The following is a 112641-nucleotide window of genomic DNA, read 5'->3' on the forward strand; positions in this document are numbered from 1 at the left end:
CGGGGAAAAAAGTCGAAACCCCCCCCCCCCCCCCGCCCGTGACACCCCCAAAAAAGTATACTGGTATAATGTCCTCCTGTTCAAATATGGTAACCCCCCCCCCCCCCCCCAGTTTTTGATTTTACGGAGGCTAAGTGTCCGGAGAAAAAAACCTGTGTACATTTTCAGATTTTTTTTGCTGATGAAACACCCCCCCCCCTGCGAAAATTCCTGGATCCGCCCCTGCTACTCCCGGATACACCACTGATCTGGTGGGGTGCAGTATCTGGAAATTGTGTTTGGATTCTTGTGTTGACTCTACAAAATCTCAGTCATAATACAATTTAGGCTTGGGACCAGTTTGTCCGATTTCACATTGTATTTGTCGGTGTAATGCATCAAGAGAATAAGCACCGACTCCGAAATACTTAATTGGAAATCCTTGTCCATCCCACAACAAATAAATAGGAGGGAAAGAGGATAGAGATCAAGAACATCCAATTAGATGTGAAGTTATGTAATAAGCAGTAAAAACTGCCAGGGAGAGGCAGAAAGTACGGATTGGTTAATTGTAAATGTCGCTTCTCAAATGTTCCATATATGGTCGAAAAAAGAATGCAAGATTATCCTGTAACCGCCTCCCCGAAAAACAAATAAAAGAAATTGCTCGGATACTGCGTGTAAAGTCATTCTCGGTTGTACTTTCTACTGTTAATTCAACTTTTGTTGAATGTAAACAATACAATGAGAGGGCTGACATGATCCATCAATTTCTGAGAATCCTGGAAGTTTTTGATTGAATGGATTGCTTTACTTTTTGGAATAAAACATAATGATGCAGTTGCGGATCCAGGTTTGGCTCAAGAGGGAGTTAAACTGTGCCATGTTTTCCCCAGTTATTTTCCACTTTATTGCAGCTGCTGCAAGCTGCTTACTTACTGGACTGACCAGTAAGGGGCGAATCCCCTTTTCCTTCAGAATAAAAAAAACCAAGATATAGAGAGGGAGAGAGACTCAAAAAGAGAATAAAAAAGATAGAGGGACAAAATTGGTGCTTGACGTATTTCCGGTGGTAATTTATTCCATTCTGCAAAAGTTCTTGGGAATAATGAGAACTTGTAGCAATCTTTAGGCCTATGTGCGGATGGTTTGATGAAAGAGATTGCTGCCTGTTGTCTTGTACTTGTAGAATGGTTAGGTTTGGCCTGGTATGAGTCCGTATTGATGGCAACGATTTTGTTGACAGATTTGTAGAGGAGGGTCAATCTCTGGGCAGCTCTACGATGTTCCAAGGGCTCCCATTCCAGTTGAGACAGCATTTTGGTGACGCTCTCCCTCTTTGTGTTGTTGTTGAGGACAAATCTGGCAGATCGTCGTTGAACCCCTTCCAGCTGTAATTTATGTTCCTTATGATGGGGATCCCAGACTGATGAACAGTACTCTAGACGAGGTCTGACTAGCGTTTTATAAGCCCTCGCTTTTACTTCAGAAAAACAGCTGTACAGATTTCTACGTAGCAGTCCTAGGATTTGGTTAGCTTTTGCGGTGATACTTTGAATATGAGTTGCCCAGCTTAATTTGTTGTTGATTCCGACTCCTAAGTAAGTGTGGTTGGTTACAGCTTGTAGTGTCATATCCCCCAGCTTGTGATCTGCTAGAATTGGCTTCTTTTTTGTGGGTAATTTGCATGGTGTAATATTTAGACTTGTTGAACTTCATTTGCCATCGTTGTTCCCATGTGCAGAGGTGGTCAATATCATTTTGAAGATCCTGTCTATCGTTGATGTTGTCTATCTGTCTGTAAAGGATACAGTCGCCACATAAGACAACCATTATTATGGGGGGTCTGTCATACTTTTACTAACATTAAAAAGCGACGGGACCAAGAATTGCGACGAGACCCCGTCGTTTGGTCCCCCCCCCCGGCCTCCACACTTTTTTTGCCCCCGAATAATATTGTAGCCTACAGTTTATAGCTCAGGATAGCTGATTCAATGACTCCAAACTCAACCCCCCCCCCCCCCCCCCCCCCCCATTAGTCAGTTTTGTCGGCAAAATCATGGTGCTGTCGGCAAAATAGATAATGAAGAATGGAGAAGGAAGGGGAAAGGAAAAGGGAAGAAGAAAAGATGGAGAATGTAAATAATAAGCACCGCTGCTCAAAACCCCGCGAAGCTAAAATCCGGCCGGCCAACCCCATGATGGCCAAAGATTATACATTCTGACCGGTGGGCCCTGGACCCGATCCCCACGCCATCATGGCTACGTGCTCCGCGCTAGCCGCTGGCATATAAAAAGTTCCATAGTCTGGGATCAGGGAACGGGCCTGAAACAAGATATGAGCACACGTACTGAGCGTGTACACGCAGTTTTGCGACGAGCAAATGTCCAAACTTTCTCAATATGATTGGGCAATATTTTGATAGGGCCAAATCCGTTTTCTTTTCTTCAAAAAAGGGACTGTCCAGCTACTTGATAATTAGTTTTGCAATATTGCAATGAAATGAAAATATTTACTGCATTAAAATTCATTAAAAAAACCCAGGATTTAAAGTGCATTTCCCATTTGCTTAGACAAAAGCTTAGACGATTGGCGAATCTGACTACTGCTTGACTATAGGCTAATGCGTATTTTTTAATCCATGCTTCTGTTTCACAAGAAAACGAAACACGCTGCAGTAAATTAAATTGGCTGCCATTTTTGACGATTTTTTTTTTTTCAAAGGAAATTTTGTTTGTAAGATAAGACTGCTGCACACAACTGTGTTTTAGGGCTGGGATTTGAAGCGAGTAGCAAAACCCGAAAGTTAGCCGCGCCGTCGATCGACACGTCCATCGACAGACTGGATGCACTCGACTCCTCCCATCATCACCCCTCTGTGCCGTTCTGACTTCTGAGCCACTGTTTTAGTCTTTTATTCATAATTTCAAATCCTGTTTGTCGGTGTTTTATTCTAACCGTTTACACCGATTATAGGCCTATTTTACACGCGAAATTGTTGATTTCACTAATGCAAGTTTATCACCACTGAAGAGAAACAAAAGGTTGGCCATGGTCGGGAGCCGCGAGAAATTCATGGCTTTCAGGCCTGCCCGGTAGGGCGGTAGAACCTTTATGGGGGCGGATGATACCAAAAACTGTTTCCAGGTACTTTCCTTTCTTTTCTTTTCTTTTATTCTCTTTTACATTATTTAAATTTGTGAAGTGTTGTTGCAAACATTTATTTTTGCCTTTACAGAAGTTTAACCTGCATGACTTATCGGCATCAAACAGGAACCTAATATTTGTTTTCATTCATTCATTTCATTCATTAAGGCTTGTCTATTCTAGGGTGGAATAAGCTCAGCAATTTACATGAATACTGTTTTTCACCGTTTTCCCAGCGAATTACCACCACCCCACAAAAGGAAAAAAGAGGCCGGCTCTTCCTGTGACAACAATCGATCAACTAAATCTTGTCGGTGCATGTATTGCGCCCTCTTTTGATAACAGTTTTGTCACTTCAAGCGCGCACGCGCACTTTGTTAATGTGGCCGGCCATGTCTGCTAGTTAGTGGTAGACAAGAACAGAAGTTTTGGTTGAATTCTCTGCTCTCTACTTGTAAAATTTAAATACAGGTACTAGAAGTCAGCTCAAGAGAAATAATTGAACCATGGCGAGTGTTTCTTATCACATCTCCAATCTTTTGGAGAAGGTAAGTAAAGCAGGGTTTTATGTGAATATTGAGCAGTGACTTGTCTCGAGTCAGATAGCTAGCACAGCACAGCGTTTAGTTCCAGTTTCACTTTCAGTGTCACACAGGGCGGTCCTACTAAAAATGCGGTAATCCTTACTTTTAGGACCCTGTTCCTATATAGGAAGGGAAAGACTCACCAAAACAGTTGATTAAATGACACTCAAAATTGACATTATGATATTTCTTGGCACATCTGAACAATTGGCAATGACACCTTCTTCAGTTCTTGAACATGTTGAATATCATATCAGCAGGTTTAATTTTGTGGAAAGAGGGCAGGGCTTTGATTTATGAGGGAAATTCAGGGTAAAAGACGACGATAACAACCAGAAAACTGACTCAAAAACCAAGATGGCAAACATGAAAGCTCGATGTGATGAAAACTCGATGCTGATCAGCTGATGGGCTGATAAAAAAATAAACATCTTAATTTTTTTTTAAGCAGCCAATCAGCATCGGGCTTTCATTATATAGGGCTTTCACGCGTGTGAGAACTACAACATGCACGTCTGACTGCGAAAAAAGGTAGGAAAGTCACATTTTCTTTGAAAGTGCTTTCAAAATTACAACTAACATGAGTTTATATGAAGAAAAATGACTGCTTTAGCCTGCAAAAGTCACTTTGGAGTTTGGTACTGGACAGTCATCTGCAAAAATCAGTTTTGAACAGAACTGAAACTCGTAAAAAATAGAGGTGTCCTAAAAGTAAGGATTACCAAAAATGCGTCAACAAGCATCAACTGGCGTCAACAAACTTCAACAGTCGTCAACCCAGCGTCATCAAATTTTGTAGACGTTTTGGAAAATCAAAAACAGCTTTATATGGTAGAAATGGCAACAAAGAACACCTTCAGTAGTGATGCCAGAAACGGGATTGACAGGATTTGTGACGCGATGACAGGATTTTTAAATTATTAACGGTTGGTATGCAAATTAGAGCTTATTAAATATTCATAGATTCCAAATCTTCCTGTCACAGGTGTCGGTCATAAATATTGTTGTATTTTATAATATTTTTAAATGAAATCAAGTAGGCCTAGTACATGTTGTGTTTTTAATTATTCATAGATTCCAAAATCTTCTGGTCCCAGGTGGCGGTCATTAATTTACTTTATTTTATGATTTAAAGGGAATATACATCATTTGCTTTTAATGTAATTTTCAGAAATGGATGGAATTGGGGGTTGGAAATATATAGCAAATATAGTTACACTGACTTTTTTGAGGTTTTGGGTTCGAAAATGCTATAAAAACCAAGAAAACAATCATTTTCCTGTAGTCTGGTTCCCTGACTCCATATAAGAAGAAACAGAGCAGTTTACATACATTGGGGAATTGTAAGGTCAGGGAACAAGTCTAGCTGGCTCGTACCCGTTCATAGGTTTGTAATCGATTGCAAACAAGTGCGATGGTCAATTGGGGCCAGTATTTGAAAATAAAGCCAGTTTTTTCCAACGCTGATCGGCCGATCAGCGTTGGAAATTGATACAAAAATACCACTTTTCTTGAAAATGACAGTATACCAGGTGCCATGATTTTACAGGATGCTTTACACTGTCATTCACTAACAGTCCAGCAAGGTATTTCAAAATGATTTGGTAGTTTTATTTTTTGATGTTTGCAAATGTTGTATTTTCCCTTTAACATTGTTTAAGAAAAATGAAATCAGGTTCATGTTGTATTTTTCTCTATAAATTGGGTTAAGTAGCTTATTTATAAACTCGAAGTTCCAAATCCCCTTCTTTTTGGAAACAAAAAACTCCCCCATATATACAAATGAAAGAGTCCGCAATGCTATACACACGTGCAAGATGGGTATGGACAATTGTTTGTTACAGGGTACCTGTATTTGTATTCAAAACCCAAAATTGCGCATGAAAAGTAAAATTTCGGATGAAAAGTAAAATTTCCCGTTCAATTCCGAGAGCTCCCCTCGCGATCGTGAACACGTTAAATTTCCGACTCGTTAATGTTAATGTTAATGTTTGAACGACGCGATGTGGTCTTCATGCCCAGCGTACATTCGATAAGTTGGGTCCAAGTTACTCGGACTGTTCAAAAGCATATACAAAATTGTTGATGCTTGTTGAAGACCTGTGATGCTTGTTGACGCTTTTTGACGCATTTTAGTAGGACCCCACACAGGGTACCGGTTAGGCCATGAGAACATGGAGAATGAAAGTTTAAGATTTGCGTCCGAAAATTTTTCAGATGACAGAAGGCTTTTTCGAAAAAAATGTTCCAACCTGACGCCACTTTTTTCTTCATATGTCATCTTAATGAAGGTCAGTCATTGCAAAAAAAGATTATAAGACATGAATCTGGGACTGAAAAACATTTCCAATTTTGTTAGGAAATACTTTCTTGACTCTTTCTTGAAAATTGTCTTGACTCTCCATTAGCCCAGTGGACTCCCTTACCTCCATACGTATGGAGGGAGTCCAGGATATGAAGTTGTCAAAACAGGGCGAAAATTTGTTTTTTTTTATGAAGCCAATTTTAACGTCCATGTATTCTATGTGTCCTTATCTATGGGAACGGGGGGGATAAGAAATTCCACAAAGTACGATGGACGATGTAATCCGGAGAATAAACTCGAAAATAACGTTAAATTGTGTTGACTGTTGTGATTGTAGACTGTGCTTCATTACAGAGTTCGTACACTGTGCGCCCAGCGCATTGGTGCTGCGTGCATGCAATACGGACGCGCGATTTGTAAACTCTCATGCGCTGTGTGCCAACCACTTTAGGAGTGGCAAAAGTAAATATTCCATTGTTAAATGCTGAAATTACATGTACACATGTACATGTACTACTAGGCAACATTTAGCCTATGTACATCCTCACAGACAAAAAAAGTGTGCTTGATGTGAAAAAAATTGCAATGAGAGTTGGGTGACCTGATGAGTCGCGCCTGTGGAAAAAAAATTCACAAACTTTTGGACGTAAACTAAATAAAAAGACTAGGCCTACCGCTTTCGTTCTTTTTTTCCCCCCGACATTGATGAGACACTTCAAAAATACTTCTGCTTCTGGTTACACAACCGACCCTATTTTTAAGGCCGGGTGATTTTACGGCTTAGTGCAGACTTTTATACCTCACGCACTGTGTGCATTGGTGTGGCTTCTGGCAGTGTTAGGGTTCAATTGGTAGGTATGTTTTTGGGTAAATACCAGTGTTCCTACCTGTCTTTAAAGGCAGAGTAAGTGTAATGGCAAAATATTTGTATCAAGTCCCATGTGATGTCATGTACGTGTACGCTTTGAGATTTCACTGCCAATTTATAGGTGTTTATAACTTTTCCATGGCAGATGACATCTAGCGACAAAGACTTTCGATTTATGGCTACCAACGATCTGATGTCTGAACTGCAGAAAGATTCTATCAAGTTGGATGATGATAGTGAGAGAAAGGTAAGCCAAATAGTAAGGACTGTTTGTTCATTGTGGTTTGCCTATGGTAAGATGCATAGAGATTGGGCCAAAAAAATGAATAGTTCTGCTTCCGGTTACCCGACCGACCCTATTTTAGGCTGCGACCCTAAAAAATTTATCGGCAATTCCCAAAAAAAAAAAAATAATAATAATAATAAATAAAAATAAAATCTTGTCTTTTCTGTCTTCACAAAATACCTCTCAACAACCCATTTGCATCAAAAAATGCTTGTATTTATTTGTTTTCTTACTTACATTCGCTTTTTATCAAAAGAAACCTCCGTTATTTTTACAAATTCGCTTCGCGATATAACTACTTCGCAATTCGATGTCACGGTGACTATAATCACGTGGCGACGACTGGTACCCGCCGCGCTGCGCAGGGGCCAATTTAGAAGACATGATGAAAATGCGGTAACCAGTCCATAGCTATGCGACCTATAGCGCGCTAGTGCAGGCCACTGTCAACTGGTCGGATTCGACATCGTAAAAATGCCAAGAAAACACCGATGGAGAAAGAACATTTTCGCAAGTTAATTTACAGAATTGATCTAGCTTGTCTGTATATGTGTTTTCTGTGTTCAAGAGTTCATTTTGAGATCGCACTACTCGTATTTGGAGTGATACATGCCGCGTGTTTCCCAAAATTTTTGACCGTAAAAACACGTCTGTCAGCCCATGGTGGGCCACTCGCCACACATGCACGCCTCACACACCTCGGAGTTTTGGCCAGCTCTCCACGTCTTGACTAGCGTTGTGCATATGGTGCGAACGACCTGAATTATTTTTTGAAATTATCGAACGTAAATATCTTGACAATAATTAAAGGTAGGTTTTATTCACTTTTTGTGGCCATTTTGTGTATAGCTTTCGTAGTGCAATGGAAATAGTTCAGGCTAAAACTTTGCATATAATTGAATACCCCATTCAATCTGCATAAAAAAAATTGGCAAAAAAAATAAAATTCCGACCGACCGACCCTATTTTTGAAAGGCATGTAATCGAAAGCAGAAATATTTTTTTTTTGGCCTTGTCACTAACTTCCCCCTTTTGTAGGAAATGTAGTAGTTCAGCTTGTAATGTTCAATATAATATAATATTGTAATATCACTAACACTGATATACATGTACAGAATGCTTATTTGCACCCGTCAGCATGATCATTTTTTGCATTACTACTACAGTGTATGTAATTTTTGTGTTATTGGGCCATTTTAAAGTAGTTTTGATCATTCTTACCCAATCTGGCGCCCCCCCTTTTTTTGGGGGGGGGGGAGGAGGGGATAAAATGGCAAGGTTTTCGAAAGGAACCTTCTTGACCATTTGTGACAAGTTAAATGTAATGTAATCATTTATCATTGCTTCTTCCACAGGTTGTCAGAATGTTGTTGAAATTGCTTGAAGATAAAAATGGGGAGGTGCAGAACCTTGCAGTGAAATGGTTGGTTGGATACTTGAATCATGAGTTTGATGTGTAATATCATTTGGGTTTCTGTCTGCATATATTTCAGCAATCATAGTCATTGTTTATATCATGTTACAGTGCATGTTGTATGTTTATTTTCTTGTATGAAACACTGTACTGTATTCATATTATGAGATGTGTACAATTGCAGCTACATTTGATAAGAGATAATGTTTCCTTGTTTCAGTCTTGGTCCATTGGTTTCTAAGGTGAAGGAGTATCAAGTTGAAACCATTGTGGACAATCTTTGTAACAACATGTTATCAGAGAAGGAGCAGTTACGAGATATATCAAGCATTGGTAAGCCTAAAGCATCCCACCTTTAGAAAATGGATTTTGAGTTGGATATTGGCTGGGTTTTTTGTTTGTTTGGCTTTTTGGGGGTAATTACCTGTTGGTTCCATGATATGGACATGGCAGCAATTCTGCATAAGGTTCCAGGGTTCACTCAGTACATTCATGAAGTGTGCAGCATAGCTCTAATGAATGGAGAAGGTTATGTCTCGACCCCAAAATGCTTGTTTGTCAACTCAAATTATCAACTTGAAGGAATTGATCCTGGCTTTGTGCACATGCTGTTGGTCCAACACCGCAAAGCAGTCTATTTTATGGATAGGTACATGTATGTTACACCGTGTTTCCTTGAAAATACACTTGAAGTATGAGTGTGGTACACAAATGTATGGGGTGTGGTCTATGGCCATTTGTAATTTTCAGGGGATAAAGTGTATTCCTTGCGGTTAGCTGGGAATAAATGATACTCACATGTACATGTAATGTACAAATTGAGATAGTGACATTGATATTGTTTGATTGTATTAGGACTGAAGACTGTGATTAATGAGCTGCCTCCTGCATCCAGTCCACTGGCTGCTAACATCTGTAAGAGTATCACAGGAAGACTGACTAATGCAATCGCAAAGGTAATTATCAAGCTAAAAGTCTAGTTCACAGTAGGATCTATTGTGTGGCCAAACATCACCAACGATTGCCCACACATGAAACGGCGGAAGCAGCATTGGCAAATGCGTTCAGGAGGTTTAATATTTTGTGAGCTGCTGAATGTCAGTGTCAGGATAGCTTAGTTTCCTTCTAGTTCTACCACGTTGTGGATCCCATGTGAGTTAGCCATGTGAGTTGTCCATAGGCAGTGACCATCAGACCCATAGACATATAATAAAACCTAGACAAGACATTATCTGCTTTTACATTGTAAATTCTGTGAGCAAATCAGGCTGCGTCACGTGGCTTAATTACGCAATGCGCGAATGTCATGTATATGGCTTCGATTTACGCTCATACTTCTTAGTTATTCTATACGCGCAGCATTTTGCTCACAGGCGCAATAGCAAATGTCGTGTCTAGGTTTTATTATATGTCTGTGATCAGACCAGAGGAGTATCAGTTGGTCTGTTGTCCATAGGCAGTGGCCATCAGACCAGAGGAGATATCAGTTGGTCTGTTGTCCTTAGGCAGTGGCCATCAGACCAGAGGAGATAGTGGTTGGCCTGTTGTCCATAGGCAGTGGCCATCAGACCAGAGGAGTATCATTTGGTCTGTTGTCCATAGGCAGTGGCCATCAGACCAGAGGAGTATCATTTGGTCTGTTGTCCATAGGCAGTGGCCATCAAACCAGAGGAGTATCAGTTGGCCTGTTGTCCATAGGCAGTGGCCATCAGACCAGAGGAGATAGTGGTTGGTCTGTTGTCCACAGGCAGTGGCCATCAGACCAGAGGAGTATCATTTGGTCTGTTGTCCATAGGCAGTGGCCATCAGACCAGAGGAGTATCAGTTGGCCTGTTGTCCATAGGCAGTGGCCATCAGACCAGAGGAGATATCAGTTGGCCTGTTGTCCATAGGCAGTGGCCATCAGACCAGAGGAGATATTGGTTGGCCTGTTGTCCATAGGCAGCGGCCACCAGACCAGAGGAGTATCAGTTGGCCTGTTGTCCATAGGCAGTGGCCATCAGACCAGAGGAGTATCAGTTGGTCTGTTGTCCATAGGCAGTGGCCATCAGACCAGAGGAGTATCAGTTGGTCTGTTGTCCATAGGCAGTGGCCATCAGACCAGAGGAGTATCAGTTGGCCTGTTGTCCATAGGCAGTGGCCATCAGACCAGAGGAGATATCAGTTGGCCTGTTGTCCATAGGCAGTGGCCATCAGACCAGAGGAGATATTGGTTGGCCTGTTGTCCATAGGCAGTGGCCATCAGACCAGAGGAGTATCATTTGGTCTGTTGTCCATAGGCAGTGGCCATCAGACCAGAGGAGATATCAGTTGGCCTGTTGTCCATAGGCAGTGGCCATCAGACCAGAGGAGATATCAGTTGGCCTGTTGTCCATAGGCAGTGGCCATCAGACCAGAGGAGATATCAGTTGGCCTGTTGTCCATAGGCAGTGGCCATCAGACCAGAGGAGATATCAGTTGGCCTGTTGTCCATAGGCAGCGGCCACCAGACCGAGTCAGGGTTTCAAAAAGTTATACCCAAAAATGCACTCGTCCTTTTATTTGGCATGGCATTTTTCATAATTTCATTTTAAAAATTTATTTTCAGATGCCAAAAGAGAAAATAACTTAAAATATAATCATAATGGATTAACAGTGAAAAGGGTGTGTGAAAATTAGATGTACTGGCAGTAAAACGATTCATTGAATTGAGACATCAATAAAGATATTTAGGAGACCCTGCCTTTTTACTTGGATGCTTGGACGCTTTTATCATTAGAAGTCTTTTTGTAGGTAAAATCTCCCCTTTAGGCCAAAAAAAAAAAGTCTCTGGTTTCTGGTATGCGCGCGCGTCGCCGCAGCCATGCGCGTCGGCAAAATGAAAAAGGTTTTTTTTCAATACAAGATGATGTCTCAAAACCGCCAAACTCACTGGTTTGACTGGAATTCTGCTGCTGCACAATTTTAACGTGTTTTTAGATGGGGTTATGATCGAGAATAAGCTTTATGTGGCCTCTCTGGACTCCCATATATTTGCACTAAGTTTAGTCGGGCACCATTTGCAGTCATCAGCCGACATTTGAAGCCAAAAGAAAAAAAAAAACAGGTAAAAAAAAAAAAAAAAGCCGCGTCGCCGCACCACTTTGGGGCAAGCTCCATACCAGAAACCGGAGACTTATTTTTTTTGGCCTTAAATGGGTACTTTGAGAATTTCGGGTTTAATCACATTAGGCCAAAAAAAAAAAGTCTCCGGTTTCTGGTATGGAGCTTGCCCAAAAAGTGGTGCGGCGACGCGGATTTTTTTTTTTTCTTACCTGATTTTTTTGCTTCAAATGTCGGCTGATGACTGCAAATGGTGCCCGACTAAACTTAGTGCAAATATATGGGAGTTCAGAGAGGCCACATAAAGCTTATTCTCGACCATAACCCAATCTAAACACACGTTAAAATTGTGCAGCAGCAGGATTCCAGTCAAACCAGTGAGTTTGGCGGTTTTGTGACATCATCTTGCATTGAAAAAAAACCTTTTTCATTTTGCCGACGCGCATGGCTACGGCGACGCGCGCGCATACCAGAAACCGGAGACTTTTTTTTTTTGGCCTTATGCAGCAACTGTAATATATCAATCTTCATTGTTCGTTCTTTTTGTGGTTTAGCAAGAAGATGTGTCTGTCAAGTTAGAGGCGTTAGATATACTGGGGGACCTTCTCATCCGCTTTGGAGGTATGTAGTATAAAACATAAGTATTTTATGACCCTAGTCATAATATATTGGATGTTACTTTGGACTAATAATAGCACACTGAAAAATCTTGTTGCAAAGCATAACAGTTGGTTGGTTTTACAAGAAGACACAAGCCTACTACCAATGCTATGAGCAATTACATTATTTTAAATAATCATTTGTCACATTTCTTATTCTTGCATGTTATTGGAGGCTTTGACAATTACGAAAATACTTTTGGAAAGAAATGGTTTATGAGTTTTATGTGGTGCTAATTTTGAAGATATACACAGGTGATTAGACTGTACACAGAATATATTGTATTTTGCTTTTAGGAGGCTTTATAGGACACATTGAAACCTCTCATGGTACAGGTTAACAATACTGACATTTCATTTCAGGATTGTTGATGAGTTTCCACTCGGCAATACAGAGTGCTTTACTACCACAGCTCAACAGTCCCAGGATGGCTGTACGTAAGAGAGCCATCTTAGCACTAGGTAGGTATGGACAGGATTCTGTAGACAATAATAACAATAATAATAAATGTATACATAAGCGCTTTTACAAGATAGATCAAAGCGCTGTACAAGAGAGGACTATGATGTCATGAAAAAGAAGCTTTTAAGACGTTGCTTGAAAATGGTGACAGATGGGGAGTCCCTGATGTTGATGGGAATAGTGTTTCACAGTTTGGGGCCAGTGTTCTGTAGTTTGGGGCCAGACTAATCCAGGTATGGAATGGTTGTACACTTAGAGTGGTACCCAGTAATGTCAGAAGCATTGTGCTACTGATGATTCAGAGTAACCCTGTGAGATCCACAAATTAATGGGCTCAACATATGAGATACATATATTACTGGCAATTGAGTTTGAAATTTTTATAAGTTTAGAGAGCGCAGGTATTGTAAATTATATTTCTTCAAAAACTAGAAAGAATAGAGAAATTCTTATTAACTTCCCCCTGAAATCTATCGGAAATTCATTTGAGAGATCCTTAAATTTAATAGGCTATTGTGTTGTAATCTGTTGCCATTTGAAGAGAGATCCAAACTTAAATTACATTGAGTTCAACTCTGGAATTTATTCAATGTTTCTGTACGAGGGAGGTAAATAAATACAATAAACGGGTTTATTCTGTTAAAAAAAAAGAAGCTTTGTTGTATATTTTCTCCTAGAATTTATTTGGAATTTGATTTAGGAATTTCTGCAACCTATGGGTATTTTCAATTTTAAATTTTTATTATTATTTTTTTTTGGCTCAAAATTTAAAAGAAACAAACACATAAAAAGCTGACAAAACTCATAGTTAATAAACCCATTGGAGAATATATTTGAACATTGAATGGGATTTCTTTGAATGTAATGAGCTGAGGTTATTAAATGTTTTGAGTAATAACAAGAGATGCAGACAAAATTGTATTAATGACACCTCCGGAATGTATTTTGTGTTGCTGTATGATTGACGTCTGTTGAATATACAGGCTTGTGATTATTCTCTTTTCATTGAAAACTAACATTTACCTCATGCATTCAGGAAATCCAAGGGGGTGGGGGGGGGGGGGTTGGGAGGCTGTTATATTATTAATTTTAACCCCATAAAATTTATGGGGAATATTTTTCATTCATGTTTAAGTATAAAAAGATAGTAATATCCAACCTGGGGGGATGGGCTAAACAGTAACTATGTTTTAATTATTGATAGAAGAAGTGTAAGTTAAACAGTTAATTAAATGGTTAATTAAAATGGACATGCAAAGCCCCAGACTAAGGTCAACTTTTTTTTCAATCAAACGAATCTGCTCCCATGTTTCAATAACAGGGAAAACTTTATTTCATTACATTTTTTTAGCAGAGCACGGACTAACGCACTTTAAATTATATTAGAACATTCACATGTCTGCTTTTGTGTGAACTGCTGAAGTATCCACAGCCAGCGATGCAAAATGTGTTTGTCAGGATAGTGGTTGGAAACATCAATGTCTTCGTTGTTTTATGTTTAAAAATACCATCTTAGCAGTATGCTTTGTATCTTAATATTGTTCTCATTTATCATCAGGTCATCTAGTCATGAGCAGTAGCAATAAGCTTTTTGCTGATCTTATGGAGTTCCTTATGACTGAGCTGCGGGAAAACGCGAACCCATCTACAACCAGGACATACATACAGTGCATAGGTGCAATCAGGTATACTGTTTAGCTGATTACAAATACCGTTTTAGTAAAAGATGGAAACACATCTATTTTTACACTTGTTTTGGGGCTGCCGAATCCAAGTATGCTGGATACAAAGTTGGTTATTCAGATTAAACTAAGAGCCTTTCTTTTGATTGACGCATAGACCATTAAGTGCATCTTAAATAGGATACGCTTCCTGACTGGCAACCAGAGTAGTATGGGCTAAATATGTTCATGTTCAGTAGCCTTTACTATAAGTTGTGCTGTCGTGTTTTGAGCACAGCATTTTTGGAAGTCCAAACTGTAGATTGTTGCAGTAATTCAGTCTGGATAAAGAAATAAAAGCATGCACAAGTATCTCAGTTGTACAATCAAGATACCTGCACAGGTTTCCAGTAGTCCTAACTGCATGTGTTGCAGAGCAGCAAACCACGTTAATATGACTTGACTTTGTTAAATGGTGATCTATTCTGGTTCTACAATTCCGTACGTCAGCATTTGGTTAAATTCGGACAGTCCTATTTTAAGTGACTGCAGCTCTTGGCTTAATAATAATAATAATAGTGGGTATTTATACAGCTCACGTATCCACCAGGTACTGGCGCTCACAGCGCAACATCATTATTACCCCTGCTCATTGGGCCCATGAAACATTCCAAATACCATCTTGTTTCCCTGGGGAGTATACAGCTCGATGCTGCCTGTTACGCGCAAGGAAGCTAATTCAATCACAGTGACCATCTCTACCCTCACAGGTACCCATTTACTCCTTGGTGGAGAGAAGCAATGAGTGACAAAGTGCCTTGCCCAAGGGCACACGCACCACGAACCCAGGCTGGACTCGAACCCACAACCTGCAGCTTTACCCGCAGACCACGAATCCAATGCCCTTAACCACAAAGCCACAGCACTCCACTTCTGGAGTGACTTCTGTGACATAGTGATGTGATCTCTGTTTCAGAGTCATTCAACTGGTTCTTCTCAGAACAACACAACTCACAAAGAGACATAATTCACATGGTATTACCGCAAACCTCCTAGTGACCATGCAAACCCTTAAGTCTCATTCAACTTGAGCTTGTTTGTAATGATCCATGCTCTAATATACATCACACATGCTTCAACAGCAGCACAAGCAACATTATACAATTGTTATCTGTTTAGATGTAGTCCATGGCTTTTTGAACACCCGAGGGGTGCATTTGGCACCCGAGGCAAAATGTCAATTGCCCCAGAGGGTCATTTGCCCAAGATGCAAATGATTCTGGTTGTCATGCGCACACCCTGGGGCACATCATCTACCTTGTACGCATTCTACATGTAGGTATGTTGTACAAATCAGCGTCATGGCTGTTCTAGCTCTGTTATACGAAGCAACATCATATTTGTACTATAATGTCCCTTAGCGTTGTGTGGCTTTTGGCAGTCAAGAATATGAAGATGGTGTTATGCATTTCAATTTGGCTGGGCACTGTTAAAAAAATTTTTTTTGAAATACTCCCTATGGGTTCTCATATTAGACAATATGAGAACCCATCAGCATGAAATATAGTTTGTCATCCACAAGTTTGATATATATACTTGCATCTATTCCTTTATTGTGACATCTCCTTGGTTACAGTCGCCATGCTGGTCACCGAGTGGGGGAACATTTGGAGAAGATCATGCCTCTGATTGTCAAATTCTGCAGGATTGATGATGATGATGAGCTACGAGAATACTGCATCCAGGTAGCTAATACATAGAGATAGACAGCATGCACACATTTTATCATGGTTGTTTCCTCAGTAAAGAGAAGTAGCCTTGATATGGGAATTGTACTTGGTGGCTCGGAAGTAAGAAATTGAATTGAATTGGACAGTTTAAGGTTAGGATAGCTTTAACAGTATCCATGTATGAACTGTAGTAGTGGATTGCTAATATGAAGTCATTGAGAGATGTAATCACTTTCATAAAGATCAAGTATTTCAAATTAGGTTTTGCCCTTCACGGACATTTTTAAACACTGTATTCTCAGTGTGTTACCTCCCGAGTGAAAGTTGGAAAAAATCACTCGGGTGAGACTCGAAGTCTCGAACCCATCTTATGATAGATAAAGTATTTTATTAGAAATCTGATCTGAATCACCTGCTCTTTGAACGGAAAGAGGCATCAACCCATATTTAATATTCTTCTAGCACTTGCTGAAATTGACTGTTTCATTGATCATGACCACAACTGAGTTGATTCCCAGTTTGGAATGATCCTATGATTTTGGTGTTGGGTCACTGAAGCTAAATAATCACTCTTGCATGTTTTTTCTTTGGCAGGCTTTTGAATCCTTTGTCAGGCGTTGTCCAAAAGAAGTGTCGCAACATGTCTTGACTGTAAGCATGTTCATATTATTTTAAAATCTTAAGGTCATCAAACATTCACTTTATTCCAAGATACTGGTATCCAGCTGGGTAACACCTGACATGCCATTGTTTTTGTCAGCGCAATGTGAGCTGTCAACTAGTACGGATTTTCCGTATTTTGTACGGAAATTTAAAAAAATACAGAAGTACAATTTTTTATTATAAATATTTTTTTAAATGGCATGTAGGTCTAATAAGAAGAACTCTGACCAAAGGGTCAAAACATTTTCATTTTTCTAATTTCAGAATAAAATGTTGAAACAGGAACAGAAATATGAAGCATTATATAAGTTATGCCGTTAGTTTCAGCTAACTACTAGTATTAATATGTAGTGGCAATTTACTTAGGCTTTCAAGCATTATTCATCAATTATGAAAAAAATACTGATTTGGGGATGAAAATACAGATTTTCAGCTTCAGGAATACTGATTTTGGAATTTGGAGGTTGGCAGCTCTGCTTCAATAAATCCCTAACTCCCTAGTGGGTGTGCAAAATCGTATTGGAATTGGAGGATTCAGGACTGTCAGGGTTATCTGAACAGCAACTCCCGGCATTTGCATTTTGGGCTTGGGTTTCTTTTATGGGTGCCCGGGTACCCGTGTTTTGCTTCAGTAGGGTACCTGGTTCCTATACTACCCGTAAATGCACACCACTATGCACATGGCAGCCTAGACGTCATGAGGGGCTCAAAGCTTTAGACTGCTCCTTCCATTATCATTGTGGCCATTACCTTGACGTCTACCAGTACTGCATAATTGATTGCCTTCATTCAATGGAATTAACAATGCAGTATAATGCCACAGTATCACTTTGTCCCCAGGAGTAGCCATTTCAAGCCAAAGTATAAACTTGCCATAAACAAGGAGTGGTTAATTCACCTGTAATATTTGCTATTGTTTCAGATCATTGAGTTGTGTCTACAGTATATCTGCTATGATCCAAACTATAACTATGAGAGTGACGAGGATGAAGATGCAATGGATGCAGATGCTGAGGAAGAAGAAGAGGGGTAAGACCATGAAGCAGCAATATATGCTAGCTGCTGTATCTTGCAGCAGACTACACATTGCCGGCAGCAATGCATGCTGGCCACTGTATGATCATGCAGCAGTCCAAGCATTGACGGCAGCAAAGCATGCTGGCCACTGTATGATCATGCAGCAGATTATGCATTGACAGTAGCAATGCATGCTGACCATTGTATGATCATGCAGCAGACTATGCATTGACAGTAGCAATGCATGCTGGCCACTGTATGATCATGCAGCAGTCCAAGCATTGACGGCAGCAAAGCATGCTGGCCACTGTATGATCATGCAGCAGATTATGCATTGACAGTAGCAATGCATGCTGACCATTGTATGATCATGCAGCAGACTATGCATTGACAGTAGCAATGCATGCTGACCACTGTATGATCATGCAGCAGACTATGCATTGACAGTAGCAATGCATGCTGACCACTGTATGATCATGCAGCAGACTACGCATTTACGGCAACAATGCATGCTGGCCTCTGTATGATCTGCAGCAGTCCAAGCATTGACGGCAGCAATGCATGCTGACCACTGTATGATCATGCAGCATACTATGCATTGACAGTAGCAATGCATGCTGACCACTGTATGATCATGCAGTAGTCCAAGCATTGACGGCAGCAAAGCATGCTGGCCACTGTATGATCGTGCAGCAGACTATGCATTGACAGTAGCAATGCATGCTGGCCACTGTATGATCTGTAGCAGACTACACATTGATGGCAGCAGTGCATGCTGGCCACTGTATGATCATGCAGCAGACTACACATTGACGGTAGCAATGCATGCTGGCCACTGTATCATCATGCAGCAGTCCACGCATTGACGGCTTCAATGCATGCTGGCTGGTTAGGGTCAGGGCGGTTAGGGTTAATATCCGATAGTATGGTTTGATTCACTATTGCATAATCAGTTACTGTACAATGTCTAGATGGAACTAGAGATTTTCGGTGAGCAATATCGTTTAAAAAAATTGTCTAGTGAACCGTATGTGGCATCCTATTATTTTGTAGAGTATTAACACACACTTTTGTAAGGCAGTCGATGAAATTTGTACAAACAGTTTAAATTCACTTGTATGGATGTAAATCAAGGGAAATCGCTCAATCAGTGTTATGCATTGTAGCAGCAAAATTCTCCAACATTCTTCAACATGAACCAACTTTCTTTAACCTCAATTGTGTGTGTAGGGAATCTGACGATGAGTACAGTGATGATGATGACATGAGTTGGAAGGTACGGCGCTCTGCAGCAAAATGCTTGGAGGCAATCGTTGGCTCCAGACATGAAATGCTGAATGAGTTTTATCGTTCAGTCTCGCCAGCTCTTATTTCAAGATTTAAAGGTATGTTTGTAAAGAGGCTATGATCAAGATGTCTAATCATATCACACTTTCCCACACTCAACATTTTCTGATGGTCAACTGAGTGAAGCATTGACGGTCAATTTATATCTTGCAGAGCGTGAGGAAAATGTGAAGTCCGATATTTTCCATGCCTTCATAACCCTGCTGAAGCAGACCAAGCCAATTGTGACAGGATTTTATGATCCAGACTCCATGGAACATGAGGAAGGGTTAGTGTTAGTCTCCTTTTTTTCCTGATTACTTGTTTAGCAGATATTCCTTACTCAGTTGGTCAATCATAATGATGCATAAGACCAGACTGACTATCATCATGTGTTTGGTGCAGTATTTTTCGCAGAATCTTCTGAATTGGATGTCATCTATTTTTTCTTGTATCACTCTTGACATAAATACAGAACAATCTCTGATATGAGATATCCAGTCTTCCTCGGGATTCAATCTTTCAAAGTCAAGTGAATCAAGGAATTGAATGTCGGTGGATTTTAGGCAATAAGGGCTATTGGAAAGTCACTTACACATGTTCTCTTTATTCAAGTCATATCTTGATCCCTACTCAGGCCAATATCAATGTTGAGGCTGCAAGTTCCAGACATCGTTCGTGCCTTGCATAAACAGATGAGAGAGAAGAGTATCAAGACTCGTCAAGGTTGTTTCTCTTTACTGACCGAGTTGATCAGTGTATCACCAGGAGCGTTGGCAGAACACATCCCAGCCATCATACCTGGTATTCAATTCTCATTGGGGTAAGCAAGTCGGCTTGTTAGTCATTACACATTGAGACTTTAGCTGATTTGATGAGCATATGCCACTTAAATGGGTGGGTCCATGTGAAAAGGGCAATTTATACCTAAATTCTGTTCGGTAAATTGTATGGATACCCCAATTGTTTCGATTCGCTTAAAATGAATGTGTAGGTGCATTGCTTGACATAGAACTGCCCCTGTGTTGACGCTCATGGTAACATGCATTCAATAAAATTGCCTCTGGCCAATAATTGAAACAATGCAGAATAACCTGATGTTATTACTACGTTGTGAAATGCTAATGACAAATCAATCTCAATCTGCTGTATACAGAGTGTGCCAAAAAAAGTGCAACATTCTGACAACAAATAATTAAATCTGTTTAATGTTTTTTCTTCAATGAAATTATATATTACATGAAAGCCTGACTATTTCGCAATCCACTCCTTTTTACCCCATTCCATTTGGGTCCCTAGATCCAGAAATACAATCAATTAAGTGAAAGGGTGTACATTTTGCTTGGGGCACTCTCACCTGTGTTGTCACCAACTTCAATGCCTATTCAATGCTTTATGCTAAGTTCACACATTCCCGATTTTTAAGACGAAGCGCCACGAATAATAAGTCTTGAGTAAATCGGGGAATGGTTCTTGGCTGCCTCGGGATGATTCTGTTAGTTCGATGAAAGATTGTTAAAGATCGGGAAGCGCCCCAACAATTTTCAACATGTTCAAAACTGTCGGGGTGATTCGGGAACCAATTTCAATTCTTGGATTATTCTTGTTGTATTTGTAACTAATTCTGGGTATTCTTACAGCATTCTTACAAGTTTCGCACAGTTATTCTTGGTGGTAACAGTCCAGAATCATGCGGAATCATTACGAATGTATCAATATCATGTATGTATTCGGCTTAATTGGGTCTGATTCGACTTCCAATTCGTACCTAGTTCTTGATTATTTCTGTTTCATTCTTAAGTTATTCTTACAAACAGCGAATCGGGGCTAATTTCTCCCAATTGCCATCAAGAATTTTTATTCGGGATAGATCGGGGTACTCGTGGCAATAATTTGAGAATGTGTAAACCTAGCATAACCCAGATTCAGCATGTCCAGCTGAGAGTGGCCGAGTAAAATGTACACCCTTTCACTTAATTGATTGTATTTCTGGGTCTAGGGATCCTAATAGAATGGGGTAAACAGGAGTGGATTGAGAAATAGTCAGGCTTTAATGTAAGTCATAACACACCTCTTGCTGGTGCTTCATCCTGGTTGGCTGAAACACGGTCACGTGTGGTTCACTTATATAGGCTAGTGCATGAAATTCACATCAGCATGAACTAGACGTGCGCCAAGACATCACGCACGCGTAATTTCCGATCGGGCACTACACTCAAAGGTTTTGACCGATTACATTGCCCTCTAAAAAACTCAAACTCAACAACTGAAGCGACGACACTAAAACCGTTCCTATAATTGTTGAATTGCTCACAGTTGAAGTGCTTATAAGTTAATTGGAGTATTAAAACAGTTGAAATATAAAACTTAGAAAAGTTTTTTTTTTATATTTTTTTTATATTTTGGACAAAGGTGAGTTATAAAACACATGCGGACTGGCATAATTTGGTTACTAGTGCATGTCTGTGCCCCCTCGGGCCTGCCTATTAGGACCCTCTTCTAGTCACTCACAGTCCCTCGGGGCGCATAGACATGCACTAGTAGTGACCTCATTCATGGGCGTCGCGAGGGGGGGGCAAGGGGGGGCACTTGCCCCCCCTGGAAAAGCAAAAAAAAAAAAAAAAAAAAAAAGGAAGAAAAAAAAAGAAAAGAAAAGAAAAGAAAAAGAGGCGCGAAGACAAAGTGGTGTAAATTTAATGAGTTGGGGGGGGGGGGGCAAAATGTCCCTGCCCCCCTTTAAAACTGATAAATCGAGAATGTGTTGAGAAATACAAGCATTTTTTGGCAAAACAATTTTTTGCCCCCCTCTAGAAAAAATCCTGGCGACGCCCATGACCTCATTGCCAGTCTATATGTGTAGAATATAATTTCATTGAAGAAAAAAACATTAAACAGTTTTAATTATATGTTTTCTGAATGTTGCACGTTTTTGGCACACTCTGTATCCGGTTCGTTAGTGTGACGTCACCTCCAGCACTTTCTGCACGATTGGAACCGGAAGTTAACGCAGCTCGAGCGGTTGTAGCCAATGAGCGCTAGTAATCAATGGTGGGTGCGCGTGAATGACGTTTTTACTAACGAACCGGATTGGATGTTTGGTTTGATAGGAAGTTAAACCTAAAGTTGAATGCTGCACTAAGTTTGTATATATGTCTATTAGATTTGCTCTACATTATATCAGAAGTATTTTCCGGTTAAGTATGGTAATATGTAATTTTTTCAAATGGAATCTTATGCTCATTCTGATCCTTTCAACTACACAGGGACAAGAACAGCAGTTCCAACATGAAGATTGATACATTATCCTTTCTGAATTGTCTGATGGTGAATCATAGTCCACAGGCCTTCCACCCTCATATGGCTGTTATTGTGCCTGTAAGTTCATTACATTTTCTCCTCTTATGATCGCCAGGATGTGCCATGGAATTGTTTGTTTTTTATTACATGAACGTCAGGTTGAAACTAATTGTATATTGGTAGATGAGTATGATGTGTGTTGCAGGTCATTACATGATATTCCTCTATTGCTTGTAAATTATCCTAATGTATTTGTTTTGATATTAATGAGTTATTTATTTATGCTTTTAAATATATATTTATCACTAGAAATGACACCCAAGCATTTGTGTTAACAAGATCGAATGATTGAGTGTCTGATAGATTGCTGTGCTTTGCGTGTATACAGCCAGTTGTTTCAGCAGTTGGTGATTCCTTCTACAAGATCACCTCTGAAGCTCTCTTAGTCACACAGACTATTGTCAAGGTCATCAAACCACTCAGTAAGTTGCTGCTTGTCTCCATATTCTCACAGATTAAAGTGATTGGGTTTATCATTATAAAACACCGATACTTCATCAAGGCAAAAATATAATATTTTCAAAGAATCTTTTTGTGAAAAATAATTGCATATTTTATTTCATGGGTTTGACTTTCCAACTGCTGACTGTCATGAGTAGGCCACTCAGTAGGCCTATACATTCCATGTAATTCACCTACGATCATCCCCTAGAATCAACCTATGTGGCATTTATTGGCTCCATGCGCCAACAAAGAGGGTGCGTTTTTACCACTTTTGAGAGCCCCGGGATGGGACAGACGGCGTGTGCTTACTATGGCGTACTGGTTCGCTCGACTTCCTAAATGTATGCATGACTTCCTAAATGTGCCAAAGCTATTAGCCACAGTGTCTTTGCTTGAGCGTCAGGCGTCATGGGCATGCAAATACGTTCAAATTTAACTTGCAATGGTCTCCCAGACTATTCCCCGTCACCAGTACTTAGGATCATTCGAAATACGTAGTGGATGGATCGGGATCCAGTCTGGGTCACCTCCAACTCTCCTTTTCTGGTCGTTGAAGGGGTACTTGGCACGGAGCCCATAAATCGTCAGTTTGTTAAGTGAATGTTTCGTCACTTTGTAAAGTGGACGTTGGCTGCTTTACGTATGGACTTGACAACGTTCTGATGGCCAAGTTGATATTTAATTGGGCTGCAACTTCTTGGCCATTGTGCGATGAGATCGTAATATTTGAGCTATTGAAGTCTTTATCTATTGTAGGGAAACACTGATATTTCTAAGCAAGTTTTGGTTTGGACTTATTCATTGTGATCAGATACAGAGACTACATTTGACTACAGTGCCTACGTGTTGGATCTGTACAACTGTACATTAATGAGACTGAAAGCTGCTGACATTGATCAAGAGGTGAAAGAAAGGGCCATCTCATGCATGTAAGTACTTACCAATTACATCGTGTATGACTGGAGCTTATAGGAACTATTCTGCATTGTTCTAGAAGTTTAATGCAGTGTATCTTGTATGCACAAGGAAATGTATGCTCTTGTTATTTGAGTGGATGCATCAGCTGCAAGTAATATTATATTTGGCAATTCCACGGTGACTGACGTTACATTTTTACAGCCTGCAGGCAGTTGAGTCTAATCTAGATACAAAACCAGTACATTCAACATTTATTAGTTTGGCATGAACAATAGATGGACCTGAACATGTCTTGTGATACAAACACATCAATCTTTCCTGTCCATCCTCAGCTTAAAAGGGCACTCTGTTTACTCTGACTGACATCATATAAAAAGACGCCAAAAAAACCCCCACCAAAACACTTGCACAAAATTGAAATTTCTCTTTAACTTTAATGCACAACAGATTAAGGATGGGACTTTACATTTAATCCTTTTAAACATTTAGTAAAACTATTAAAATTTTCAACGTTTAACCTTTGGTGTACTTGTATCTTTCCTTGAAAATATAAAAATATAATACTGTATAATCAATATGTTTACTTGCTTGCAGTTTCGGTTGAATATTATGAAGAACTAAAATATAACAGAATTCTAAATGTACCCAACTTCCCAATGTAGGCAACATACATGGAATGCATTTTTGTACAATGTATTTGCATTACGAAAATAATGTAAAATCAAATCAAGGTAATTCTTTTTTTGTTCATGTATGTGGCAACATTTGCACTTTTCAGTTGAGGAGGAATTATCAGTGCAATATCCTAAATTTAAAACAGACCCATTTCAGTGCTATGATTGAACATGTAAACAGACTGCAATGTCTGGTGGAGATGGTTGCCATTGACATGATCATTGACACGGCTCAGAACCACCTTGTCTAAGATTTTGGAGAGGAAAGGAATGTTAGATAAGGTGGAACAGTGGCTTGACAAAGGGAACATGGAAAAGTGCCTGTAGATAATGAGGAATTAAACAATGTAAGTAATGTATGGGACAAGGACATGAATAGCCTTTAGCAACCAGGTAGGCATAGGATCAAGAGAGCAATAGTTTTTGGGTGTGCCACTGACAATTCTGTGTCTGCTGGTCATCAACCCAATCAATATTTGACAGAGCAATATCTGAGGGAATAATAGAAACTTGGAATCATTGGATTGTGACGTAACAAGCTGTGAATTACATGTACAATCAGCTCAGATAACATTTTAACAATTTTGGCGGTAAAGAAATGGCCAAAGTTGTGACAAAGATCTTTACACGACCTTAGTTTTACTCGCGGCCAGTTTCTCTCTGAAGTATGTAGCTTTGGTAGTCTGGATGAGATGTGCTAGTACAGTGAGTTGCGATTGATAATCCACTTGAGGAATATCCAGCTTGGTCTTTTGCCATTTCCACTCAAGTCATCACTTGATTCGTCTTGCTTCATGAATATTGTTATTGAACCAGGGTGCTCCATTGCGTAGTGTGCGATCAAGAATTCGCAGTGGACATTGAATGTCAAGGATTTTTTGAATGGTGGAATAACAAAAATCGACCTCGTGGTGGACATTGTGAAGATTAGCAAGCGCTTGAGATTAGCATTGACAACACATACTTTTCATCAGACTCCATAGAAAGAAAGTCACACTGTACTGAATGAATTCTTGGAGAATCAGTTTTGTTTGCGGTTGAGTGTGAAGGGGATGGCATGGTGGTCTGACATCAGATTCTGATATACACAATCATGAAACAAGTCAAGACCCTGGCAGGCAATAACAAGGTCCAAAGTATGTCGGTGTGTGTGAGTGGGGTCAGCAAAGTATGTCAGTGTGTGTGAGTGGGGTCAGCAAAGTATGTCAGTGTGTGTGAGTGGGGTCAGCAAAGTATGTCAGTGTGTGTGAGTGGGGTCAGCAAAGTATGTCAGTGTGTGTGAGTGGGGTCAGCAAAGTATGTCGGTGTGTGTGAGTGGGGTCAGCAAAGTATGTCGGTGTGTGTGAGTGGGGTCAGCAAAGTATTTCCGTGTGTGTGAGTGGGGTCAGCAAAGTATGTCGGTGTGTGTGAGTGGGGTCAGCAAAGTATGTCCGTGTGTGTGAGTGGGGTCAGATACATGTACATACTGTTGGAGGTCAGCACTAGACAAGGTAGTGAGACATTTGGAAGATTTCGGGCTTGGATGCAAGATCACTTAGCATGCCTTGTTTACTAGGGATGTTATCTGCCTTGACCAGGAGGTTTTCAAATTCTGTCAAGAACTCTGATAATTTGAACCTATTGGCTTGTGAAGGGGGTGGTCTGTAGACAGAAAACAAGTATGGGCTTGGTGTGATCAGTCTCAAAGGCATTCTCAAAGGTGCTGGCTGTGACTGGGCTAGGGATAGCCATGAGGTTCAGATGGGTCTTATAGATCACACCAATGCCGCCATGGATAGTCAGCTCCTCCATGGGGAAAGTTAATAAATGAATAACTGGGAAGGGAACATTCACCAATAACAACATGATCGTCTTGATAGAGCTAGGTTTCACTCAGAAACATTGTATCAAAATCTCTCTCTGTTATATATAGTCCAAACAAGGTGGCAGTTTTATTGCGTATGGAATCAGCATTCCGCTTGCAGACACGTAGGTTGCCGTCATGGAAAGGAAACTAGGGATGCATTTGATATTCCATTTTTATTGCAAGCAGATGCTATGCATGACTTATGATGATTGATCTACTTCAGAGTGTGCAATAATGTGAGTTACATTATATTACGCAAAGAGAATGTGACTGACATTACACGTGACTGACATTACAATATTTCATGGCTGGCTTATCCAATAATGTTCAAAACTTTCCAAAACTCAAGTTATGAGCAGAAAAATTGATAGAAAATATTATTGAATACATAGAAAAAGACAAATTCTTAATTCCTTACTTGTACATGAAAAACACTAGTCGGGAAGTCACCACACTTTGATCTGACGTAGCTTACAAAAGTGTTCATGAGACATTACTATTTTATTTGCAAAAGCTTCAAGTTACATGTATAATGTGTCACTTTAGCAAATCAAACTTTAACAAATGGAAATTGTATTTGTTGGCATCATTTCTCCACTAGTATAGATTGTTTAAAACAGTCAAAGTGGCAAGTTAAAATGGTCTCCTAAAGCCTGGTTGATGCTTGGCGCGAAAGCGAACGCGAATTCGCGCTGCAAATTCGTAAAAGTTGAGCACATTTCAACTCGGGCGAATTTCGCAGCAAACATTTCTTGACATCATATTTGCTTCGCCTTTGCATTCGCGCCGAGTATGAACTGGGCTTAAGACCAGTCAGATGAAGTTATTGCAGGTTTTTTGGCTGATAGACGTAATTTCCCTGTCTCTACCGAAGTTACCTTTTAAAAAACCTGGTATTTTAGCATAAATTAAGCAGTCACTAAATATACATACGGGTCATCAAGATTAGTCATCAATAAAATCTTGATGAAGACTTTTAACATCAGTGAACCTGAACAAAAACACCCAGTCGAGTGATACAATCTTTTCCTTTGAGAACCATGTTCAGTATTTTCCTACCGTTCTACTTTTTCTGTCATGCCGCTTATAACATGACTATATGATTTGATCCTTTGATTCAACACCCTAGGGGCCAGGTCCTGTGTAATCTTGGTGATCATCTTCAAGCAGAGTTAAGCACCTGTCTTCCAATCTTCTTGGATCGTCTGAAGAATGAGATAACACGGCTGACAACCGTCAAGGCCTTGACAATGATTGCTGGCTCCCCACTCAAGATTGACATTACACCAATATTGGTAAGAGTGTTGGACAAATGATGTAGTTCATTGCTGTGTGCACAATTTATTGATGATACTAGAAATTAAGTCAGTGATATATGAACATAGTACCTGTAGTCAGTACTCTGTGGTCTGCCTAGGAGAGCCAGTGAAGAACACATTGCAGACATGCACTGGTTTGTCTGTGCTACAGCCCCCGTAGGTGGCCAGTTTAGGGCTAAACTTGTACAGGATGGTTACAAAAAAGGACACCCACTATTGACAGCAATTTTCACCTACTTAATGAACTTATTTTAAATAGTTTTTTCACATAGTAGTAAAGTATAGGCCATTAACCATGCATGGTAAAAAAACTTAGTAAAAGTTGCAAAAAATAGTGATATTATGCTGATTTGAATACAAGTCACCAAAATCAGTCTTGTCCACAGGTCATTCTATGTAAGTTGGACGTTTTCGTAGTTCATAAAGATTTAAAAACCTTCCCACCAAAATATGTTTTGCCCTGGTAACTTTGATTGAAGCTGTCCAATTATTCATGTCAGTGTTAAGATCATCTACTCAGTGAGCTGTCGGCTTAAGTTCAATGTTGCATAACATTACATAACATAATCAAATGTCATGCCCTTTCAAATATTAAGGTGGGCTTCATTGTTAGTGCGTTTTTTGATGCATTTTGTGTTGAGAGTACATGTATACCTCCGTGGACAAACAGGTTTCGCACATGAAATGTTCAAATTAGCATAGCTCAACGACAAAATGTGCAAATGCGACGATTTTTTTCGTCACATTTGCTTTAATGACAGTACTTTAATAGCTACGAATCGACAGTTAAAAATAATTTTTAAAAATAGGTGAAAATTGCTGTCAAATGTGGGTGTCCTTTTTTTTAACCACCCTGTAGAAAACTTAGTGTCTTTGTGTGTGAGAAATGCACCTTCCATTGAAATGTTCTTCAATAACAACGGAGGGACAATTTTGCAGGGAGTCCAGAATCTATTAAACTAGTTTCTATGTTGTCAAAAATATCTGCTAGTCTTAACTCTTGTGTCTTGCAGGTAAAGGGAGTCCCAATCCTTGCTTCATTCTTGCGTAAAAACCACAGGGCTCTCAAGTTGTCCACTCTCACAGCCTTAGATATCCTGCTCAAAAGTTACGGTAAGTCCTCTCAACTACTTCTTCTTCTTGCATATGACCTGCGTAGTAGCCTAAAGAGACAGGTCCAAGTTGGTGAGGCAGGTCGGAGCATGATCTGTCATTAGGAGAATTTCCTTGTTGCCCCCTGGGAACTTCCTCAGCATGCAATCATTCACATGAGGGATGGTCTGGTCTGGTCTGGTCTGGTCTGGGTGGCTGCAATCGCATGCTGACTTGTCCTGGAACTTCCACTTGAAGAGATGATGTGCATATAGGGTGTGAATCCTGTTTAGGGTGGTCCACTGTCACCTGCCAAGGTTGAAAGCTGGAGGCTCCACTATAGCATCCTGCACAAGGTCCTTGTTGGCAAAATCCCACTATCCTAGAGACTGGGCTAGGCCTTCTTTGGGTCAAATCCAGTGTCATTCGTTGTGCTGGATATCAATTACACATTTCCTTGTTGAGTTTAGTGAAATCAATGTTGAATCAATCATAGTTTATACAAAGCATTGTTGTGTCTTCCAGTATCTTGAATGTTTTCATAACGTGTTCCCAATTCTTGATTCTTACCAGGATCAGCCCTGACAATGCCAATGGTGGATGGAATCTTGACTGAATTGCCTCCTCTCATCAGTGATAGTGACCTCCATATTTCTCAGTTGACCCTTCACCTCTTGACCTCTGTGTGTCAAGTTCACCCATCCAGCTCAGCCAAGACCAGAGATGCCATCTTGCCTGCCATTCTCTCACTGATCAAGTCACCACTTCTACAAGGTCGTATTTTCCCTTCTACTCAGTAGTGTTGACCATTTGAAAATTAGTGGCTAGTGTGAAATGAAGTAGTAGTATATGTTAGTAGCGTCTTAATGATGAATATGTAAAACATCACTGTTATGTTCCGAGTGTGCAACAGTTCTTTGTAATTGGTCATAAAGTTGAGGGACAGGAAACTGGCCAACCTCACTTTGTTCTCATTAGCCAGCTAAACACCCAATGATTACTGAATAGATGAATGACAGACTGGAATAAGTACAGTGTCAGTGCCCTTCACATCTGACTGTTAAGTTTCAATATTGACATTGTAGGTGGCGCTCTTCACGCAATGTTAGAGTTCTTCCAGTCACTGGTAGCTACTAACACTCCTGGCTTGGGATTCCAAGATCTGTTACAGATGTTATCACTTCCCATCTACAGTCCCTCCGATACTCAGTCTCCATCCTATGCAGTGCACAAGCAGGTACGGCTACAGTCTCACAAAACCAAAAGGTTTTTAAATAATGAGGAATTGTCACTTTTTAAGGGACCTTATCACTGAAAGCATTTATTCAGGTCTACATTTGCACAAAAAGTATAATGGAAAACTTTTTTGCATGACGTTTGGGAGATATGTGGATACTGAAAAGATCAAGTATGTCTGTGAGAAAGGTTATAATGTACGAAAGGGATATTTCAAGAATGTTCAAATAAAAATCCCAACAAAATTTACTAGCGCAGTAATAATGATAAAGGTGTACTGTTTACAAAGGCTGTGCACACATATATTTTACAACACCTACCTCATTTCAAAATTGAGTTTGTTTCTTGAAATCCTGTCAAAGACATTACTTATTCTGAGTACATGTGTTCTGTCACATGTAGTTTTCTAACAAGTTTCTATTAATTAATTAATCCTCAGCTGCAACACCTGTCAAAAATACATATATGGATGTGTGTACTGGAATGGCTAAAACTTTCTGTTTCTTTATGAAATATTTAGAGGTTGTTCCGTTCTGACTATTGTGTCCAAAATTGTACACACAACATGTACTGCCCAATAAGTTATCACAACAGTCTTTGACAAACCCTTTTTATTATTTTTCATTTAATTTAATTTAAGTATTATCCTTTTGTTGAATAAGTTTTTAGTTGAAAATTTTAAGAAGAAAATGAAAAATGTTCATATGGGTTTGGGAAATTCCAAGCAAAAGTGGCATGACTGAAAGGTGGAAAATGGATGAAATCTTCAGAACTACAAGCATTGCAACCTGAAATGTGGTATCAAAGGGGACAACAAGATCTTTCATTTGAGTGGTGTGCCAGTGAGATGGAATGTAGTTAAGTGGGGGGTTTGGGTCCACAAATTATTGTTTTAAGGTAGTCATTTTGATGACAGCACTACAAGATGGAAGGAATAAGACTGGCCAAAGATTTAAATCAAGGGATTTCATGTTCCCAATTGACCCCAAAGATGCATTGTACTATCCATACAGAGCAAGACCATTCATTGTGGCATTAGGGTAGGGAAGATGTATTTGTTGTTGCTATGTGCTGTTAGGGGCCCAATCCAGAGTGGTCCATTTATAATATAGACTTGATATAATGCCCATGTTGCATTAAGAGAGACCATGTAGAGATTGTAGTGTGTTATCAATATCAAACTGAATGTTTACCTTGACAATCTCAGTCATTGACATCGTATCATCTGCTCATCTGACTAGAAGACTGTATTGCATCTGACTGTGCAATTGTTCAGATGACTCTAGCTAAGTTTTTGCTGATAAAGTATCTCTATATACTACCGCACTTTGTTACTTGCAGGCATTTCACTCTATTGCTAAGTGTGTAGCAGCATTGACCATCTCCTGTGCATCTGAGGGCGCTATTGTTGTCAATCAGTTTGTCAATGATGTCAAGGTATGGCATGGCTGTATCAGGTTGTAATACATGTTCAGATTCATCAGATGTGATTGAATTTCAAAAATATAGGGTTGCACTTTTGTTCTGTTTTTAATGTTGTTTTGTTTTGTCGTTGTCAGATATGGGTGCCAAGATAAAATGTTGAGGGTAGAACTGATAAGAATAACTTGTGGGACAATTTTGTATACCAATTTTTGAAAGCTTGTGCAGCTTGGACATTTGTGTCCAAATAATAATTGGTAAAAAATATATAAAAAAATTTAAAAAAATTTTGGTCATAAAATCTTGAAGAGGCTTGACTTGAACAGTTCTATTTTCTAGAAGTTAGTCTCTCGAAACTAAAGTTAAAGTCATATTAATTTTTTAACAATTGCCTTTAATTTCAGTATTGTCCACATAATTCATGACACTTTTGTATTGCCTATTTTTTTTTCTTTTACTTTTTGCCTTAGAATCCAAAGTCATCAGACTCTGTGCAGCTTTTTGCTTTGTACTCATTGGGAGAAATCGGTCGACATGTGTAAGTTTGTGAATTTCTAGTTTACAATAATTCCAAATGCATACATGTGTCCGAACAAATTTTGTAAAAGTTTATAAACATGAATCAATTTTTGGTACTGATTGATTTGATATGAATTGACTTTGTCCAATACAGTGATTTGAGTGGACATCCTGAATTGCAACAGGTTATTGTGGATTCCTTCTCGGCACCTAGTGAAGAGGTCAAGACAGCAGCTTCATTTGCACTGGGTCAGGCTTACAGCATTGTCTTGTAATAGCCACAGACTTAAGTCTAATATTATAGGAATAATGTGTGTGTCAAGGAAGTGTCTGTCTAGTACCGGTTTCTCTACTCATCAGGGATGACTGGCCTGTCAAAAAAGGGTATCATGGGTAGACAAGACAAAACAAAGCAGCTTGTTTCACACAGCCATAAAAGACGTACAAATGTGCACGTGCAAGTAGCCAAGGTTCTAGTACCATCCATGCACCATTTGTGTTGCACTGTTCTGCTGGAGGTGTCTTCTATTATCTGAATGTACAGGTTGAGGTCTCATGCTTACCAACATGTGCATGTGTTGTCTTGGAACATTTGTCCAGTATTTTGTTTTGGCTGCAATAATATTTCTCTCTGATACTGTATAGATACTTCATTTAAACATCATACTTCTGCAAATAAATATGCATTGGCCCAAATTTTATTCACAAGAGACTTTTCACCTGAGACTATTGATATGTTGCTTGATTTATTCAAGAGAATGAATGGCTTTTGTCTCTCTTTTGGTGTTTGTATCAGGGAATGTTAGTGTTGGCAATTTGCCTGAGTATTTGCCTTTTGTTCTGGATGAGATAGAGAATCAACCCAAGAGACAGTATCTTCTGCTGCACTCATTGAAAGAGGTAAGATCAACCTGCCAAGACTCACTATTCAGAGATTGAAACGGGACAGCTTAACCACAAACCACCTCAATCCTCCCAAAACAACCTGTGCTTTTTGAGGATTGAGGCTGTATGCTTCTGAATTCTGGTTCATTTGAAGGTGCAGTTTAAAAAAATAGTGAGTGCTACTAAATTAAATGTGAAATCCACTTTGTATATTGTTGCTCACCATGAACAATAAGACTTGCTATTTAAGCCTATGTACTAGCACATCTTCCAATACCAAACTTGTATTATTATCCCATTTAAGTTGTTAATCAGAATGAAGTCCAATGCCTGGAATAATTAGAAACACCACAGAAAATATGACTGTTCATTCAAAACAACTTGAGTCCAGTCAATGGACAATTAGTACATAAAGTTGTACAACAACAACATAATAACAAGGTGCTTGTCTCTCTATGGGCACAACATAATAACAAGGTGCTTGTCTCTCTATGGGCACAACATAATAACAAGGTGCTTGTCTCTCTATGGGCACAACATAATAACAAGGTGCTTGTCTTTGAAGTAGGCATTGCTACACTTGAAATCAACTTAACATATCTGCTGGTCAAAGTGATTGCTGTTGGACTGGTGATCTAGCATAGCACCATCTCAACCTTGTCCAATAATGGGAGTTCTTGCAGTATGTTTCCTACCCGCTTACCTTTGAGGTCCAACATATCATTAACTCTCTCATGAGTATAATGAGAATGATAGTTGGGAAAAAGTAAAGAGTTCTCTGTTGTACAATTTGACAGTCCTGTGCTTGTTTGATTACCAGCAAAAAGAGGTCTTTCATTCAGCCATAACTGCCCAGAATTCAACTAAATGTGTAGTCTTAATATTTAGTGAAAGTGAACCCTTTGTGATTTGATTTGATAATTTGCAATAAAAGCCGCAGCATATCTGTGTGATTCCTGAGTGGTATTTGCCAGCGTTGCAGATGTTTCTAGCAAAGAGAGTAATAAAAATGGGAGAGGTTGAGATCGTACTGTTTGTTCAGGGACTATGATGAGGACTATGCAGTCATGGAGATCGTGTAACTAGTCCACTCCATGGATGACTTAAGAGTGTTGAAAATTCATTGCCTTCTAAGCTTAGTTGCACAAGGAAAGTTGCAGAAAAAATCCAATTAAACTTTTAAACGCCATGTGTTTGTTGTGACTCATAATTTGGTAGATACTAGCTTGTTATAAATGTCTATTCTACTGTCATGATTAGATCATTGCATGTCAGAGTAGCAGCCCTACAGCAGTGGATCACCTCAAACCATTTGTGGCCAGCATTTGGTAAGTTAGGAAATAAGAATTTATAAGTAAGCATATATTATACATTATTATATTTGTGCAACATTGTTGTAAGGAGAATGATCGGTTTTAGTTCTATATAATGAAGTGAAACATATGTGGAAGTGAGAAGCTCTGTGTGTTAATACAGAGGTTGCTTGTATTCACCCTGTATCAAACATCAATATGTCAACTTCCTAGAAATTATAAACTGGTATATACAGGGTGTATCAAAAGAAAGGAAATACAAAATCAATCGAATAATACGTAAAGGTTAAGAAATTGTGGACTGTCAAAGTGGTTCCATCTTAAATAAGAGAAAAAATATGTGCTTGAGAGGTATTAAACACTCTGTTTAAGACCAGTTGGAGTCTGGATGCTTGATCGGCTTGGGTAATTCATAAATACCTTTTTGGTAAAAAACAAATCAAAACTTTTCGGTCCAAAAGTCAAAACAAGTCAAAAATTTTAAATTTTCAATGATTTTGATACATGAAAACGCCCCTCCAGCTATACAATGGTATGGCCCTGTGATAAACAACTGTGTCGTGTTCCATGATTAAATCAATCATTTCAAAGATTTCTTGTGTACTCATTAAAATGATAACTACCTAATGCAAAAGTGTCTCAAAACTAATTAGCTTGGGCATTTGCCCAATTTGCCCATTACAAACTTTGTTTTCCAGATTTTTGATATGTCATTGATAGTTTGTGATGAAAAACAAAATCTTTGCAATGATGAATAATTTGTGGACAACATAAGGCACTGTTTTAAGCAACAACATCTCCAACATAGGCCTACCCCATTTTATTGCACTGTCCACAGCTTCGACAATGCATTCTTCTGACAGCTTTACTCACCACATATTTCAGTAAACTAGGAAAAAGAGTTGTTTTTTTTTAGCCTTTATTTAACAATTAAGCGCACTCAGTCATCTGTGAAAAGGTATAATTATGGTATCAATTGAAAGCGCATGAACCAACCTTTAAGATGAAACCACTTTGACATTTTATAATTTTCTAACTTTTACATATGAGCCGATTGATTTCAGATTACCTTTCTGTTTTGATACACCCTCTGCATTAAAGTAATTGCACAACTACCAAGTAATCTCTGAAAGTTTCTTCTGTAGGTATTTTGAAATTTGAGATTGTTACATAAAACCAAAAATTATAAGATGTAATTGTGTTCACGTAGGTTTTACTTGTACATTTTTTTTTAAATCGTAACGTTACATGAAGAGAGATTTTTATAGCCCAAACCACTAATCCATGTTGGAGGATTTTTTTTTTCTTAAGTGACATGATTAAGAGTTATTTTTAATTCCCAGGACAATGCTGTTTAACCATTGTGAGTGTTCTGAAGAGGGAACTAGGAATGTAGTAGCAGAATGCCTTGGCAAACTGACTCTCATTGATCCACAGACATTACTCCCAAAACTCAAGGTATGTAGCACTCAACACTTCATTCAAGTCCGCCAAAACAGCTCTTGTTGCCAATAAGATTTTTTTCTTTTTCTTCTTCTTGTTTTTCCTTGTCCTTTACCAAATCTTCTCCATAGGATTTGAAATTTTTAATAAATCTGCCCGACTTCAGACTTGATAGACACCTAGAGCACCACCTAAAGATGGTCCGCCGAGATTGTGTCACGGTGACGTCATCATGTGTCACATGACGTCACATTAAATGAGCATTTTCGAAGCCCTATTCTGAAGTACATTGTACAAGTCCGATTGGGTTGGAACTTGGTATGGACAGCGATGTGTTATAGATAAGTGACGTCATAACAGGTCATGTAACGTCTCATTAAAAGAATTGTCCACACAACCAGAAAGAATGTCAATGCCTTCGGAAGTTCAGATGCTTATAATTAGCCATTGTGATAAACATGTATGTATTTGGACGTTGCAACTACATTTTGTAACTGAAATTATGAGTTTAAATCTACTGTCAATTTAAGGGAACTATTTTGTAAATAAATAAGACGAACAAAAAAGTGCCTGCATTGTCTTCTGGTGACACAGAGCTTTGTTTTTCAGTGCTCCAACCACACTCTGTCAGGCAGACTTTTATTTTGCCGATATCATTTTCTTATACTGAATTTTTGATTTTCCGATATGATTAAAAAGTTATATCAACAAAATCGATATCACGATGATATCGAGTAATCGAGTAATATTGATGTATTGATGGACGCTAGTCTAAGAATGGTTGTTTATGAAGTGGTGTATTAATTCTTCAAGTATGGAATTAAGTTTCTCAATAAGGCAATGTACTGTGATGTTCAAGCTGATATGTCGGCTTGCAATGTGTAATGAAAGGAAAATGATTTGAAAATTGATTTTGATATTTGCAGGAGTGTCTGTCCTCTGAGTCAGCATTCACAAGAAGCACCGTAGTGACTGCAGTCAAATTCACTATATCTGACCAGGTAGGCAACACAAAACAAGCAGCATTGGTCCACTGTTTGATTGAACAACCTGCCAACAGTATCCTAGCGTTTGCAATTAGTTTTGTTAAGAACTGCTGTTAAAAATACCTAAATTGGACTTGTCTGTATTTACTTAATATAAGGACATTGCTTGTGCTGTTGCAGATTTAGTTGGCAAATGTATTTGCTATTGTGGCCCATGTGTCACTGCTATTTGAGATTCAGATGGTAGTTTATGTTTGGTTGCTACTTTAGAGTCACTTAGTCTGTTGGGCTGAGTGAATTTGACTAATTCAAGAGGAATTGGGGTTGAAGCAATCATAATTGCAGTTTTGACAGTGCACGTTCAGAACATTACAATCAAAGGTAATAGATTGTCAGTCAATTATATCAACAACCACTGCTGGTAGCAAGACATAGTTTAATGATGGTTTCATTTAAAAAATAATTGATAAATATGATTCTGTTATTAACTGTTTTCTCTATTGTTTTTTTCAGTGTATTTCAGTTCTGTGTATTTCAAAGTTTGGAAAAGTCTTTACCAGTTATTTTTCCTTTTTTGTCAACACAGAGTCAGCCTATTGACCCTCTTCTCAAAGGTTGTATCCAGGATTTCTTGAGGACGATGGAAGATCCTGACCTGAATGTCCGTCGAGTGTCCCTGGTCACATTCAATTCTGCAGCACATAATAAACCCTCGTTAATCCGAGATCTGCTGGATCAGATATTGCCTAATCTCTACAATGAAACTAAAGTCAGAGTAAGTCAAAAATCAGATTTTAACAAATAACGAAATAATCATACATGTATGTCAGCTTATATGTCTTGCTGTGATAGACTCTATAAGCTTTAGTCCAAACTTGTTCTAAACAGGGTTTTGTGTAGTGCTGGCAATTCTCCAGGGAAATGAAAGCCTGTTACAACTGATAATGTAGTAACCAACTGATAATGTATCACCAACCGATAATGTCACACAAATTGACCGATACTGTATCACTAACCGATAATGTAACAGAAATTGACCGATAGTGTACTAAATGTTACTACACTATCGGTCAATATTTGTTACATTATCGGTTAAGACCGATTATGTAACAACAATCGACTGTCAATAGGCTGTTACATTATCGGTTAGTGATACAGTATCGGTCAATTTGTGTGACATTATCGGTTGGTGATACATTATCCGTTGGTTACAACTTACTACATTATCAGTTGTAACAAAGCCCAAGTGCAAAACACTGCAAAATAATGGGTTGATTTGTGAAAGCACTTACAAACTTGAACTATTTTGGGCAATTACAAAACAGTAATAAGGGCTTGGCTAATGTTTCTTAACCAATAATTATAAAATTAAGGAAAAGTGTTGCTACCCGACGCCACTTTTTTCTTCATATATCATCTCAATGAACGTCAGTCATTGTAAAAATGATAAGACATGAATCTGGGACTGAGAAACATTTCCAGTTTTGTTAGGAAATACTTAGGAAATATTTTTTTTGACTCTCCATACACTTTGCACACAACCGCTGAAGTGGCGTCAGGTTGCAACATTTTTTCCTAACATTAATTTGTTTAACATATCAATAACTTTTCTTTCTAAAACTTATCTTTAATTGTTTAGATTTACTCTCTTTTGAGTGACTGTCTTTGTCTAATGAGAAATGTTTACCAGGTGTTAGTTATCTATTTAGAATGTAACTTATTTATTCTTCCTCATAGGTCAGTGCTAATAAGAGGATAATTGTGGGATAGAGCAGTTATAACCGATTTGAAACAAGCGGCCTCCTTGTTAGACATCCATGTGGAGTATTCAGGAGGGAATTCACCAAGTACCATGTACCTTAACTGATCCAACACACTCTTCCAATTCATAAATACCTTCTTGGTAAGATCAAAAATCAAAGAATTGTAAGCTTTGCTTCTCATACTATTAGTCTCTGGTTAATAGACTGTTATCAATTTGATATTGCAGAAGGAACTAATTCGGGAGGTGGAAATGGGACCTTTCAAACATACAGTTGATGACGGCTTGGACATCAGAAAGGTTGGTTTCTTATATTGTATATCAGTGCTACCATCATAAGTCAAAGCTTAGCCGTGATCAAGACTAAAGCAATCTGACACTTTTTTTAATTGATGCATTGACAATAAGCATATGGCACAGGTGGTGTAAATCCCCACTGCAGATGATGAATGTAGCCAGTCAAATGCTTGTCATTTACATTGCCATTTTCTAAGCATGTGTACATGGACATGTGTGCTTGATTTCACTGCTGTGTGTGGTACATGTTTGTGTGCTAAATATACTTACATTCCAATTCGTTTATTGTTTTTACTGAGTGAGCAAGCTCATTTAATACTTAATTCACCTCATTTGTCAGGGGAAAAACATGTAACATAAATAACGTGATAATAGTGTGATAGCTAGAGCAGTTACAAATGTGTGGTTTCAAACCAGTTAGCGGCCTGGCCACCGATAACAGCCTGAGCCATTTTTACACTGTTGATACTCTTTTACTCTGTGTCGGGGACCTTTTCTATGGTGTGTGCTGTGCACATAGCTGCCAACTGTTACTAATTTTTCGTAATTATTACGAATTGTTTGTTAAATTACGAAAATACGATTTGCCACTAAAACATTACGAATTTCCCATTTTCTACCTAACGAGAAAAAAAATACTTGTAAAGTATCGTTTTTGACCGAAAACTTCTGGTGAAATGTCGCGTTAATGGATGGACTGGTGACAAGTCTAATAAGAATGCAGTCAAGCACCTGATAGACATCAATGCAGTGTGCGCAGTGGAGTACTTGAGGACCAGACTAAAAGTATTTTTCAATGGTGTGTCATTTGTGTGCATCTCGTGGATGTCTGGTTGTGTACTGTATGTGAGTACTTTTCAGTGATGATCGTGAGCACATTTGGTCGCTTATTGCCGGGATGAGACCCATCAGTGCAAGATTTTAATCATGGAATTTAATAAGAGTATGGTTGGAATAATTGATAATAGAGTTTGAGTTTGTCACAACGTCCAGAAAAGATAAATCAGCATGCGTTTGCAAGGTATGTTGGCGGGATATTTCTATTGCATACGGTGGCCCTAAATCATTCATAAAAACATTGATACGAACTCGAAACTCCACATCGATAGCATGCATCTCAAAAAAAATATGTGCACGTTATTATTGTTATTATTTATTTGGCTTCAACAAACGAATACAGACATTAAAACAAAATTAATTTTAAAAAAAAAAAATCTTTTTTTTTTTTTTTTTTTAATTATCTTTTGGCCTACAGTACATAATTATTCACAACAAGAAGGGTATGCACATGTATGTGTATATGTAAACCATGTACCTGTACTCAATGTTGGTAAAACTTTTGATAAAACGAGCAGATGAAAATGACCGCGCGGGTTGATTACTAATTGGGATTTTGAAAAGTTGGCAGCTATGTGTGCATGCGGACACCTCTCCTTAAAAGCAACATTCATGTAGACCAAAGTTACATGAAACGTGACTGTGACCACCAGAATTGTGAGCAATTCTTTGGTGTGGGGTCATAATTCAAGTTGCAAGTTTGTGAGAGCAAGTCTCTATTTGAGTCCTAGGTCAGTCTTTATTCATATTCAAGTCTTTGAGAGCAAGTCTCAAATCACTGTACAAAAGTTACTTGACTTTTGTGCAGAGCGAATGTTTACTCTTTCAATGTTTCTAAGCTAGCATGTTTTATTGCACAAAACAAACGTGTTAGGTGCAACTTCTCCGAACTAAGCAATGCTTTTTAGATGAAGTGTGAGATATTAATGTGGTGAGGTTTGCTTCCGCAGGCTGCCTTTGAGTGCATGTATACTCTATTGGATTCCTGTCTGGATAGACTGGACATCTTTGAGTTCCTCAATCACCTAGAAGATGGTCTGAAGGATCATTATGATGTCAAGGTTAGTAGATAATTCATCACTCTTCAGAGACGAAACTTTTCCGATTTTAATTGGAAACATACTTTTTACTTTTCCAACGAAATTTTCCTTTTTTTTAATGATTTGTCGTACAGATTTTGATTTTTTAACAATTTTCCACTGTATATTGTTTTATTTAAATAATAATTTTGAAGTAAAGTCGATGAAAACGGCATGTAAAAATTATCACTTTTCCGGCTGGATAAAAAGTTAAACATTGACCTGTGCACATGATTTTCTGCGTCACACAGTAAGGCAAAAAAATAAGTCTCCGGTTTCTGGTATACGCCCGTGTCCCCGTGGCCATGCGCGTCGGCAAAATGAAAACAGTTTTTTTTTTCAATGTAAGATACTGTCTCAAAACTGCCAAACTCACTGGTTTGACTGGAGTCCTGCTGCTGCACAATTTTAATGTGTTTTTAGATGGGGTTACGATTGAGTATAAGCTTTATGTGGCCTCTCTGGACTCCCATATATTTTGCACAAAATTTAGTCTGGCACCATTTGCAGTCATCAGCCAACATTTGAAGAAAAAAAAAGTAAAAAAAAAAAAAAGCGGCGTCGCCGCACCACTTTTGGGGCAAACTCCATACCAGAAACTGGAGACTTTTTTGGGGCCTAATATAGGGGGGTTCGTGCGTGCACAGCACACGATGATATGCAATGGTGCACTGTACATAAACCGCACCGGCTGGCCGCGGCTTATAGCACATGGCTGGCCAGGTACGGCTACATGAACAATCCCATTGTTAAATCCAACATTTTGTGCGACTTTCGGAAGATTCAGATTTAGTTGTACAAAATGGAATGTTGGAAGAAAGAGGCGATAATTATGCCTGATTTTTCCCACATACGTTAGTAGAATCATGGTAGAGTCATGGACATGATTGAAGCACATAAATGGTGCCTTTGTCTTTCAGACTTTTTTTTCGACTTTCTCAATAAGTTTTTACTGTAAAATTAAAAAAAAAAGCTAATAAGATAAGGTTTGCACATTGGAAGTATTCATAAGACAGAAGACAACAAAACAAAATCTTTGTAGTTGATTATAGACATAATTTGTAATGTTTTACTGACTATTGGGTAGTTTTATGGCAGTTAAAGGTAAAAACAATATTCCAACAAAGCATTCAAATATATCAGATTAGCACACATTTCTCTCTTTTGGACTTTTAGAGAAAAAAAAATCTTCAACTAAAAGTCCAATAATAAATTATTAGTTAAACTGTTCAGGTCAGGAATTGCTTCTTTGGGATGAACATTTTTGTGACTTCATATATTATAGATGCTGACGTACTTGATGTTAGTGAGATTGTCAACATTATGTCCTCCAGCAATACTGCAACGTAAGTACCAACATGTACCATTTACTACTTTCTGTCTTCAATTTATTGCAAAATAACTAATAAACTTGTTGGAGAATGTATTAATTATGGATTTAGGCAAAATATGTTATGTATCAGAAAATGTTATGGTTCATTTTTTGTTTGTTTGTTTGTTGGGGTGTTTGTTTGTTTGTTTGTTTTAGATCTTTTTTTTACTTCAAGAACTCGAATTTTACAGCATATTTTGTGACAGATTGTGTTAAAGATGTTTTCAAGGTCCTGGATTTATGAATAGATTTTGATGGATTTGTTTCTTTTCATCAACTCAGTTTCAATATTTTTTGTGTGAAAATCAATATGTTCTTTTTGTTTTGATATATCCTCAACCCTCCATTATCTGCGCAGGTAACGCTTGCATACGCGCGCGTGTTGTCACACACAAATTGAAGGTGAGCGCGTAGAAAAAAGACCGCGTGGCTTTAGGGGGCCTGACGATATATTTATTTAGTTATGATATTTTGCTGCCGTACAAGCTATTTTTATTGCATGAATTTGTATTGGCACATAGGTCTTGACAGACTGATTGAACCATTAAGGAATACATGTACAACCAAGGTCAAGGCAAACTCAGTCAAGCAGGAGTTTGAGAAACAAGATGAATTGAAGCGATCAGCAATGAGAGCTGTAGCATCACTGCTCAGTATCCCAGATAGTGGTAAGTTCACCTTACTATTAACGCTTCTACGTTTATTGTTTGTTGATGTATTTACATGTATCCATTTCTCCCAGTTTCTATTTCACCAATTCAATGATTTTGGATGTTTGGAACCATTTGAAGTTCATCTGCATCTTAACACATTTACGTGCAGTTGGTTTAAATGGAGTGTGCATAGTGTAGTGAGGAAATAAGAGTGTAAATATGATAAATACCATTGGGTCCACAAATGATAGTTCTGTATAGCAGCCATGTACGTAGTAGCAATTTTTGGCTTAAGAAATACGACTTTCCAACATGGTGTCCATATTGGCCTACACGTACTTTACCTTCTATTCCGTGGCAACATAATTACAGAATATTCCTCATCAAAGCCCATCATGATTTTGACTTTAATTAACTTTCATTAACTGCCTGAACATGAAGGAAATTTTTTTTTCAGAGCTACCACAAGTTCAAAAAAGAGATTGGGGCATTCACAAATAAAAATAAAGAATGAAAACAAATTAAAACTTCATGGCACACACCAGAAAACAATTTTCCACCAACAATTTATTACCCAAAACGATTTCCCACATTATTATTAAAAAAAGTCTCAAAGTTATGTTGATATCCCCTCTTTGTAATTTGATCGAACCGAATCCAAATAAACATGAACTCCCAAAATTGTCTTACCTTCATATTATCCCCTACCACACAAAAAAAAGAATATTGAATTCATAATCCAAACATGACCTTCAAAACATGCACCGATAGGAAGATATTGGCCTTTCCCATCACATTCCTTAAAATAAAAAAATAAAAAACACTCTCTGGGCAGAAACCGACCACCTTGTCACTACATTATACCGTATGCACATGATTGTGGGTGAAATATTGTGCAAGCCAACATTTTGACCAGGTCCCACAGATTTCATACTGACGAGGGTCGACTTTAAATACACAGTCGAGTCTCGTTATAACAAACTCGTTCGGACCTAGCCAAATTGTTTGTTGTATCAGAATTTTGTATTAAGAGGAACATCAGTCCCATTCATTGTGCATATAAATGCACAGTCAGGACTAAGGCTTTATGTTTGTTATAACCAGAATTTTGTATTAACAGAGTTTGTACTAAGGAGAGTCTACTGTAGTGGTAACTTACTATGCAAGAAATAGATTAAATCACTGTAACCTTTTGATAAATGTGAGCTTCTGCCAGACATGAGATTGAGAGATTGCAGTTCTCTGTCGCAAGGTGCGCTAGCCAGCCCTAGCGCAATGCTGTAGTAATGTTAGTGTAGGGGCTAGACCTTGTTATGGTTTGATATGCAATAACCAGCCGCCATGATAGCCCACCGCCACGAGAGGGCGTTACTACAATCAACCAATATCATCCATGAATCTGTCGGAACAATGTCTAGGAAAATTTGTAAAATCCCCCCCCCAAAAAAAAATGGGGGAAACTAGTGTGCATGCACACTACACACCACAAAAGAGCTGACCAGTGAAGTTTCACAAAAGTCTTGCTGCATCTTGTATACTACTGGAAGATTCAAGAGTTTGGTTAGGAACTACAATGAACTGTTTTGAATGCGCGCTGCATGTATTAGGCCAAACAGGTGCATGGGCATTACACAACTGATAAGAAATGGCCTAGACGTTGTTCCTGACGGGTTCATGGGTGATATTGGTTGGTGGTGATAATGTCCTCTCGCAGGGGCGGGTTATCGCGTATCAAACAATAACAATGTCTAGCCCTAGACTATTGTAATGTATACATAACACAGTGAATAAATGTATGAAGTAATTTATATGCAACGCAGTGTATATGAAGTAAACGGTTACTATATAGATTGGACAAGTGGCTGTTCTAGACCAATGAATTACAGTATCATAGACACGATGTAACAAAACAATTCTTGTTAAATGTGACCATTTGATTGATTAACTGTTGCTTCAGCATTTTTGAAATGTGTATGTGAGGCAGAATGTTTTGATATGACCACTGATAGCTGTTAGCATATTCTACGTGTACTTAAACAATCTTGATGTTCAATTGCAGACAAGAATCCTCAACTGACGGAGTTTGTTGCTCAGATTCGCTGTAATCCTGAGATGTGTACCATGTTTGATAGCATTCAGAAGGACAGTACCCTGACCAGCACAGATGCCCTCATGGACACTACCTGAATAGCTTTCAACATTTCTCAGCTTGCGGTGCTTGCTTCCACATCTCCTTCAACAACTGTAGTATATGTTTTCCTAAGTTTTCCGAAGAATAAAAATTGTATAAAATTGAAGATTGTGCCCATTACATGTATGTCATTTCTGCTAGAGCTTAATAGTGATATGAGCAAGCCAAGAATACCACTTGCATAGTTATTTGATAAACATTCAAGCAAACATGAGATCTGTATCAAAGGAACACCTTTCTTTGCAATGTCTCATTAATGCCTAAGCCCCTCACTTATTTCAGTGAGACTTGCAACATCAATACACAACTTTGAATGGATGATTAAATCCAGTATTGAAAAATGATCAAAGTAAGAGTCAAATTTCAAATGTTTGTTCAGTAAACATTGCTATTGTTTTGTTATATCAATAATTGAAATCCGAACCACAGTCAGTTGACTGAAGGTCATATGACTGTGTTCATTTTGTTTTAAGATCCACATTAGAACAACTCTTACTTTGATCATTTTTCAATACTGTTCTAAACAGAACAAAAACTACTTAGCAAGTTGATAATAAGCAGGACAAGTTCTTCTCAGAACTAATATCTTCTAAGCAGTAGTTATTACCACATGGTGTTACCGCAAAACCGAAACGACACATTAGAACAGTTCCTCACACCTTTACAACACTACATTAAAATAGCCAACATTTCAAATTGCAGTTTAGAAGTGAAAAGACATATATTATGAAAAACATGGATTGCAAGCATTGTGGCACTTCATAGTCAAGTTTATTGGTCCACAGGAGAATGTATTAAGAATAAGTAGGTACATCATACAACACTGTTAAGGATGTGTACTCGTAAGTATCCCTGTTCTCTTTTAATCGGGAATGAAGATTTTTGAAAGAGTTGTGTTTGGCATGTGTAATAATACAAACATTGAGTGGAGAGCCGTATATCAAGTAGTTGTCAATCACAAAGTACTTCACGCCCATGTCAGACTGGTATTCATGACTTGCCTCAAACAGTTAGCCACTACATGAACAATGCACCAAAGGATTAATTGTTGCAGTACTGTTTGTGCGAACAACTCCAGAGACAAGTCAAAGGATAATTTGATATACAAGTGGTTTGCCTGTCTGAAAACATCACATATTGTTGTCAACCAGAGTCACTCTTATTACTTGTTTAATGCAACTCTGGAACACTATTCTGAATCAGCTGTTAGTTTCAAGAACCAGAATGAATAATGGTACGCATAATGTTACGACAATCTCGGTTCAGTTCCATGTTCTGCTTTGGCAGCAAAGTTATGCAAACAAAAAGATAAAAGTGAGCAGAAACATTCTTCTATTCTCAATCATATTTCAGTGCCAAGATCTGGTAAAGTTTGTGGGACCTTGCCAATTTCTATAGACCTTGTGGGTTGTCGATGACTCAAAAGGTTTAATGATGCCTATCCCAGCAATATACAAACTCATTGCATTCTAACTTTATCTTAATGCATGAAGCCCTTGGAAAAGTTAATGTTTTTAAGCAGTTCCCTCTGAAGTTATCATGCTTATCATGCGTCATATTTCTTTATTTCTTTTATTTGGACAATCCCTCAACATGTCAGTACTTTGTCTCCAATTCAAATGATGTATTTCTATGCATTGATTTTCACTTAAATCCACCAGCACCCAATTTCACGAAGCGCTGAGATGCGTCGCAACTTGCAATGCGTCGTATGATTCACTTCACAAAACTTACGATGTGTTAAAGGCATCGTAAGTTCATTGACAATGGCTTAAAACACGCCGCAAGTTACGACATGTCCAGTGGTTATCGCAAAATAAGAAGCGTCCTTTTCAATTTTATACAATACAACTTACATAAATGGGACTATAATACCGAGACATTGTGTAAAGTTGTAAATGGAAAATGCATCAAAGTCACCATGTTGTGCAATAAATACACCTACCACCAGGCATGCAACTGGGAATTTAGAAAAAACGAGGAAATTCCAAACCACACAAGACTTTGTACAGTGTTTTTCAATTTGTAATGGCATTCATGAGAATTAAAATGAGGAAATTAGCAGATCCGAGGAAAGTTGCATGCCTGTACCACACATCGCCCTTGCGTGTTTTGTGAAATGAATCGCAAGACGCATCACAGCTGCAACGGATTGTAGGGACGCGCCACAGGGCTGCGATGCATTGTAAGTTATGATGAGTTTCATGAAATCGGGTGCTGTACAGAACACTTTGTTAATCCAAATTTTGATATATCCAAACCTGGAATTTGTAGATATTGATGGTGGTGTGAAAAAAAATTGAAAAATTCCTCCAACATGTCAAATGTTTACCAAATAGTATAGCTGAGCATTTTGGAGTTATTCAGAAATGTGCAATCAATGATTGGTAGCTATCAAACTGGCACCCTGGAGTCATCATATTCTGAGGTTCGTTGTCACATGAATGCTTGTTCATACAAATGTCCCAAATTAATCAAGCCATTAATATTAAAACTGTACGTAATTAACTGTGTGACTTTTTCTGTTGAATGTATGGAAGTATGGTAGGTCTTGAGCCAGAATTTCTTATATCAATATTCAACTTAAACTGTAAACTTTTGCTAATAGTGACCCCTCTCATTTCATTAATGAGGCGAGAACGTTTATTTCGTTGGCAAGTTATCCGACACCAATTTAGCAAAATGCGACATTAGCTAGTTTCCCATTAAATTAGCATATTGTAACACATTTTATTTTCCATGTTTTGTTGCAACTATTATGTATTTTCCAAGTATGCTTTGTGTAAACTGCTACCACAGTGATTATAGGGATGTCAGTCAAATGACAGATCCAGGGGGAGGGGCCATGGCGCCCCCCCCCCCCCCCCCCCCCCGAAAGTAATGTCGCAAAAAAGCAGTCATAGAGTACACAACCCACAAAACTCAACAAACGCAATACATTTTCACCCCTAGAATTGCATGGCCGTGGAATGGTGACACTAGGGGGCGCTGTTCATGATACAAATGTACATGTAATGGAAACTTGCGCGCTTACTCTCTTAGCCTTAACTTAAAACATGGCACTGAATCTTTTGTATTGTTTGTTCTCCTTTCTCCAACTATTTCATATATTTGGACCATTGGAAAGTCGCACGATAACGGCATGTTTTGTTTCTCACCACAAAAATCTGGAGGGGATGATCCAATGGCCCAACCCCACTTGTCTGAGAGTTGGGGGGGGGATATATCCCCCCCCCCCCCATACCTCTTAGACAGTTCTCCATCTAGCTCAATTACGTGCCTGAGCAGTAATAGCAACTCTGTTTAACACGCTGATTCACTTAGATATGCAACACTGGCATCCAGTTTTCTGCAGTATTCCCCTCTGTTCTGGGTGCCATTGGGTCCTATGTATAAACACAAGCATTTGCTTTTACTACCTATTTTCAAGCATTTGCTTGCATTTGTATGAATAAAAATGAAGCAAATGCTTTTTTACTGGAAAGCATTTGCTGAAAGCTACAAGTATTTACTTTTTACTTGTAAGCTTGTGCAAGACTAGAAGTGTTTACTTCATTTCGTATGAATAAAAAGGAGTAAATGCTTCAGATTTCAAGCATTTACTGGTCATTTTTCAAGGTTGGGTTTGGGCAACCTTGAAAAAAAAAAGCAAATACTTTTGCCTTAAAACTGCTGCATTTATTCATATGAATCGGCCCCAAATAAACACAACACGTTAATAAACTATATATAATACCATACACTGTATTGTGAATAACATTTATGCGTTTTTATTATTTATTTCTTAACCAGAAGAAATTATAATTTCGCAGTATGTTCACGACACGAGAAGTGTTGGCGTAAAATTAAGTTCCGCAGAGAATGATTAAGAATAAATTTTATCCAACGGCACCCTGGGGACTGAACAAAATGAAATCATTTGTTCAGTGTATTGGTCACCAATCTTTGCAAACTATTATTTTTTTAATATAGGTTTTCCCGGCCAATTTCAACAAGTTTTCATTCAATTTAACGCCTGGCTCATTCGATTTAGATTGAAATTGAAAGATCGTGCAGATCGGCATTAGACAATCAAAAATCTTGTCAAGTGGGCAAGTCCACACAGTGTTTCCCCATTTCTGGAAAACAGGTTTAGAGGCATTTTTGGGTTAGGTTTATCTGTAGCAGAATGAAGAGAAACACTGAAGGGAATCATAGAAAAAAAATTGGGTTGAAAGAGTTTTCCAAATTTGAGAAAAATGAGTTTTTTCACTGGTTTTTCTTAACTACACGAAAGCAATGGAAAGTCCACACTTTATATGTAACGTAAACTTGGGTGTGTGTGAGTATTTAAACCATTGCTATGATGTCACACTATTGTTCAAAGTGTGGATTCGGATCTACGAATCTCTTACACTGGTCACAAAGTGGGGATTCGGAACGAAGAATCTTTAGTAAAGTGTGGATTCGGAATTACGAATCCACACTTTGAACACGTCGGACAATCAGTGTTCTCCATAATGAGCATGAATAGGACCGTCTGCGTGAAATTTGTTTTCCGAAAATTTCCAATGCATCTTCACTGTCAGATTTTCCGCCGTGACTTTAAAATCTACTTTAAGTTAGAAAGAAATATCCATTTTGTCGTAAGGAGCATATACACACAAAATGACTTGTACGGGTGTGTCGATACGAAACACGCCGGGAACCAATGTTGCAACCTGACGCCACTTCCGCGCTGTGTACAACGTCTATGGAGAGTCATTTTAAGTATTTCCTAACAATTTTGGAAACATTTGTCAGTCCCAGATTCATGTGTTATCATCATTTTTGCAACGAATGGCCTTCAATTAAATAATATATGACGAAAAAAGTGGCGTCAGGTTGCAGCATTCTTTCCAATACTTCTGTTGACACAATGGTTTAAGTCGAAGAATACACTCGCAAGTGTGGATTCTTAATTTACGAATTCACTCGGCGCTTCGCGCCTCGTGAATTCTTAAATTACGAATCCACACTTTCTCGTGTATTCTCCTTAACGTAAACATCGGCAATCGTGGACGTAGGACAAAAGAATTGGGGCGCAAACAATACGACCACAATTGACCGAACGTCCACGATCTCAAATCGTGTACAAAACCAATGAGAGCTGTCGCTAAAAAGTTAGAGTACATACAAAGGAAAGAGGTTTAGGTACAATGGGGCGTCCACGATTGCCGGCATTTACACACGTGTGTGGGGGTGTGTGTGTGTGGGGGGGGGGGGGGGGCAGTTCGTACACACAAAAGAAACCGTATTGTGGGCAATCATTCGTCCATGAAAACAATCCAACTGTTTGAAGCATTTGCTACCTGTTTTCTAGTAAATGCTAAACAGTATTAACCCCAAGTATTAACCCTAAAAGGGCCGAGTTATTTTGACCACTCAGCCGGGGGGATTCCGCCCCCCCCCCCCCAAGATCTCGGCCATCGAGTGACGAACAATTTTGGAACTCGGTACATGTACATGCATAGAGCAACTCATCATGAACATACCCAAGAAATTTCACGACTATAGGTCAAACGGTTTTGGAATTATGGCTAATTAATTATTCATATGTACGAATGGTAATGCTGTTCTGTGTACACGACGTATATGGGAAAATTCAGTTTTCACGGCGTGTAGCGCCGGAAAATTGTTCGCTGCGCGACAACCCGTGGTCCGATTTTTATCAAAAGATGCGTAATAATATAAGGCTCGAGGCTAAAAGGTCATAATAGTTCGGGTCGCAAAAAACAATTTTTTAACGCTATCGCAAAAACAGTTGAAGGGGGGGGGGCAGATTCCACCCCAACCCTTTTAGGGTTAAAAGGAAAACTCTTATTCATACGAAATGAAGCATTTGCGGCAACCCGTAGTCCGATTTTTATGTTTTTTGTATAAAAAGATGTGCAAGGCTCAAGGCTATTAAGTCATAACAGCTTGGGTCGCGAATTTGTCTTTTAACGCTATCGCGAAAAAAGTTGAGGGGGATTCAGCCCCCCCCCCCCCCCCCCACCCACCCCAGCCCTTTTAGGGTTAAAAGGAAAACTTTTATTCATACAAAATGAAGCATTTGCTTTTCCTTAATGCTTGTACTCCAAAGTAAATGCTTTTACTTTTTGCTTAAACTTCCTAGCACTTGCTAGTTTTTTACCCCTCAGCCGAGAGGCTGGAGTATGAAGCCCGGGAAGGGACAGGGTGGATTTTTTTTTGGCATTTGCTAATTCGTTCGCACGAATTTCTATTTCGTTCGCACGAATTTCTATTTCGTTCCCACGAATTGCTATTTCGTTCGCACGAATTCCTAATTCGTTCGCACGAATTACTAATTCGTAATTCGTGGGAACGAATTAGTAATTCGTTCGAACGAATTAGTAATTCGTTCGCACGAATTCCTATTCGTAATTCGTGGGAACGAATTAGTACTTCGTGGGAACGAATTAGTAATTCGTGCGAACGAATTACTGGAGTTTGTTAATTCGTTCGCACGAATTAGTAATTCGTGCGAACGAATTAGCAAATGCCAAAAAAAAATTCCACTCTGTCCCTTCCCGGGCTTCATACTGGAGGGGTATTGCCATCGCCTACGGCGTCCGTCCGTATGTCCGTCCGCCCGGGCAGCTTAGTTTCCGGATAACTTGAGTTAGAAATGTTGTTTGGGATTGTTACTTCGGTAGGGGTTTGCCCTTAGGAGTAGGCAAATCGGGATTGGTTTTGAGGTCAAAAGTTCAAAGGTCAAGGTGAGTTAAAGGTAAATGGTTTCCGGATAACTTGTTAGAAATGAGATTTTGGTGTCTAACTTTGGTAGGGGATTGCCCATTGGTACAGGCATGTTGGGATTGGTTCTGGGGTCAAAGTCACCATGTTGAGTTAAAGATTAATGGTTTCCAGATGATAACTTGACTCTGGCTGAGGGGTTTCAACAGCAACGCTGTTATTTTATACATATGACCCAAACATTATGACAACTTTTGTAAGATTATTGACGAGGATACGCGGGGGAGGCGATCATCGATGCACTTTGCAGTGCAGCGCAGCATTTTGCAGGCGACCACACATATTACGAGTTCATAATAAACATCAAAATCAGAGTAAGTGAGAGTTCAGAATTCTTCAGGTGTGGTTTATTTCACACTGGATTGGGCTCCCTAACACATACAGATGCTTGGTCAGTTGCAAAGAAAAACATTTCAAACCATAAATTGTTCCTTCAAATAGTGTGGCAACAATGTTTCACCATGTTACTTGCTGCCAACCTTAATTTTCCTTGCATTATGGAATATTTACTGCTCCAAATGAAACAAAAAATTGCAGAAATGACAGGAAATGGATTCTCAATGGAGTCTTAATTCTTTACTTACTATAAGAAAACAATGCACATTTTTTTTTTCAAAGGACAAACAAGGTAACATGTTTTTGCTTGTCATATTTGTTCTTGTTATGTAAACCTGTCAGAAATTATGTATGATTTGATTTTGGCCTGCATAAAAAAGACTTAAATAATTTGTTTTAATCTGACAAACCAGTATTTGTAACGAGTTAGAGAATGACACTGGTACTGGTCTAATCAAAGAGACCGAATCCCATATCATCATCCGATTCCTCCTCTTCCTCTGGTTCCGCTGCCTTCTCTTCTGCTTTGTCATCTTTACCTTCTGCAGCTACTGGGGCTGCTACAGCAAAGGCTGAGGGATCAGCTAAGAATGCCTTCATCTATATGTAGACAATCAAATAATGCAACAGAAATGACTCAATTTGTCAATTTAGCAATATCTTCTAACAGTAAAAGTATATTTTGGGAGTTCTCATAGTCAACTACAATGGGTACATTCGAGTAGCTCACCCGCATCAACTCAGGTAAAGGCAGATGGGTTAGCCAAGAGAGCTGGGCTAATCGAATGCTCAAATGTTGGCCATCATGATTCTCACGTGACATCCGTAGCTGAGCCGTAGCCATTGACAAAACATGCTTTTAGAAATGGGCCTTACTTTTGAGATCTACTGCATTTCCATCAATCGCAAAAAAGGAACATTGTCGGGCTGGAATATAGCCTCTTAAGTTGCATTGAGATAAATAACTAATTATGTTTACTTCAAATAAAGTTGATATTTGGTTTCCACTTGATCTGTTCTGCTGTCCGACCACCATATTTGTCCGTTTCTTAGAATGAACAATGTATGCGTGTGACGTATTTCCACCACTGACTGCTCCACGAGCAGGGTCTGTGGTGGCTGACCCAGGTGAGCCCCAGGAATGACGTCAGAGCTAGTGGAACGACACGAGGCTAACCAGAGGCGACCCGGGTGAGCTGAACGAACGCACCAAATGTTAAATAAATTCTGCACGAAAAGTGCCATTTCACAACCCTCATATTGAGCCTTTATACAAATATTCTAATATATCTTTAATTTCCAGTCAATTGTATTCTCTGTTTGAGAGTGCAAGGCTGAATATTTTTTCAAAATTTTAAAATAGGCAATAATGACATTACTCTTTGCCGATAAAGAGACGAGTCAATAGAGGAATTTCAAATGAGCATTTGTACCGAGTGCCCCAGTCCTCTTGTGATCAGGATTAAACAACAGGCATGCAAATAGGAAGTTACCCCCCAAAAAGGAAGAAATTCCAAGCCTTACAAGACTTTACAGTGTTTTTCAAATTTTAATGGCATCAGTGTTAAGTGGAAAATGAGGAAATCTGCTGATCCGAGGAAAAGTTGCATGCCTGGCACAAGAAAGGTCCCAATGTCATACAATGACTTCACACTGAGAACCTCTGTTTTATTTATTATTTGAAATTCATCTTCATGCATTTATGTAAGATTTTAACAGTTGTAAAATATAAATGGAGACTGATTCAGACAGCCTGTGCAGGCCAATATTGCTCTTAGTCTGGTACTGATGTCAGTGGGTTCTGCCATTGCTGGCACTGACACCATCTAGCAACAGACTCGCAACGTCATGAGAGTCATCATCATCAATCACGTAAGTCATTTAAACACATCAAAGAGATAAACTGACCTGTTCTGCTTCCTTGAATTCAATCTCAGTTGCACATGCAATGGCCAGGAGTCGTTTGAATCCATTAATGATGGAGTGTGGTACACTAGCCTGGGTTGGATAGCCAATCTGAAGACACACACTAGCTACACGACGAACTCCCTGTAGGGTTGAGCAAAGTTGGTCAATTATTTCACTCAGTTGATAAAGCCAATTTTTTTCATACCTGTATATTGTAGGTTATTTTGGGCGGGGGGGGGGACCCATTAAAATCACTGATAAAAGTGAGTGCGAAAACGGAAAAATAAAAATCAGCATCAACTTGTCCCATTTCTTAAATTCTTTTTATTTGTTAAGTCTGTGATAAATCAAAACTCGAATCACACTTTCCACTTTATGTATGAACTAGTCTTTCCAGTTATTTGAAGTCATAACCTGCCAGGGTATAGATTTTAGTTAATATTTTATTTTCAAATAAGGTGGATTAGTGATTGTGACAGGATAATAACAAATGATAAATATGTTGGACTGTCGGCAAACATCAGTTTATTGGTGAGCTAGCATGTTGGGGTTTGCAACAGTAGATGCAAGTTTCTGTGGCTTTCACTCTGCAGTAAATACAGCCCTTGCAAAGAGCGCACTCTCTGTGAACAGGTCTTTGTTTCTATGAGGTGAGCGTGTGTAGACACTTCATTCTTAACTGAATAACAAAACCTGTCCTCAGCATAGCTGCCAACTATTACAAATTTTTCGTAATTATTACAAATTGTTTGTTAAATTACGAAAATACGAATTGCCACTAAAAAATTACGAATTTCCCATTTTCTACCTAAAAAAGTATCGTTTTTGCCCGAAAACTTCTGGCGAAATGTTGCGATAATGGATGGACTGGTGACAAGTCTAATAAGCGATGTGGTCAAGCACCTGATAGACATCAATGCGGTGTGCACAGTGGAGTACTTGAGGACCAGACTAAAAATATGTTTCAATGGTGTGTCATTTGTGTGCACCTCGTGGATGTGTGGTTGTGTGTACTGTGACTACTTTTCAGTGACGATCATGAGCACCATTGGTCGCTTATTGCCGGGATGAGACCCATCAGTGCAAGATTTTAATCATGGAATTTAATAAGAGTATGGTTGGAAGAATTGGTAATAGAGTTTGAGTTTATCACAACGTCCAGAAAGGAAAAATCAGCATGCGTTTGCATGGTATGTTGGCGGGATATTTCTATTGCATACGGTGGCCCTAAATCATTGTGTGTAAAAACATGAACTCAACATTGATAGCATGCATCTCAAAAAAATATGCACACATGTTATTATTATTATTTATTAGACTTGAACAAACAAATACATCGAGTAAAACAAAATTAATTTAAAAAAAAATTATTTATTTTTTTTAATTTTTTTTTTATTTTAAAAATTATCCTATGGCCTACAGTACATTATTAATCACAACACAAGAAGGGTATGCACATGTATGTGTACATGTTAACCGTGTACCTGTACTCGATGTTGCTAAAGCTGGTACATAGTGTTAATATACGAGCAGTTGAAAATGACCGCGCGAGTTGATTACTAATTGGAATTTTGAAAAGTTGAAAGCTATGCCTCAGTCAGGGCTCTCGGTGCAAACGGTCTTTAAAACACTGAAAGAATGTTTACAATTTGTAATGTATGAAAGTCATCAAGACATGTCTCTAGCAAAAACTGCTTTGAACCTTCTTCAAGTGTAAATCCAAAAATACATGGCCAAGCACCAACCCCTGATGATTTCTTTTGAGATTCCATACTTTCTTTGAAGTAAAAAGGTTGTTTTTGACAATAATATTTACAGAAATACATTGTCGCTTATAAGATTAGAGGTTTCATTTCAAAGATTGGAGAACATCAAAGAATATTTGTTAGAGTTTAAATGTTAAAATATTTAAATTATCACAGACTTTAACATAACCCCAGGGGATTTGGGCTAGAAACCCTGCTAAATTCAGCAACATGCAATACATTCCAAAATGAAACCCACTCAGTGCAGCGAGATCCATCTGGTCGAACATTTCAAGGCCAAACCACCAAAGAGTCTGTGGTCACCAACTGCAGCAGGATACAACTGTGACATTGTTGAATGGGACTGGCTCTCATTGTCTCAGAGTTGGCCGTTCATGCACTGGTGTTGATGGTTCAATGCAGCAAGATCCCACAGACCTTTACACCTGATGCACAGTGTTGCATCTGGCAAAATTAGGGTTAAACTTACCTCAAAAAATTTCGCTAGGATATCTTCTGGTGTGATGTCCAGGATGCTTGGGTGGAACACAGAACCTCCTTCACATACTGCAGAGATTGCATCAACAGAAATAATTCAGTTTTCATTATGGGAAACCTTACATTACAAACACTGTTCATATTATTATTTCAGAGCAGTCAGTAAGGCCCCATCCTGAAACTAACTACCCGTGCGGGCCTCGTTCTTTCTGAAGGATCCTGCAAACTTTTTGAACAAATGAAAGAGCCCTTGACAACCCGTCCTGGCACGGGCCAGAACGGTTCATTCAAATAACACAAGATATGAAAATGCTTGTTCTTCTGCAGACCCGCCGGGCCAGCCTCAGTGCCAGAGAGGCTATTTAAATAGGAATAGCCGGTCGGTCAGTCTGCAGAATTCCGAAATGCAAAACCGCAACTACATGTATTTAGCCGTGTTTGGGGCCTCACCAGCACTATACGTGTACATGAAGGAAGGTGATGTGACTGTTATGATTGTGCAGTTACACTGGTTCAACCTTCACGTGGAAGCGAAGCCAAAAAAACCTCTTGACATTTGCTGCAATCTAAATTCACCAAAGTTAAAATGTCAACTTTCAATATGCACCAAAAATTGGCGTTGGCTTTCGCCCTAGTGTGATCGGCCTTTATTCATCAATTTTTCACCAGCATTCACAAATTCTCTTACCAAAAACCAAGAGGAGTTAAAACCAATGCCACAATTTAAAAAAATACCTCTTGTTTGGGTCACCCAACCGACCCTTTTTTAAAAGCGATAAAATGTGATCCCACGAAATTGTATTGGTTTATTACTGTTACGTGGTAACAGTAATAACGCGTACACCCATGCTCCGTGTTGCTGCGTTGTGAGGAGCGGGAGCGGCCATTGCCAGACTTGTTTGGCACTTTGTAATAACAGTGATAACAGTCATGTGCACGCATTATTCCGTGTTGCGTGGAGTGGGATCGGAACTATACTTTGCCCGCTGGCCCTGTGGTATTGTCTGGCCGCATCGCGGTGTTTTCTCGCCGCGCCTGGACAGTGCGAAGGTCTATGGGAAAAAATTGTAACTTTTTTTGTAATGAGTGATAAAGACCTGATTCAAAACTAATTTAAACAAGTCAGGTGTGTTTACAAACACAAATGCCCCGCAACCGTGACTGTTTCCATGACATAACACCACTCTAACATCAACTTACAAGTACCTTGGTCAAATGGAATGTTCATTGACAGCATAAGTGTCTTCTGTAGGTTTTATATGAATTAATCCCTAATCCCTATGATCTCAGAATAAATACAAGATTTCTATTGTTTTAGCCACTGTGACCTTGACCCTTGACCTTTCGACCCCCAATGCGATAGGCTCCTTAGGATTGCCAAGGACAATCCACAAACCAAATTTGAAGTTCATATGTAAAGTATATCTCAAGTTATCACGCTGACAAAATTTCTTTTGTTTTTGCCACTGTGACCTTGACCCTTGACCTTTTAGCCCCAAATGCAAAAGGCTTCTTAGGATTGCCAAGGACAATCCACAAACCAAATTTGAAGCTCCTATGTAAAGTATATCTCAAGTTATCGTGCTGACAAAATTTCTATTGTTTCAGCCACTGTGACCTTGACCCTTGACCTTTTGGCCCCAAATGCAAAAGGCTTCTTAGAATTGCCAAGGACAATCCACAAACCAAATTTGAAGTTCATATGTTAAGTATTTCTCAAGTTATCGCGCTGACAAAATTTCTATTGTTTCAGCCACTGTGACCTTGACCCTTGACCTTTTAGCCCCAAATGCAAAAGGCTTCTTAGGATTGCCAAGGACAATCCACAAACCAAATTTGAAGTTCATATGTTAAGTATTTCTCAAGTTATCGTGCTGACAAAATTTCTTTTGTTTTTGCCACTGTGACCTTGACCCTTGACCTTTTAGCCCCAAATGCAAAAGGCTTCTTAGGATTGCCAAGGACAATCCACAAACCAAATTTGAAGCTCCTATGTAAAGTATATCTCAAGTTATCGTGCTGACAAAATTTCTATTGTTTCAGCCACTGTGACCTTGACCCTTGACCTTTTGGCCCCAAATGCAAAAGGCTTCTTAGAATTGCCAAGGACAATCCACAAACCAAATTTGAAGTTCATATGTTAAGTATTTCTCAAGTTATCGCGCTGACAAAATTTCTATTGTTTCAGCCACTGTGACCTTGACCCTTGACCTTTCGGCTCCAAATGCAAAGGCTTCTTAGGATTACCAAGGACAATCCACAAACCAAATTTGAAGTTCATATGTTGAGTATTTCTCAAGTTATCGTGCTGACAAAATTTCTATTGTTTCAGCCACTATGACCTTGACCCTTGACCTTTCGGCCCCAAATGCAAAAGGCTTCTTAGGATTACCAAGGACAATCCACAAACCAAATTTGAAGTTCATATGTTGATTATTTCTCAAGTTATCGCGCTGACAAAATTTGTCCGGACACACACACCCACACACACACCCAGACTTGTTTCACATACCTAGTGTGGACTTTCCTTTCTTTTCGTGTAGTTAAGGAACACCAGTGGAAAAACTCATTTTTCTCAAACTGTGAAAACTCTTACAACCCAATTTTTTTTCAATGATTCCCTTTAGTGTTTCTCTTCATTCTGCTACAGATAAACCTAACCCAAAAATGCCTCTAAACCTGTTTTCCAGAAATGGGGAAACACTGTGTGGACGTGGGCAAGTCCACACTTCGTCGCTGCTACCTACATTATGTGGACGTCTTTTGTTCGGAAGTCCACACTGCGTATGTAAGACAAGCTCACCCACCCACACACACACACAGACTTGTTTCACATACCTAGTGTGGACTTTCCTTTCTTTTCGTGTAGTTAAGGAACACCAGTGGAAAAACTCATTTTTCTCAAACTGTGAAAACTCTTACAACCCAATTTTTTTTCAATGATTCCCTTTAGTGTTTCTCTTCATTCTGCTACAGATAAACCTAACCCAAAAATGCCTCTAAACCTGTTTTCCAGAAATGGGGAAACACTGTGTGGACGTGGGCAAGTCCACACTTCGTCGCTGCTACCTACATTATGTGGACGTCTTTTGTTCGGAAGTCCACACTGCGTATGTAAGACAAGCTCACACCCACCCACCCACCCACGGAAGGACAAGGCGGAAACAGTATGCCCCTTCGGCTTCGCCGCGGGGCATAAAAATCAACTAATTGTTTATTGAATGGGGATTCCTTTGATATCAAACATTCTGTTAGGTATTAAAAATCTAGATTTATAAAACATGTTATTATAATGTCAATATTATAGAATTGAAACTCCAAAGTTGGCCATTCAATGGTTGTAACTACATGTAGATCTCCAAACTTGAAATCCAAACACATATAGAGCTGACATTAAGTAGGGCTAGTGAACTTTTTTTTAAATGGTTGTATTTGTTTAAGAGATTCATTGTAAAGCCCACCCAAAAAGAAAACAAATGATGGTAAAATTGCAAAAATTGACCCATGCAATCCAAAGTTATGGCCAAATATATGTCGATCAAATGACGTTATTTTGTATAGGAAATGTGTACGAAAATGGTGAATTTTTGTGAAATTGAATAAAAAGGCATAAACTTTAACTTGTTTTTGTTTTGTTTAACTTGTTTTTGTCCATTGTTTATCACAAATACTATTGGTTTCAGTTGGTTTTGAGTTGATAAAAAACTTGATATGCAATAAAATGAATGTTAAAAATGTACTTTTACACTAAAAATCATGAACGGCAAGGTTGAAAAATGACTAAGTCCTACCCAAAAAGCACTAAAAGTAACAAAACTTCCATTCACTAGAACATATTTTCACCAAATTTGGATGACACAAGGATTGTGTGTAGATACAGCATGTGGACCCAAAAAAGACCACAAAAAAAACTACTTTTTTTGGCAAATTTTTGGCCAAATGGAGAAATTTCAGTCTGGCATGCGTAAACGTGTAAACTGGCCCAAGCCGAAGTCCAATTCTCAATGCCCAAAATCCCCAAATTTGACAAAAATTTAAACAAAGATATAAAACTTGGGTATCCCGTTTAGGTTATAAAACGAAGTTTCTCTCATATTTGGGTAATTTTATCCCATTTTGGTACAAATCTCATAAGCCTAGTAATTTAGTAAAAAAAAAGTATGCGCTGTGCGTAATGATTTTCCTGCGTAATTCCAATGGCCTAACGTTACATCAGTGCCCATCACATTGTACACAAAAATCGTACATGCTATAGCCACCCAACAAACTTTAAAACATCAGATTTCACTCTCAAAAACGGCCACAAAGTTATTAGATATGCTACCTGAGATACAAGGAGAGATCGATTATTAAGATCGAGGAACTACGATGCGGGCAAAAAGTGAAATGATCGCCGGTACTGCGGTAGCAAAAACACTCCGAGTTCCATTTCGTTTACACCACGTGCGATGGAGTCTGGACGGTTTCCGAAAACGAAAGACTTACACTGGTATCCACTGATATATTCTGACGGTACGGGCCATGAAGGGAACCAGTGTAGAATATGCATTACGCGACAATAATACGCATCACGTGACAATGATTTGGCTGCACTCGATCTCAAACGTGATAATTTTCTGTTGCGTTTACATTATCGCGTGCCGGGAACGAAACAGTGATGCTTACACGACGCGCGCTGTCAAACAGAAGGCGCCATGATGAAAATCCATCGCGACACAAATGTGTCTATAACTCTAAAATACAATCATATTTTGAAGGTTTTAAAAAAAGCAATTCAAGCTTCGATATCACTAATTACAATTCTCAAGGTTCCATTATAATTTTCAATGTATTTCGTGATGAAAAAGTTTTGGGAAAAACAAAAAGAATCGTAACTTTGCAACGCGTAGGCCGATTATCATGGAACGTGGATGGTTGAATGGCATTTTCAATAAGCTTTCGACTGACGTATGGTTTCTTGACGTCTGCTATGCTACACTACCGTCGAGACCGAGTTAAACACAGTCACCAGGGCAGACAATTCTTGCCATGGATCTTGAACGCATGGACCGGTCTGTGCGTGCCGCATGGCCCGTGAACGTAACATGTCATGCGCGCAGCATTTTTCGTACTCGGAGTTAAAATGAGACTTTTCAAACAGCAAAAACAAGTGTAATTTCGACTCAAATCACAATCACAATGGGAAAATATGTAAGTTTATTACATCATTGAACTATAAGTTATAAATTACGAGGAATATTTCAAAATTTTAACTTATAAATGGGGAATGAAAACATCCGACTTTTTGAAACAAAATCACCGGGCGTGTGTATGTTGCGCGCATTCGTTTTGTTCACAAAGTGATCACCGGCAGCAAACAGCGAGTGCGCGAGCCCTACATTAAGGCCATTGGTTTTCTTGTGTATTCCTCTAATCAGTGACACAAAAATTGTATAAGATTTCATTAAAAGTGTAATTTACCGTCGTGTATCTCCACATGTATTGGCTCCAAAAAACAAAAATTTAAAAAATAAAATGTCGTGCCAACCGACCGACCCAATTTTTTTTAGGTGTGACCCTAACCAAAGGTATTTTTGTGTTTGGCATTATATTATAGGAGACGTTTTGTTGATTAACATTTCCTTGTCGACTGATCCGCCCTCTTCCATCATGTCCATCGGTGTTTGTAACGGCCAGTTCATATATTTTCGTCGTGAAAGATATTATTATATTAATTACAGAAACCTTTCTGAAAATTATTTGCCTCAGATAACAATTGATAATTCGTTTCAGCAACACACCTTATTTTAAACCAGTAGTGAGAAAACCTTGGGTGGTTTTTTTTGTCACGGAAAATGTGAAGCATATCGATATTTTCGAAGCGTATCGGCCCGATATCCTATTGTATGACTGGCTAGAGGTTTGAGTACCAAGGGCAACCCCCTCCTGAAGTTAGACACCAAAATCTCATTTCTAACTCAAGTTGTCATTAGGAAACTATTGACCTTTAACTCACCACTGTCACCTTGACCTTTGACCTTTTGACCCCAAAACCAATCCCAACTTGCTGGTACCCAAGGGCAACCCTAGCCTTTAGTCAAGTGCCACGCACCTATACCCGAACCATCCGGACACGTCACCCCCCCCCCCCCCCCCCCCCCCGGATGCTGGCACGTAAAAAGACTAGCACGAGCGGCGAAGCAGCGAGGGCCTTTACTATCTCGAGGAAACTCCAAACCACACAAAACTTTGTATAGTATTTTTCAACTTGTAATGGCATTCATGAGAAGTCAAAAAACGAGGAAATCGGCAGATCCCAGGAAAAGTTTCATGCCTGAATAATGACTCTTGAAATTTTGTTTGCAAATTTGTTACGCAGTACTGAGAGCGCAGTACTGGGAGCGCAGTTACAACTGGGTGGGCTTCTTCAAAGGACTACCGCGACCACTGCAGCCGCTTTGTGTCTCTTGCTGCCTGAATGATTGGACAGAGTTCCCTTGGATCATTGTCAGTTGCACCACAGTGAAAAGGCTGCTTCAACGATACTAAGGACACCAATAGTCTCTTTGTTGCTTTTCTATATATCGGAGTCTGGGGTCGTGGGAGATACCTTAACTTAACAACAGGATTCCAGTTTCTTCTATGGCCTAACTTTGCTAAGTTTATTTCTGGCGATTTTGAGTTCGACTTAACCAAGTTTCGAGTCTGAAATTTGGAGTAAGCATGGGCATGTTTATACATGATTTGCTATTCTTTTGACAGGAATAAGTTCTTACTTTGAGTTAAACAGGTTTTTGAGTTAACTGGTTTTGACCTATCGCAATTTCATTGTATATATCATAAACTAAATTGTGAGATGGTAGACATTGCCTTGGGAAACATTTTTTATTCTTGGATATACATTGTGTAAAGTGCTTGATCTTTACTTCCGGGGTTACCGTTACTGGAGGTGCAGTCATAAATGAATACCATGTTACTCCAGTAATATTAAGTCAGAATATGTTTAGTGAAGGAAGGTGAACTCAAATAAGGGTCATTCCGTGTCGAATCACCCCCAAAATATTAAAGTTTAAACCCCACCCCCTTCAAATTGGTTCATATTTAGTTCATGGGGTAATTTAGGCTGAAAAAGCTGAAATTTAAGTTTTAGAGCCGTCGCACAAATGTTTTTTGCGCTATTGCCCGCCATCGTTTGGTACTTTGGTCAAAATGGGCGTGGCTGCCAATTTTCAAATGTCTATATCTCCATAACCTGTTGGCCAAATTTGTTGATCTAGGTTTCTTTTGAAATGTTACATCATAAGAAATCCAAATTTACCATTGTTTTTCATATTGGGGTTATTTGAAGTATAATGACCTTTTTACCTTTACTTTGAACTTGAATTTGACCTTATGGATCACCCGAACTTGAGATGAACTTGGATGAAAATGAAACCCCTCTATGTTTGCTACAAAATACCCAAAAATTGGGAGTACAATATTTTTTATTTGGTTTCTAGGCTCATCTCAAAGTTGGCATACGTGTTTCAAAATGTGATATCCCTTTGCAGTGTACTAGTGGATTTAAAGTAGGGATTTTTATGTCCCTGCAGTGTACTAGTGGATTTAAATCAGGGATTTTTTTGTCCCTGAAATGTGTTCATGTATAGGGATATCACATTTTGCAACACTTATGCCAACTTTGACATGAGCTAGAAACCTAACAAAAAATAGTATACCCCTGATTTTTGGATATTTTGTAGAAAACATCTTGGGGTTTAATTTTCATCAAAGTTTGTCTCAAGGTCACGTGATCCACAAGGTCAAATTTAAGTTCAAAGTAAAGGTCAAAAGGTCATCATTCTTCAAATTACTCTGACGTGAAAAGTAATGGTAAGTTTGGATTCCTTATGACGTTATCTTTCCAAAGCAACCAAGATTAACACATTTGGCTAACAGGTTATGGAGATGTGGCCTTTTGAAAATTGGTGGCCGCGCCCACTTTGACCAAAATGCCAAACAATGGGGGGCGGTAGCACGAATACCGTTTGTCCAATGGCACTAAAACTTAAAATTTCAGCTTTTTCAGCCTAAATTACCCCACATACTAAATATGAGCAAATTTGAAGGGGACGGGTGTAACCCATTGGGTGATTTGACATGGAATGACCCATAAATTATGACATCATTACCCGAAAGGGCACCCTCTAGCGGTACATCAAAAAAGTTGAATTTATTTAAAATTTCAAAAGTATTTGTCAAAATGTTACTAAATTGCCTGTAAATATTCTTTGTACAGTAAACAGTTACTTTGATGTGACGTCAAACTGAAAGTCAGGTGTCACAAATACGTACACATACACATTTGTGTTATAAATATTTTTATAAGTTCTTTTCACTTTATCTAGCATGACTAGTCCACACTTCATCAATATTCATTGTATTTAACTGACATGAAGCCAGATTGTTTAAATTCATCAATGCTCGGCCCAAAAAAAATGTTTGAATTTCATACTGTTCCTGGGGCCCATTTCACAAAACTAAGACGCGTCTTAGGAAACTAAGACGCGTCATATGTCATTAATCTCATTATCTCATTAATCGTCTTATCTCATTAATGGATACGTTAATTTGTAATAATCGTCATTGCAATATGTTCTCCTTAAAGACGAATGTTGACCTAGAATTATAGTTTCAAGGAAGAAAACTCCTGTAGAAACAAATTTGAAAAGATTTCTGATTTTCTGATATGTTGGTAGGTTTGATAAAAATAAGTCATTTACAAAATGTAATTATACGCCAAAAACTAGTCGACTTTTAAAAATTAAGTGATGAAATGAGGAGCAACAATGACTCTATCGCATCCTGTGTAGAACTACCTTGCATGTGAAATATATTGTGTAGAGTAATTTTTCTGAAAAAACTTTGTGTTCAATGCGCATGTGGGAAGTTGGTTCTGCGTTTTTTGTTTCAACAACTGTTTCATCAAGCGGTAAAAACAAACATGAAACAGCCATCGAATTGGTAGTCTTTCTGCATCTTGCTTAAGATAGGTTTAGTGAAAACGATCTTAGAACGCGTCTTAAGTAAGATCGATCTCACAGCGGGGCTTGTCTTTAGTCCTAAGATGAGTCACAAGATAAGACAAGTTTCTTGAAATCGGCCCCTGTTGTTTGCTTAAACATTAGACAATGTCAAATGAATAGTTCTGTGCCCCATCAACCCTGCGTTTGTTCCAAAGACAAACACAAACCTCTAGTTACTGTTAAGTATATTCAACTACTTGTTGAATATTGCAGTACCGCACACACAATGTTAATTGCAGTACCGCACACACACATAAAAAAAGGAAGCTCACATTTGAATGGGAAAAAAAAGAATCACACTATTATAAGTACTCTATGGTTTTAAACAATAAAAGTAGTTTCTTTCTGTGATTAGACAAACTTATTCTTACCTTGCAAGATCTTGAGACCATATGAGAATGGATAGATCTTCAACATGTTGAGCAATGCTGCTTCAGATGCTCCTACCTTCTCATCAACCTTGATCAAATGGACCTTAGACTGAACAGAAAATCATTGTCATAAGGATAAGCTCACTTCTTTTCTTGTAGCATATTGTTGTGTCAGTTCATCAAGTTGTTAGTGCCAAATGTGTTGAAATTCATGGAGTTTGTTCGTGTATTTTGTTAAAACAAACATTGAAAGTAAATTAACATTATGCATCACTCACTGCTAACATGTCCTATGTTCATCTCATTTGTTTAAAAACTATTCTGGAAATGTAAAGAAATGTGAGGAGGTATCAAAACATCCAATGAAGTGCAAACTTTTTTTTAACAGATCATCTGCCTACAATTATACAACTCTTACTCTAAATATACCGCACTGAATTAAAACATCCCAAAACCTAAATGTGCATATTTCTATATAAAAAATGCTGAAGAAATAACAGCACTGGCATTATCCCTTTATCGTAATGTAAAATATACCATAGAGGACCAAAATGTTCCAAATGCAAGCTTGATAGTCGACAAGAGAAATCAGATTTGCTGTCTCTGTGCTTCATGTTGAGTCAATGGTAGAACCCAATGCCCCTGCGTTAATGTATTTTAGTAAAGGCTACCCACTACATTTTAACCTTTCAAGGCTCATTTCAACATTGCCAAAGATGTTTTAATTCATTCACATTAAAGATGTGTTGTGCGCACTCTACAACACTTTTTTTCTCCTTCATCAACCAATCAATGTTGGGAATCTGCAAACCTGTGTGAAAGGTTAATACTCTGAATTACTTTTATGCACAAACAGATCTGACCTGTGAGCAGATTGATCCCATTATTGATGCCAACAGGGGGAGGGAACCAGTCTGTCCTGGGAGGACTGAATAATTGCCAGGCAGCAAATAATTCAAAATGAGTGCAGTAATTAGTCAATCCATTAACATGTCTCACTCACACAGTGAATTACTTTGCAAGAAAAAAAAACAAATTTTCTAGAAAAAATTCATTTTAAAAGGCAAATCTAGTTTTCAGGGTAAAATAACAGATAGTTCATCTTTAACAGACGACTTGTTTTCCCTTCTGTTGTTTAACAAAGTTTACAATTCTGGTGAACCTGTATTCTCTGAACTCACAACATGTTTACTTCCTTTCATTAGAAAAATTGTTGATTCTTACCAGGATTTCAATGGTGCCTCTTGAGATCTTGGTCTGGATTGACAGAGCTTGGAAGAAAGATGTCTTCTCAGGACCAAGGCCAGTGTTATGAGCCTCCACAAACACATCAATAGGAGCAATAGCACCTGCCTTGGCTGGAGCAGCAACCTACGACACATAATGCCAACAGTCATGCCAATCATTTGCAATAACTGAACAATTGTGACAATATGGACAAAGTAAAATATGTAGATTTGTTTTGTACTGTATTATTGTAACAAAATCAGCCATGCCCTCTACGTAAATGTAGGTGTCTGAAGAAGGCACTGTTTCCTTGCAGTATAAGTGGTTTCTTTCGTGTCCACTTTAGGAAAGATTTAAAGCCATTATGCACCAAGGCTATAAAAGCCAAGCACGGGGCATGCTCCATGGACTACCTTGATGAGTAGCCGATTGAGAACCCATGACTTACCTGCAGCAGAACTGAAATTATAGAACAATGAACACTACAGGATGTTAAAGTATAGGTCCAATAGTATGTACATGCAATATTTCAGGTTTAGTACACATGCTTAAGAGAAAGGACAACTGGGTTAGAGGATTTTAACTTTAACCCCCTCGGGTGATTTACTAGGAACCTTCCTCACCCTTGCAAATTCCAACACCATGTGGTAAAACCAAAACACCCAAACAGTTGGACTCTGTTTATGTGAGGTTTGTCTGACCACATGTAAAGCATAATCAGTTTACTAGTGCAGTACTCATCCTGACAGATTCCAACAAACCTTGGTGTTGGAGTTTGACTGGATGGGGTTCATTAGGAATAAAGGATCGAGGCAGTGGTCACCCATCCACTGAACAAATTGAAGAAATAACAAATGGTTTTGGAGGATTAAGACTGTATTTTAATTTTACACGAGGCTGTTGACATAGTTTGAAGGATTGAGTTTACATCCCAGCAAAAAGTCCGGGGGTTAGGGCTATTGTAACTTCCAAAACTGAGATCAGAGTATCGCAAGCAGGGTACAATTAATCAGTGAATTATTGATCTGTGAAGTTTACTCTTTATAATGCAGTGTTGAGTTTGGGTTTTTTGGGAAATGAAAACAAAAATCATACGCATGCTAACAAGAAAAAAAGGAATGGCCTGTATATTTTTACTGACTTATCTTGGCACTGGGAACTCAAATTTGTCGAGTTCATGTGAGTAGGGAATTTGTATTTAAAGTTTCACCCAAAATCTGACATTAACACAAATGCTTGGTGATCTGATATACTAGATGATCTCCAATTTATTCAGGCATACATATGGTGCACATGTCGACAGTTATGTCATAGGTCATCTGGACTGCCTGTCATGCCCATACTTGACACATTTGCGAGGAGTTAGTACTAGTGCAAAGTGTTCATTGGAGGAAGGATTTTTACTGATTTGGTACTGCAACGTTTTCTTGGCACAAAGTGGTTGAATTTTACCTGATTTACATCATCAACCCCAATTCCTTAGGCCTTTCTGCTAGGACGTAGCCTCAATCCTGCAAAATCTTTAAATTGGCCTCGTGGGAAAATAGCATATAGGCCGAAATCCTGCAAATCCCTCATTATTGCTTGAATATGGTACATGGAGCGGTGACCACTGCCTGAATCCTGCATCATAATCAAGGCCTATATTTATGCATGGCTGAGCAAAAACACTAGGTCCAGCCCAAGACCTTGACAAAGTGCATACTACAAAATCAGTAACGCACTTTTGCCATGTAACCTCAATCCTCCAAATTCCTCCACGTTGGCAAAGAGGATTTTGAAGCATTCAGGGCAGTTAGGGTTTAAGAACATAAACATGCCTGTCAACTCCACTTGTCATACTATAGTATGATGTAGCAAACCACATACGTACCTTGTTTTTAAGGATGGTTTCACGGACCTCACTCAGATCTCCCTTAGTGAAGACAAAGCCAACATTGCCCTTGATGTGAGGAAGCAACCTATCAACAATGACAACCCATTAATCTCAATCATTACTCATAACACAGTGCTTCCATTAACATAGAAAAAACAAGATGTCTACAGTAATTAAAGGAAGGTAATCAAACCCCAACACAAAACCTGCTGTCCGAACAGTCACAGACAGTCAAAAACTCAATCATTTTTCCTGCCGTCCCCGTTACACAGGCTAGTCACCAACAGTCAGATCATATTTCACGCAAGCACTGTGCCCAATCAAATTCAGTCAACAGACAAAAGCAGGCAAGTGGTAGGTACAGCTGGCTTATCAATCACCTACAGCTGCATAGCTGTATCAAGTTACATAAACAGTCACAGCCACATAATCTTGCTTTATGTAGGCAGGGAGCACTCGACCACTAAAAAACAGTCGGTTGACTGATTTTGACCGAAAGTACAACTTAGCAGAGAATGTATGTCGGAAAGAATTAACAACTGACCTAAACCCATTGATGATCTTAATAATGCTGCTTTCAGATTAAGTCTAAAAGAAACAAGAAAAGTAGTGTTAAAAAACACAAAGGCTCCGCAACTATGCTTATTTCATTGACATAACACCACTCTATTAACATCAACTTACCTGGGTCACATGGAACGTTCATTGACATTGTTATTGTTTTCTTTAGGCTATATACATGTAACGTACTGATGCCAATGATCCCATAACTAATTTTTGGTTTTTGCTTCTCTGTTGGGAAGTCATTGTATGTGATTTAAGCAAACTGACTAGATATTTTCAGTCTTAAGCAAGACATTTCTCAAATCCTTTGAGCATTTACAAGGCCTACATGGAAATAAGAATTTTTAAATAATCAAAAGAAAATATGGTTATGTGAATAAGCTTGAGTTATCATTATGACATCATTTCTTTGGTTTTTAATAATGAGAACAGTTGGCCTATGGGGTCCTGAAGTGACTCAAAATTCTAAGAACAACCTACAGAGCTGCATAAACATGTACATGTACATATACTACGGTGAAAGTCTCAAGTTTTAATCCTAATGACCTTGGCCTTTGTCTTATGGCATATCCAAACTTATAAGTTATACTAGCAAGCTACCTTCATTGTATCAAGGTTCAAGACATACATGGACATACAATCCAGATATCGCTGTGGAACCAAATGCACACGCACACACACGCATGTTTGTTTTACATACGCTATGTGGACATTCCTTTGTTTTCGTGTAGTTAAGAAAACTTGGTACAAAAGAATAACTTTACTTTAACTGTGAAAACTCTATCAACCCCATTTTTTTTTCTATGAATCCCTTTATGCCCCCCTAAAAAAGTCTCCGGTTTCTGGTATGGAGCTTGCCCAAAAAAGTGGTGCGGCGACGCGGGTTTTTTTTTTTTTTTTTACCTTTTTTTTTGCTTCAAATGTCGGCCGATGACTGCAAATGGTGCCCGACTAAACTTAGTGCAAATATTATGGGAGACCAGAGAGGCCACATAAAGCTTATTCTCGATCATAACCCCATCTAAAAACACGTTAAAATTGTTCAGCAGCAGGATTCCAGTCAAACCAGTGAGTTTGGCTGTTTTGAGACATCATCTTTCATTGAAAAAAAAACTTTTTCGTACGCGCATACCAGAAACCAGAGACTTTTTGGGGGGGGCCTTAGTGTTTCTCTTTATTTTGCCACGGATAAACCTAACCCAAAAATGCCTCTAAACCTGTTTTCCAGAGAGGGCGAAACGTAATGTGGACAGGGCTTAGTCCACATAACGTCCACACAACCTGCATTATGTGGACATGTTTTGTTCACAAGTCCACACAGTGAATGTAATGCCTACCCACACCCACACCCCATACACATAGCTGCCAACTTTTCAAAATCCCAATTAGTAATCAACCCGCGCGGTCATTTTCAACTGCTCGTTTTATGAAAAGCTTTACCAACATCGAGTACAGATACATGGTTTACATGTACATATACATGTGCATACCCTTCTTGTTGTGAATAATAATGTACTGGAGGCCAAAAGATAATTTAAAAAGAAGGAAAAAAAATTTAAAAATTTTTTAATATTTTTTTTTTTTTTAATGTCTGTATTTGTTTGTTGAAGTCAAATAAATAATAACAATAATAACATGTGCGCATATTTTTTTTGAGATGCATGCTATCGATGTGGAGTTTCGAGTTCGTATAAATGTTTTTACACACGTTGATTTAGGGCCACCGTATGCAATAGAAATATCCCGCCAACATACCTTGCAAACGCATGCTGATTTATCTTTTCTGGACGTTGTGACAAACTCAAACTCTATTACCAATTATTCCAACCATACTCTTATTAAATTCCATGATTAAAATCTCGCACTGATGGGTCTCATCCCGGCAAAAAGCGACCAAATGTGCTCACGATTGTCACTGAAAAGTACTCACACATACAGTACACACAACCACACATCCACGAGATGCAGCACACATATGACACACCATTGAAAAATAGTTTTAGTCTGGTCCTCAAGTACTCCACTGCGCACACTGCATTGATGTCTATCAGGTGCTTGACTGCATTCTTATTAGACTTGTCACCAGTCCATCCATTATCGCGACATTTCGCCAGAAGTTTTCGGTCAAAAACGATACTTTACAAGTATTATTTTTTTTCGTTAGGTAGAAAATGGGAAATTCGTAATGTTTTAGTGGCAAATCGTATTTTCGTAATTTAACAAACAATTCGTAATAATTACGAAAAATTCGTAACAGTTGGCAGCTATGCATACATAGTACTGCAATAGGCATATGCACGCACACACACACACACGTGTAAATGCCGGCAATCGTGGACGCCCCATTGTCCCTAATCCTCTTTCCTTTGTTTGTACTCGTAACTTTTTAGCGAAAGCTCTCATTGGTTTTGTACACGATTTGAGATCGTGGACGTTCGGTCGATCGTGGACGTATTGTTTGCGCCCACATTCTTTTGTCCTACGTCCACAATTGCCGGTGTTTACACACACACGGACGGACGGAAAAGGCAGAAACAGTATGCCCCTTCGGCTTTGCCAGCGGGGCATAAAAAAAGTTGTGAAGTAAAGCTTTTGTGGTTTTAATTTTTTTTTTTGTTGCAAAAATGGGTCACTAATAATGCTCTTTTACTCAACGGATCGTCAAAACCTTTCATCTTAACAGGAATTTCGTACTGTCCATTTTCGTCTTAAGCGAATTTCTCCCCATAGACATGTCTACAATATTGCCGGGACTGACGATAAGTGTTTGTTATAACCGGTTTCGTACTAACGGGAGCCAAATGTAAATGCATGTTGTTCTGACATAACAATACAAACTCATTTACTTTTCCAAGTCAGGGTTGGATTCCAAGTGTCCTCGGATGGCCTTGCGCATCATGGTGTTCTTCCCCATCAGAACCACTGCAAGATATCATATTCAAACACTTTTAAATTTGTTGGTTTTTAATAAAATGACACCTATTTTTGTATTTGTGATCTGTCCCATCACCACAGCCAATGCTTTATGATCCTCTTGAAAACCTTCTCAATGCATTTGTGCCGAACCAAAGGCGAGGGTTCTCATTGACAACCAGCCCCAAAATGCATTTAAAAATCATATTAATAACTGCTTCATCACATTATTATCCCCACTTATAAATACCTTCTTGATTAAAAGCCAAAACAGTAAAAAAAAAAGTTGACAAATTTACAGCGATTTTGTTCTACCATATTACTCCTTGCTCTGATCAGACAATGTGCTCAACATCACACCTTACATGGCAATCAAATCAGTGGTTCTCAAGCAGCTGGTGGCAGCTGGTGTTTCACGACGCAGTGTGTGCACAGTGGCGCAGAGTGCAGTCTTCAACATCACTAATCGGTGTTTAAACGGCGATTCAAGACCACCCACACGATGGGCCTTCGACTGATAGAAATGGGAACCCTGTCTCAGGTATTTGTGAATTACAAATTCAAAAGCGCCATTAGGTCCCCCTCCCCTTCCCAGTGGAGGATTTTAGGTAATTCTAGAAGGTTCAAGGAAAAAATGCCTTGAAGTTCAGGTTTATAATTTGGAAATGAGATGAAGTTTTACGCAAAACATGACCCACACCCTCCTTGTACCAAAACTCTAGTTACATGTACTTACCTGCGGAGCCTCTCAAAGAACTCCTGATCTGCTGCATCTGCTTCGAGCCAACATTGTCTACACCAACAATGAAACACTTTGGATATTCATCGAACAGTTGCTATTCAAATAAAAAAAATTACAAAAAAAATTATACTTCTTTTATTCTAATATATGATGTATGATTCTTATATTGTCTCTACATTCTGTTTTGAAATGACTGCTGCCTTATACAATGTTCCAGTACTAAAACACAATTTTGTCCAGAAGCACTGACTGTCAGCAATTTCATCGGCTTCTCTGTAACCTGCTGCCAGCTACTGTTTTATTATCAATTTTTTTTTAGTTTGTTATATCATCTTGTCTTTACTGTCATCACGAAACACCTTTCAAGAAACATTTCACTTCAAAAACACTTGTATAAATTGTTTGCCTTCTTACATTTACTATTTGAAAAGAAACCACGGTTGTTTTTAGAGGTGGCGATACTGAATTTTTTTGTAGCAATTTCGTACTGTCCGATTTTGTCTTAAGCGAATTTCTCCCCATACAAATGTACACAATTTTGCCAGGACCGAAGGTATGTGTTTGTTTTAACCGGAATTTGGCCAAACCGTTTTTGTAATAACGGGAGCCGACTGTACTATTCGGAATACGTTTTCCAATCAGAGTGATATTGTGTTTTTACATACATGTATGTTTTTCTGATTAACTGATATGTATTGATTTCACTCACAATGCATTTGGCAGAAAATCAGGAAATTAATCTCTAAGAGCAAATATAAACACAATATACAGAGGGGAAATATCCCAACAATGCGAGGAATGTCGTTATCTATGAAGGTGCAAGAATAAACAATACATACAATCAGGCAAAAGAAACAAGTTGTAGAAGTGTGATAGGGTTCAGCTATTTGTAACACTAAAGACGGGAATGATTACATACCACAAGTTTAAGGAAGTAGTTGGCCTTCCATGTTGCTCTGTCTTCCCTGGGCATCTTGATGTGTCTCAGGGATTGCCTCTTGGTTTAAAGACAGAATTCTGTCAAAGAAAGAAAATCTGGTTTTACCATAAAGTTCCAATAAGAACGAAAACAAAGTATGTGTAGAAGATTACACTCATGATACACAAATGAAAAATTTGACAAATATTACAATAAATCGGGAAAATGACAATCTAGAAGGAAGGTTAGACATACATGCACCATAATGTTCACCCAATTTATACCACGAACGTATCATGTATTTGAACGGGGTTCAATGAAAACTACAACAGACTGCAACAGACTTTGAGTACGTGCACTTTTTCGTGCATGGGCAGCAAGCATCACGAGAGGTCCTCAGAGTTGAATGAGAAATTTCACTTTTCTTCAGTATCGTAAGCAGTGTTGTAGGTCTCAGTCTCGAGACCATCTCGAAACTTTTTTTGCAGTCTCAGTCTCGTCCTATCAATGTCTTGGTCTTGGGAGGGCTGGTCTCTGTCTCAGTAGGGCTGGTCTCGGTCTCCAAAGCACTGGTCTCGGTCTTGGTCTCGGATGCCAAGGTCTCGGGATTTACCATCGAGACCAGTTGAGAACACAGAAAAATGCACCATCTATACATCTGGCTTTATTCATTTGCAAGCTGAAGTACATGAGTCTAGTCTTTATTCCAAACAAAAACAACATTATTAGGTGCAAAAACAACATTGTTAGGTGCAAGTTTTGAAGACCAGTCAATGCAGCTTGTTGATTCAGAGTACTGGTACCCGCGCATAGTTACGTTGCCTATGTATTTCACTGGTACACATCGTATGGTCCTCGACCAGCACTTGCAGGTGCAAATGTAAAGCGTTCTTGCTTCATGCTATATGCATACTTACTTCATGCTAATTTTTTAAGCTCTGGCAGGAGCTTCTACATGTCACTTGGTGAGTGGTCGGTCTGTCGGTCAGTCGGTCCCCGAAGATTGACCAAGTATTTGACCAAAATACTGTCCAAATGCCATGCCGTGGTCTATAAAAGCACTCTTGCCGAAACTCTAGCTTTGTTTCGATTGATGCGCATGCGCATCTATTTTGCATATCTGAAAACACGCATTCTGAACCTTGCTATTACTTGAATCAAAATCAGTCAAGTGACTAGTGGTGTCTGTAGTGACCCATTGAAAAACTGTGCATAGAAGTATAGGATTGACCAGTTGTGACAGCTGAAGTATCTAACCATGAGAATAATTTGACCAGCTAATACTGGACATTTGCTGACTGCTGTTGATTTTTTAAAGTATCATCCAAGCAAAGGTATTGCTGGTATTGAATGACCAGAACATTATCTACATGTACATGTATGTAGTCAACACAGCTTTAGGTGCTGGGTGGCTCTTGACTGTCACCTAATAACAGGCATGCAACTGGGAATTTAGGAAAAAACGAGGAAATTCCAAACCACACAAGACTTTGTACAGTGTTTGTCAATTTGTAATGGCATTCATGAGAAGTAAAAAATGAGGAAATCAGCGTATCCAAGGAAAAGTTGCATGCCTGTAATAAAATGCCCTGTGCTTAAAATAAGTACTGCCACATACAAAGAAGTTACTTGTAAATAGTTATTTTTTAATCCCCCAAACAATAGATCACTGCTCCACCAGCAACTAAATGTACTTTTTCTGAACAACACCCCCCCCCTCCAAAAAGAAAAAAAAATGTCAACATCCTAAAGCCTAGCAACTATCCTCCCATGCATAATGAATAACATGTGGTACCTTTGAAAGGCTGTCCCAAGAGTCAAAACTGGTTGACCCATTTTTACCTACCAATACATTAACCACATACACTATCTGACCATTGGTGACCAGCATATGTTAAAAGTATAACAGGGGGTGAGGAAGGAAGTTTTGACCATTTGTGACCTTTTAAATAGCAGGAAGCAAGTGTTGCATGTTGCTGGGTCATTCCACCGGGTTGGGAAGCGGTGCATGTTACATCCATATATTTGGTTATATTATTAAAGGTATCAATGGATTTTAAACAATTGCTCAACATACTATTTGTCTTCGGGTGTTTCAATACTTGAGAAAGTTTGAAATTATTTGAAATTATTTTGACACAAATATGAGCAAAAATGTATTAATTCGGACGTAACATTGACACTGTGTAAATGTTACATCCAAATAATTTTTTTTGCCATTTTTTACACGTCCACATGTAAAATATTACCCAAACTGACATTGCATATTTACAACTGGACACCTAAGCACCAAAAAAAGTTTTTGTTTTGGTATAGTCGGGGTTCAAATGTAGCAGAAACAATACCTCAAGGATGGATGTAATGGTGTAAAAATCACTCAATGGAAGTCTGACATTTGGGTTTTGCACTGTGTCAATGTTACATCCACACAACCACGCATTCATATCTGCTCCATTCGATAGCTGACTACCGTAACAAAAGCTTTTCTTATTGTGTTGCCTCTATAGTAAGAAGTACGCAAACTGAATTTGGGTAATTTTTTTGCAGAAATTTTTTTAAAAGGTACAAATGTCATATTTGGAAGTAACACTGACACGGTGTCAATGTTACGTCCAAAATGACATTTTTTGCTCATAGTTTTGGCAAAATACATTGAAATGATTTCAAACTTTCTGCAGTAGTGAAACACACAACAAATATTATGTAGAGCAACTGCTAGCAAGGCATTCATGCTTTTCTTAATATGGTCATATGTCACACATTGTTCCCCAACCCGGTGGAATGACCACGTTTGGCAGGGTTCTAGCAAACATATTCTGCACCTGATTTCACGAAGCGCTGCGATGCCTCGCAACACAAGTTACGACGTGTAATACGTTGAAACTCGCGATGCGTCGTATGATCCATTGACGAAACGCACGATGTGTTAAACATGTCGCAAGTTCCTTAACAACAGCTTAAAACACATCGCAAATTATGAAGTGTCTAGTGGTCATCGCAAAATAAGAAGCCTTCTTTTCTTAGCCAATTTTATGCCATAAAAATACATTAACAAGACTATAATACCGAGACAATGTGCGTAAAGTTGTGAATAGAAAATGCATTGAATAATTATGACTTAGCGTGGAATATTGCAGTTGAAATTTCAAAGTAGCTATTACAGTCCACCGAGAGCTTGTTTTCCTTTAAAACTGCATCACACATCCACCACTTTGTTTTACGTTTTAAAACTTTTCGAGAGATCCGAAGAAACTATGTTGAATATCAGATGACTATTTACTGTACGTTGAATAAATACATAAAACTGTCAAGAAGTTATGCTTTAAATACACCTATGACGCGTCACACCTACAACGCTTCACACCTACAACGCGTCACACGTACAACGTGTTTTGAGAAATGGATCGTAGGACATGTCGCAACTGTGACGCATCGTAAGGATACAACGCGTCACAGCGCTGCGATGCATCGTAAGTTACGATGAGTTTCATAAAATCGGGTGCTGGAGGGAGGTAATAGGTATATATACGTGTATGCATTGTGCATTTACCTACATGTATTGCCTAACAAACCAAACACAAAAAGAATTTTGAATTTTGCATGTTGCGTTCATGAGATACGGCTTAAAGGTCCAAAATATCAAAACTTCATATAAAATCACACAAAAACGATTACCTATAACACATCCCAATCTACCTAGTTTCATCCCAATCTGACTTACAGTTCTGTAGTTACAGGACTAAATAATGGGGGAAAGTTTGCGGAAACACAATGTGCGAATAATTTCTCAACTAAGAGAATGGTTCTGAAAAGAACCAGAGGTATAAACTCTTTTATAATAATTGACGTTCCGGTCAGTATGCTCTGACCGTCTCCTGAAGACGGTCAGAGCATACTGACCGGAACGCAATTATTATAAAAGAGTTTATACCTCTGGTTCTTTTCAGAACCATTCTCTTAGTTGAGCAATTATTCGCACATGGTGTTTCCGCAAACCTTTCATTATTTAGTATCTCCACCATGCAAAGCCTCAAATCATAGTTATAGGACTTATTATGCACTTTTAAGACCACGTCACATGACCCATGATGACGTCACCATGACGTCACTCTTCGGGACACAACTTTGCTATAGGGACTATGCCTATTGCCAACAGAATATCCTTTTCTTTGTGCAAGTGCAGTGACTTGCCTTTTTTTCTGTCAAATGAGGCCGCTGTTCGCACTTCCGCTATTTTTTCCATCATTTCACATGTTAAATGTTGACAAGTCACGTTGCAAAATCGTTCCATTTAAAAGCTCAAAAGTTAGCCTTTAGTTGCGTCAAACCCTTGGTCAGCTCAGCAAAGTGAGTTTTTATTTTGTGTTTAGATTTGTATATCGCCCATTGGCAGTAGTTTTGGAGTGATTTGAAGCTTGTAATTGTGAATTTTCTGTATGAAAGTTTTGTGTAGGCGATGGTAACATGTTCATGTACATAAATGAACATGCATTATCTATGCCATTATTCTTGTAACTTGCTCAAGATCCTTGCATGCAACGGCTTTAGGGATTTGCAGTTAACTGATAAGTCATTGCTTATATATATTTATATGTATACATTGTAGTTTGCATTATAGTTTGATTATTAGAGATTAGTGTGACATATGAGGTACATGACAATGCATGTATTTAGTGGTATTTATTTTCCTTTTGTATTTCAATCAAACCACCATTGTGACATCACACCACCATTGTGACAACATCACACTACCATTGTTATCATTGCGACACCATCTTGATACATCTTTGTAACACCTCACCTCACGTCGCCTCACATTACTGCCATACTGTGAGGCCTTACCTTAACAATATCACCGAGTGACACCATAATTGTCACCTAACTGTAACTTTTCGTCACATGACATAGTATTTACTGTCGCCTTATTTCCATCAACGAGTAGTCAACCAACTTTCATCACCTTATGCAGGTACACATATGTGATGCAATCAAGCTACACGAGTCGTTTGTCAGGAATTTTCATTTGGAGATACGGGCCAAAATAGGGCCACTTCATCACATCACTTTATCACATTTCTTGGTCATGTTTACAGTCATTTTTCTGAAATTATGCCAATTGTACTGGACAATAACTTTAGAAATGAATGCATTCTTTGTTCTATTTTCACAGAGCTGAAAGATTGTACAGGGTTTTTGTCATCTATGAAGTTTCACACTCACAGTCACTGGTTACACATTTCGTGAGATACAGGACAACAAATTCAGACTTTAAATTTTTGAGTCCAAATTATGCAAATTGCCCTTATTGATATGCAAAATTGCCATAACTTGAGATGTGTATGAGATACAGGCCTGAAATTTGGCTGGTGTGTTCCTCTAGTGATGAACAACTCCACGACTAACATTTGTTTGAAACTGGCTTATATTGTACTAATTATGTATGTAAATGCATGCAAATGGCTTTAATATTTAAAACTGCCATAACTCGAAGAGACAGTTGTTTTAATCCACCAAATTTGGGCATTGTTTTTATGTGAACATGTGCAGCACTGATTAAGTGTGCGTATGTACAAATTGATTACTTCTATCTAATTAATAAACAACAGCATTTTGCACACAACCAACTGACCAAGAGCCCAATTTGAAAGCAAAAAATAAAGTGCGTGCTTTGGTATGAAATCAGCTTGTTGTCCATTATTTGCAAGAAGTAATTGTTGTTATGATTTATTAGTTAATTAGCAACTCATGTTAGATTTCACTAACAACAAAAACAATCTTGAAAGAATGTCATTGTCCTTCCCATACCTAATCTCCATGCAGCGTGGACAGCAGCACAGACAGCTTGACTTTCATTACGATCATGAACATGATACATGTGCATTTATACTGCTGTATTTTTGTCATTTAATTGTCCCTGAACCATGAAAATGTATGAATTTGGTCGAGAAAAGAAATGAAACTTAAAAAAATATACATGAAGCGACACAATTCAAGTAAATAAAGATGAAAAACAGTGTTGACACTCCATGACATTTGCACGTGCATAATCCCATACAGTACGTGTACACATAATATGCACACGCACACACAATCACTCCATACCAACCATGTGTGGTCAGCCGGTCGACCTCGTGTTTTGCAACCTGTACATGTATGTGTGCAGGCGCGTTGACCCGGTCTGTGTGTACTTACGACACGGGTGCGAGTGGCGTTTTTTTTTTTAAGTTTGGTTGTATTTTATGATTTCTCATCTTTTGCCCTCCGGTTAGATTAGGTAATCTTTCTTCAATTTTTTTTGAGAAATTTAGCATCTTTCTGGAGTCCATATCGCCAGTGCTTAGACTAAACTCCAAAGTAGGTTGGGAAACCAGACGTGTGGCCTAACGTACGGCGCAGCATTACTGAGGCCACACAAGTGGGGCTAATTTTGGGAAAGACATTTTTGGTTGGTTATAAAATCTCCCCCCTTCAAAAAATGACAAACGCGCATACAGCACTGAAAAGATGACGTCTTCCTCTTTAAGTTGGTACCTGATTTATCAATCTACGATGGGGTTATCCGGTGTCACGGCCTCACTTCTCCGGCATGCTAGATTCTCCGGGTGAATGCGGCGGATAATTGAGCACGTTACAGTGCATGTTACATTAGCCTTGACCAAGGCGTTGGGCTTATCGATTCGTCGATAAAAAAAATCGCCGGTAAGAAAATCCCTAATCAACTTGGCAAGGCATAATTGCGTGCACATATCGATGCCCGTACGCTGCTAGTGAGAAAGTAACTTGTACCATACAGCGAGGCTATGCTTAACTTGCACATGTACATGTACACACCCGTACTCGTACAACAGCCATGCACACACAGTGTACATGAATGAGCTAGTCCACGTAACCCAACGCCTTGATGGTTTTGAGTTAACCCAGCAAAACCTTTTACGGTAATGAGGTACCACCCCCGGCCCCCGCGTATACTGAATTCTCATTGGTCAGCCCGCCCGATAGGCTAACAAACACATCGTATCCGCGAAAAAACGCTGCAATGGCGGCCCGTTGCTGTGGGTGAAAGTCGTTCAGTCCCAGTCTGTCCGAAGCAGTATTGAAGGCTCCAACGAATTCTGCAGGTAATGCTGTCATTAGACGATCGTTTCCCACTCAAATGGATTCATTACACGAGCCGAAAAACTCGAATCAATGTCAAATTGTTGAAAAAGTGACAAACATTTCGCTCTCGCTAAAAAGACATGGAAGACGCCATGATGACTAATGCATTATGCATGCCGCGCGACGTCACATGATTCTTGTGAAGCTTACAATTGGTCAGCTTAAAAATGAATTAATCATACTATTGGGAAGGTTGTTTCATGTGATTGGTCCAAGACGAACCTACATAATAATCACGGCATACCTGCATATCCTGAAGCCCGCCCATTTTTTTCCAAAACTGGACGAAAAGGTAAAGAAAGACATTAAACCCGGAAGTTGCAGACCCAACAAGGCGGTCGTTCGACAGGCCACGCGGCGCGTATATCCCCCACACGCACGTACGTACACCCACACGCAGAACACAGTAGGCCTACATTTACTGCCTTTACTTATTACACCATGCGTACAGTCCGTACTCACGTGTGTGTGCTTGCTGGTTGTGTTAGCCGTTCGTACGGACAAGGGTCGTACACGCACGTAGCCGCGTTGATTGTAGGTGCAGGGCCCGATTATCTCCCTTCGACAAAAAGCCGAGAGACCGCATTGAACAAGGCTAACGTTACATGAGCACGATTCATGCTCATGTGTCCACTGTGCTTTCTTTTCCTTGGGCTGTGTTCTGAAGTCTACATATTAAACACAGTGAGGGACACCCAAGAATGTGTTATGTAACACTTCCTGTGGGTCAAGCTATTGAGCTTATTTTATAGAGAGGAGTATGGTCACTCCCTGGGTGTTCCCAGTATTGTGTGTACTGTAGGTGTGTTCATGGAGGAATAATTAAGAACGAACTCCTTGGTCTGTGCATTGTCTGTGTTCCTTGCTCGTTCATGGTTTTCTTTATTTTTGCAACCATGGTTTAAAAATAAATGTGAATCCTTCAAGGTTTTTGGTTACAACATTGGGATTTGCGTGGATTCGACTGGTACCTTGTAACTATACATACAAATGTCCTAAGATCTCAAATGCAGCAGTACAACCCCAGAGAACTCAGCACACAAATGTTGCCAAAAATGTACACTACTGCGCAATTTGCACATGCGTGTTGAGGCGAAATTTCCCTCTGCAGAGAAGCTAGCACACTGGAGAAGCGAGACTGTGACACCGGGTAAAAATGTCATTTTAAGGCCAAAAAAAAAAAGTCTCCGGTTTCTGATATGCGCGCGCGTCGCCGTAGCCATGCACGTCGGCAAAATGAAAAAGTTTTTTTTTCAATGAAAGATGATGTCTCAAAACCGCCAAACTCACTGGTTTGACTGGAATCCTGCTGCTGCACAATTTTAACCTGTTTTTAGATTGGGTTATGGTCGAGAATAAGCTTTATGTGGCCTCTCTGGACTCCCATATTTTTGCACAAAGTTTATCCTTTCAGTGACCGTCGTGTAGCTGTTGCATGAATCGCGTCTCTACCCTCTGCTGCAAACTTTCAGTTCCTCCTCGCTGCTTGTTGTTACCGCCAGAAAAAGAGGGAGTGCGTTTCAATGCAAGAGGCCCTACTTCGTCAGTCCGTGCCCTGCGCTTCATTGCAGCCTGATATCCTTCAATCCTTTCAAACAAACCCTTGCATAATGGGGCAGGTCGGCTGGTCTAGGTGCCGAGGTTTACTGGGAAACGGACTTCGTCGTGGCCGGATCCGTGTTAAATTGCCCGAAATTTGCCCATTCCTTTTGTGTTTCTTCGTTCTCAAGCATATTCAAGGGGACTCCCACTCCATATCCGCGTAGCCGCCAACAGGGTGGTTGGTTTGGACTTAAACTTTTTTTCAGCAACTCCCATTCCTTTTGTGTTGCTTCGTTCTCAAATAATGGACCCCCACTCAGTATCCGTGTACATGTAGCTGGCATGGACTTGAATTGTTTCTTTTCCAGTGATTCCAACCTCGTATCCAGAGAATTTAGGGGTGTATTTCTAAGTGGCGGGGTATTCTGCAATTACTCCAAGACAAGTTCCGGGTTGGCTTTGCACCGCGGTCACATATTCAACTCGCCATCACGAAGTTATTTGAAGTCTTTACGAAATAAAATTTGCACACAAGACAAAAGGTATGTCACCGTAAATGTTAATTGTACACAAGTTTCAGCCATTTAAAAACAAGTAAAAGGGAAAGTACAGTACTTTGAAAACAGCCACGACCCGCGAGATTCAGCATTGTCCAGGTCTAGCCCCATAAATGTGGCCTATTTACTGGACTGCCTCCGTAAACATAGGCCACACATCCACATGTACAAAAACGTGTCGCACGTTGCCAAATTTTGATTTTCACATTTAGGTTTAGTTTGAAGGTTTTTTGCAGTAGCACCAGTATCACAACTCCAGCAGTACCACTTATCATAATTTATGCCGTGAACAGTACAGCGTCATCAAACTTATGAATTATGTACATCGTCGGTCCGCGCGTGTGATCGTCGAGTGCATGTCGTTCTTTAGCAGGCCCACCAGCACGGTCACATTATACCCCATACATGTCAAGGGTTCCGTACGTAAATGTACCGGGTGTAACATGTACAATGTTACGACTCCGCCCGTAATTGCCGTACACGCGACCTTCGATGCCCCCTCCTCCAATATCGGTGCGGTACTGTATCTACTTGTTTTAGAGCTGCATGGGTTAAAATCATTGATTTAAGTCTTACTTATGGAGATCAATGTAAAATGGAGATCAATGGTTAAAACACAGAGCAAGTTAAACGCATAACGCTTAACGATGCCCGGTTAATTAACCGCTTTATCATCATTGTTTCGAATTTATTAAATCAAATCGAAATTTGTTCGGTGATGTTGACAAGTTAAAAAAAACAGAAGGAGGCACTGGCAAAAGCAACAACAAAACAGGCCCAATATTTTTTCTGTTAAAGCACAAAACACAATTTGAAATTTTGTAAGACAAAATAATATACATGTACTAAAAAAATTAGGAAGAACGATAAACTTGATCCACTCGTCAGCTCATGGTGTTGCTTGTGATCTAATGCCGCTTAGAGGTTGTATACATACCCAAAATTGGGCCTAATGCAAACATCAAAATTTGGGCGATTTGCCATGTTGTTTGCAACCATATGCGCTTCTCCTAAGGCACCCTTTAAGCTTGCATGGTGGGCCCATATGGTTTTCCTCGATTAAAAAAAGTATGGTAATTTTCTTGGTAAAACCATCAACCCTCTTTGGCACAAAGAAAGTGTCAGCTTCACAGTTAATCTATTATTCCCTGCGAAAAATATCTTGAGACATGCTAGGTCAACCATCCCATACACTAGGGTAAAGGATCAGATAAATCATACTTAGCATCTCCAAGGATTTCTGTGGTTATGGCGTTACGCAGTCCACGGATGCACACGGAAGTACAACCGCAGATTTTTTCAACGACAGAAAAAAGATTTTGATTCGAATCCATTAATTCAAAATAAATTCTTTATTCAATAGCTTTTGTTAGAATATTAACAAGGTTTATATAAATATGGTATGTCCTTTCTCTATGGTTGTGTCAAAAGGAAAAGAGTAAAAATAAACAAACTAAATAACAATTAATGCAATTAAGCGTTCACGATACCTACTTTTTGAATGCTAAATGTAATAATAACTCATGGAAGAATATGCATGGACCCGAATCATCTGCCCAAGCCGGTTAATCTAACATTGGTCATTTCAAAAACGAAGGCTCCCCTTATCTATTCGTATTATTTTTTTTAAGCGCACGTTGTAATCGACTAAAATGCCGACACTGCCAGTGTGTAAAATAGTATCCGCCGAGCACGCTAACCTTGACAAAGTTACAGATCAATTAGCCCAAGTACAAGTAATTCTCCGTGGTACAACCCAATGCTATTGTAATTGTTTGCACTACATGTAGTTAGTTTGGAATGGGAAGAACGACATGTCACAGCTGGCTCTGCTCAAACACGAGTACATTCCGAAAGTTGACCGATCATTCGATGCGAAACCTTCGGAGCTCCGCCACTGATCGCCATCGATATAATACTGCAATTTTAAGTCCTGTGACGTGTCGTGCCTGACTTGTGGTGACGTAAGCATAAATTATCATAAGTGGTACTGCTGGAGTTGTGATACTGGCGCTACCGTTTTTTGCTTTAGAAGCATACTCACCCTCTTTATAGGCTAATCAGAAAGTGCTGCCTTTTTCAGATGTCTACTTTTTGTGAAATTTCATGTTGAAATTTAGATACGCAAATGTGTACAAATGAATCTGGAAATTTCACGAAAAATATACAGCTGAAAAAGGCAGCACTTTTTGATTAGCCTAGTAAAAGAGGGTGAGTATGCTTCTAACTAAACCAAAAAAAACCTACAATTGTACAAACTAAGCCTAAATGCGAAAATCTAAATTTGGCAAAGTGTGACACGTTTTTGTACATGTGGATGTGTGGCCTATGTTTACGGAGGCAGTCCAGTAAATAGGCCACATTTATGGGGCTAGTCCAGGTCGTGCGTCTGTGCGTGCGTGGGGTACTCCTAGAACTATGAGGCTCCACGTAGTGGAGCCTCATAGGTTCAGAAGCCCGCAAAATTGTTGTCAGCACAAAACACTAATTAAGTACAAAAACGTCCATCCCAAGCAGGCCGTTTTCCACAGAACCGCTGCACAGTTTGCCCCTAAACTCCATACAATACCTCATGACATACTCACGTTATGTGCACCCAACAAACATCGGTGGATTCTGTCTGTTTTTCGGCAAAAATGATGAAAAATATGCCCTTTCTGCACTGAGCCAACCTAACACTTGAAACGAGCACGCGTGCAGAATGATCGCAGTCATTTTCGGTTCGATCGCTCGGAGCGCGCCGCGGGGGGTATGGTGTAGGAGCGGAACGATAGTATGCACATGCGTACAAGTGCAAGTACGTACCCCCCACGGCGCGCTCCGAGCGATCGAACCGAAAATAACTGCGATCATTCTGCACGCGTGCTCGTTTCAAGTGTTAGGTTGGCTCAGTGCGGAAAGGGCATATTTTTCATCATTTTGCCGAAAAACAGACAGAATCCACCGATGTTTGTTGGGTGCACATAACGTGAGTATGTCATGAGGTATTGTATGGAGTTTAGGGGCAAACTGTGCAGCGGTTCTGTGGAAAACGGCCTGCTTGGGATGGACGTTTTTGTACTTAATTAGTGTTTTGTGCTGACAACAATTTTGCGGGCTTCTGAACCTATGAGGCTCCACTACGTGGAGCCTCATACATGTCATAGTTCTAGGAGTATGCGTGGGGGTCGTTCGGCCGGGTATTACCTGATTACACGTGGCGAAGACCGAACATGCCGAAGTGATCCATTTGCTGAAGTGATGGGAAGACAACTTCCTACACTAAACTGACCAAAATATGAACACGAAATGACCGAATTCATTCCAGTGATACACTATTATACGTATGCTATAAAAAGAAAGGAAGAATGTTCAAGTGAGGTGGTAAAAACAGGTGAATTAGTCTTGTCGGAATGCACAACGTGCCTTACCTTCGTTACGATGAAATTGCAAAAGACTGAATTTCGTCTAGGCGCGCACATCACACGTCGGCGTGTAAGCAACCTCGTCTCGTTGATGTTCTAGCAGTACGATCCCATAGCGTTTTAGCATCTCAACCAAACTAGGTTAACTGAATACCTGGGGACGAGGTGATTTTTAGACTGGTTTCCCGGTCACTGCACAACACAATTTTCGTTAGTGAATGATGAGGGCGCTGTTCCGGCACCCCATGTGTGGCGGTCATTGATCTCCATATCCACATCGTAAACGCTCGGACGCCTATCACATCGCATGTTCCATGTTCCATTCAGTGGATGATATTATATCCCTCCGTGAAGTTCTCCTTTTTCGTCCTGCCATGTTGTATAGGCCTCGTAAAAAAAACCGCAGTGGCTATCGTTACAGCAGCCGTAACGCATTTCCCAAAAGTGTTCACCAAACGGTAGTAAGTGGTGACCTTGGTAAAATATTTTTTCTCCATGGTGCGGGGCCACCAAGTTTCCCTATTCTTTCCTATGCCATGCTTGCCGCCCCTGCGCTGAGTGCAACGAATGTTCAGAAGGACACATTAGTATGCCTTGCGCGGTCTGACCAATCGAAAGTCACACTCAAGCGGTTCTAGAACCAATTTTTTTTTGGGGGGGGGGGCTAGCAGGGTGGATCCAGATTTTTTTTAGGGAGGCGTGCTGAAATGTAGACCGGTTATTTTCTTCTAAAAAGCCCCCCCCCCCCCCCCCCCTGTAGAACCGCGCCTGGTCACACTGCATAGTACTTCCGGGCTGTGCGTAAATTAAACCATCGATGGCAACGCGTACATGCAGCCTCTAGAAACGAGGTTGGGTCTACGGTGCTTGCTATTTGAAGAGCAAGCATGTGACGTGATATAGCGCTCTGTTTCCACCAAGACTGAGCGTTGTGAGTTCGCTGCCCGCCACGTATAATTCAGTGTCGCGTTATAATTTCGGGGGCCTGTTTGATATCACCGAAGGATCCATGCATTGTCACAAAAAAAACATTGACAAAAAGCGTCCGACCCCGCGGATGACACCCGAGTTCCACATTTTTCCACGGACGTGGAGCCATTTGCCGTCGCCGGAGACCGCCGTCTCGGATAGATGGTTGATCCAACTTGAATAAAAGTTGAATCGACTTTTTCCTCGCAGACGGTCTCGCAAATTGTAAGAAGTTCAAGTTTACGTTTGTTGAAGAGTCAAATACTGAAACTTAATTTTGACCTTCCTCCATGATTGAGACCGTTTGTAATTTTATGGTAACACTACGGAAGTGTATTTAGGACATGACAAAAAAAAATGTCCGGCCCTCTATTTCGCCCGGGCGGATTACTAATTCTCCCGGGCGGATAACTAATTCGCCCTGGCGAATTAGTAGTCTGCCCGGCCGCGGAGAATTAGTAATCTGCACGGGCGCGCGAATTAGTAGTGTGCCCGGGCGAAATGCTGATCCGCCCGGGCGAAATAGTAATCCGCCCGGGCAAAATAGTAATCCGCCCGGGCGAAATAGTAATATGCCCGGGCGAAATTAGTAATCCGCCCGGACGAATTAGTAATCCGCCCGGGCGAAATAGAGGGCCGGATAATTTTTTTTTGTCATGTCCTTAATACACTTCCGTATGAACACCTTGGAGAGTTGTGAGTATTTTTCCCGAATTTCTGAAGTGGGAGCATTTACCGTTGGGGTCTATGGAAGTTTATTTACTGGTCTGCTACCCTAATTCGCCCGGGCGAAGTAGTAGTCTGCCCGGGCGAGTTAGTAATCCGCCCGGGTGAAGTAGTGGGCCTAAAAAAATATTTTATGTCCTTAATACGCTTCCTTATTCCTTACACTTCCGTACGTCCGTACTTGTGCGTGTCTAAGACTTCGTGGTAAAGCTCCGCGCTGTGTGAGGGCTGTGCATGTGCATGTGCATGGATTAGACTGGATTGGTTGGGAAAGAAGTAAACTACGCAATTTGCGGGAACGCAACATTATAAAGCAGTTTATATTTTGAAGTTAAGTGTTTTCGAGATAATCACAAAAGAAGTTTCTCATATTTTAAAACTGCAAGAAATACTACTTTGCAACAACTTTGTGCAGCAAGAAAACCATCACACGATTCTACGTGAGCTGAAGTTTTACATAAACCCGGTAATAAGACTTAATAAAGCAGTTAATTAGTGGAAATTAATTAGTAAAGATATGTGGCTCTTTGTGAAAACGCAAATTCACGTTTCCGACATATTGGCCCTTTCTGTTCAACGTGTATTTCCATAGGCGCGCGTGAGTACGCGCGCGCGCCTGAAAATGTAACAAAGATATGTGGCTCTTCGTGAAAACGCAAATCTCATTTGACCTACTTTTACGTATTTCCGTGCAATGGGTTTTGTACGCGTTCAAAGGGCCAAAATGTATGTGGCTCTTCGTGAAAACGCAAAATGCAGTTATCGAGATTTCTGCCCCTTGCAACATTAATGTAACTTAGAAATTAATGATGTTTTGCTTACAGAAACATGTCAAAATGGTTAAGTACATTGTTTTAATGCGAAATATCGAAAAAAATCAAAATCGAAAAAAATTGTAATTTTGGAGATATGTGGCTCTTCGTGAAAACGGTGACGATATGAATAATTAATTAGCCATAATTCCAAAACCCTTTGACCTAAAGTCATGAAATTTCTTGGGCATGTTTAGGAAGAGTTGCTCTATGCATGTGCTGAGTTTCAAACTTTTTCGTCACTCGATAGCCGAGATCTTAGGGGGGGGGCGGAATCCGCCCCCCCCCCCCTCCCCCCCGGCTGAGAGATGGTCAAAATAACCCGGCCCCTTTAGGGTTAAGGAGGAAACATTTTGGTTATTCCGATTTTCAATTGTTTTTTAAAGATATTATTTTGAGGATAATTGGGAGGCTATCAGGCCGGCTAATCATCCTTACTCGCAGCTGACAAGCTGAGTTGCGAAGGACATGGCTACAACGTGGTGGAGCCGCGAATGTAAAGGCGCCTTTGGCAGCCAGCCACATCGACCCACATAACCACGGAGCACAGTCTGAGAGCGAAAGTGTTTTATTTTTCCGTAGGGAGGAAAACCGGAGGGCCCTGAGAAAAACCCCTCCTTTCACAGAACTAACGCATGAAATTTCAATGAAATTGAATCCAAAATTAAAAAACGTCCGGAAATTGGGCGTCCTCACCAGGTTGTAGATATATTGATATAACTATTCATCTTTTCCAAAAATTTTTTTTCGAAAAACGGATGATTTTCATGAAATTCGCTACTTCGTGAAAACGGTGACGATTTTCAACGGGTTCACTGTGCACTTCGAAATAAAATCGGAAAATCACGCCGAAATAAATGTTTATTCTAATTTTGTACCTGGTGAATAAACTCGTGACTTATGAACGGGAGTGTTTAGAACTTCTTGACATTTCACTTTCTGTGAAATTTAAGTTAAATTAGGCCCGCTTTTGCCCTAGCTTCGCGCTATCAGGCGAAAAATCACAGTGCGCCACGTTAGGCCAAAAAAGGGCTCCGGTTTCTGGTATGCGCGTATGGCACGCCAAAGCGGAATTTATTCAACCCTGCACGGCAACTGCCAACATTATGAAATACATCACAACTTTTTTGAAAAGTATGTCAACATTGTAAAATATATGTCAACATTTTGAAAAAGTATGTCAACATTTTAAATGTTGACATACGTTTTTGAAATGTTGACATATATTTTTTAAAAAGTTGACATATATTTTTTAAAATGTTGACATACGTTTTTGAAATGTTAACAAATTGTTTACAATGTTGACATATTTTTAAAAATGTTGACATACTTTTTTTTTAATGTTGTGATGTATTTTATAATGTTGGCAGTTGCCGTGCAGGGTTGAATAAATTCCGCTTTGGCGTGCCATATGCGCGCGCGTCGCCGTAGCCATGCGCGTCAGCAAAATGAAAACGTGTTTTTTTTTCAATGAAAGATGATGTCTCAAAACCGCCAAACTCACTGGTTTGATTGGAATCCTGCCGCTGCACAATTTTAACCTGTTTTTAGATTGGGTTATGGTCGAGAATAAGCTTTATGTGGCCTCTCTGGACTCCCATATTTTTGCACAAAGTTTATCCTTTCAGTGACCGTCGTGTAGCTGTTGCATGAATCGCGTCTCTACCCTCTGCTGTAAACTTTCAGTTCCTCCTCGCTGCTTGTTGTTACCGCCAAAAAAAGAGGGAGTGCGTTTCAATGCAAGAGGCCCTACTTCGTCAGTCCGTGCCCTGCGCTTCATCGCAGCCTGATATCCATGGTGACCATTTTAGCCGATTTTCGGCTAACTTTGACAGACAATTTGTTAAAAAACGAGTTTGACAGAAAATTTGACAGAATGGACTTTTTTTGGCAGATTTCTGGCAAATTTCTGCAAAAAGGGTTTGACAGAAAAACAGCAAATTTGAACAAAAAAGTGTACATTTGTTTTAAAAAAAAAGCTTCAATCCTTTCAAACAAACCCTTGCATAATGGGGCAGGTCGGCTGGTCTAGGTGCCGAGGTTTACTGGGAAACGGACTTCGTCGTGGCCGGATCCGTGTTAAATTGCCCGAAATTTGCCAACATTATAACATCTTTTATGTGACTATACAGATTGTTTATAATGTAATTGGAACCTTAATTAAGGCAATACTACCAATCTGCATGTGAGTTTGAGTGTTTATAGTGTATTTCGAATAATTCTGGGGAATTTGGCAGATTTTTGATAAATCTCACAGATTTTTGATGTGTATTTAGCAGAATTCGGCTCTAACCTTACGGTCACCCTGCTGATATTTGGTGTTTACTTCTGTTGCACGTGGAGTAATAGTCCGCTGCAGTATTGTTGATGTACCCTAACGTGGCGCGGCCCCTAACGTGGCGCACTTTTATTTTTCGCCTGTAGCGCCTAGCTAGAGCAAAAGTTTTAACTGAAATTTCACAGAAAGTGAAATTTCATCAAGTTATAAACACTCCCGTTCATAAATCGCGAGTTTATTTACCCGCTACAAAGTTAAAAGAAAAAATTATTTTGGCGTGATTTTCCGATTTTATTTTCAAGTGCAAAGTGAACCCTTTGAAAATGCCCCGAAAAATAAGAAAATAATTTTGTGACAAACATCTGGCTGGGTATGTAGGTAGAGATAATAATGATTTATCAGAATTTATCAAATTTACAGAAATTCTTAAATGTTAATTTGGAATTTTCCGAGATTTATTTAAGTGCGCCACGTTAGGGAACACTCCGCCAAATTGTGCCCATTTTCCGGACGCCACCGTTTTTTAATTTCCGCTTAAATTTTATGAAACCGAAATTGTTCACAGAGGTTAAACAGCAAGCATTAATAAGGTAAAAGTACCAGTATTTCACTGCATGAATTTGAGGTTTGTCAACAAAGAGGTTTGGCAACACAACATGAGGAAATTTGGGTAAGCTTCGAAGTGCGCCACGTTAGGGAACACGACTATATATCCAGTGGCGGTTGTAATTGTTCGACTCGGACGATAACCACACACGTTAGTGGAGCTGTTTGCATGAAAGTTGAAAGGTGCTTTTCCTTGACTTTTACAAGTAAGATCTCGTAAAAGAAAACTTGTTTGTTGACGAGTCCGACACTGCCAATTTAAATTTCGTTTGTATCAAAAATAACAGGACATGGTGTCCGGAAATTGGGCACGAAGTTTGTGGAAGGCCTACGGGATGCTACCTGTGTTAACTAGAACTGCGCCGGCCCAGACTTCGGACACCGATTTCTGTTCGGTCTATTTTCTTGTGTATTTTCCTCACATAGGCCAGTTAAACTGTGTTTTGTAATTATTTTCATTTTGTGGTTTATCGATAGTATTGGGCTTCATATAAAAACGCTTGTGTCGAAGCGCCGTAGGACTATATACAGTCATGACAGTTCGGGCCTCACGGTCAACCACGTGCCGTCACTGCTACGTCAACCACGGAGGAAGGAACACTTTCTCCACGGGTCAACAATGATCTGGCGCAACGGCAGAAGGCAGAAATCCGTTCGTTTCGGCATTGTCGCCATTTTTATTTTGTGCCGTGACTTTGCCGTCATTGTCTTCATATTAAACCCAATTATAATTTTGCCAAAATAAATCTGCCCTCTCTATCCACAAATATTTTCTGCCAACTTCCAACATATGTCTTCGGTTTACAGCCCAATGTAAGTAGCTGAGCAGTTGAAGTGTTATTGAAATTATTATCCCAAACTATACACAATAGACCTGGGCCTGTTTTATGACCCTTTGTTCCAGTTTGTAGTTTTTTGGCGGCCTTATAGCAAACTACAGTCTTTCAACTAAAGTTTTCCACATATGACGATTCCTAGCAAAGTATTTAAAAACTGCATGTGACAGGAAATCTATACATGGAGCTTCAGGGTCAATTATGGCTCTAGTTCCAGTTCAGGTGGGTCTTGTTATGGGGGGGGGGGGGGGGTTGGCAGCTCTATTTTCTCACAAACCTCCTAAGAGTTCTTTTCGTGTCTGGGACTGTTTGATTTTTGGGGGGGGGATTTAATTTTGTACTACAATTACTCTTCCAACATCAATTTATATACATCAATTTACATACATCAATTTACATGATATAGGAAAATCTACCCATTTTGTTTTAGCCTAATATGCAGGTTTAGAGTTCTTATTCTGTATCTCTTGCACTTGCATTTCCATCATATTCTCAACCAATTTACCCCTTACTCTTCCCCAAATCCCAACATAGGACCTACCCGATCATGATCGAGTAAATGATCTTGTCGGGGAATAAACTGCTTTGTAATGTAAGGCCAAAAAAAAAAAAAATCGGTCTCTGGTCAGACCAAAGTTCCGGAATTGACGCGGCCACGCGGCTTTTTTTTTTTTTTCCTTCAAGCTTGGATTGTACAGACAAGGTGGGTACTATTTTGCTTTTTTGGGTGTCCTCATGTACATTGGTGTCCTCCATAATTTGCCTTGGTGCTTTCGATCATTTGCCTTGGTGCAATTTCCCATTCCTTGGTGCTCTTTGGTAAAAAATATTGAGGAGGTGCGGATATAGAGGGCGCTGTTGGAGCTACCGCGGAACATTTTGGAAAAAAAATCGACGCCATGATTAAAATCGACGCGCGCGCTGACCAGAGACCGAATGATAAAACAACCCCAACAAACCAAGTGCTTAAATCGTGATTTAAATCAGTGATTGAAATTAATGTGATTTTGATTTTAAAAAATTCCCCGCCCAACACTTATATCTGATTACAATATTAATGGCTCCGTTTTCACATCTGAGATGTCATGAACATGGAAGGGACATAACTTTGCCGATGAAGTATTCAATTACCAAACTATTTGTGACTAGCCACCCAAAAAGCCTGTTGTTCACAAATATTAGTCGACCCTCCCCAATAACACGTATCCTAGGTGCGCAAATTATTATTTTTTTTTTATATAAGGGGTAGCCCTAACAATTTGTGGGAAAATCTTAAAATGGCCATGTTTGGAACAAGGGTAAACCTTGCAGTAAAAAACATAAAAGAAGAAATGGCCCTGGCCATAACTGATGCACAGAGACATCATTAGAGGATCAATGCGGTGAAATGAAAGCCACGTTAATACTTGCCACGTTACGGTAAGGGTCCCCCCAATATTTTGTGGAGAGTGCCTTGTTCCATTGAAAAACCCATTTTGCACCCGCTCCCCCCCCCCCCCCCCCGCTCTTGTGCCATTCTTTTGTTAACAAGTTCTTTTTTTTCTGAAAAAGTGCCCTTTTTAAAAATAAAATAGTGCCCTTTTTGTGCCAGCAGCCTTTACGAGTGCCTTTTATATTTTATTAAATGTCGCCCCGAAAAGTGCAAATTACAGTGTGCATAGTCGTCGGTTTTGAACAGCGCCCCCATCGAGAGATGGTACCAGCCCCCCCCCCCCCTTTGATTTTACGGATGCCAAGGTGTCTTTCAGCACGGATGTGCAAGCATCTTTTCAAAAAAAATCTCCCCCACCCCCCAAAAAGACCTTGCTACGCCCCTGAATTATATTATTCAATATTTTCACACGCTTTTAACAAAATAACTCAGTTTTAAAGTTTGAGCAATGAGCACCTCTTTAATCACCGAAATCACTAGGTTTCCAGGCTATTTTAAAAAATTTTTCTTATTCAAATTCAACAACTTAATATTCAATTTCGTCCACAAAAAAAATCACACGCTTTTATACCATGGAGGTAAATATGCTTTTACCGAGACCAATTTGGTCATTTTATACCATTCAATTTTAAAGCTAATTCAAGCAATGAGCAGGTTTTCGTCCCGGTATCCCGGAGTATTCAATTTTGCCGACGCGTCCGAGTCTACGCCAAACCATGTTATTTAGAACTTGAATTCCAAGTTAACTGATTTATAGGAGGCGAATTCGATGAATTTGATCTGAAAGACGAATATTCTCGATCTAGGGGCTGAGGCGGGTAGACTCATGGGCGTCGCCAGGATTTTTTCTAGAGGGGGGCAAAATTTTTTTTGCCAAAAAATGCTTGTATTTCTCAACACATTATCAGTTTTAGAGGGGGGCAGGGACATTCCCCCCCCCTCCCCCTCCCCATACCCATTAAATTTACACCACTTTGTCTTCGCGCCTCTTTTTCTTTCTTTTTTTGCTTTTCCGGGGGGGGGGGGCAAGTGTCCCCCCCCCCCCCCCCCCCTCGCGACGCCCATGGGTAGATTGGAATGCACCGTGGCTGTTTCGGGCACGTATAGGCCCAATAATGAATTATTGTCTGCGTTGGGCGAGATCTCCACTTGCAGATGTTTAAAGCGGTCGTGTCTTGTTTTGTTTCTGTTAAGAAGCAAGACGGTGTTGTTCGCTTAGCACAATACACGGTATGTCAACTGCGTGAATACACACGTGGTACAGGTGATACTATGAATAATAGGCTAAGTTGGTGCATACTTTCTTTCCCAGCTCGTAAACAATTCGATGCAGGATATTCCTGCCGATACCTACCCTGAGTTTTACCGCCATTCGTTTTCCGTGTTTGCATGCAGTGGTTTTTATCTTCATTTGGATGTAAATATCACTTTTCTCTTTCATTATAACCTGTTCAGTGTTGGATCTTATTGGTGAGTTTTTGGCCTAATGTTTTTCTGGATTTTTATTTGTTGTTTGACAAACAGCCTGTATGAGGCTGAACGTTACTCGAAAACGCGGCAAACGCCATCTTGGATTTGAATATGAAATCGATCATCAACACATGTGTTTATCCCTTGGACCTCTTGGAAGGATTTCACGGTCATCGGAGCCCTCATGGTGCCTGGTGTATGAAGGATAGAACATCTAACATCACCGACGCGCATTGCGCATAATTGTCTAAAATAAAAAACCCTGTCCCAAAAAATCAAACCTTATGTTAGTATTAAAATTTAGTGTGATGGGAGTCAGAAGATCACTTGGTGAAGAATGTAGGCCTTTAAATTTGTGTACTGCGGTATCCCGACGCCACTTCTTTGGTTGTGTACAAATAACGTCTGTGGAGAGCTGCGTGCAGTTTATTAGAACGTTTTCCAACAAAATCGGAATTTTTGTTCAGTCTGAGATTCATGTCTTTTCAAAACATTTTTCTGCAGACTGACCTTATTGTATAGCCCCATAAATTTGGCCAATTTACTGGACTACCTCCGTAAATAAAGGCCACACTTCCATCATGTACACAAACATGTCGAACTTTGTAAATTTTTGATTTTCACATTAGGCTTAGTTTGTAGGTTTTTTTAAGAGCATACTCGCCCTCTTTATAGGCTAATCAGAAAGTGCAACACTTGCCCAAAATGTCTGAAATTATGCAACTTTTTGTTGGCAGTATCTTTTTTGTCTTTTTGTCCATGTGTCCTGTGCAGGTCCATGATGACCAAGTTGAAGGTCTCTGGTGAAGAAGAAGACGCCGGACACTGATATTTCTTCGATTTAAAAGTTAAGTAGGCCTACTTGTAAATGTTACCCCCTCTTGAACTCAGGTCTGAGAAGTTGGATCACCGTCCTCTTTTCAGATCTGGGGGCAGGACAACCGTGTTGTTTTGTTTGATGTAATGTGGGCCCTTGTCTCTGTGTTGAAGTCAAAAAATTGATTTCCGATGCCCACGATCTAGCCACTTGCAACACTTGCGCAAAATGTCTGAAATTATGCAACTGAGAGTTCTTATATTTTGGGAGCTTTATTGTATGACAACAAGTCGAAATTGAGTGCGCGCCGCATGAAAAGAGCAACAAAATAGCATCGTGTTTGGCTGGAAATGAACTGTTTCTTTGTATGTGTATGTGTTATTTATGTTGAATTTTGAAAGATGTACATTTGTGACTGGTGATTAACATTGTTCTGTCTTTTTTTTTGGCAGTATCTTTTTTGTCTTTTTGTCCGTGTATCCTGTACAGGTCCATAATGACCAAGTTCAAGGTCTCTGGTGAAGAAGAAGAACCCGACACTGAGCTTTCGTCGATTTAAAAGTTAAGTACTTGTAAATGTTACCCCCTCTTGAACTCAGGTCTGAAAAGTTGGATCACTGTCCTCTTTTCAGATCTGGGGGCAGGACAACCGTGTTGTTTTGTTTGATGTAATGTTGGCCCTTGTCTCTGTGTTTAAGTCAAAGAATTGATTTCCGAAGCCCTCGATCTAGCCACTTGGAACACTTGCGCAAAATGTCTGAAATTATTCAATTGAAAGTTCTTATATTTTGGGAGCTTTATTGTATGACAACAAGTCGAAATTTGAGTGCGCGCCGCATGAAAAGAGCAACGAAATTGTGCGACTGAAAGTTCTTATATTTTGGGAGCTTATTGTATTGTATGACAACAAGCTGAAATTGAGTGCGCGCAGCATGAAAAGAGTAACAAAATAGCATTGCGTCTGGCTGGAAATGAAGTCTTTCTTTGTATGTGTATGTGTTATTGCTGTGGGATTTTGAAAGATGTACATTTGTGACTGGCATTAACATTGCTCTTGCTGCTGTTGCGCAGTTTCTTTTTTTTCTTTTTGTCCGTGTGTCCTGTGCAGGTCCATAAAGAAGAAGATGAAGGTCTCTGTTGCAGGAGAAGACGCCGGGCAGTTTTTGTCGATTTAAAAGTTAAGTACTCTTGTCCGTGTGTCCTGTGCAGGTCCACGAGGAAGAAGATGAGGGTCGCTGGTGCAGAAGAAGACGCCGGGCAGCTTTCGTCGATTTAAAAGTTAAGTACTTGTAAATTTTACCCCCTCTTGAACTCAGGTCTGAAAAGTTGGATCACTGTCCTCTTTTCAGATCTGGGGGCAGGACAACCGTGTTCATGGGCGTCGCCAGGATTTTTTCTAGAGAGGGGCAAAAATTTTTTTGCCAAAAAATGCTTGTATTTCTCAACACATTCTCGATTTATCAGTTTTAGAGGGGGGCAGGGACATTTCCCCCCCCCCCCAACTCATTAAATTTACACCACTTTGTCTTCGCGCCTCTTTTTTTTTTCTTTTCTTTTCTTTTTTTTCTCCCTTTTTTTTTTTTTGCTTTTCCAGGGGGGGGGCAAGTGCCCCCCCTTGCCCCCCCCTCGCGACGCCCATGACCGTGTTGTTTTGTTTGATGTAATGTGGGCCCTTGTCTCTGTGTTGAAGTCAAAAAATTGATTTCCGATGCCCGCGATCTAGCCACTTGGAACACTTGCGACAAGTGTCTGAAATTATGCAAATGAAAGTTCTTATATTTTGGGAGCTTATTGTATTGTATGACAACAAGTCGAAATTGAGTGGGCGCAGCATGAAAAGCATAACAAAATAGCATCGCGTCTGGCTGGAAATGAACTCTTTCTTTGTATGTGTATGTGTTATTTATGTGGAATTTTGAAAGATGTACATTTGTGACTGGTGATTAACATTCTTGTGTTTTTTTTTGCAGTCTTTTTTTTCTGTCTTTTTGTCCGTGTGTCCTGTGCAGGTCCACGAAGAAGAAGATGAGGGTCTCTGGTGCAGAAGAAGACGCCGGGCAGCTTTCGTCGATTTAAAAGTTAAGTACTTGTAAATGTTACCCCCTCTTGAACTCAGGTCTGAAAAGTTGGATCACTGTCCTCTTTTCAGATCTGGGGGCAGGACAACCGTGTTCTTTTGTTTGATGTAATGTGGGCCCTTGTCTCTGTGTTGAAGTCAAAATATTGATTTCCGATGCCCGCGATGTAGCCACTTGGAACACTTGCGACAAATGTCTGAAATTATGCAAATGAAAGTTCTTATATTTTGGGAGCTTATTGTATTGTATGACAACAAGTCGAAATTGAGTGCGCGCAGCATGAAAAGAGTAACAAAATAGTAGCGCGTCTGGCTGGAAATGAAGTCTTTCTTTGTATGTGTAGGTGTTATTGATGTGCAATTTTGAAAGATGTACATTTGTGACTGGCATTAACATTGCTCTTGCTGCTGTTGCACAGTTTCTTTTTTGTCTTTTTGTTCGTGTGTCCTGTGCAGGTCCACGAAGAAGAAGATGAGGGTCTCTGGTGCAGAAGAAGACACCGGGCAGCTTTCGTCGATTTAAAAGTTAAGTACTTGTAAATGTTACCCCCTCTTGAACTCAGGTCTGAAAAGTTGGATCACTGTCCTCTTTTCAGATCTGGGGGCAGGACAACCGTGTTGTTTTGTTTGATGTAGTTTGGCCCTTGTCTCTGTGTTGAAGTCTAAGAGTTTATTTCCGAAACCCGCGATCTTGCCATTTGGAACACTTGCGCAAAATGTCTGAAATTGTGCGACTGAAAATTCTTATATTTTGGGAGCTTGATTGTCTACAACAAGTCGAAATTGAGTGGGCGCAGCATGAAAAGCATAACGAAATAGCATCGCGTCTGGCTGGAAGTGAACTCTTTTTTTGCATGTGTATGTGTTATTTAGTTATGTGTTGAATTTTGAAAGATGTACATTTGTGACTGGTATTAACATAGTCCTGCCTATATTTGGCAGTCTTTTTTTTCTGTCTTTTTGTCCGTGTGTCCTGTGCAGGTCCATGAGGAAGAAGATGAGGGTCGCTGGTGAAGAAGATGACGGGCAGCTTTCGTCGATTTCAAAGTTAAGTAGTTGTAAATTTTACCCCCTCTTGAACTCGGGTCTGAAAAGTTGGATCACTGTCCTCTTTTCAGACCTGGGGGCAGGACAACCGTGTTGTTTTGTTTGATGTAGTGTGGGCCCTTGTCTCTGTGTTGAAGTCTAAGAGTTTATTTCCGAAACCCGCGATCTTGCCATTTGGAACACTTGCGCAAAATGTCTGAAATTGTGCGACTGAAAATTCTGATATTTTGGGAGCTTTATTGTCTCCAACAAGTCGAAATTGAGTGGGCGCAGCTTGAAAAGCATAACGAAATCATAGCATCGCGTCTGGCTGGAAGTGAACTCTTTCTTTGCATGTGTATGTGTTATTTATGTATGTGTTGAATTTTGAAAGATGTACATTTGTGACTGATATTAACATAGTCCTGCCTATATTTGGCAGTCTTTTTTTTCTGTCTTTTTGTCGGTGTGTCCTGTGCAGGTCCATGAGGAAGAAGATGAGGGTCGCTGGTGAAGTAGATGACGGGCAGCTTTCGTCGATTTAAAAGTTAAGTAGTTGTAAATTTTACCCCCTCTTGAACTCGGGTCTGAAAAGTTGGATCACTGTCCTCTTTTCAGATCTGGGGCAGGACAACCGTGTTGTTTTGTTTGATGTAGTGTGGGCCCTTGTCTCTGTGTTGAAGTCTAAGAGTTTATTTCCAAAACCCGCGATCTTGCCATTTGGAGCACTTGCGCAAAATGTCTGAAATTGTGCGACTGAAACTTCTGATATTTTGGGAACTTTATTGTCTCCAACAAGTCGAAATTGAGTGGGCGCAGCATGGAAAGCATAACGAAATCATAGCATCGCGTCTGGCTGGAAGTGAACTCTTTCTTTGCATGTGTATGTGTGATTTATGTATGTGTTGAATTTTGAAAGATGTACATTTGTGACTGATATTAACATAGTCCTGCCTATATTTGGCAGTCTTTTTTTTCTGTCTTTTTGTCCGTGTGTCCTGTGCAGGTCCATGAGGAAGAAGATGAGGGTCGCTGGTGAAGCAGATGACGGGCAGCTTTCGTCGATTTAAAAGTTAAGTAGTTGTAAATTTTACCCCCTCTTGAACTCGGGTCTGAAAAGTTGGATCACTGTCCTCTTTTCAGATCTGGGGGCAGGACAACCGTGTTGTTTTGTTTGATGTAGTGCGGGCCTTTGTCCCTGTGTTGAAGTCTAAGAGTTTATTTCCGAAACCCGCGATCTTGCCATTTGGAACACTTGCGAAAAATGTCTGAAATTGTGCGACTGAAAATTCTTATATTTTGGGAGCTTGATTGTCTCCAACAAGTCGAAATTGAGTGGGCGCAGCATGAAAAGCAAAAAGAAATAGCATCGCGTCTGGCTGGAAGTGAACTCTTTCTTTGCATGTGTATGTGTTATTTATGTATGTGTTGAATTTTGAAAGATGTACATTTGTGACTGGTATTAACATAGTCCTGCCTATATTTGGCAGTCTTTTTTTTCTGTCTTTTTGTCCGTGTGTCCTGTGCAGGTCCATGAGGAAGAAGATGAGGGTCGCTGGTGAAGAAGATGACGTTCAGCTTTCGTCGATTGAAAAGTTAAGTAGTTGTAAATTTTACCCCCTCTTGAACTCGGGTCTGAAAAGTTGGATCACTGTCCTCTTTTCAGATCTGGGGCAGGACAACCGTGTTGTTTTGTTTGATGTAGTGTGGGCCTTTGTCTCTGTGTTGAAGTCTAAGAGTTTATTTCCGAAACCCGCGATCTTGCCATTTGGAACACTTGCGCAAAATGTCTGAAATTGTGCGATTGAAAATTCTTATATTTTGAGAGCTTGATTGTCTCCAACAAGTCAAAATTGAGTGGGCGCAGCATGAAAAGCATAACGAAATCATAGCATCGCGGGTGGCTGGAAGTGAACTCTTTGTTTGCATGTGTATGTGTTATTTATGTATGTGTTGAATTTTGAAAGATGTACATTTGTGACTGATATTAACATAGTCCTGCCTATATTTGGCAGGTTTTTTTTTCTTTCTTTTTGTCCGTGTGTCCTGTGCAGGTCCATGAGGAAGAAGATGAGGGTCGCTGGTGAAGAAGATGACGGGCAGCTTTCGTCGATTAAAAAGTTAAGTAGTTGTAAATTTTACCCCCTCTTGAACTTGGGTCTGAAAAGTTGGATCACTCTCCTCTTTTCAGATCTGGGGGCAGGACAACCGTGCTGTTTTGTTTGATGTAGTGTGGGCCCTTGTCTCTGTGTTGAAGTCTAAGAGTTTATTTCCTAAACCCGCGATCTTGCCATTTGGAACACTTGCGCAAAATGTCTGAAATTGTGCGACTGAAAATTCTGATATTTTGGGAGCTTTATTGTCTCCAACAAGTCGAAATTGAGTGGGCGCAGCATGAAAAGCATAACGAAATCATAGCATCGCGTCTGGCTGGAAGTGAACTCTTTCTTTGCATGTGTATGTGTTATTTATGTATGTGTTGAATTTTGAAAGATGTACATTTGTGACTGATATTAACATAGTCCTGCCTATATTTGGCAGTCTTTTTTTTCTGTCTTTTTGTCGGTGTGTCCTGTGCAGGTCCATGAGGAAGAAGATGAGGGTCGCTGGTGAAGTAGATTACGGGCAGCTTTCGTCGATTTAAAAGTTAAGTAGTTGTAAATTTTACCCCCTCTTGAACTCGGGTCTGAAAAGTTGGATCACTGTCCTCTTTTCAGATCTGGGGGCAGGACAACCGTGTTGTTTTGTTTGATGTAGTGTGGGCCCTTGTCTCTGTGTTGAAGTCTAAGAGTTTATTTCCAAAACCCGCGATCTTGCCATTTGGAACACTTGCGCAAAATGTCTGAAATTGTGCGACTGAAAATTCTGATATTTTGGGAGCTTTATTGTCTCCAACAAGTCAAAATTGAGTGGGAGCAGCATGAAAAGCATAACGAAATCATAGCATCGCGGGTGGCTGGAAGTGAACTCATTGTGTGCATGTGTATGTGTTATTTATGTATGTGTTGAATTTTGAAAGATGTACATTTGTGACTGATATTAACATAGTCCTGCCTATATTTGGCAGTTTTTTTTTTCTTTCTTTTTGTCCGTGTGTCCTGTGCAGGTCCATGAGGAAGAAGATGAGGGTCGCTGGTGAAGAAGATGACGGGCAGCTTTCGTCGATTTCAATTAAACCCGCGATCTTGCCATTTGGAACACTTGCGCAAAATGTCTGAAATTGTGCGACTGAAAATTCTGATATTTTGGGAGCTTTATTGTCTCCAACAAGTTGAAATTGAGTGTGCGCAGCATGAAAAGCATAACGAAATCATAGCATCGCGTCTGGCTGGAAGTGAACTCTTTCTTTGCATGTGTATGTGTTATTTATGTATGTGTTGAATTTTGAAAGATGTACATTTTTGACAGATATTAACATAGTCCTGCCTATATTTGGCAGTCTTTTTTTTCTGTCTTTTTGTCCGTGTGTCCTGTGCAGGTCTATGAGGAAGAAGATGAGGGTCGCTGGTGAAGAAGATGACGGGCAGCTTTCGTCGATTTAAAAGTTAAGTAGTTGTAAATTTTACCCCCTCTTGAACTCGGGTCTGAAAAGTTGGATCACTGTCCTCTTTTCAGATCTGGGGGCAGGACAACCGTGTTGTTTTGTTTGATGTAGTGTGGGCCCTTGTCTCTGTGTTGAAGTCTAAGAGTTAATTTCCGAAACCGGCGATCTTGCCTTTTGGAACACTTGCGCAAAATGTCTGAAATTGTGCGACTGAAACTTCTGATATTTTGGGAGCTTTATTGTCTCCAACAAGTCGAAATTGAGTGGGCGCAGCATGAAAGCATAACGAAATCATAGCATCGCGTCTGGCTGGAAGTGAACTCTTTCTTTGCATGTGTATGTGTGATTTATGTATGTGTTGAATTTTGAAAGATGTACATTTGTGACTGATATTAACATAGTCCTGCCTATATTTGGCAGTCTTTTTTTTCTGTCTTTTTGTCCGTGTGTCCTGTGCAGGTCCATGAGGAAGAAGATGAGGGTCGCTGGTGAAGAAGATGACGGGCAGCTTTCGTCGATTTAAAAGTTAAGTAGTTGTAAATTTTACCCCTCTCTTGAACTCGGGTCTGAAAAGTTGGATCACTGTCCTCTTTTCAGATCCGGGGGCAGGACAACCGTGTTGTTTTGTTTGATGTTGTGTGGGCCCTTGTCTCTGTGTTGAAGTCTAAAAGTTTATTTCCGAAACCCGCGATCTTGCCATTTGGAACACTTGCGCAAAATGTCTGAAATTGTGCGACTGAAAATTCTGATATTTTGGGAGCTTTATTGTCTCCAACAAGTCGAAATAGAGTGGGCGCAGCATGAAAAGCATAACGAAATCATAGCATCGCGTCTGGCTGGAAGTGAACTCTTTCTTTGCATGTGTATGTGTTATTTATGTATGTGTTGAATTTTGAAAGATGTACATTTGTGACTGATATTAACATAGTCCTGCCTATATTTGGCAGTCTTTTTTTTCTGTCTTTTTGTCCGTGTGTCCTGTGCAGGTCCATGAGGAAGAAGATGAGGGTCGCTGGTGAAGAAGATGACGGGCAGCTTTCGTCGATTTAAAAGTTAAGTAGTTGTAAATTTTACCCCCTCTTGAACTCGGGTCTGAAAAGTTGGATCACTGTCCTCTTTTCAGACCTGGGGGCAGGACAACCGTGTTGTTTTGTTTGATGTAGTGTGGGCCCTTGTCTCTGTGTTGAAGTCTAAGAGTTTATTTCCGAAACCCACGATCTTGCCTTTTGGAACACTTGCGCAAAATGTCTGAAATTGTGCGACTGAAACTTCTGATATTTTGGGAGCTTTATTGTCTCCAACAAGTCGAAATTGAGTGGGCGCAGCAAGAAAAGCATAACGAAATCATAGCATCGCGTCTGGCTGGAAGTGAACTCTTTCTTTGCATGTGTATGTGTGATTTATGTATGTGTTGAATTTTGAAAGATGTACATTTGTGACTGATATTAACATAGTCCTGCCTATATTTGGCAGTCTTTTTTTTCTGTCTTTTTGTCCGTGTGTCCTGTGCAGGTCCATGAGGAAGAAGATGAGGGTCGCTGGTGAAGAAGATGACGGGCAGCTTTCGTCGATTTAAAAGTTAAGTAGTTGTAAACTTTACCCCCTCTTGAACTCGGGTCTGAAAAGTTGGATCACTGTCCTCTTTTCAGATCGGGGGCAGGACAACCGTGTTGTTTTGTTTGATGTTGTGTGGGCCCTTGTCTCTGTGTTGAAGTCTAAAAGTTTATTTCCGAAACCCGCGATCTTGCCATTTGGAACACTTGCGCAAAATGTCTGAAATTGTGCGACTGAAAATTCTGATATTTTGGGAGCTTTATTGTCTCCAACAAGTCGAAATTGAGTGGGCGCAGCATGAAAAGCATAATGAAATCATAGCATCGCGTCTGGCTGGAAGTGAACTCTTTCTTTGCATGTGTATGTGTTATTTATGTATGTGTTGAATTTTGAAAGATGTACATTTGTGACTGATATTAACATAGTCCTGCCTATATTTGGCAGTCTTTTTTTTTCTGTCTTTTTGTCCGTGTGTCCTGTGCAGGTCCATGAGGAAGAAGATGAGGGTCGCTGGTGAAGAAGATGACGGGCAGCTTTCGTCGATTTCAAAGTTAAGTAGTTGTAAATTTTACCCCCTCTTGAACTCGGGTCTGAAAAGTTGGATCACTGTCCTCTTTTCAGATCTGGGGGCAGGACAACCGTGTTGTTTTGTTTGATGTAGTGTGGGCCCTTGTCTCTGTGTTGAAGTCTAAGAGTTTATTTCCGAAACCTGCGAACTTGCCATTTGGAACACTTGCGCAAAATGTCTGAAATTATGCTACTGAAAATTCTGATATTTTGGGAGCTTTATTGTCTCCAACAAGTCAAAATTGAGTGGGCGCAGCATGAAAAGCATAACGAAATCATCGCATCTGGCTGGAAGTGAACTCTTTCTTTGCATGTGTATGTGTGATTTATCTAGTGTTGAATTTTGAAAGATGTACATTTGTGACTGATATTAACATAGTCCTGCCTATATTTGGCAGTCTTTTTTTTCTGTCTTTTTGTCCGTGTGTCCTGTGCAGGTCCATGAGGAAGAAGATGAGCGTCGCTGGTGAAGAAGATGACGGGCAGCTTTTGTCGATTTAAAAGTTAAGTAGTTGTAAATTTTACCCCCTCCTGAACTCGGGTCTGAAAAGTTGGATCACTGTCCTCTTTTCAGATCTGGGGGCAGGACAACCGTATTGTTTTGTTTGATGTAGTGTGGGCCCTTGTCTCTGTGTTGAAGTCTAAGAGTTTATTTCCGAAACCGGCGATCTTGCCATTTGGAACACTTGCGCAAAATGTCTGAAATTGTGCGACTGAAAATTCTGATATTTTGGGAGCTTTATTGTCTCCAACAAGTTGAAATTGAGTGGGCGCAGCATGAAAAGCATAACGAAATCATAGCATCGCGTCTGGCTGGAAGTGAACTCTTTCTTTGCATGTGTATGTGTTATTTATGTATGTGTTGAATTTTGAAAGATGTACATTTGTGACAGATATTAACATAGTCCTGCCTATATTTGGCAGTCTTTTTTTTCTGTCTTTTTGTCCGTGTGTCCTGTGCAGGTCCATGAGGAAGAAGATGAGGGTCGCTGGTGAAGAAGATGACGGGCAGCTTTCGTCGATTTAAAAGTTAAGTAGTTGTAAATTTTACCCCCTCTTGAACTCGGGTCTGAAAAGTTGGATCACTGTCCTCTTTTCAGATCCGGGGGCAGGACAACCGTGTTGTTTTGTTTGATGTTGTGTGGGCCCTTGTCTCTGTGTTGAAGTCTAAAAGTTTATTTCCGAAACCCGCGATCTTGCCATTTGGAACACTTGCGCAAAATGTCTGAAATTGTGCGACTGAAAATTCTGATATTTTGGGAGCTTTATTGTCTCCAACAAGTCGAAATAGAGTGGGCGCAGCATGAAAAGCATAACGAAATCATAGCATCGCGTCTGGCTGGAAGTGAACTCTTTCTTTGCATGTGTATGTGTTATTTATGTATGTGTTGAATTTTGAAAGATGTACATTTGTGACTGATATTAACATAGTCCTGCCTATATTTGGCAGTCTTTTTTTTCTGTCTTTTTGTCCGTGTGTCCTGTGCAGGTCCATGAGGAAGAAGATGAGGGTCGCTGGTGAAGAAGATGACGGGCAGCTTTCGTCGATTTAAAAGTTAAGTAGTTGTAAATTTTACCCCTCTTGAACTCGGGTCTGAAAAGTTGGATCACTGTCCTCTTTTCAGATCTGGGGGCAGGACAACCGTGTTGTTTTGTTTGATGTAGTGTGGGCCCTTGTCTTTGTGTTGAAGTCTAAGAGTTTATTTCCGAAACCCACGATCTTGCCTTTTGGAACACTTGCGCAAAATGTCTGAAATTGTGCGACTGAAACTTCTGATATTTTGGGAGCTTTATTGTCTCCAACAAGTCGAAATTGAGTGGGCGCAGCAAGAAAAGCATAACGAAATCATAGCATCGCGTCTGGCTGGAAGTGAACTCTTTCTTTGCATGTGTATGTGTGATTTATGTATGTGTTGAATTTTGAAAGATGTACATTTGTGACTGATATTAACATAGTCCTGCCTATATTTGGCAGTCTTTTTTTTCTGTCTTTTTGTCCGTGTGTCCTGTGCAGGTCCATGAGGAAGAAGATGAGGGTCGCTGGTGAAGAAGATGACGGGCAGCTTTCGTCGATTTAAAAGTTAAGTAGTTGTAAACTTTACCCCCTCTTGAACTCGGGTCTGAAAAGTTGGATCACTGTCCTCTTTTCAGATCCGGGGGCAGGACAACCTTGTTGTTTTGTTTGATGTTGTGTGGGCCCTTGTCTCTGTGTTGAAGTCTAAAAGTTTATTTCCGAAACCCGCGATCTTGCCATTTGGAACACTTGCGCAAAATGTCTGAAATTGTGCGACTGAAAATTCTGATATTTTGGGAGCTTTATTGTCTCCAACAAGTCGAAATAGAGTGGGCGCAGCATGAAAAGCATAACGAAATCATAGCATCGCGTCTGGCTGGAAGTGAACTCTTTCTTTGCATGTGTATGTGTGATTTATGTATGTGTTGAATTTTGAAAGATGTACATTTGTGACTGATATTAACATAGTCCTGCCTATATTTGGCAGTCTTTTTTTTCTGTCTTTTTGTCCGTGTGTCCTGTGCAGGTCCATGAGGAAGAAGATGAGGGTCGCTGGTGAAGAAGATGACGGGCAGGTTTCGTCGATTTAAAAGTTAAGTAGTTGTAAATTTTACCCCCTCTTGAACTCGGGTCTGAAAAGTTGGATCACTGTCCTCTTTTCAGACCTGGGGGCAGGACAACCGTGTTGTTTTGTTTGATGTAGTGTGGGCCCTTGTCTCTGTGTTGAAGTCTAAGAGTTTATTTCCGAAACCCGCGATCTTGCCATTTGGAACACTTGCGCAAAATGTCTGAAATTGTGCGACTGAAAATTCTGATATTTTGGGAGCTTTATTGTCTCCAACAAGTTGAAATTGAGTGGGCGCAGCATGAAAAGCATAACGAAATCATAGCATCGCGTCTGGCTGGAAGTGAACTCTTTCTTTGCATGTGTATGTGTGATTTATGTATGTGTTGAATTTTGAAAGATGTACATTTGTGACTGATATTAACATAGTCCTGCCTATATTTGGCAGTTTTTTTTCTGTCTTTTTGTCCGTGTGTCCTGTGCAGGTCCATGAGGAAGAAGATGAGGGTCGCTGGTGAAGAAGATGACGGGCAGCTTTGTCGATTTAAAAGTTAAGTAGTTGTAAATTTTACCCCTCTTGAACTCGGGTCTGAAAAGTTGGATCACTGTCCTCTTTTCAGATCTGGGGGCAGGACAACCGTATTGTTTTGTTTGATGTAGTGTGGGCCCTTGTCTCTGTGTTGAAGTCTAAGAGTTTATTTCCGAAACCCGCGATCTTGCCATTTGGAACACTTGCGCAAAATGTCTGAAATTGTGCGACTGAAAATTCTGATATTTTGGGAGCTTTATTGTCTCCAACAAGTCGAAATTGAGTGGGCGCAGCATGAAAAGCATAACGAAATCATAGCATCGCGTCTGGCTGGAAGTGAACTCTTTCTTTGCATGTGTATGTGTTATTTATGTATGTGTTGAATTTGAAAGATGTACATTTGTGACAGATATTAACATAGTCCTGCCTATATTTGGCAGTCTTTTTTTCTGTCTTTTTGTCCGTGTGTCCTGTGCAGGTCCATGAGGAAGAAGATGAGGGTCGCTGGTGAAGAAGATGACGGGCAGCTTTCGTCGATTTAAAAGTTAAGTAGTTGTAAATTTTACCCCCTCTTGAACTCGGGTCTGAAAAGTTGGATCACTGTCCTCTTTTCAGATCCTGGGGGCAGGACAACCGTGTTGTTTTGTTTGATGTGTGTGGGCCCTTGTCTCTGTGTTGAAGTCTAAAAGTTTATTTCCGAAAACCCGCGATCTTGCCATTTGGAACACTTGCGCAAAATGTCTGAAATTGTGCGACTGAAAATTCTGATATTTTGGGAGCTTATTGTCTCCAACAAGTCGAAATTGAGTGGGCGCAGCATGCATGAAAAGCATAACGAAATCATAGCATCGCGTCTGGCTGGAAGTGAACTCTTTCTTGCATGTGTATGTGTTATTTATGTATGTGTTGAATTTTGAAAGATGTACATTTGTGACTGATATTAACATAGTCCTGCCTATATATTGGCAGTCTTTTTTTTCTGTCTTTTGTCGTGTGTCCTGTGCAGGTCCATGAGAAGAAGATGAGGGTCGCTGGTGAAGAAGATGACGGGCAGCTTTCGTCGATTTAAAAGTTAAGTAGTTGTAAATTTTACCCCTCTTGAACTCGGGTCTGAAAAGTTGGATCACTGTCCTCTTTTCAGATCTGGGGGCAGGACAACCGTGTTGTTTTGTTTGATGTAGTGTGGGCCCTTGTCTCTGTGTTGAAGTCTAAGAGTTTATTTCCGAAACCCGCGATCTTGCCTTTTGGAACACTTGCGCAAAATGTTCTGAAATTGTGCGACTGAAAATTCTGATATTTTGGGAGCTTTATTGTCTCCAACAAGTCGAAATTGAGTGGGCGCAGCATGAAAAGCATAACGAAATCATAGCATCGCGTCTGGCTGGAAGTGAACTCTTTCTTTGCATGTGTATGTGTTATTATGTATGTGTTGAATTTTGAAAGATGTACATTTGTGACAGATATTAACATAGTCCTGCCTATATTTGGCAGTCTTTTTTTCTGTCTTTTTGTCCGTGTGTCCTGTGCAGGTCCATGAGGAAGAAGATGAGGGTCGCTGGTGAAGAAGATGACGGGCAGCTTTCGTCGATTTAAAAGTTAAGTAGTTGTAAACTTTACCCCCTCTTGAACTCGGGTCTGAAAAGTTGGATCACTGTCCTCTTTCAGATCGGGGGCAGGACAACCTGTTGTTTTGTTTGATGTAGTGTGGGCCTTGTCTCTGTGTTGAAGTCTAAAAGTTATTTCCGAAACCGCGATCTTGCCATTGGAACACTTGCGCAAAATGTCTGAAATTGTGCGACTGAAAAATTCTGATATTTTGGGAGCTTTATTGTCTCCAACAAGTCGAAATTGAGTGGGCGCAGCATGAAAAGCATAACGAAATCATAGCATCGCGTCTGGCTGGAAGTGAACTCTTCTTTGCATGTGTATGTGTGATTTATGTATGTGTTGAATTTTGAAAGATGTACATTTGTGACTGATATTAACATAGTCCTGCCTATATTTGGCAGTCTTTTTTTCTGTCTTTTTGTCCGTGTGTCCTGTGCAGGTCCATGAGGAAGAAGATGAGGGTCGCTGGTGAAGAAGATGACGGGCAGTTTCGTCGATTTAAAAGTTAAGTAGTTGTAAATTTTACCCCCTCTGAACTCGGGTCTGAAAAGTTGGATCACGTCCTCTTTTCAGATCTGGGGGCAGGACAACCGTGTTGTTTGTTTGATGTAGTGTGGGCCCTTGTCTCTGTGTTGAAGTCTAAGAGTTTATTCCGAAACCCGCGATCTTGCCATTTGGAACACTTGCGCAAAATGTCTGAAATTGTGCGACTGAAAATTAGATATTTTGGGAGCTTTATTGTCTCCAACAAGTCGAAATTGAGTGGGCGCAGCATGAAAAGCATAACGAAATCATAGCATCGCGTCTGGCTGGAAGTGAACTCTTTCTTGCATGTGTATGTGTTATTTATGTATGTGTTGAATTTTGAAAGATGTACATTTGTGACTGATATTAACATAGTCCTGCTATATTTGGCAGTCTTTTTTTCTTCTTTTTTGTCCGTGTGTCCTGTGCAGGTCCATGAGGAAGAAGATGAGGGTCGCTGGTGAAGAAGATGACGGGCAGCTTTCGTCGATTTAAAAGTTAAGTAGTTGTAAATTTTACCCCCTCTGAACTCGGGTCTGAAAAGTTGGATCACTGTCCTCTTTTCAGATCTGGGGGCAGGACAACCGTGTTGTTTTGTTGATGTAGTGTGGGCCCTTGTCTCGTGTTGAAGTCTAAGAGTTATTTCCGAAACCCGCGATCTTGCCATTTGGAAACACTTGCGCAAAATGTCTGAAATTGTGCGACTGAAAATTCTGATATTTTGGGAGCTTTATTGTCTCCAACAAGTCGAAATTGAGTGGGCGCAGCATGAAAAGCATAACGAAATCATAGCATCGCGTCTGGCTGGAAGTGAACTCTTTCTTTGCATGTGTATGTGTATTTATGTATGTGTTGAATTTTGAAAGATGTACATTTGTGACTGATATTAACATAGTCCTGCTATATTTGGCAGTCTTTTTTTCTGTCTTTTTGTCCGTGTGTCCTGTGCAGGTCCATGAGGAAGAAGATGAGGGTCGCTGGTGAAGAAGATGACGGGCAGCTTTCGTCGATTTAAAAGTTAAGTAGTTGTAATTTTACCCCCTCTTGAACTCGGGTCTGAAAAGTTGGATCACTGTCCTTTTCAGATCCGGGGGCAGGACAAACCGTGTTGTTTTTTGTTGATGTATGTGTGGGCCCTTGTCTCTGTGTTGAAGTCTAAGAGTTTATTTCCGAAACCCGCGATCTTGCCATTGGAACACTTGCGCAAAATGTCTGAAATTGTGCGACTGAAAATTCTGATATTTTGGGAGCTTTATTGTCTCCAACAAGTCGAAATTGAGTGGGCGCAGCATGAAAAAGCATAACGAAATCATAGCATCGCGTCTGGCTGGAAGTGAACTCTTTCTTTGCATGTGTATGTGTTATTTATGTATGTGTTGAATTTTGAAAGATGTACATTTGTGACTGATATTAACATAGTCCTGCCTATATTTGGCAGTCTTTTTTTCTGTCTTTTTGTCCGTGTGTCCTGTGCAGGTCCATGAGGAAAGAAGATGAGGGTCGCTGGTGAAGAAATGACGGGCAGCTTTCGTCGATTTAAAAGTTAAGTAGTTGTAAATTTACCCCCTCTTGAACTCCGGGTCTGAAAAGTTGGATCACTGTCCCTTTTCAGATCGGGGGCAGGACAACCGTGTTGTTTTGTTTGATGTAGTGTGGGCCCTTGTCTTTGTGTTGAAGTCTAAGAGTTTATTTCCGAAACCCACGATCTTGCCTTTTGGAACACTTGCGCAAAATGTCTGAAATTGTGCGACTGAAAATTCTGATATTTTGGGAGCTTTATTGTCTCCAACAAGTCGAAATTGAATGGTGGGCGCAGCAAGAAAAGCATAACGAAATCATAGCATCGCGTCTGGCTGGAAGTGAACTCTTTCTTTGCATGTGTATGTGTGATTTATGTATGTGTTGAATTTTGAAAGATGTACATTTGTGACTGATATTAACATAGTCCTGCCTATATTTGGCAGTCTTTTTTTTCTGTCTTTTTGTCAGTGTGTCCTGTGCAGGTCCATGAGGAGAAGATGAGGGTCGCTGGTGAAGAAGATGACGGGCAGCTTTCGTCGATTTAAAAGTTAAGTAGTTGTAAACTTACCCCCTCTTGAATCGGGTCTGAAAAGTTGGATCACTGTCCTCTTTCAGATCCGGGGGCAGGGACAACCGTGTTGTTTGTTTGATGTGTTGTGTGGGCTGGTCCTGTGTTTGAAGTCTAAAAGTTTATTTCGAAAACCCGCGATCTTGCCATTTGGAACACTTGCGCAAATGTCTGAAATGTGCGACTG

General features: G+C 39.7%; 2 protein-coding genes across 3 annotated transcripts; one reads left to right on the plus strand and one right to left on the minus strand.

Moving 5' to 3' along the window:
- Positions 1-3488: 3488 nt before the first annotated feature.
- LOC119725298 (cullin-associated NEDD8-dissociated protein 1-like) lies at positions 3489-48569 on the plus strand. Its single transcript, XM_038196674.1, has 34 exons — positions 3489-3675; positions 7030-7131; positions 8526-8593; positions 8805-8917; positions 9440-9540; positions 12220-12286; positions 12688-12786; positions 14346-14472; positions 16085-16193; positions 16773-16829; positions 17764-17870; positions 19089-19243; positions 19359-19473; positions 19822-20007; positions 22448-22559; positions 22870-22963; positions 23797-23914; positions 27553-27718; positions 28756-28855; positions 29408-29608; positions 29920-30071; positions 31412-31507; positions 31963-32030; positions 32166-32260; positions 32808-32911; positions 34157-34224; positions 35553-35667; positions 36579-36653; positions 37225-37413; positions 38629-38700; positions 40485-40595; positions 41899-41959; positions 42507-42653; positions 44698-48569. Exons 1-34 carry the CDS (start codon positions 3634-3636, stop codon positions 44823-44825), a joined length of 3720 nt encoding a protein of 1239 aa, XP_038052602.1. The 5' UTR covers positions 3489-3633; the 3' UTR covers positions 44826-48569.
- Positions 48570-51925: 3356 nt separating this feature from the next.
- LOC119725299 (60S acidic ribosomal protein P0-like) lies at positions 51926-86519 on the minus strand. 2 transcript variants are annotated; one of them, XM_038196675.1, is made up of 10 exons: positions 86417-86519; positions 73750-73847; positions 72825-72924; positions 72022-72097; positions 68609-68696; positions 66733-66879; positions 65509-65617; positions 56086-56162; positions 53851-53991; positions 51926-52542 (listed from the first exon to the last, which is right to left on the minus strand). In XM_038196675.1, exons 2-10 carry the CDS (start codon positions 73801-73803, stop codon positions 52393-52395), a joined length of 942 nt encoding a protein of 313 aa, XP_038052603.1. In that variant the 5' UTR covers positions 73804-73847; positions 86417-86519; the 3' UTR covers positions 51926-52392. The 2 variants fall into 2 exon arrangements, with proteins under 2 accessions (XP_038052603.1, XP_038052604.1); XM_038196676.1 differs by lacking the exon at positions 86417-86519 and adding an exon at positions 86193-86216.
- Between the last annotated feature and the right edge of the window lie 26122 nt (positions 86520-112641).

Source organism: Patiria miniata, unplaced genomic scaffold (genome assembly GCF_015706575.1).
Source record: "Patiria miniata isolate m_02_andy unplaced genomic scaffold, ASM1570657v1 HiC_scaffold_19, whole genome shotgun sequence".
Classification (NCBI taxonomy): Eukaryota; Metazoa; Echinodermata; class Asteroidea; order Valvatida; family Asterinidae; genus Patiria; species Patiria miniata.

Bases quoted from the DNA above. Each gene is read 5' to 3' on its own strand.
- LOC119725298 (XM_038196674.1), top strand. From the start codon at position 3,634: ATGGCGAGTGTTTCTTATCACATCTCCAATCTTTTGGAGAAG. The intron at 14,473-16,084 runs GTATACTGTTTA...CCTTGGTTACAG, and splicing joins CAGTGCATAGGTGCAATCAG to TCGCCATGCTGGTCACCGAG. The intron at 35,668-36,578 runs GTATGTAGCACT...TGATATTTGCAG, and splicing joins CATTACTCCCAAAACTCAAG to GAGTGTCTGTCCTCTGAGTC.
- LOC119725299 (XM_038196675.1), bottom strand. From the start codon at position 73,803: ATGCCCAGGGAAGACAGAGCAACATGGAAGGCCAACTACTTCCTTAAA. The intron at 66,880-68,608 runs GTACGTATGTGG...TATGTGTCGTAG, and splicing joins AAACCATCCTTAAAAACAAG to GTTGCTGCTCCAGCCAAGGC. The intron at 56,163-65,508 runs GTAAGAATAAGT...CAATCTCTGCAG, and splicing joins TGGTCTCAAGATCTTGCAAG to TATGTGAAGGAGGTTCTGTG.